General features: G+C 43.0%; 3 protein-coding genes across 3 annotated transcripts; 1 reads left to right on the plus strand and 2 right to left on the minus strand.

Moving 5' to 3' along the window:
• Positions 1–2858: 2858 nt before the first annotated feature.
• On the minus strand, positions 2859–31914 carry LOC137340385 (pancreatic lipase-related protein 2-like). The gene is made up of 13 exons (XM_068002805.1): positions 31675–31914; positions 18036–18090; positions 16714–16868; positions 12323–12448; positions 10982–11116; positions 10780–10888; positions 10453–10572; positions 10245–10364; positions 9949–10067; positions 5512–5641; positions 5289–5400; positions 4392–4559; positions 2859–2931 (listed from the first exon to the last, which is right to left on the minus strand). Exons 1-13 carry the CDS (start codon positions 31912–31914, stop codon positions 2859–2861), a joined length of 1662 nt encoding a protein of 553 aa, XP_067858906.1.
• Positions 31915–37967: 6053 nt separating this feature from the next.
• Positions 37968–67876, plus strand: LOC137340296 (docking protein 1-like). Its single transcript, XM_068002713.1, has 5 exons — positions 37968–38054; positions 38859–39155; positions 49933–50005; positions 65074–65246; positions 66503–67876. The coding sequence occupies exons 1-5, from the start codon at positions 37998–38000 to the stop codon at positions 67586–67588; spliced, it is 1686 nt and encodes a 561-aa protein (XP_067858814.1). The 5' UTR covers positions 37968–37997; the 3' UTR covers positions 67589–67876.
• Positions 67877–102401: 34525 nt separating this feature from the next.
• LOC137340386 (putative nuclease HARBI1) lies at positions 102402–103193 on the minus strand. The gene has a single exon (XM_068002806.1). The coding sequence runs from the start codon at positions 103191–103193 to the stop codon at positions 102402–102404; it is 792 nt and encodes a 263-aa protein (XP_067858907.1).
• Positions 103194–144179: the final 40986 nt, after the last annotated feature.

Below are 144179 nucleotides of genomic sequence, written 5' to 3' on the forward strand. Positions count from 1 at the left end.
ATAAGCTTGAGGAAATTGCGTAACTGTCAAGCACATGAGGCTAGATTAAGCTAAACACAGTAATGTCATGTAAACTAAGGCAAGAGGCATTGAGGTGCGAGTCTCAGCAAGGACGGAGTGGAGGTGAACCAGAAGAAACCTATTCAAGCCTGATACTGGTAGATTTGGTTGGGAACAGATCAGCAAGTCACAGAATTTACACTAGGGATGTAATTAGACATAATTATCAGGGCTCCAAAGGATCAGACAAACAAGAAGGAACAGGTGCTTGGCACAGACAAGTGAACCTCATGCCTGTGAGAGAATAATAGTCAGAGAAAAAATGGGCAAAAAATAATTGTGGCGTTGTGGGGGGGCGGGGGGGGGAAGGAAAATGTACAGTCAGGGCAGCACTAGGGGTAGAACCCCCTCCCGCTGAACAATGAGATGAAGGGAAAATCACAGAAGATTGTTATATAAAATCAAAATAACATTTGCAATAGCTAGTTGATAATTAGTAATGTAAAATAAAAATTAAATAGCAGGTATAGAAAATAGGGAATAGAAAAATAAGGAAAAACAGGACAGGTAGAGTAGAAGAATTTAAAAAAAACTTGACCTTTTATTTGAAATTGTATAGAAGTACACATTTTAGTAGCATAACTTTAATCTTACAGTAATACCTGACATCTCAATAACATCACAATTATAAAGTTATGATTTTTTTGTATGATATGTGAGCTGAAGTGTTTACAAAATGGTCCACTGAGGGAACACAGAATTCCCTAAAGTTCCTGACACTGTATGGGTTAAGCATTCCTGACCTGCTGATTAAGGTTTGTGTTTTAATCTGATGGCGATTTACAGTAAGTAAAGAACTATATGTTTTTTTTGAAGTGGAAGCATGTATTTAATTAAAATAAATCACCATGTTAAGTCATTCTGGGACTTTCTAAATTGCATTTGGTTTCCCACAGTCAAAAGTTCTCAAGGGATGCAGGGAATTGTTTTTGTCAAAATTATTGCTTGCACAACTGTGCATGAAGCCAAAAGATGCCTAATAGTCTGAGAATTCTGTGATGCATTACACATGAAAGATACTGTGTGCTGTAATTCAACCTGCAACCCGCTCCTCCAAATGATATGAATCCAGCTGCATCAGCCCTCGCCATTCGTCCCATAATAAACTGCCTATGTATTCTCAAGTGCTTTCCTGGTATTTCTGAAAGCAGACGCCCTCTGTGTATTGTTTTCATGGCTGACAGATCAGTAACAGTTGCACAATGTATTCATTTTCCCAACCAAAGTTCTCTATAAACCGTTGTGTTTCTACATGCTTTGTTATTTTAAATGAAAATACCTCTCTGGCAGACTAACAGCAGTATTCCATCGGCAATTACAATATTTTTTCATGTTTAATACACCAGATGGTGCTGTGCTGCTTTTATTTTCAGAAGATTTGGATGTGAATTTGAGCAATGTTTCTAGTCTAAAAACTGGGAAAGTTGAAGAGTTACACAATCGTTTATGTTATAAAACATTTTTAAGCTAAATGTGCACATAAATGAATAAAGAAAATGGCGTAGAAAAAGGGGAAAAGATCAATTATAAATTTATAAGCACAAAGATTAAATTATTGAAAGAATATATTGTTCTTATATTTTTATTTGAAAATCTCAAAAGCACTCTTTTCTATATAATTAATGTATAGTTCCACAATAATTCATGAGACTGGTGTGATGTAGGTCTATGTGATCTATTCAAACAGTGCTCTTGAGCACTCCTATTTATTCCTTTCATACATGACCTTATTTGACCACCTCCCAATTGACATCCATAAATGCTCATTTTCTTTTTTAATATCATTTTTTTCATTCCTTCCTGTGTCAATCAAATGTGGTGGAGCACAATTTTTCCATCACTGTGGTATATTTCACTTGGACAAAAATCAAAGCAAGCTGTTATTGTCACTCTCCCTTGGACAACAGCGTGAAGTAGTGGAAGGATTGGTAGGCTAATTAACAGTCTGACAGACAGCAGTGTGGACACCCCTTCCATACCTCTGTGGCTGTAGCCAAGTTTATACCAGTTGATAGAACAGCGGGAGGGTTTTCTAGGCTCCTATAACCCAAAAATGAGAGAGGAAGGGCACCCGCACCTACCAGATGAAATCATCTCATTGGGTGTCAATCCAGAATTCAAAGCCAGAGCTCCAGTCTCCACTTGCTGGGATTGTCTGGAGCAGGGTTTGAATCGAGCACCTGCTGACTCAGAGGCAGAAATGCTACTGTTCACTATATTAAAGTAAATGAAAGCAAACAATATTTATCTGTTTAAACTTCATGATCTCTTCTAATATATCCAGCAGTGTAAATTTGGGATTATAGAGAGCTGCAATGACTGGAGTATGGATCAGCTTAGGGCACTATCCTAGTGAAACAACCAATTAATATACTCAAGTATTTTATTTATGTTACTTTTCTGGCGATCTGTAGTCCTTCCACTGTGAAATGCTAAAAATGAGAGTATGTCTGTTGAATATAATAAAGATTGATGGCACGGAAAAGGATCTAGTCTAGTTGAATATCTCTGATCTATTCCTTGCTATTGTTTTCATGTTATTACTAATTACGATCACATTGGAGCCTTCTGTATGTGATGGCATCATCTATATACAGCTGTGCATTTGAGAATAATTGCTTCTTTAAATCAGATTAGATTACCATTGCTGTTTTAACTGGTTGAGTGCTTGCCTATTGGGTCACAATTGTACTGTGGTACTATATTTCTAGAGAAACATAAAACAAACTACAATTCAAAGTGCACTACCGGTTTTATTTATTTTCATGTGGCCAAATTACAAGATCATGAAACAATTTTCAAGAATTTGTGCAAGGCCAGACAGTTTGCAGAACATCTTCGCCAGCACTCCCAGATCCACAAAATGTAAAGCTGCAAAATAATATATTATCTTGGAATAAATAAATGATTTTTATATATATGAAACATCTACATTCCTATATCTCACCGATTTGACCCAAGATGTACTACAAAATAATATAAATCTGCGTGCATGTATTATTGTGATGTTATCACATTCATAAAAGTGACTCAATTCTATTGCAAATGGTAAATAAATATATACATTTTACAACAAGGAAGAATTAATTAAATCACTTAAATGAGAATTGAGTAATTTATTTGGAGACCTTATACTTAGAACAATGTCCAGTTCTACAACTATACACTTTGAAATTAATGAACTAATATCATAAAAGTACATGGAATCCACTACTGCTTGTAGGGATCCTGTGGATGGAATGCTTAAATCATATTTTCTAAAACCCATTTGTATTAATTCTATGCATTTTCCATCAGTTGCACTGAACAGTTTTATGCTTGATTCCCCATATATTTTTAGGGCCTGATTTTAACTGGGAACAGGAATCGGGCAGGTGGGGTTTGGAGCAAGCACCAAAACCCCCCTGACCTTGGTAGAGTGAGGCCCAGGTGATTTTAACTCCTGAGCTTCATCTGCATATCACTGGTCAGTTGCCTGCCCAAAAGGGGCAGGAAGCAGCAACTGGCCAGTGGGCGAGAGCAAAATTTCGGGCGGCAGGCAGCCACCGGCCAGCAACGAAAGAACAGTTGCTGGCAACAGGGTAAGTCGTGGTTTTCGGGACGTTCTTTATTCAGGAACAGAGGGGATGCCAGGGTAGGGGAGGCCTAAACTGTCCTTGTGGGGCCCAGAGGAGAACTCGGGTTCTTGGTGACACGACTGTATACAAGCCCTGATGCTATGTAAGTTCATGACTGAGGTCAACAATGCACTTCTTCATGCAACATCTAGAATGGTCTTCTGGGTAGGATAGTGGAGACAAACACTCTGGGATCAATCAAGAGCAATTAAATACTATAATCGGGAGGTTTGTAGGAGAGATGAATTAATTGCTTCCTATATCTGTACTCATTTTTGTAATGTTTATGAATCTCTTCTCTCTGATGCGTGCTCAACCTCTATCCCCAATCTCAGCCGAAAACTGGCACTTTGAACAGTATTGTTAAAGTACTGGTGAATTTTGAGCATCGCTCCATTCAGAGAATTGGTTTTGGCAACACAGGTTTTTTAAATCAGCTGAGATGATTCAAAAGCCATCAGGGCTTTTACACAGTTTGGTGTTCAGCAATGCTATTCACCAGCATGCTGAACCATACTAGCATGGCAATATGGGAGTGCCATCTTTTGATATAATGGTCATTCACTTATAGTGGTCATTTGGGGATCTGTCCAAACCTACCACTGTAACCAGGGTCAACTCTAGATGTACAAATGGTGGGAAATATTACAGTCAGTGTCTAAATCAAAATTGGTAAATTTTACATTTTCAGTAATTTAATAGATGTGCACTTACGTTTGGTGGTCAGATACTCTTAGTATGGTTATAGTTTCTGCTCCAATTTTTGGTCCAAAAAGATTTGGCAACTTGTTATTCCAAATAAATTTGACTTTAGTAATCTCCCCTATGTCCTTTGCCACATCAATGTCAGCCGTGAATGTTTTCCCAGACTCCAACAATGCTCTGTAAAGCAAAATACTTTGTTCAGCATCTAGATCATTTGTGGCATATTAATGTGCGCTGACACTTTTCCTGTACCATAATACAGGGCACCCTCAAGATAAAAAAAAACAATTGATCCAATCTCAATGGTTGTTGACAACAAACCCACTAAATAGTTACTGCAAGAGTCACTAAATTCAATGGGGTAGAATTACTGTGGATTCCTCGAACTGCTGGTTGATTAGGCTATTTCTCCAGGGTTTCTGCTGATCTTCTGTTGAAGTTATGGCAGGAAATCAGAAGAACCCCCACAGAAATTCCAGGCAAATAAATCTGGTAATTTGTGGGCTGGCACCAGAAAAAAAAAATGACCATGAAAACTGCTGGATTGTTGTGAAAACTCAGCTGGTTCATTAATGTCCTTCAGGGAAGGGAACTTGCCAACCCTACCTGGTCTGGCCTACATACTCCACACTTTGTGGTTGACTCTCAATTCCTTCTCAAGTGGCCTAGCAAGGCACACAGTTGCAAAAACAGTCACTCATGGGGGTCCACCACCACCTTCTCAGAACAGCTAGGGATGGACAATAAATGCAGCACGCCCACCTCACAAGAACATATTTTAAAATATCACGAAGTAAATGATAAAATATGAATATCAGTTTTATTAGACTGTGTACAACCACGATAATGCACAAGTTTTTCAAACATTTACAGCAATTACCTCCTGACCAGCAGCCATAAACATACCGTGCAATTTGATATTGTTGGGTGTTGATATTAGGACCATACAAGGCAATGTTGAAGAATCCTTTGATATTCCGGGTACTGGTAATTTTAACAGAAACCTTGTATCTCCAGCCTGTTGTGAATGATCAGATTCAGAGTTTTTATTACAATCTCCTTCTAATGAAAAAATATACTTCAAAAGCAATTTGAAAAACATTATGATGTGTAATGTATATATACGTACGTGAAAAAGTTGAAGTAGCACCAGTGTTCAGAAAAAATTTGGGTTCAGTAGTAACATTTCCAAGAGGATAGGTATCAGCATAGTGACCCATTAATGGACAGCCTTCTGGTGGGCAACTGAAACAATTTCCCTTAGGAAAACAAACATATTGTGAAGGTCTCTTCACTGGCAGCTGCTTTCTTTTATTAAACATTTATTATCAACCCATAAGGCCACAAGAGAATTTGGCTTAGCATTAACAAAACAATCTAAATCCAATAATCCATTTAACCTTGGCCAATAAGCCAAATCAGATAGCTCTCACGTATCAGCCAATGTAACAAATGTGGGGCCTACAAGTCTCAGGGGTGTGCAGGTCACAGCCAGCCATTAAAGTACTAAAATATTGCCTTCAAAGCAATAGAAAGGGCAGGTCAGTGTGAAAAAGCCAGACAATTTTAGAGTGATAAGAACAACAATGATCACGTAAATTCTTCAGGCTGAGACTTAAAGACCAACAATAATGTTAAGGCTATATTCGATTCACTCCACGTGATATCAAGAAACAGCTGTAGTGCTGAAGAGTTGTGCTCCAGAACTAGCTGCGCGACTAGCCAAGCTGTTCCAGTACAGCTACAACACTGGCATCTACCCGACAATGTGGAAAATTGCCCAGATATGTCCTGTCCACAAAAAGCAGGACAAATCCAATCCGGCCAATTACCGCCTCATCAGTCTATTCTCGATCATCAGCAAAGTGATAGAAGGTGTCGTCGACAGTGCTATCAAGCGGCACTTACTCACCAATAACCTGCTCACCGATGCTCAGTTCGGGTTCCGCCAGGACCACTCGGCTCCAGACCTCATTACAGCCTTGGTCCAAACATGGACAAAAGAGCTAAATTCCAGAGATGAGGTGAGAGTGACTGCCCTTGACATCAAGGCAGCATTTGACCGAGTGTGGCACCAAGGAGCCCTAGAAAAATTGAAGTCAATGGGAATCAGGGGAAAAACTCTCCAGTGGCTGGAGTCATCCCTAGCACAAAGGAAGGTGGTAGTGGTTGTTGGAGGCCAATCATCTCAGCCCCAGGGCATTGCTGCAGGAGTTCCTCAGGGCAGTGTCCTAGGCCCAACCATCTTCATCTGCTTCATCAATGACCTTCCCTCCATCATAAGGTCAGAAATGGGGATGTTCGCTGACGATTGCACAGTGTTCAGTTCCATTCGCAACCCCTCAAATAATGAAGCAGTCCAAGCCCGCATGCAGCAAGACCTGGACAACATCCAGGCTTGGGCTCATAAGTGGCAAGTAACATTTGCACCAGACAAGTAACATTTGCACCAGACAAGTGCCAGGCAATGACCATCTCCAACAAGAGAGAGTCTAACCACCTCCCCTTGATATTCAACAGCATTACCATCGCCGAATCCCCCATCATCAACACCCTGGGGGTCACCATTGACCAGAAACTTAACTGGACCAGCCATATAAATACTGTGGCTACAAGAGAAGGTCAGAGGCTGGGTATTCTGTGGCGAGTGACTCACCTCCTGACTCCCCAAAGCCTTTCCACCATCTACAAGGCACAAGTCAGGAGTGTGATGGAATACTCTCCACTTGCCTGGATGGGAGCAGCTCCAACAACACTCCAGAAGCTCGACACCATCCAGGACAAAGAATCCCGCTTGATTGGCACCCCATCCACCACCCTAAACATTCACTCCCTTCACCACCAGTGCACAGTGGCTGCAGTGTGTACCATCCACAGGATGCACTGCAGCAACTCGCCAAGGCTTCTTCGACAGCACCTCCCAAACCCACGACCTCTACCACCTAGAAGGACAAGAGCAGCAGGTACATGGGAACAACACCACCTGCATGTTCTTCTCCAAGTCACACACCATCCTGTCTTGGAAATTTATCGCTGTTCCTTCATCATCGCTGGGTCAAAATCCTGGAACTCCCTTCCTAACAGTACTGTGGGAGAACCTTCACCACACAGACTGCAGCGGTTCAAGAAGGCGGCTCACCACCACCTTCTCAAGGGCAATTAAGGATGGGCAATAAATGCCGGCCTCGCCAGCGACGCCCACATCCCATGAACGAAAAAAAAATTGCCTTTACTTGCCCTATATTGTACGAAAATGATAGTAAAGAGCTGGCAAACTATAACACGTTATTAAACAAGATATGTCAGTGGAATGTACTTATAGCTAATAAATCATTGCCAGTTATAGGTACTATCGAGGGCAATCTGCCATCTGTTTACCTATTCATTGCAAATCTTCAGCCTTTGGAAATTATATTAAACCTCATGAAAGATGTGGGGAAAAAAAGCCTTTGGACTGTTTCACCAGAATGCTAAAATACTGCATCAGTTCCACCTCAGCATATTTTGCTTGTGAAATATTTTAAAAATCTAATTTAATATATTAGCTCAATATAAGTGCTGAGATGGTGAAGACCATGGCCCTGAAATTCCACAGGGCCATTTATGTCACTTTATGCCCCTTAGCCGGCACTTATGACTGTCGATGCTGTCCCGTGCTGACACCACTGTAATTTGTGGTTTCAGTTCATTTGCGTGTCCTTTGGCAGTTCATTAGTGCAAATCCTGTAAAACATGGGAGTATTGCGCTGGGGGAGCTTGGAAATTAGTATTGCAGCATTTAAAAAGCCAAGAATGGCTGAATATTGCAGCAGCAGCCTGGGGAAGCTGCAGATATGTGTCATAAAGGGCTCAAGTGTGATTTTGTGCCACTCTTGAAGCATGTTTTCATGTGAAAGGCTTGACACAGGCATCCAAAGAAGGGGACAGGGCATTGCAAGGAGGCAGAGAAGAAGAGGTCACAGTTTTAGAGAGTAACCTACAAATCCTCCTGGATGTGGCAGCTAAGAAAAGAGAGATTGTTAGTTGCTTATGGGAGAAAACCACAAAAACTTTTAGAATTAAATTAGGCCTCTGCTTGCTTGCTGCGCGGAGCCTCGGCTGACTTCAAAGTCAGTGAATGTAAAATGCCACTGGGTGGCACTGATGTGGCCTTGGTCATGTAAGTTGACTCAGCAATTTTATCCTCTGCCTCACACCGTTCCCGCTGGGTGATGGGGGTTAAAATTGGCCCCATCTACTCAGATAATTGTCACCCAGGGTGGAATTAGATAGCGCAGATGAGGATGGGGCACAGGGTGACTCGCAGAGCACGAGGAGTGGGCAATGGGTGAAGATGTGCCACTTTCCCAGTGGAGGCTGAGGAGAAGGCTGCTCATGAATTTGGAGTCATGGGACCAGATCTCAGGGGTACTTGCCTGAAAAAAGGATATGCAGGCTCTGAGGTCAGTCTCTGCAGATGTGCAACGTCATTTACTTTATTACAGAAATCAATGGAGCATGTGGCAGCTCCATTGGAATCTGCAACAGCTTCTCTACCTCAGCACCACCCCCCCCCCCCACCACCTAAGAAGTGGCTATGGACCGCTTGGTGCCTTCTCCTCCATAGAAGCACAGACTGCTACCCTGGTGTCAGAAAGAGAAGATTAGGCAGCACCTTGCGTACCATCTGTCAGATCCTGGAGACAAAGATGCATGCTGCTGCTCCTCAGGATCTTCAGGGTAGCGGCCATTGGACCAGCTACCCTGTTGATCTGCGGAGACACAGCTTCAGGGCCCAGTGGAATGGTGACGGTAGAGACCACCTGCGTGATGCTGCCATCTCTCAGGATAGCAGAACATGCCAAGTCTCTGGCCTTTCCCTTCAGAGCATCACACAAGCGGCATGTAGGAGGTGACATAAAGCTGCCCACATACAAACCCCAAAGGTTCATACAGCAGCGGCTCTCTCCCAGGACCAAGCTGCCATGACAGGAGGGCCACCTCAATCCAGTAAGCTTTTTATAGCACAGGAGCAGCCACCTCTTGTGATACTGGTCTTAGGAGGAGCATAAAAGGACACATTTAGAAAGCCGGGTATCACAGTGTGAGGAAAGTGTAGGTTGGCTTACGGTCACTTTGGAGTTTGTTGTGTTAACAGTGAATGTGAATGCCCTAACTCTTTCAGTTCTCAGGATATCGGCCTAGAAATTGTTTCATGCTAGCCTGCCCAGCACCCTGCGATCGAACAAGTAGACGCAAAGCAAACCCAACATTGGGCCTTGGGCCTCATTTACATGAGACTGGTGAGCTGCAGATGCATTTTGCTGTATTGTTTACATTGCTTAATTCAAACTCGTGAATAATTCAAATCAGTGGATTACTCAAATCTTTTTAGACAGTAATTATTATAAAGACCCTTTCTACAATACGGTCTTTGATGGTCTCTAGAAACAAAAGAAAATGACTTTGGACTGTATTTTAAGTTTTTTTAATATTTGATTATAAAGACTAGATATGCAACTAACTCTGAAACCCTTAATTACTATTCAACTTAAAATGTTGGGAGAAATAGCAATAGGAAACTTACTGCTGTAAAGTCATCATAGCTATTACATGGAATACCTATGAATCCATTTTTGGTTCCGATGCTCTCCGTGTAATATTTATATGACCGTAAGTGGCTACATGCTGCAAAATTACGAGTACCTTTAAAAGAATCAGCAAATATTTGTACAATTTATTACAGTGAATGTGAAACCATACTTTAATAAACCAGAAGGTCTGAATAACTTACTGAAAGATAATTACAGATAATGAATTTAGTATAATGAAGGAGAAATGCTGGTAATCTGAAGCATGCACTGAATAAAAAAGCTTTTGTACCTTCCCAAATACCATCAATATCAATTATTGTTGAAATAATATTTTTGTCACATCCTGGCATTAATTCTCCACCATTTGGATAGAAGTCAAGCTGTCCAATGGGTGTAAGCAGTCCAAAACCTGTTAGGTGAATTCAATTACAATTAGAAAGCAGTAAAAATCAATTGTAACTTTCTGTTGCTCAATGATATTATGTAGAAAATCTTACCAAGGTTAGGAATTAATGGAGCACCATTAGTATGGATAACGTCAATAAACACTGCATCTGAACGATCCAGTTTAACTTCATTGGGAGTATTCTTAAAATAGGGTTTGGCTGGATCTAGACCTATAGTGAACAATAAAGCCAGTGAACTACAATGAATACAAAACTTTTCACAGTAATGTTTTATTAGGCACGAGGGGCTGAATGGCCTACTCCTGTTCCTATGTTCCTATGGAAGGGAACAAGAGCTTAAAATGCATTTGTAAAAAAATCCTCAATTTTTTTTTGCTTTTTTTTCAATAAGTAGTTCCTGACTGCTGAAATATTTACCTGTGATTCTTCCAATCCCTGGAATGCGTCTTCCTGCTTCTCCAGCACCGTGAGCGCCCAGGCTATGGCCAATAATGTGGGTCTCAGAACGTGAGTAATTAAAATTTTTCTATTTATACACAAAAGAATAGATTTTAATGCAACTGTACTATTCTTTTGGAAATTGTAATGTGTTGTAACTCTTCAATAAGTTTGACTTTACCTCTAATACATGAATAAAATATGCGATTTCTGCACCAACGACTCGGACGTTGTTAACAGCCTGATAGTACAAAGTTCTTGATCCACGTACCCAATCAATACAAATGCAATTCACATCTTCCACTTTAAACATTGCCTTAAAAATACATAAACAACAATAAATACAACTTGTATTTATATATTGCGCCTTTAACATAGAAAAATGTCCCAAGACGCTTCACAAAGGCATAATCAGAAATTTAAAAATGACGCGCCAAAATAGGAGATATGAGGAGGGGTAACCAAAAGCTTGGTGAGAAACGCAAGTTTTAAGGAACATCTTAAAGGAGAGAGACATGGACAGACGAAGGGACATAGGCAGGGAATTCCAGAGCATGGGGCCTCAGCGGCCCCATGCTCTGGAATGGTGGGGTGAAGGGAGGGAGGAGGCACAAAACGGTAGAGTCAGAGGAACAGAGAGCTGGGAGGAGGGGCAGGGGCTGATTGTAAGGCTTAAGGAGGTTGCAGTGATAGGGAAGGACACTTCCAATTTAAAGTTCCCATCCCTAACGGATTTAAACACAAGGATGAGAACTTTAAATTGGAGGCATTAGGGAACTGATGGCCAATGTAGGTCAGCAAGGACAGGGTCATAAGTGAGCGGGACTTAGTGCGAGATAGGATACAGGCAGCAGAGTTTGAGATGAACGGAGGGTGGGAGACTGGACAGGAGAACATTAGAATAGTCAAGTCTAAAGAAGACAAAGGCATGGATGAGGATTTTAGCAGCAGATGGGCTGACGATGTTACTGAGGTGGAGGTAGGCAGTCTTTGTGATGGAGAGTTTTTTTCAGCCGCTGATGCAGAAGGAAGTAAGGTTGGACAAGGGTAGAGATGTGGGTGGTCAGTGATCAAGACCATGGGAGTAAAGAGGCCATGGGAGATGGTAAGGTCGAGGGGGCCATCGTGAGTATGGGTAGAAAAGTTTATATGAAGGGAGAGATTTAGGGAAGATAGGAGAGCAGTGCATTAAAAGGAGAGAAGCCAAAGAGAGCTGAGATGGAGATTGAAGTCACCGAGGATGGGGAGTTACTCAGTGAAGCAGCTGAGGGAGGAAAGGAGGGAGGATATCTTGGTGAGAAACTAGGGTGGGGATTAGAGGTGTGTTAGATAATGAGGATTTTAAAGGAGAGGCAAGAGGGTGGACCAAGGTGAGGTGCTCGAAGGAGGAGAAAGTACCAGAAGAGTAGGGGTTACACTTACAAGTTTTATTAAAAAGTTGATTTATATTAAGTATGGTAATAACTATTATGATGATATTAAATGAATAAAATTTGACTTTGACATTTGTTCCAGCAAATACCTTGCACATGTCAGAGAGCCATGATTCTTCTCCCTTGTCTATATATCCATGAACTATGAATCGGGTTTTTTTGGTTCGGTCAAAATTAGAACTTTCGATTGTTGAAGGATTTACTGCGGTAACTTCCTATGGAGAAAGTATATCTGTAAATTGCACTGGAATTGTGCTCTTAAATAACATTATTAAAGCAGCTGTGTTATTTTGGTAGAAAATCTTACAATACAGCTCTCATGTTTTTAACGAACATAATATTTCATTGAAGCACGATAGTATCACCATAACATTGCTCACAACTTAGATTTATTTATGTTAATGCATATTTAAAGGTTATATAATTAGAGTAAAAAAAACTGAAGCTTTCACTGCACCAGATAGAACTGTTCTATGTGAGACTTATCTGCTGCAACACAAGGTTTATCCTAATAAAAATTGTGGGGATTATACAATGGAGGCCAAGTCAAACTCCTGTTACCTTATACTCCCAGCAAAGTGTCATTGTCACATTAAATACTGATCGAAAATATTGCACAAAATAATTTATTTCTGAATGACAATTTAATTTCATTGTCATTGCTAGCTCACAGTTTTTCTGTCCACTCAATTTACATCCAGATATTAGACTTGACTGGGTGGTACCACTTTTGCCTCTGACTCAGACATTTGAGGCTTCACTCTAGGACTTAAGCATGTAATCTAAGATGACACGTCTGTGCAATACTGAGAGAGTGCTGCAATGTCGGAACTGCTGTGTTTCAGATGAGATGTTCCTCTCAGGTGGGCATAAAAGATCCAATGGCACTGTTCAAAGAAGAGCAGGGGAGTTCTTCTGGTGTCTTGGCCAATATTTATCCCTTAACCAACACTACTAAAATCAGATTATGTGGTCATTCATTTCATCACTGTGGATGGACCTTGCTGCTGCCGTGTGCAAATTGGCTACAAAACAGCACAGTAACTTCAAAAAAGTAATTGAATGACTGCCCTGGGATGTCCTGAGGATGTGAAAGGTGCTCTATAAATGCAAGTTCTTTCTTTCTTATTCTTGGCATGCAAAGGGGCTTTGTGCTTTATTGAACATTGAATTCTGATCCTGTGACTGTTGGATGGAAATTGCATGATATTTTTATTAACTCTTTAAGACTTCACTAGCTTGTCTGTAAATATGCCATCATTGTCTTGTTTAAGCAAAGTTGTTTTCATAAGTTAGAGTGAAACTACCACAACAAAACAGTATAGTTAATGTTAGGAATACTGGTCAGGTCAAAGTTTAAAAAAATAATCAAATACAAGCTCATTCTTTGATTTTTTTTAACGTTCCTTTTTATAATCTGAATTCTCTATCATCTTTGATTCCTTGATTTTTAGCATTTGGATTCCATATGACCAGTCACATTAAATAATGGAAAAATTAACTCAAAACTAAGGGACGCCAGAAGGTGAATGGCAGCAATTTGAACCTTTTCTATATTAATGTCTTCTGTCAAAAAACAAAAGTATTAGGTTTTTTTTATTCGTTCATGGGATGTGGACGTCACTGGCAAGGCCATCACTTATTGCCGATCCCAAATTGCCCTCGAGAAGGTGGTGGTGAGCCACCTTCTTGAATCGCTGCTGTCCGTGTGGTGAAGGTTCTCCCACAGTGCTGTTCGGTAGGGAGTTCCAGGATTTTGACCTAGCGATGATGAAGGAACGGCGATATATTTCCAAGTCGGGACGGTGTGTGCTTGGAGGGGAACATGCAGGTGGTGTTGTTCCCATGTGCCTGCTGCCCTTGTCCTTCTAGGTGGTAGAGGTCGCGGGTTTGGGAGGTGCTGTCGAAGAAGCCTTGGCAAGTTGCTGAGGTGCATCTTGTAGATGGTACATACTGCAGCCACGGTGCGCTGGTGGTGAAGGGAGTGAATGTTTAGGGTAGTGGATGGGGTGCCCATCAAGCGGGCTGCTTTGTCCTGGATGGTGTCAAGCTTCTTGAGTGTTGTTGGAGCTGCACTCACCCAGGCAAGTGGAGAGTATTCCATCACACTCCTGACTTGTGCCTTGTAGTTGGTGGAAAAGCTTTGGGGAGTCAGGAGGTGAGTCACTCGCTATAGTATATAACTATAGGTACTATAGTTATTGAGTTTATAAATGTGTCAAAAGACATCAGCAATTCCATAGACAAAGTTTTTGCAATTTCTATTCGCAATTGTGTTTGCTTTTTTTTCCCCCTTTTTTTCCTTTTCAATTTTCTCCCCTTCTCTCTCAAAGTCACTCACTCAATCAGCAACACTGTCCATAAAATCAGGGAGTAATGAACAAAATTAGAGGCAACCAAAGTATTTTGTTCATGTTCAGCCTAAGCTATGCTGTTTAAAACCCTCAGTGGGTCCCCATCAATCTCAACACTGCCATACTCCAACAGGCAGCAACGCTGTGTGGGTCAGGTGGCCATGGCTTGAGAATTAAGCTGCTGTCCTCGCAACAGTATCATTGTAACCCTTTCAACCTCTTTATTGTTTACACTGTTGTTTTGATTTCCCTTTAATATTTTTCTATTTTGATGCCTTTCTCAGAATTGATGCATTTGCTTATTTTCTTCCCTTTCTTATTATTTTTAAATTATATTATTCTCTATTACCTTCTGTCCTTTATGGTGCTTCACATGGTTTCTTGTTGTTCTGCCTTTCATTTTTGTCCCTGAGCTCACTCAGTTTATCTTATTCAGCAGTTTTTCAATATTTCTGTTTCAATTACATTATGGGGGAAGATATTTTTTATACACAGGTTGACAATTTCTTTACACACAGAACACAGAGGGAATCTTCCCCTATATGTTTCTTTGTTTCTTTCTGTTTGCTTCATTGCCATTCATTTTCTTTGTTCTCACTGTCTACTTGGCCTTTATTGCAAGGGAGGTGGAATGCAAGAATAAGGAAGCCTTACTACAATTGTTCAGGGCTTTGGTGAGACCTCACCTGGAATACTGTGTACAGTTTTGGTCTCCTTATCTAAGGAAGGATATACTTGCCTTGGAGGCGGTGCAATGAAGGTTTACTAGATTGATTCCTGGGATGAGAAGTTTGTCCTATGAGGAGAAATTGAGTAGAATGGTACTATATTCTTTGTAGTTTAGAAGAATGAGAGGTGATCTCATCAAAACATATCAGATTCTGAGGGGGCTTGACAGGGTAGATGCTCAGAGGTTGTTTCCCCTGGCTGGAGAGTCTAGAACTAAGGGGCATAGTCGCAGGATAAGGGGTCAGCCATTTAAGACTGAGATGAGGAGGAATTTCTTCACACAGAAGGTTATGAATCTTTGGAATTCTCTACCCCAGAGTGCTGTGGATGCTGAGTTGTTGAGTACATTCAAGGCTGAGATAGATAGATTTTTGGGCTCTGGGGGAATCAAGGGATATGGGGATCAGGTGGGAAAGTGGAGTTGAGGTCAAAGATCAGCCATGATCTTATTGAATGGAGGAGCAGGCTCGAGGGACCATATGGCCTACTCCTGCTCCTGTTTCTTATATTCTTATGTCTACCCTTATTCTATTTGTCCTCCTTCGCTTATCCTTTTTCAGGTTGGTTCCCTCTCTTTCTTTGCTTTCTTTTCTCGCTTGCTTTCTTTACTCCTGTTATTTTTCCTCTCTTGTGTCTTTTTATTTTTAATTTCTCCTCAGTTCTTTGCTATCCACGAGCTGCCGCTCAATACTGTATACTTCGTCAGTTTCCAGGCCTCATGTCACACAGCATTAACTCTGACACACTGCATCAGTACACATTCTGCCCTATCACCGCACATCTTGTCCAGGTGGGATCTGACCCTGTGGACCTGTTTTTTTTCTCTTATTATTGGCAGATCCACAGTGTTTCACTTGCATTTTGTGTTTTCATATCCTATTGAATGTGTTTGTAACTTGTTTGGTCCTATCTTTATTTTCCTTATTTTTTTATTCCTCTTCTGTAGTTTTTGATCCCACCCCAACTATTTGCACATTCTTTTGGTCTTTTTATATCTCTGCATAATCTCACTGATGATCTTTTATATCATCTAACAATTTTCTATTAGGCAGTTCACAGGTCATTTAATCCATTAACTCCATCTGATTGGTATGTCGTTTGATTCTCTCGCCCTCCCCATTCATCTTCTCCATTCTCTCCTCTTTACCTTTCCACCTCCTTTTTCTTTCTGTTCATTCAACCCTACTAAAATTTCTGTTTATCGTTCAGTCTTCAGTTCTGGAGAAAGGCACAACCCCGAAATGCTATAACCTTACCTGCTGTGTATTTCTAGAATTTTCTGTTTTCCTTTCAGAATGCCAACATTTGCAGTGTCCTTTTTTTTTTCCTTTTTATCAAGATGATGTGAACACTGCATTTTACGTAGTTAAAAAAAGTACAGTAAATTATAACACTACCTGAAAAGTTGCTGTATTTCTTCTTGTCCAGAGCAAAAACCGTGCATCAATTTGCTCTGGGGACCAGGGCAGTGTTTTACCTGGTCTTTGCTTTGTTCCAGACCATGGGACATCATCTGAAAAGCAGCCTAGTCTGTTAAAGCAGATTTCGGCAGCTGAATAGAGAAGTTACTTTGTAAGCAAGTTTCAGAAACTAAGATATATGTAAAACATATATTTTTTCCCTCATTTAGGTCACTCAATGTCAAACACCATATTAGTTAGTAGAAAATGTATATGAATAGATAAAAAGAAACCTGCCAATGTTAGAAATTGGAAATAACACCAAAAAATACAAAACATGCTCTGATGAATGGTTTACACTGAAACATTATCTATTTTTTCTTTGTGGCAGCCTTGGCTCAGAGGTAACATTCTTGCCTCTGTAGTAGAAGGTCATATGTTTAAGCCCCACTCCACATAATTCAGACTGATATGTCAGTGTAGTACTGAGGGAGTGCTGTCTAGGCAGAGGTGCTGTCTTTCAGATGAAACATTAAAATGAAGCCCCAGCTGCCTGCTCAGATGGACATAAAAGATTTCATGGCTCTATTTTAAGAAGAGCAGCAGAATTCTCCTGGTGTCCTGGCTAATATTTATCTCTCAACCAACACCAGATCACATTATCTGGTCATTTATCTCATTGCTGTTTATGGGACCTTGCTGTGCGCAAATTGGCTGCTGCATTTGCCTACATTACCACAGTGACTACACTTCAAAAGTGCTTTGGGACGTTCTGAGGACACGAAAGGCGCTATATAATGCAAGTTCTTTCTTTTCTTTCTTGCCAGATGCTGACTGGCATGCTGTGGATTTCTAGCATTATTTGTTTTTATTTCTGTGCACATGAACATTCCGGCCAGACTCTCTGATTTCTCTTCCCTGCCATTGGAGAAGCAATTGAGCTCCATTTGTCATTTGACTTTGATGGGATCATAAACTTACTAGGTAGGGAATTGCAAAAGTTAATCCACCTGATTTAACCACTGTGCTTTATAGCATGAACACTATAGGGTAGAAATTACCCTATTGTACCAACACTTAACACGCTTGGGCCTAATTCCTCCGTTCGTTCAATAAATCCACTGTGTCAAAAATAAGTCAAAAACAAATATATAAAATAGATGGGCACACACATATTTGGAGAGAGAAGCAGGGGAGAGTTGCAATACTCCAAATAAAGTGTTGGCTTTCTTGTACACAAATTTAATGACAGTCTTCAACAATAAGGCCTGTAACAACTATATTGGACATATCGACACCATTCTATATAGTGTTCTTACCTTTCACTGTGTTGTCCAAAGTAACTGCTGCAATTACAAGCCACAGCCACAGCATCTAAGATAAAATTTACAACAAAGCATTAACAAAAGTATTTGTTTTGATTGAAAGTAATATATTCAGGAATCATACCCATGAATTCTCACTTACCTTAACAGGTGTCCCAGCGTAACACCAACTAGTGATTGTTGGCTCTGTATAATGTACACACACATATATATACTGTGCTCAAGTTTGCTCTGTAACATTGGTGCTATTTTTGTGCATGTGAAACAGACAGGTGACAAATTCATTCTTGGAGGAACTTCAATCAATGCCAAGCAGCTTTATGAGTGCAATGTTTCCATGATTTTACATGGCTATGACAAATAGCTATTTTGGATTTGAAAACATTAGTTGCTTTTTATGCATATTCCTTATCAGTGAAATAATAAAATTATTTTCACAGGTGCTGCACTAAAGGAAACTTTTAATTATTTCAGATATTGCTTTAACTGTAATAAAAAGTTAGCCAGCTGCAACAATAACATATATCCCTCCAAAGTGGAGTGCATTATTATTTAGTGGTATCTACTTTTATATCCGGTGACCCTACTAGAAAATCACCACTTCATGATGAAAAGCTGTGTGGTCTCATCCTGCCCTCAGCAGTGGTAACATTTTACTGCTTTGATGCCACCTAACATTAAAATATGTTTTTCTAAATGTAACAAAACAATAATTTCCATTAATGTAGTGCCTTTAATGTAAAAAGTCCCACAGCGCTTCACACATAGGCGCAAGGAAAATGGGCATTGAGTCAGGAAAGGAGAGATTAGGAGGGGTGACCAAAGATTTGGTCGAAGAAATAGGTACTGCCACCAATGATGGGTGAAGTGAGGGAGGGATAAACAAAATGATGGAGTCAGAGGAACAGAGTATTCAGGAGAGGATATAGGACTGGAGCAGATTGTAAAGATAGGATGGGGTAGGCCACACAGGGATTTAAAGATGAGGGTGAGGGATTCAAATTTAATGCACTGAGAGAGGGTGAGCCAGTGTAGATCAGCGAGGACAGGGGTGATGGGTGAACATGACATAGTGCGGGACAGGATACGTGAAACAGACTTTATAGTGGATGGTGGATAGGAGGCTAGCAAGGAGAGCATTGATTCTGGGCAATGGTGGGCAAGCACCAGATTTTCCAGCTGCATGAGGCAGCAGAAATGTGCCCATAATGACGCTTGTGCCCACTGGCCCATGTAAGTTAGATGCCCTGCCACTAATACCACAAAATCCAGTGGCGGGCACAATGCCAGTGTAAACACTAGGATTGTGGCCCGTGGGCTTTCTTGTTGGGTCAGAGTAGAGGGATCATCACTTTGCGGCTAACTATGCTATATAACTATCCTGAGAGTGCTTTATACTGACACTGAATGCCTGACACGAAAAATGATGCAATTCGTTCCTCAACACTAATATGCATCACTTTGACCAGTGCGAGAGCGGCAATGAGAGGCGAGAGCAGAGAGTGGGGATAAAGAGGAGCAGTGATGAGAACGGAGAGCAGAGAGCGGGGATAAAGAGGAGCAGCGGCGAGAGCGGAGAGCAGAGAGTGGGGATAAAGAGGGGCAGTGGCGAGAGCAGAGAGCAGAGAATGGGGATAAAGAGGGGCAGTGGCGGGAGCGGAGATAAAGAGGAGTGGCGGGCAGAGAGCGGAGAGCAGAGAGCGGGGATAAAGAGGAGCAGCGGCGAGAGCGGAGAGCAGAGAGCGGAGATAAAGAGGAGTGGCGGGCAGAGAGCGGAGAGCAGAGAGCGGGGGTAAAGAGGAGTGGCGGGCAGAGAGTGGAGAGCAGAGAGCGGGGATAAAGAGGTGCAGTGGCGAGTACAGAGAGTGGGGACAAAGAGGTGCGGAGGCAAGAGCGGAGAGCAGAAAGTGGGGATAAAGAGAAGTGGAAAGCGGAGAGCAGAGAGGGGGGATAAAGAGAAGCGGAAAGCAGAGAGCGGAGACCAGACAGCAGGGATAAAGAGGAGCGGCGAAAGCGGAGAGCAGAGAGCAGAGAGTAGGGATAAAGAGGAGTGATGCGAGCGGAGAGCAGATAGCGGGGTTAAAGAGGAGTGGAGAGTGGAGAGCGTGGATAAAGAGGAGTGGCCGTGAGAGCAGATAGCAGAGAGTGGGGATAAAGAGGAGCAGAGAGCAGAGAGCAGGGATAAAGAGGAGCGGAGAGTGGAGAGCCTGGAAAAAGAGGAGCGGCAGTGAGAGCGAAGAGCATCGAGCGGGAATAAAGAGGAGCGGAAAGCAGGGATAAAGAGGAGTGGTGGTGAGAGCGGAGAGCAGAGAGCGGGGATAAAGAGGAGCGGAGAGCAGAGAGCAGACAGAGGGAATAAAGAGGAGCGGCAGTGAGAACGGAGAGCAAAGAGCGGGGGGTAAAGAGGAGCGGAGAGCAGGGATAAAGAGGGGTGGAGAGTGGGGATAAAGAGGAGCGGTGGTGAGAGCAGAGAGCAGAGAGCGGGGATAAAGAGGACCGGAGAGCGGAAAGCAGAGAGCGGGGATAAAGAGGAGTGGAGGGTGGGGATAAAGAGGAGTGGAGAGCGGGGATAAAGAGGGGTGGAGAGCGGGGATAAAGAGGAGTGGAGAGCGGGGATAAAGAGGAGCAGAGAGTGGACAGCGGGGAAAAAGAGGAGTGGCGGTGTGAGCGGAGAGCAGAGAGTGGGGATAAAGAGGTGCGGTGCTGAGGACGGAGAGTGGAGAGAGGGGATAAAGAGGAGCGGCGGTGAGAGCGGAGAGCAGAAAGCGGTGATAAAGAGGAGTGGAGAGCGGAGAGCAGAGAGCGGGGATATAGAGGAGCTGAAAGCGGAAAGCAGCGACCGGGGATAAAGAGGAGTGGAGAGCAGAAAGCGGAGAGCGGGAATAAAAAGGAGCGGCGGCGTGAGCAGAGAGCAGAGAACGGGGATAAAGAGGAGCAGTGGTGAGAGCAGAGAGCGGGAATAAAAAGGAGCAGAGAGCTGAGAGCGGGGATAAAGAGGTACGCAGAGCGGAGAGCGGGGATAAAGAGGAGCGGCGGCGTGAGCAGAGAGCAGAGAACGGGGATGAAGAGGAGCAGAGAGTGGAGACTGGGGATAAAGAGATACGGAGAGCGGGGATAAAGAGGAGCAGAGAGCGGAGAGCGGCGATAAAGAGGTACGGAGAGCGGGGATAAAGAGGAGCAGAGAGCGGAGAGCGGAGACTGGGGATAAAGAGGTACGGAGAGCGGGGATAAAGAGGAGCAGAGAGCGGAGAGCGGAGACTGGGGATAAAGAGATACGGAGAGCGGGGATAAAGAGGAGCAGAGAGCGGAGAGCGGAGACTGGGGATAAAGAGGTACGGAGAGCGGGGATAAAGAGGAGCAGAGAGCAGAGAGCGGAGACTGGAGATAAAGAGGTACGGAGAGCGGGGATAAAGAGGAGCAGAGAGCGGAGAGCGGAGACTGGGGATAAAGAGGTACGGAGAGCGGGGATAAAGAGGAGCGGCAGCAAGGTATATAAAAAAAAAACCTAAATTGACGTCAGCACAAGGGAAGGAGCTGATTGGTGAGTAGCTGGTGAGTGTTTTTCTTCATTGTTTTTTTTTGTCCAGATCAGGGAATAGTCTTAAGATTATTTCTGGTAAGTTTAGTTAGCAGCTAATAAATAAAGAGGCATGGCAGGGCACCTCAGTCCCATCGAAAGCATATCCTGTGCCATGTGGGAAGTCCAGGACGCCTCTCGTCTCCTGGATGTCCACATGTGCAAAAAGTGACATCAGCTGGAGGAGCTCAAGCTCCGGGTTTCGAAGCTTGAGCTGCGGCTGGTGTCACTGAAGTGCATCCACGAGGCTGAGAGCTACGTGGATAGCACTTTTCAGGAGATGGTCACCCTGCAGCTTAAGAGTGTGCAGGCAGAAAGGGACTGGGTGACCACCAGACAGAGGAGAAGGACCAGGCAGGTAGTTCAGGAGTTCCCTGAGAGCATCTTACTCTCCAACCGGTATTCTGAATGCTGGTGAGGGCGATGGTTCCTCTGGGGAGTACAGCCAGAGCCAAGTCCATGGCACCATGGGTGGCTCAGCTGTACAGGGGGGGAGGAGGATGGTCAGGAAAGCAATAGTGATAGGGGATTCTATAGCTAGTGGAGCAGAAAAGGCATTTCTGTGGCCGCAGACGTGATTCCAGGATGGTGTGTTGCCTCCCTGGTGCCAGGGTCAAGGATGTCACTGAACGGCTACAGAACATTCTGAGGGGGGAGGGTGAACAGCCAGAGGTCGTGGGCCATATCGGTACTAATGACATAGGTAGAAAAAGGGATGAGGTCCTGCAGGCAGATTTTAAGGAGCTAGGAAAGAGATTAATAAGCAGGACCTCAAAGGTAGTAATCTCCGGATTACTCCTGGTGCCACGCGCTAGTGAGTATAGAAATAGGAGGATAGTGCAGATGAATGTGTGCCTGGAGAGATGGTGCAGGAGGGAGGGCTTTAGATTCCTGGGTAATTGGGACCAGTTCTGGGGGAGGTGGAACCTGTACAACTGGATGGGTTGCATCTCAACAGGGCTGGGAGGTTTTCTAGTGCTGTTGGGGAGGGTTTAAACAAGCTTGGCAGGGGGGTGGGAACTTAAGTGTGGATTCAGAAGGGAGAGAAGCTGGAAATGGAAGGCAGAGGAAACAAAGGTTAGAAAATAGACAACAAAGGAGTTTGGCAGTGCTTAATGGTATATACGTCAATGCAAGGAGTCTAGGGAATAAGGCAAATGAGCTGAGGGCAGAGATAGACACGTGGAAGTAGGATTTCTTAGCTATTACTGAAACATGACTTAAAGAGGGGCAGGAATGGCAGCTCAATGTTCCTGGTTACGGGGTTTTCAGACAAGATAGAGAGGGGGATAAAAAAGGAGGGGGGTGGCAATATTGGTTAAAGAAACAATTACGGCTGTGCAGAGTGATGGAATGTTAGAACGATCATCAAATGAGGCCATATGGGTTGAGCTAAAGAACAAAAAAGAGGCAATCACACTGCTGGGAGTGTACTATAGACCCCAAACAGTGTGAGGGAGATAGAAGAGCAAATATGTAGGCAAATTCCTGAGAAGTGCAAAAACAATAGGGCAATAGTAATAGGGGATTTCAACTACCCTAATATTAGCTGGGATAGAATCAGTGTAAAAGGTATTCTTAAAATGCATTCACGAGAACCTTTTTGGCCAGTACGTAGCATGCCCAACAAGAGAGGGGGCAGTTCTGGAATTAGTTTTAGAGAATGAAGCTGGGCATCTGGAAGGAGTATCATTGGCAGAGCATTTTGGTGGTAGTGATCATAATTCAGTTAGATTTAGTATAGATATGGAAAAAGACAAAGATAGAACAGAAGTGAAAGTTCTAAATTGGGGAAAGGCCAATTTTACTAAGTTGAGAAGTGATTTAGCAAAAGTGAACTGGAAACAGCTACTTGAAGGTAAATCAGTGTCAGAGCGGTGGAAGGCATTCATGAGGAGATAGTGAGGGTTCAGAGCAAGTATGTTCCCACAAAGAAAAAGGGTGGGACTGCCAAATCTAGAGCTTCCTGAATGTCAAGGAACATATAGGGTAGGATATGGCAAAAAAGGGAAGCTTATGTCAGATACCGAGAGCTCAATACTGCAGAAAACCTAGAGGAGTATAGAAAGTGCAGGGGTGAAATTAAAAAGGAAATCAGGGAAGCAAAGAGAGGGCATGAAAAAATACTGGCAAGTAAAATCAAGGAAAACCCAAAGATATCCTATAAATACATAAAGAGCAAGAAGATGACTAAGGAAAGAGTAGGGCCTATTAGAGACCAAAGAGGTAACCTATGTGTGGAGGCGGAAGATGTGGGCATGGTTCTTAATGAATGCTTTGCGTCTTTCTTCACAAAAGAGGGGGACGATACAGACATTATAGTTAAGGAGGAGGAGTGTGAAATATTGGATGGGATAAACATAGTGAGAGAGGAAGTATTAAGGGGTTTATCATCTTTGAAAGTAGATAAATCGCCAGGCCCGGATGAAATGTATCCCAGGTTGTTAAGAGAAGCAAGGGAGGAAATAACGGAGGCTGTGACCATCATTTTCCAATCCTCCCTGGCTACAGGCGTGGTGCCGGAGTATTGGAGGACTGCTAATGTTGTACTGTTGTTTAAAAAGGGAGAAAGGGATAGATCGAGTAATTACAGGCCAGTCAGCCTAACCTCGGTGGTGCAAATTATTGGAAACAATTCTGAGGGACAATAGTAATCATCATTTAGAAAGGCATGGATTAATCAAGGACAGTCAGCACGGATTTGTTAAGGGAAGGTCGTATCTGACTAACTTGATTGAAATTTTTGAGGCGGTAACAAGGAGGGTCAATGAGGATAGCGTGTTTGCTGTAGTCTACATGGATTTTAGCAAGGCTTTTGACAAGGTCCCACATGGCAGACTGGTCAAAAAAGTAAAAGCCCATCGGATCCAAGGGAAAGGACCATAAAGGAGATCTACTGATGGAGGCAGAGGGGATGGCCGAGGTACTAAATGAGTCCTTTGCATCTGTCAGAGTCTCAGTAAAGGAAGATGTAGTTGAGATACTGGATGGGCTAAAAATTGATAAAGAAGAGATACTAGAAAGGCTAGGTATAGTTAAAGTAGATAAGTCACCTGATCCGGATGGGATGCATCCTAGGTTGCTGAGGGAAGTAAGGGTGGAAATTGCGGAGGTACTGGCCATAATCTTCCAAACACCCGTAGATACGGGGGTGGTGCCAGAGGACTGGAGAATTGCAAATGTTACACCCTTGTTCAAAAAAGGGTGTACGGATAGACCCAGCAACTACAGGCCAGTCAGTTTAACCTCAGTGACGGGGAAACTTTTAGAAACGATAATCCAGTACAGAATTAATAGTCGCTTGGATGAGTGTGGATTGATTAGGGAAAGCCAGCATGGATTTGTTAAAGGCAAATCATGTTTAACTGACCTGATAAGAGTTTTTTGATGAGGTAACAGAGAGGGTAGATGAGGGCAATGCAGTTGATGTGGTGTATATGGTCTTTCAAAAGGCGTTTGATAAAGTGCAGCATGGTAGGCTTGTCATCAAGATTGCAGCCCATAGAATAAAGGGGGCAGTAGCAACGTGGATACAGAATTGGCTAAGTGACAGGAAACAGAAAGTAGTGGTGAACAGCTGTTTTTCAGACTGGAGGGAGGTGTAACAGTGGTGTTCCCCAGGGGTCGATGATGTGACCACTGCTCTTCTTCGTATATATTAATGACTTGGACTTGGGTGTGCAGGGCACAATTTCAAAATTTGCAGATGACACAAAACTTGGAAGGGGAGTAAACATTGAGAAGTATAGTGATAGATTTCAAGAGGATATAGACAGGATGGTGGCAAGGGCGGACATGTGACAGATGAAATTTAATGCAAAAAATGTGAAGTGATACATTTCGGTAGGAAGAACGAGAAGAGGCAATATAAACTAGAGGACACAACTCTAAAAGGAGTACAGGGACAGAGAGATCTGGGGGTATACGTGCACAAATCGTTGAAGGTGGCAGGGCAGGCTGAGAAAGTGGTTAAAAAGATCCTGGGCTTTATAACTAGAGGCATGGAGTACAAAAGTATGGAAGTCATGATGACCTTTTATAAAACACTGGTTCGGCCACAACTGGAGTATTGTGTCCATTTCTGGGCACCCCACTTTAGAAAAGATGTGAAGGTCTTAGAGAGGGTGCAGAAGAGATTTACTAGAATGATTCCAGGGATGAGGGACTTTAGTTATGTGGATAGACTGGAGAAACTAGCATTGTTCTCCTTGGAACAGAGACGGTTGCAAGGAGATTTGATGGAGGTATTCAAAATCATGAAGGGTCTAGACAGAGTAGATACAGAGAAACTGTTCCCATTGGCGGAAGGGTCAAGAACCAGAGGACATAGATTTAAGGTGACTGGAAAAAGAGCCAAAGGTGATATGAGGAAAAACTTTTTTACACAGCGAGTGGTTAGGATCTGGAATGCACTGCCCGACGGGATGGTGGAGGCTGATTCAACCACAGCCTTCAAAAGGGAACTGGGTAAATACTTGAAAGGAAAAAATGTACAGGACTACGGGGATAGGGCGGGGGAGTGGGACAAGCTGGATTGCTTTTGCATAGAGCCAGCGCGGGCTTGATGGACCAAATGGCCTCCTTCCGTGCTGTAACCTTTCTATGATTCTATGATTTTAAGTGGCAAGTTGGATCCAAAATTGGCTCAGTGGCAGGAAGTAAAGGGTAATGGTCGATGGGTGTTTTTGTTACGGGAAGGCTGCTTCCATTGGGGTTCCGCAGGGCTCACTACTAGGTCCCTTGCTTTTTGTGGTATACGTTAATGATTTAGACTTAAATGTAGGGGGCATGATTAAGAAGTTTGCAGATGATACAAAAATTGGCCCTGTGGTTGATAGTGAGGGGGAAAGCTGTAGACTGCAGGAAGATATCAATGGACTGGTCAGGTGGGCAGAAAAGTGACAAATGGAATTGAATAGGGCGAAGTGTGAGGTAATGCAATTGGGGAGGGCAAACAAGGCAAGGGAATACATAATAAATGGAAGGATGCTGAGAGGTGTAGAGGAACAGAGAGACCTTGGAGTGCATGTCCACAGATCCTTGAAGGTAGCAGAACAGGTAGATAAGGTAGTTAAGAAGGCATACGGGATACTTCCCTTTATTAGATGAGGCACAGAATATAAGAGCAAGAAGGTTATGCTGGAACTGTATAAAACACAAGTTAGGCCATAGCTTGAGTACTGCATACAGTTCTGGTCACCACATTACAGGAAAGATGTGATTGCACTAGAGAGGGTACAGAGGAGATTTACGAGGACGTTGCCAGGACTGGAGAATTTTAGGTATGGGGAAGATTGGATATGCTGGGGTTGTTTTCTTTGGAACAAAGGATGCTGAGGGGAGGTTTAATTGAGGTGTATAAAATTATGAGGGACCTAGATAAGGTGGATAGGAAGGACCTATTTCCCTTCGCAGAGAGGTCAATAACCAGGGGGCATAGATTTAAAGTAATTGGTAGAAGGATTAGAGGGGAGCCGAGGAGAATTTTTTTCACCCAGGGGTGGTGGGGGTCTGGAACTCACTGCCTGAAAGGGTGGCAGAGGCAGAAACCCTCATCACATTTAAAAAGTACTTGGATATGCATTTGAAATGCCGTGACCTACAACGCTACGGACCAAGTGCTGGAAAGTGGGATTAGACATGATAGCTCTTTTTCGGCTGGCACAGTCACAACCGGCCGAATGGCCTCCTTCTGTGCCATAAGTTTCTATGATTTATGATCCTATGATGAGCACAAAAAGTCAATAAAACATAAAGATATGCTACTGTTAAACAAAATTTTGCTGCAAGAGAATTCAATTTAGGTTAAGGAAAATTGACCTGAAATGTCAAGCTGTGTTTTCAGTTGCTGCCAGAACTGCTGTGTATTTCCAGCACTTCTTTGATTTTATGACCATTCCTATTTGTTGTTTAAGAAAAGGCACTGCCAAAGATCTTTTTTTGAGATTAAGCTTAACTACGGGGCTATATCATTTGTTTTTTTTTAGATAATTTGTAGGGAGTATACCATCTGCAATGGTAATAAAATCTCACACCTTATTCTTGAAACAAACATCAAAAATGATTAACAATTAAAGGAAGGATATTTGGTCTGTAGGAATGGTGTTATATGTTGCAGCTAAATTCCTTATTGCTAACTCTATTATGCAGTAAAGTTCCATGTTCAAGATGCATTTACATTACAATGGAAGTAGTTTTGCTTCACTAAAGTTGAAGTATAAATCCAGAGTCAAGGCTCAATCTGACTCTGAAGTGAGGCAAAGTGAGACTCCCCGAGGAAGAATTCTCATTCCACTTCACTCTGGAATCAGATCAGACTCTTAACTCCATATTTACAATACAAAGCTTTAGTGTTGGTGTGAGGCAGTCACTTTGTATTGATACTACCATTGTAGTATAAATACCCCTTAGCAGGATCCTTGGGAGATTAAGGTACTTTCTTGTCTAGTTCAGATGCAGTGCTGGACATGGATAAGCAAAACAAAAGTACATTAGAACTATTAAGGATACCATTTAACGTCTCACCGATCCGTCTTTTGGATAAGAAATTAAAACGAGGCCTCTTCTGCCCTCTCAGGTGGACATAAAAGATCCCCTGACGTTATTTCAAAGAAGAGCAGGGGAGTTTTCCTGGCCAATATTTATCCTTCAACCAACATCAGTAAAACAGATTATCTGGTCATTATCTCATTGCTGTTTGTGGGATCTCGGTGAGTGCAAATTGGCTGCTGCCTTTCCTAGGTTACAACAGTGACTACACTTCAAAAATACTGAATTCGCTGGTGAAAGAAGCTATAATAATGCAAGTTCTTTCTTCTTTCTTTACCAATATTGTTTTGGTGGTGTCTGCTCCCTTAGGCGCTGAAAAATGATCTGTGAGTGAAGTGCCTGATTTTGGTTTAAAAAACCATCATTCAGTTTGTTATTTAATCAGATCAGTCCTTGAGGGCCCAAGATTTAGTCGGTTGAATGCCTTAGTTGAATTTTCTCAGAGCTTCTCCCACTTTGCTGCCGTAATTTGACGGAGTGTGGCGGAAACCCAATTTATGCACGTAAACGGATTTTCCACTGCACTTCCTCCAAAGTTACAATGTGGAGCAGGAGGAGCTCCGAGGAAATTCACACTCATCTATGAAACTGATTTTCAGCTAAATTTTATCAGTGAAGTTTCAACTTAGGAATACAAATCAGATCTAAGGAAGGTGTGGGATAAAAGGAAAAATTAGATTTTAAAACAAAATTAGATTGAAAATAAAACAAATGTAAAAAAAATAGAAAATGCCTTCTCCATTCCTGTACAGCATCTATTCAGAAATAATTAGGTGAGGCATTGATAGATGCCAACAATGGCATCAAGGTGAATGGCAGCTGGTGAAGATCTGATATGCCAATGATGTAGTGATGATTGCAGAGCCAGTAGAAAGTTTACAATAAGCTACATGAGCATAGAATGTGGGTTAAAATCAACAAAAAGCAAATAAAAAAGGTCACTGGCAAAAAAACTGGGAAGATCAAAAACTATCATAACAGATGATGGTGCTCAATTGAATATATGCACTAATTCATATATCTCAACAGTAAAATCAATCGGGATGGTAACTGCAATCAAAAGACAAATACCAACAGTGAAACAAATGTTTAACAACAAACTGCTCAACCAACTGACAGCTTAACCTGGTAACAATCATCGAGATAATGAAATGGTAGGGTTTGGTTGACAGCTTTATGTGGGTGTGAAACATGGGGGTCAACTTTGAAGTGACTATTTCCATCAGGCAAGAGGTAGGCAGTATGAGCACACTGCCCACCTGATTGAATCAGTTTGGAGGCCCAAACTATATTCATGGAGGAGCCTCATTAGAATTCCGTCAGTGAGCTGCTCGTGCATTTGGAACAGCTCGCCGACTGGGGAGAATGGGAAATCTGGTAGCTTCTCCATGGAACCCAGTCAGTCCAAGTAGATTATGGGGGGAAGCAATCGTGAGGGAGGGCCTTGGAGGAATGTACATCAGGGGAGTTTATGTGGGACAAGAGGAGCATTAATGCTCTTCCTGACCCCATAAAAATCATTAAAAATCTTTATCTCTTACAATTTTTTGCGCAGCCTGCAATGGTCCCTTTAAGGACCATTAATTAGACTGCTCTGTGCCAAGTACCAACAGGCAGAGCATGTGTAATGCATTCTCTGCCCATTTTTACTTCAAAAGTGCACAAGGATCTTATTGACGACATAGGACCATGTTTTCATGGACTAATGAGGCTCATGCCTCTTGCTGGCAGGAACCTAAACCACCTTTTTCACGGCCCCATAGTGCTGGGAGCCAAGTCAGATGAACAGTTGGCTGGGGGATAGAATTTCCATTGAGGCAGCAACTTTTAAAGTGTGATTATTTAGACTGATAATTTTTTCTGGAAATTTTTAATGGAGGTAAAGGGCAATTTAGTGGGGGGACTCCTCCTTTTCAGTAAGATTTAAAGTAATTGGTGGAAGGATTAGAGGGGAGTTGAGGAGAAATTTTTTCACTCAGAGGGTGGTGGGGGTCTGGAACTCACTGCCTGAAAGGGTGGTAGAGGCGGAAACCCTCATCATTTTAAAAAGTACTTGGATATGCACTTGAAGTGCCGTAACCTACAAGGCTACGGACCAAGAGCTGGAAAGTGGGAATAGGCTGGATAGCTCTTTCTCGGCCGGCACAGACACGATGAGCTGAATGGCCTCCTTCTATGCTGTAAATTTCTATGATTCTGTGATTCTATGCATTGGAGGTGCTTGTGCAGGAGGTATAACAAAGGGCGGTGCTTTTTAGATTGAAAGATCACCTTGCAATGAAAGCAGAAGTGCAAGCTGCATGGATGGAGGTAGTGGATAGAGTAAATGGAATATCCCAGGTCCATAGGAAATATGCAAAAATGGTGGTCTCCATATCTAACTAACCTCATGCTGGGAGCAAACTGCAACTAGGTATCAACAGTTCCATTAAAACATACATAACTTCTCAATGAAAAAGGTAGCTTTAAGAATCCAACTACAGCAGGTCAGGTGACTAGTTTACTAATTTGTTCATTTTATTTGGGTGCTGTGAGCAGCAGGAGTTGATATAAAATAAGGTGAGTTTCAGTGAGGGATCTTATTAACATAATTTCTCCTTCGCAAGGAGGCTGATGCCAGCTGGCAGGCAAACCTCCCTTTGTCCCATTTTTTTCTTGTCATATGTTGCAGTGCACAGCAACTCAGGCACATGTCCATGCTGATCCAAAATTCCAACCTGCGCTTACCCATGGCAAGATTCTATGGTTCCAGTAGAAATTATGGGGCTCTTATTTGAATCACAGGAGCAGCTCAGATTAGATTACTGACATCAAATGGATGGAAAATAGAGTAAAGGGAACACAGAGACCTAGATGGCTCAATGACATCAAGAAATGGTTCTAAGTCAAGAGGGTCAACCAAACTGCACAATTAGCTTAGGACATGGGAAGGGTTAAATTCGGCCGTGCGACGCCCATTTTTTAGGCGCTATGCGACCAACTAAGTCTCGAAAATGGGGTCCAAGATGCACGTGCATACTTCCGATGGGAAGGGCACAGGACGCCATCCTGGTAAAGGAGTTTGTGCGCACGTGACTAACAACAGCTGGCAACATGCAGAGTAGGGCGATTATGATGCGAATCAGTGTGAAATGTTGATTTGAAGCCACTGCTGCCATTTTGCAACTCCATGCTCCAGCCAACACCCTGTCTTAACCTTGCACCACTGAACACGACATTAAACGGCATGAAGGACCCCAACCAGCGCTATTTAAAGGGATCATGAAGTGCTTACAGGTTAGTTGCTGGATCATTTCTTCTGGCTGCTGGTGCAATTGTACACGCTTTTGGAGGTTTCCTCTGCTTGGCTAAAGTTTCAATACTCTACAGGGAGTGGTCTGGCTGATCTTGCAGTACTTTTAGTGGCAGTTAAAATATAGTGCTGAGAAAAATATAGTGCTTAAAATATAGTGCTTCCAGACATGGGTGGTCTGCTAGGGCTTCCTCTGGGAGTTGAACATGACTCACTTTAACAACTTGTGTCAAATCATTGAACTTCTTTCTGCACGGTATCCATGTTCTTGGAGCTATGCTCCTGGCATTGACCTCCTCTGCTATTTCCTCCCACTGAATCATGAGCATATGTCTAGAGGACCTCCTGCCCTCTTGCGGATGCAGGCTATCCCTCCTTCTCTCCACCTCTTGCACCAAGGCCTCCAGTGCATTATCAGAGAACTTTGGTGCACAATCTCTCACATGTTCAGCCATTCTTCAATATATTACAGCACAGATTCAGTTCACAACTGACTTCCGCCACTTCTCGCAGCCACAATGCACCTCCCGTTTAAGAGGTGCAGGCTGCCTTTGAGTAGTGCCAGCCACTCATGATATCGGGCCCCCTGCTGATGCATGCAGCCAATGAACAGTGCAGGTAGCACTGGCTGCATGCATCAATCATTTAAAACAGCACGCAGCACCAATCGGGAGCGGGTTAATTGCTCCCCACACACGTTTTAGGGAGTTATCCAATTTAATCCCCAGGGTCTTTGCTATTAAGGTTGGATTGGATGTGGCACCTTAAGAGAACAAAATAAAAGTTAAAATAGCATTAAGAAGCTGGCTGATTCACTGTCCTGGAATGCTGGCAGGTCCATTTATTTCATCAAGAATGTGAGGCAAGCTGGCCAGAAGCAAAGGTTTAATGTTATTGCTTGCCTCTCCTGGGCATGGTAGACTATACCCATGGGAGATAAGGTCACTATAAGTCAATCCAAAAGCATACATCAATTCTAAGGTATTCTATTCCCTCAACTTGCAGATGGCCTATCATGCTCAGAAAAAATCTGCCAAGTAACTGGCCTGAACACATGATTTGCTCATCTTTTATTAGTAATTTAGTCCTCTGTCATTTGAATAGGTCAGCCAATTTCAAAGACAGCTTTTGGGGGACCATGGTTTACTATTCAAATTGCTTCTTTTGAGACCTCTTACCAATGCCCAAATGCAGGCTAAATATCAGGTATATAAATTTATTTACTCTACAATAAAATAAACTGTATGCAAGCAGAGATTTTGGTATCCGAATTAGTTTGGGGTGCCCTATAATATGAGCCTCTCAAAGTCTGTTCATTTTTTATGGTAGGTCACACACCCTCAACTCATCTGCACCACGTCATACAACTTTCTTTAGACAATGCTCCTCTATTAGTCTCAGGCATGGCAATGGCATCCTAGCTCTGGAGACTCTCTCTGTCAGATATAGTCCTCTTCTGAGAGTCATCTGCTGATATCCTGGAACCTACAATTAGTCATCTGAAAAAAAGGATGACAGCTATGAAAGCAGGAAAAGCTATGGGGTAATTTTCCGAGTTCAAGTCAATGGCCGTGAGCCTCACCTGCTGGCTGCACTTGTGGAAAAACCACAGGTGCACTGCCAGTGATTTTGTGATATACACTGGTGGCATGCGAGGTTTTCCCACCACCAGCGCATACTCAGAAAATGACCCCACATTATCCTCACGCAGTAAATCTTATTAGCAACAGCTGGAGATAGACACAGTGGGGCCAATGGGTGTGTTAGGGGAGGGGGGGCTCCTAAAATGGCGGAATCCCGGAGCGGGTTCAGAGCCCGGCTCCGACCCGCTGACTTCCGGGTTCCCCGGTGATGTGTTCGGGTGCGCACGCAGCTCCCGCATGCAGGACTCCCACCAGCAATTAAAGCCGGCGGGATGCAACTTTACATTGTTATTTAGATACTTGAGGTACTTGACAGACCTCATTGAGTGGAGATTTTGGCAGGGGTGCAACTTTGAAGGATCCTCAGCGTGTTTCCCGTGCTGTGGGAAATACTCCATATTGGAACAAACGTGTTTCAGCCAGCAGCCAGTGGGAGATGCAAAGGATTATTTGACAGGTGGGGGGAATACCTCATTTATTGCAGCAGGGCACTCTGTCACTTCAGACAAAGTTTTGGCTGCAACACCTTTGTCTTTCCACTCAAAATTATTAATTTATACCCTAAACTCTGCTGTGCAAACACATTTACCTACTTTGCGGACCTCCTCAAACTCACACTGTCAGGATGGGGGGGGGGCACCATAGCTGCATTCATCACTTCATCCGAGGACGAGCAACATCACCAGCTTCACCAGGCATGCTGACCACCTCCGCCACATGGAGCTCCACAACACAATGTTGCGCCACAGGCACCTGCACAAAATAGTCGTGCAACTACACATACACCCACTGTAGAGTGACCCAATGGGTGGCATCAAGTGTGGGTGTTCATGGTGAACCTCATGAAAGGGACAAGCCAGTCAAGAGTGGCCAAGATGTGGCAGTAGTGGTGACAATAATAATATTTAATTGCCATTAACAAAAATTAAATATAAATAAAAAACATGACAAACCGTCAAACACCCTTGTGCATCCCCTTTGTGCTCACAAAATTTTCACCTTGCACTTATGAGTACTCCTACATGGTGCTTCCCCTGTGGCTGCAGCAGAGGTAGTGGCAGGTTGCTCTTGTTCATGCCCTGACCGATTAGATGCTTTTACCCTACGCCTTCTGGGTTTCGGTGCCCATGAGGGCCCCTCCAAAGACTGCTCCACCTGCACCTGTGCAGGGGCAAACTCGTCCACCTGGAGAGGAGGCAGCATTGCGGGTACTGGTTGAGAGGGGGGCAACGGGTGAGACGTGGGAGCGCTTTGAGTGGTGTCCCCACTTCCATGTCCCCTTTCACCATCATCCCTCTCCTAGGCCAGGCCCACATCACTCCTACCACCCTGCTGGACGACAGTTTGGAGGACATGTGTGACGCTTTTTAAGGCCAGTGCCAGAGTATCTGCCTGCCTGTTTAAGGCGGCAGAAAGTTGCTCATCCTGAGTCCGAAGGGCCATTGTCAGGGCCTCAATGGACTCATTGGTGAGCCGTGCTTGAAGCTCGATGGAGGCTAGCCTTCCCTCCATCGCAGACATTCCCGCACTTACCCGCGACACTATCTCAGAGATGCCCTCATGTCCCTGTGATAGTATCTCAGAGATTCCCTCCTGTACCTGTGCCACCATTCCACTCATGCAGGAGTTGGACTCCTCCATCCTCTGCGCGATTGTGGAGAGCGCACGTGGCATCTGTTCCAGCACCTCGCAAATGTGCTGCTGCCCCTCGATCATTCTTGTTTTAAAAGATGGCGCCCAGGGTTCAGCATCTGTGTCCAGCTGAACAGAGCCTGGAGAAGAGTGCTCCCACCAACGCGGACTTTCCACAGCTGCCCCTGCCACCAATGTCTGCTCGTGCTCACATGTGTGTGGTGACTCACCATGTGCGACCCCAACTAAGTGAAGACGGGGACCCACCGAGGTTTGTGTATCTGTGCTGGTGGATGGCTCGCTCAGATGTGACGGTACCCCCTCAGAGGCCGGCAGGTCCTCTGAGGAATCGCCCTCCACCGTCATGGTGGTCGCTGAATGCCCAGTAAGAGAACAGAAGGCGATATTAAGCATGATGACAGATGTTGAGGTGCTGAAGATGGCAAGGCATGTTAACATCATTTGCTATTGTGAGTGCTAATTGTTAAAGTTCTGTCCCCCGACGTTTGTCAGGTGGCAGTCTCGGCGTCCCCGACGGACAGGCACTCGAAGGTGCGGCTTAGTTCAAGAGCCTCCTGCTCCACGTCTGTGAGGACAACCTGATGTTGTGGCCCCTCTCCGGTCTTCGCCCTCTCCCGTGCATTCTGGGCTCTCTTCTCCTGTAACGGGAGAAAGTAGAGAGGCGTGAGTGAGGGATGGTGACATGGCCAACCGCTGAATGCATTGGTTTGGGTGAGGCTGACCATGAAAGAAATGCATCAGAGGGTGAGTATGAGACAGAGCCATGACATTGTATGAGGATTGGGTTGAGTGGTAGTGGTGGGATGAGTAGTGGGGAGGTGAGTAAGTGCAGGTAAGTTGAGGATGAGGTTTGAGTGGGTGTGAGGAGTGATGTGATAGTGTAGTGTTGGCAATGCAGAAGGAGTTGTGGGGTGGGGGCGGTGATGTGGAAGATGGAGTGTAGGAGAATGAGTAAGTGTACTCACTTTGGCTGACCTAGTTAGGTCATTGAAGCGCTTCCTGCACTGGATCCATGTGCGGGAGACGTTGCTGCTGGTGACCTCCTCTGCCACCTCGAGCCAGGCCGAGACAGGCCACTTCCTCCCGTCCGCTGGGTGGAAAATATCCCTTCTCCTCCTCACCCCATCTAGTAGGACCTGGAGTGAGGCATCGGTAAGTCTGGAAGCAGCCTTTCCCCTGGTCTGCTCCATTCTGTACTTTTGGTTCTTTGCTGCAGGAGCAGCATTGGAGGACTGCCCCTTTAAATAGAGCTGCTCCAGCTGACAGCCTGTGATGTGGGTGCGCAGTACAACCGCTGCACAGGTTGATGATGGGAAACCCGGAAGCCACGGTAAGTGCCTTCAAGTTACCCGTGATCACGTGGGGAACGGACCGATTTCACTGGGCGGGTTACCCACGCGCCCAGCCGCCCCCCCAACGCTGCCATCCCACCTCCCTGGTAATATCGGGGCCCGTGATTAGAAACTGGAACATGGTCTGCTTTAATTGGATCTGCATCCCCTCTAGTGCTCTTTCAGAGTGCTGTTACACCAGGAACTCCATTATCAAAACTACAACCTGTCCCTCTTCCCCATGGAGGCGGTATGGCAGAGAAAGAGGGAAATAAATAGGCATGGAGGCAGAGAATAGTGTGAAAGGGACATCTCAAAGACATTGGGGTCAATTTTTACTTTTGGGCGACCAACTGGCAGAGTGCGCCAGCTGATTGCCTGTATCCGCAGCGAAGAGATGGCAGTGATTCTGAGGCACTGGCCTTATTAACATCGGGTCGGCAAGCTGTGGGGGCGCTAAATGGGCATCCCGCTGCAGCTCTCTGGATTGAGACCTCCCAATATCAGGCCGTCCCAGCAAGGTAAGTGCGAGGGGAGGGGGTCCCGGGGCGGCAGCGGCCCAGATTCATTTTGTGGCTAGGCCTTTTCGGCTCCATCGCCCATGGAACTGATGAGAGTGTGTACAGCGCACACTCCGACCAGGTCCGACTTAAAATAGCAATCGGGGTCCTGGCAACCGGTTTTGCATATTAAAAGGAGCCTATGGGCAGGCACTTTGGGCACCTAGAGGTAGGCCACTTTCAAACTGTCGCTGGCCTCTTTGTCGGTGTTAATGAGATGGTAAGGCTACCGACACCATTTTGAGGCCGTTAGCGCCAGGCCATAGAAGTGAAAATTGATCCCATTGGAACCCCAAATGCCATTTTCGGTCACTTGGTGCCCCGCAGCTCGCCGGCCATCTGTTAATAAGGCCGGTGCCTCAAAATTACGGCCAACTCTTCACCATGGGCATGGGCTATCGGCCGGCATGCTCCGTCGGTAGGTCGGCCAAAAGTCCAAGTCAACCCCAAAGTGTGAACATGCATGTAACATTGTCTATCTTGGATAGTTTGAATTAGAGACAGAGGTTTGGTTTCACTGCTGATGGGGTGGATCAACTACTACTTGACCTAAACCAGGGACAGAACTGGACAGTTTTGGGACATACAAGACATAAAAGCTGCATTCACATTATAACTGCAGTGTTAGTTAAAAGTAGTTTGAAATCAATGGAATGAAAATCAGACAGATTCTACTAAGGGCCGGCAATTCACTCCACCAGGTTACTGCCCGGGCAGTGAAATCCAAAATTTATCCAAACAACTTTATCTTTGGTGCAAAACCAGCATCGTAGTATAAATACACTTAGGCTGGAATTACAATGCTCTCTGAGAAATGAACTTCGTGAAAAGAAAATCGGGAGAGATGTATAATGGGCGGCTGATCTGACATCACCTGTTTTACACTATCATCCAAAGTCAAAATTACTGCCCGGGAGGGAGTCTATCATGTTTAAAGAGTTATACTGCCACTTTTACATGCACACCCAAAACCACTTTATATCAGTGTGAAAGTGGCAGTACATCTTAATGACAGCGGGGACCGTAGGGCTGCACTTTGCATGCATCAGACGAGTTATTCCTACAATGCTTATTTTAGCTTTTCGCAAGGTCAAAGCTACGAAACTCAGCTCTCAGTTAATAGTAATAGATTTCCTCTGCCACAGCATCCATTGTTTACTGCCCTAAGTACCTCAATATTATAATATATATCAGAAAACAATGAAAATATAGCACCGCCCGCAACACATCTGGTGTATGAGCCAGTGCTTTGCATTTGGAAACTAACGGAAACTCGAAGCGGAAACCAAGTACATCCGCTACAAAAGAATTGAACACTACATACAAAGGGTATGCGGGGTAATAAACAGCCATGGAAGAGACGGTGAAAGAAGGCCTGCTCTACATGCAGCAGCAGAAGTTCAGAAAGGTATCTGACTTTACTTACCGCACAACGCATGCCTTGCGCTAGATACGGATAATAATGTAACTATTTTCCCAGGGATATAGCGACAAACTTACCTTGATCGAGGACTCACCTGCTGACCTCACATACTGGAGACTATAACTAATGAGTCGATAACAGTAGATATCTCCTAACAAAAAGTGCATTTCTAGGAACGCACATCACATTAGTTTTATAGACATTTGTGGTATTTTTATTGTTACTTTGATCCATTTTTTTATTACTGACATCATGAATACGAATTATATACACGTTGCTTTCAAATTATAGCACCGTCCTTTTAAATGAGAAAGCAAATCCATTGTATGTATAATTGTCAGAAATGAGCGTGCATTTTTAAAAATGTCATCACTGGGGAGGGAGATGAGTTGCATGTTTTTATTTTGCGTGAAAGCGTTGCGAATCAGTGACATATATCGGCGTGTTTTAAGTGATCCAGTTGGGTGTTTGGGGAGCACATTAAAAAAAAGTTGGCTAAATGCTTCTGCATGAAGTTATTGCATGCAAACAGACGAAGTCTACCCACGTATGATGTGTAATTCCACAAGTCAAATCCTTGGATCCACTAATTTCTTTACCCTTTACTGATTATCAGTATGTTTATTAATGTTAACAGCATTAGGCATTGTGTACATTTACTTTTTTGAGATATGTACTGCACTATTTTAAATAACATTCTCAAATGAATGATGCAAGTTAAACATCTGTGTACATCCTGATTCTATTTTAAAATGTATACTAGAATTCACATTTTTTCTCCCCCCACAGAAATGGAAGAGAGTTTGGCTTTTCCTCTATTCCCAGAGCAATCAGTCTGTTGCTCGCCTTGAGTACTTTGAGTTTAAAGAGGGATCAAGTTTATCAGAGAAGCAGATTACAAAACGGATAGACAAAAAGTTCATTCGAATGAGCGACTGTATCAGAATATCTGAGGTTCTCGCAGAAAACTGCTCAAAGGATTCAAGCGCTTTCTCAGTGGAGACAACCACGAAAATGTATACATTTTTAACTGAAAAATCAGACTGCATCGAATGGATACAGAAACTCACAGAAACTGCTTTTCAGGTAAGCAATATAGAGTATAAAAAATGTTATAATTTACATGCCGTATAATCATGGTATAAATATGCTGCACACTAGAGAAAGAATGAAAAAAATACTTATATTTATACAACACATTTTCACATCATTAAAACATCTTCAGGTCTTGAGCACACAATCGAGTGCAGTGTTGCGGGAGTGCCACAATATGCATCTTATCTTGAACAGCTAATGTGCAGTGGGGTAGGCTGTTTGTGTTTCTTTGACATTAGGATTTAGAACACCAAATTTCAGGTTTTCTCAAAATCCATAAACAAAGCTTAGTCTATCTGAAAAAAAAACATGCTGGTTCTATACTGACTGAACTAGAAGTACACGCATCACTAGTCCGCCAAGGAATATGGATACATTCCACCCATAAATCTGCATGTGACTGGATGCTACCATCAAGGATTCAGTCATCTTTTCCCCATCCACTAGATGACTAGAGATGAAATATTGATTTGTTCTTAAAAATATTAAGGTTACACCTTATTTTACTAGTAAATTGTTATGGATCAGTCGCCCTACCCTGCGTTGCACCATGAGATTTGAATGTAATTTTTAAAATTCAAAGTTTAAATCCAATAAAGAACAGACACTGCTGGCTGTGAGACAAGATTAAATAGATAAGCTGAAACCTAGGTGAAGGACCAAGGTCTATGGTGCAGGACTTCATCAAGGTTGAAAAGGACAGTAGGGAAAACTAGGTAAATCAAAAAACATTGGTTCACTTTTGCAATTTGTAAGCTAATGCAGCTATCTCGGCTTGCCACAAGAAGATGCATTCTCCACGTTATGAAAGGCAACCCACTCTACAACAAACATGCACGTAACACTTGTGGGACATATGCCAATTGGAACATGAAATCTATGGACTCTGCCTGAAGCTCCGAAAGTCAGAAACTGGCGGAAAGCGGCAACTGGCCAGCGGGAGGAAAGAAGGTGAAGCCCCGGGGCAGGGGAAGCCTAAACTTTCCTTGTGGGACCTGGAGGGGTACTCTTACTCCTCCTGGGCACACAAGGAAAAATAATAAAACTTATCTTAAATGGCTAGAGTTAAAATTGCATTCGTGGCCCGATGATATCTCAGACTCCGATCTGCATATTTAAAGAAGGTTCCCATGGCTTCAGGTAGGTGCCTTTAACACCTGAACACAGAAGAGCAGGTTAAAATCAAGATCGGCGCAAAGCAGGCGGTAAATCGACGAGTAGGTCTCCCGCAGGGAAGGAGGCAGATTGCGGCAGGTTAGCTTGAGGGGCTGGGGGATGCACTCTTGCTACTCCTGGCCCACAAGCGATGCTGGGAAAGCACTTACCTGCTGGATCCAGCAGTTCCCGTCTCCCTTTAGCAGCTGGGTTTCCAGGGAATGCTGGAGGCTGCCATAAGTAGTTCAGTAAGAAGCAAAAATACTTACCTGATTGTGAAGCCAGGAAGAGGAGGATTGCTCTTCCTGCCTCCACATTGAAACTGTGGTCTGCTGCCAGCCACTACTCTGCCCCCTCCCAATCTCCTCCCCCTTCCCCCCAATTTACCATGGGCCGCGCCCCACCGGCCGACTTTAACCGTCTTCAGGACTGCTATACTTCCCCCAGCATGCCTGTTGCATCCTGATGACACAAGAGGACCAATTTCATGTGGTCCTCTTGCACATCAGATTTGGCATGGTGGTCACTGCTGCTGGGTTTTGGCATAAACCAATTTCTAGACCGTAGTTACTCTGTCTATGTCTATCTCACCTATTTAGGGTGTTTGTTTTCATCTCTGTAATACCATGGTATTTTTAAAAATTCATTCATGGGATGTGGGCGTCGCTGGCGAGGCCTGAATTTATTGTCCATCCCTAATTGCCCTTGAGAAGGTGGTGGTGAGCCGCCTTCTTGAACCGCTGCAGTCCGTGTGGTGAAGGTTCTCTCGCAGTGCGGTTAGGTAGAGAGTTCCAGGATTTTGACCCAGCGACGATTAAGGAACGGCGATATATTTCCAAGTCAGGATGGTGTGTGACTTGGAGGGGAACGTTCAGGTGGTGTTGTTCCCATGTGCCTGCTGCTCTTGTCCTTCTAGGTGGTAGAGGTCGTGGGTTTGGGAGGTGCTGTCGAAGAAGCCTTAGTGAGTTGCTGCAGTGCATCCTGTAGATGGTACACACTGCAGCCACAGTGCGCCGGTGGTGAAGGGAGTGAATGTTTAGGGTGCCCAGATTGCCTTTGATCTTCACTGTATTGCAAGGTGTCCAAAAGGAACCCTCTATTTTACAAAGTCAGATCACCCACAAAGAGACAGGTGTGTTAATCCAATTGGTTCACGACACCAGCTACTGCTGCTGCTGCCACAGCTACTAAAATAAAACTGTTACTTTATATTGCTTCGGCTGGGTTTTCCTTTTTTTAAATAAAACAACGTTTTTGAAGTTCTTCATATTTGTAACTTTGGTGACATATGCTGCTACATCTACATCGCTGCACCAATTACCATTGCACATGGACCCACCTTACACATAATTGCAGCTATTTCCTGTATTCCAAGAAATGGACTGAAGCCAATAATCACCTAATTGGGATCTCTAGTCCAAGACTCTAAATATATATCTTATTGTAATTCAACTGGAGATTACATCCTTTTGCACAATCCTCCAGAATGTTGTCAAGCACTGAGTTAAGTTTTGAAATCAATCTGTTAACACACAATTCTCGGAACAATTACAGATACATTGATATACTGATAGAGATAGCTTAGTAGGGCATTCATTCAGTTAATTAAATGCCTGTTGGGATTGCTTAGCTAAGTTTATCGTATAAAGAATAAAATATAGCATTTAGGACTTGCATACTCTTAGGCAATTAAAATAAAAATGAAGTGTTGTCTGCAATGGCACCATATTATTTTTAAACTATGTCAAGAATTGCATAATTAAAACTAGGGGACTGGACTGGACTTCACTGGACTGGGTTGGACCAGCTCCTTAAGGACCTGCAGCTATTCCCGATCTTATGAGCTCCTCACCTCCTTACAGATGTTCCTTGGGCCAGGTCCCTCATTTGCACTGATTCCATGGATTTACCTATCACTTTCCTCTGACTCCCTGGACTTCACTGCAGTTGGTCCTCAGGATTCAATCCCACTGCTCCTCGCCCTTCTGCTAGTGTACCAGATCTGCTGGAGGGCACTGCAAACAACTGAGACCACTACTCATCTCCAATGAACCCCTGGATCAGCCTCTGCTGGCTCATGGTCAACGCTCCACTCCATCTTGGCCCTCTGGGGGTATGAATTAATTTTGGGTGGTAGCACAAAGCAGACGATAGCGAATTGGCGGCCCGTTTTGCATTGTGCCTGATTTTCTTCCTATTGACTTCAATGGTAAAGGAAATCAGACGGCGTGTAAAACAAGCTGCTGATTCACTATTGCCCAATTCGTGCTAACACCCAAGACAAATTTATACCCCTCTGATTCCACTGGACAACCTCCAGCAGTGGGCCTGCTGATACACTGCCCCTTGAACAGCTCCTGTATCCGTTACCTCTCCACAACTGTCAATAAACCTGGACAATCATTTGTGGATGCTCCAAGCTGACCTCACATTGTCTACATATCGACTTCATCACACTACCACTATCAAGATAGGCATTTCCAGATACCATGGGGTGGGATTTTAACCCCCGCATGATAGGCAAGAGAGGGTCGGAGGTTAAATTGCTAAAAAGGTGAAACTCAACCCCACCCTGCCATGAACACACCAACTTCCGGTTTTACCACGGTGGGTTTGGGGGCAGCTGAGTAACCTGCTCTGGAGAGGCAGGTCAGTGATTATATTTAAATGAGGCTGCATTCCTGATATTTGCGCAGCCATTTAACTTTAACGCTGACAGGCTGGATTTCCCAGAGCCCGGGAAACCTGGCAGCTTAAGGGAGGCAGGAGCTGCCAGATCCAGCAGGTAAATGCTTTTTAGAACACTGCTTGTGGGCCAGGAGAAGTGGGAGTGCTTCTCCCTGGCACCTCAAACAAACCTGCCGCGATCTTCTGACCCGCTGCCCCCAATTTGCCAACTCTCCCTGCAATCAGCTGACCCCCCCTGCGATGTCTCCCCCCGTGATGTCTCTCCCTAGCGATGTCTCCCCCCAGTGACGTCTCCCTCCTTCCCCCCTCGCTGCTGCGCTCCGAGCCCCCCCACCCCCGAAGATCCCTGATCTTCTTGATTCATGGGTACCGTTCCCAGGAGTCTCCGCCTGCTGTCTTGTATAGGAGGCTTTCCTGCCCGGCTGACGGCCAGTCTCTCAATCTGGCTGGCTGCTGGGCAGGAAACGGAGGAAAAAAATTCTATTGAGGTCCTGCCGTTAAAATCGCCAGGACTACTGCCTTCCGGTATTTCTGGGTATCCCGGCCGCTGACACACACCCCCACTCACTCCCTGTAAATATCGGGGCCCATGCGACTTAATACCGTTTATTCTCTGAGCTGGGAATGGTGAATAGCACAGAATTGTGAATTTAACAGAAAGGATAGACAAAGGTAATGCAGTAGATGTAATATATTTGGGTTTTCAAAAGGCCTTCGATAAGATTGTAGATTCATGACTAAAATCTGAGGACAAGTAGCAGAATGGATAGCAAGCTGGCTACAAAATAGAAAACAGAGAGTAGGGGTTAAAGGTAGTTACTTAGACTGGAAAAATGGTGGGAAGTGGTGTTCCACAAGGATCGGTGCTATTGTTCACCATTTATGTAAATGATTTGGACTCGGGAATTGGAGTACAATTTCAAAATTTGCGGACCACGCCAAACTGGGGGGTATAGTTAATACCAAGGATGACTGTAACAAAATACAGGAAGACATTAATAAACTTGCAGAATGGGCATGTAATTGGCAAATGAATTTCAATATAGATAAATGTGAGGTGTTACATTTTGGTAGGAAGAATAAGGAGGCTACATACAGCTTGGATAATAAGAGACTAAATGGGGTACAGGAACAGAGGGATCTGGGGGTACAGATACACAAATCACTAAAAGTAGCGATGCAGGTTAATAAGGCCATAAAAAAAGTAAAGCAAGCACTGGGTTCATTTCTAGAGGGATAGAATTGAGAAGCAGAGAAGTTATGTTAAACTTGTATAGAACCTTGGTTAGACCACACGGAGTACTGTGAACAGTTCAGGTCTCCATATTATAAAAAGGACATAGAGGCACTGGAGAAGGTGCAAAAAAGATTTACTAGGATGATACCAGAACTGAGAGGTTATACCTATCAGAAAGATTGAGCAGGCTGGGGCTGTTTTCTCTAGAAAAGAGAAGGCTGAGGGGTGACCTGATAGAGGTCTTTAAGATTCTGAAAGGGTTTGATAGCATAGATGTAAAGAAGATGTTTCCACTTGCGGGGGAGACCAGAACTAGGGGCCATAAATATAAGATAGTCACTAATAAATCCAATAGGGAATTCAGGAGAAACTTCTTTATCCAGAGAGTGGTTGGAATGTGGAACTCGCTACCACAAGGAGTAGTTGAGGTGACTAGCATAGATGCATTTAAGGGGAAACTAGATAAACACATGAGGGAGAAAGGAATAAAAGAATATGCTGCTAGGGTTGGATGAAATTAGGAGGGAGGAGGCTCGCATGGAGCATAAACACCAGCATGGACCTGTTGGGCCAAATGGCCTGTTTGTCTGCTGTACATTCTACATAATTCTATGTAATTCTAGGTTCAAAAGAAGGGGAGAAAGATAAAATAAAATGTTATAATGTGTAATTCCGAATGGTTCATGAAAAATACTTGGGGCACTTTTGTTAACATTTAAAAAATAACAATTTTTTTTACTAAAGTGGTGAAAATGCACACACGGGAAAAACAAAGTAATATTAATTTTGACATATCATTCAAAAAATAGATAATGGAAACAAAATCAAAATATTGCTGATGCTGGAAAGATAGATAATGGACTCTTCATATTGTCTCCATTGTCAATATATTTAAGATATCCACTAACAGATGTGTGACATTTTGAGACTTTTACCTATTTCATAGTATCATACTATCATAGTAGGTGTAGCACAGGAGGAGGCTGTTTGGCCCATCGTGCCTGTGCTGGCTCTTTGAAAGAGCTATCCAATTAGTCCCATTCCACTGTTCTTTCTCCAGACCCCTGAACATTTTTTCCCTTCAAGTATTTATCCAATTCCCTTTTGAAAGTTACTATTGAATCTGCTTCCACCGCCCTTTCAAGCAGTGCATTTCAGATCATAACAACTCGCTGCATAAAAAAATGTTTCCTAATGTCGCCTCTGGCTTTTTTGCCGATCATTTTAAATCTGTGTCCTCTGGTTACTGACCTTTCTGCCACTGGAAGAAGTTTCTCCTTATTTATTCTATCAAAACCATTCATGATTTTGAACACCTCTATCAAATCTCTCCTTCACCTTCTCTGTTCTAAGGAGAACAACCCCAGCTTCTCCAGTCCCTCCACAAAACTGAAGTCCCTCATTCCTGGCACCATTCTAGTAAATCTCTTCTGCACCTTCCCTAAGGCCTTGACATCCTTTCTAAAGTATGGTGCCCTGAATTGAACACAGTCCCTCTAGATTGGAAAATTGCACATGTCACTCCGCTTTTTAAGAATGGAGAGAGAGGGAAACCGGGGAATTATAGACCAGTTAGCCTAACATCTGTTGTGGGGAAATTGCTGGAGTCTATAACTAAGGATAGGGTGACTGAACACCTCGAGAATTTTCAGTTAATTAGAGAGAGCCAGCATGGATTTGTGAAAAGTAGGTCGTGCCTGACAAACCTGATTGAATTTTTTGAAGAGGTGACTAAAGTAGTGGACAGGGGAATGTCAATGGATGTTATTTATATGGACTTCCAGAAGGCATTTGATAAGGTCCCACATAAGAGACTGTTAGCTAAGTTAGAAGCCCATGGAATCGAGGGAAAAGTACGGACTTGGTTAGGAAATTGGCTGAGCGAGAGGCGACAGAGAGTAGGGATAATGGGTAAGTATTCACATTGGCAGGATGTGACTAGTGGAGTCTCACAGGGATCTGTCTTGGGGCCTCAATTATTCACAATATTTATTAACGACTTAGATGAAGGCATAGAAAGTCTCATATCAAAGTTTGCCGATGATACAAAGATTGGTGGCATTGTAAGCAGTGTAGATGAAAACATAAAATTACAAAGCGATATTGATAGATTAGGTGAATGGGCAAAACTGTGGCAAATGGAATTCAATGTAGACAAATGTGAGGTCATCCACTTTGGATCAAAAAAGGATAGAACAGGGTACTTTCTAAATGGTAAAAAGTTAAAAACAGTGGATGTCCAAAGGGACTTAGGGGTTCAGGTACATAGATCATTGAAGTGTCATGAACAGGTGCAGAAAATAATCAAGAAGGCTAATGGAATGCTGGCCTTTATATCTAGAGGACTAGAGTACAAGGTTAGCAGAAGTTATGCTGCAGCTATACAAAACCCTGGTTAGACCGCACCTGGAGTACTATGAGCAATTCTGGGCACCGCACCTTCGGAAGGACATATTGGCCTTGGAGGTAGTGCAGCATAGGTTTACTAGAATGATACCCGGACTTCAAGGATTAAGTTAGGAGGAGAGATTACACAAATTGGGGTTGTATTCTCTAGAGTTTAGAAGGTTAAGGGGTGATCTGATTGAAGTTTATAAGATATTAAGGGGAACGGATAGGGTGGATAGAGAGAAACTATTTCCGTGGGTTGGGGATTCTAGGAGTAGGGGGCACAATCTAAAAATTAGAGCCAGACCTTTCAGGAGTGAGATTAGAAAACATTTCTACACACAAAGGGTGGTAGAAGTTTGGAACTCTCTTCCGCAAACAGCAATTGATACTAGCTCAATTGCTAAATTTAAATCTGAGATAGATAGCTTTTTGGCAATCAAAGGTATTAAGGGATATGGGCCAAAGGCAGGTATATGGAGTTAGATCACAGATTAGCCATGATCTTATCAAATGGCAGAGCAGGCACGAGGGGCTGAATGGCCTACTCCTGTTCCTATGTTCCTACTCCAGCTGAGGCCTAACTAGTGTTTTATAAAGATTTAGCATAACTTCCTTGCTTTTGTACTCTATGCCTCTATTAATAAAGCCCAGGATTCCATATGCTTTTTTAACAGCCTTCTCAACTTGTCCTGCCACCTTCAAAGATTTGTGTATGTGCACCCTCAGGTCTCTCTGTTCCTGCACCCCTTTTAAAATTGTACCATTTTTTTTATATTGCCTCTTATTCTTCCTATCACAATGCATCACTTCACACTTCTCTGTGTTAAATTTCACCAGTCTATATCCTCCTGAATTCTGTTACTATCCTCCACATCGTTTACTACATTTCTGAGTTTCGTGTCATCTGCAAACTTTGAAATTATATCCTCTATACCCAAGTCCAGTTCATGAATATATATCAAAAAGAGCAGTAGTCCTAATACTGACCCTTGGGGAACACCACTGTATACTTCCCTCCAGTCTGAAAAACAACCGTTTACCACTACTCTCTGATTTCTGTCCCCTAGCCAATTTTGTGTCCACACTGTCACTGTCCCTTTAATCCCATGGGCTTTAATTTTGCTAACAAGTCTATTATGTGGAACTTTATCAAATACCTTTTGAAACTCCATATACACATCAACCCCACTATCCTCATCAACCCTCTCCGTTACTTCATTAAAGAACTCAATCAAGTTAGTCAAACACAATTTTCCTTTAACAAATTCGTGCTGACTTTAATTTATTAGCGCATACTTTTTCAAGTGCCAATTAATATTGTCCTGGATTATTGTCTCTAAAAATTTCCCCACCACTTCTGTTAGGCTGAATGGCCTGTAATTGCTGGGTTTATCCCTCTCCCCTTTTTTGAACAGGGGTGTAATATTTGCAATCCTCCAGTCCTCTGGCACCATATCTCAGGAGGATTGGACGATTGTGGCCAGAGTCTCCGCAATTTCCACCCTTACATCCCTCAGTATGCATCCCATCTGGACCGGGTGGCTTTTCAACTTTGAGTATTGCCAATCTTTTAAGTACCTCCTCTTTATCTTTTGTTATCCTATCCAATATCGCTACTACCTCCTCCTTTACTGCTACAATGGCAGCATCCTCTTCTCTAGTAAAGATTGATGTGAAGTATTCATTTCGTGCCTCAGCCATGCCCTCTGACTCCACAAGATCTCCTTTTTTGTCCCTAATCAGTCCCATGCTTCCTTTGACTACCCTTTTATTATTTATATGTTTAGAAAAGACTTTTGGGTTCACTTTTATGTTAGCCGCTAATCTATTCTCATACTCTGTCTTTGCCACTCATTCCCTTTTTTAGATCTCCTCTGTACTTTCTGTATTCAGCCTGGTTCTCTATTGTATTATGAATTTTACATTTGTCATAAGCCTCCTTTTTCTGTTTCATTTTAATCTTTATATCTTTAGTCATCTAGGGAGCTCTAGGTATGGATGCCCTCCCTTTCCCCCTAACTGGCCTAGAATGAATTTTTGGTTTTATTTGTACTGTGTTGTTGATATAATGCCAGGTTCAGTTTACAAAGGGTAACTCCTATAGATATACAAGAACGAAAGGGAAGGGTCTGTGATAGGGTGAGGGCAGGAGTGATTAAATGCCAAAAGGGATGATGGAGCAAGGCAAGGAGGGTGGTAATGGGACAAGTAAAGAAACAAAAGATGGGTTTAGAGGAGCTGCAAATGGCAATAGCAGAACCATTGCCAGCACCTGCTGCCCGAAAAAATGGGAGCAGTGGTTATGATCTGAAGTTATTGAAATCAATGTTGAGTCCGGAAGATGGTAAAGTGTTAAAACTGTTTACTTTTGCAATAATGTAATAGTGTTGAGACAACAGGACATTGTTGGATGCATCCTAGAGCAGTTGGCACCCTGGACTTTCATTCAATATGCCTGGCAGGAAGGCTTAGTTGAATGAATTGTATTGGGGCTGCAAGTGACCCCATGAAGGGGGCAACATTTCATTCAAGGTAGCAACTGACTGGCAGCTCAACAGACTAATCTTCAACATTCACAGGTAAGGGAGGGATGAGGCAGGCTTTGTTTCCTCTACCTCTAGAGAGGCAGTTAGATTGTGTCTGTTGCTACCAGACACACAGAAAGATCTTGCTTCCTGTTAACTAGAGGAAAGTTGAGGGACTCCATGTTGAGTTGAAAATATATACTGCCTGTAAGAGGAAAGATTAGTGCCAGTTAGTTTGGAATGGTAACTTGCCAGTAAATTTAGCGTGTAGCAGCAGCAGGGTAATGAATTTTTTAATGTTATTGTACATGAAGCGATAAATAAATCTTAAATTTTAAAACTGTCTTCTGCTTATTCATTTATTTCATGTAAAATAAACCAGTTGGTTTACAATCAACCTCCCCTCACAAGACTTTTTCAATCCCCCTTCTGAAAGACAGGAGAATGCACATGCTGGCAAGTGTGAGATCATAATACCAAGTACACACAATGAAGGGTTTATTGTTACAATTCCCAGGTCCTGCAATCGTTTAACTAAATATTGAATAGTAAATGTATACTCCTGATCATAGAGGATGCAAAGTCCACACAAAAAAAAATCAGAATTTTTGCATGTGGGGTAAAAGAAATATACAATTCAGTATTTTGTCACACTTGATATAAATAAACATGTAAAATCCTGTGGAATTTATATGTCTTGTTTTTGTTTATTTTCTTACAAATGGAAAGACTAATTTCATACCTTTCATTTGTGAAATCTGCCTTCATTCAGCATTCTCAAGAGGATTCAGATGTGATGGCAATGAGAATGAAAGAAAATGAACTCTACTGTTCACATGAAGGAGGTAAAGCACAGGTTCTTTCTTTTCATAATCATAAGTTCATTTAACAATGTTCCACAGGCTTTTATAAATTGAACCTTACTATTGACCTTTGGAGTACATTTTGTTTCAATTAAAATATAGCTAGACTCACATTTTGCAATTGAAAGAAATAGTTCATGTTGTATTCTTTATTGTCATTTACTTTTGAATGTTGCTCAATCAGTAAGTACATTTGGAATTTGTTCAGGCAAAGACAGTAGTGGAAAAACATATTTGTTCAGCTGTCAGAGTGACTGACTGAAATAAGGCCAAGGAAAGAGCCTAATTATGTGAAGAGTTTATAAATTCTCAGAGGCATGAGGATGGCCAGAGCCCCACTCATTGTTTAGAAGTAGTTAACGATTAACCCAAGATCTGTTGAAATTAACTTGAAGTTAAAAGCAATAAGATTGGGCATACCTGGAGCCCCCTGTATTGGTTATGGTGAGGTATCACAACTAAACTAAGCAACCCTCAATTTATATGTGGGGGAGGTGAGGGCTTATCAGAAATCAATAAGGCACAAAATAAGTTCTCTACCCATCTAGAACTTGATGACATGAAAGATTAACAGACAATGTTAACAGGCATGTGTGAATGGTGGAGGTGGAAGGAGGAAATCAGCTCACTTCTGACCAGTGATAATTGTTTGATCTCAAATTAAATGTGTTCTCATTCTTGTAGTTGTGAGGTTGGGATGAAGAAATGTATGTTTTGTTCTACAAAGTCAAACTTAAAGATTAATATAAGCATCTAGCAAATTTGCTTTCAGAAGTATGAGTAAATTTTGCAGCACCTACCATTCTAGTTTTGTGCCAGATAGGTTAAATATAGATCAGTGAGTTCATTCAGATTCCAAAAATACAGTGAAAGATGTATAATTATGCTTTTAATACACAAAATAATTGTTTTAGTTATCAGACAGTGCTATTGTCTATTTCACTAAGTTCAATCATTGTGCCCTTGAGTTTTAAATATAGCTTGGTTTTGGAAACTTGTACAGGTTTTGCTTCTTATAAGACTGAGTAGTATAATAATGATGATAATAGATTATATGTTAAATATGTATTACTGAATGAATCGGAAACAAGGCCCCTGAAATTATACTCTGGATATTAGGGTTTATTTTAAATGGGTCAATACTCTGCTAAAATAACAGAGAGAGGAACTTCGGGTGAATGTGTTGAGTTTTTTTATGGTAAAATCCCACAGTGTAATTTCAGGGTCAAACCTTTGGGAGGTTTTAGTAAAACAAAAGAAACAATTCAAACCCTGACTACATTGTGATTAAATGGTATGAAATACTGACAAGCTAAAGTCATATGAAAGAGCTTCCATTTCAATGATAAGAGTGGAATAACATTAATTGTCCATCAAGGGAGCGGCACATTGGTATTTTTGATATTAGTACTTCTATAGCAGTGAGTGGAGACTAGAATGTGGTTTCTAAATACTGGGTTGACGACCAGCGGGAGCCATTTAGAGAGGAGGAAGGAAAAACTACATTTCACATTCAAATTTATCCTCACATATGCCTGGATCCAGATAAGTGTTACAGAAACAGTGAAACATCAGGTAGAGCTACATGGTTTTAAAAATTAAATATATATTGGATCTGAGAAAAAAAAATTATGGCCATCTCCTTGTTTGTTCACTTTCCCAGACTAATAGGGGTAGAAATTTGTCTGGGCCTCAGGCCTCATTTCAATCATTTAGGTGAGCTGCCGGTACCTGTAGTGTGTCAACAAGCAGGTAAGTTCGGGGGGTGGTGGGAGGAGGGCCTATCGCGGCCGGCAGGAGTGCCCTGGAGACGGGCAGGGTGTAAAACAGGTGACTGATCCGATCCCAACAGTTTCCTGCTAGCTGGGTTAAATTAAAATTACCAAAGTGTATTTTCAAGCAGACTTCATTTTTAAAATATATTTGTACATTGTAATACACATTAATAAAGTGACTTCAAGTAATGTTTAACAATAATTTGTGTTATATGAGAAATTACCTCATATGAGCTATCTCGTTTTGATAACATTTGTAAACACCGATTTTAATCTGGAGTCGAATTCGGGTGGGCAGGGAGTGGGACAAGGCCAAACACCCTCACCGCCCCCCCACAACCCATCCTCAGCAGCGTGAGGCTCGGGCCTCATCTGCATGACTTCAGTTAGCTGCCCACCCGAAATGGGCAGAAAGCGGTGGCTGGCCAGTGAGCAGGAGTGAAATTTCAGTTATCTTTAGTAGATTGTGTTCAATACACAACAGGTAATATTCAAATAGGTGTTCTTAATCAGGTCAACAATCACTAAAGCTACTTGTATTGAAACATTGATTAGCAATCCACAAACTAACCGAACCACAGATCAAATTCATTTCGTAACAGCATACCAGGCACAGAGCTCACTGATGCTGTTTATCAACAGGCCAATATCTTTTAAAGGTAGGTTACCATTGCCCTTGAAAATGTTATCAGCCTAACAGAGCAAAATTCTATTATTGTCCTACCTGTCTTTGCCGTTACTTAATACCCATGCCCACCTGATGCTAAGGGACATTCATTACATCTGTCTTTTATCAGGAGCCAAAGTTGTGCCCAATTGACACTAGTAAAGCATTCATATCAGCTTATCCAACTACCATTATTGACTTATTTTGAATTTGGCATGATACCAGACCCATTCAATGTCACCATTCTGCAGTGGTCACCATATTACAGATATAGGGATCTCCTGAATATCTAATACAACAACAACTTGCATTTATTTAGCACCTTTAACATAGTGAAATGACCCACGGCACTTCACAGGAGCGTTAGCAAGCAAAATTTGACCCCAAGCCACATAAGGAGATATTAGGACAAGTGACCAAAAGTTTGGTCAAAGGTAGGTTTTAAGGAGCATCTTAAAGGAGAGAGGTAGATAGGGATGGAATTCAAGAGCTTAGGGCCTAGGCAGCTAAAGGCACAGCCGCCGATGGTGGAGCGATTAAAATCAGGGATGTGCAGGAGGCCGGAATTGAGGAGTGCAGAGATTCTCGGAGGGTTGTGGGGCTGAAGGAGGTTAGAGATAGGGAGGGATGAGGCCATGGAGGGATTTGAAGACAATGATGAGAATTTTAAAATAGAGATGTTGCCAGACCAGGAGCCAATGTAGGTCAGCCAGCACAGGAATGATGGGTGAACGGGACTTGGTGTGAGTTAGGATAGGGGCAGCAGAGTTTTTGGATGAGCTCAAATTTATGGAGGATGGAAGATAGGAGGCCAGCCAGAAGAGCTTGGGAATAGTCAAGTCTAGAGGTTACAAAGGCATGGATGAGGGTTTCAGCACAGCAGGTGAGCTGAGGCAGAGACGGGAGATGTTACGGAGGTGGAAATAGGCAGTCTTGTTGATGGAGCGGCTATGGGGTCGGAAGCTCATCTCAGGGTCAAATGGGACACCAAGGTTGCGAACAGTCTGGTTCAGCATCAGTGGCCAGGGAGAGAGATGGAGTTGGTGGCTAGAGAACGACAATGACTTTGGTCTTCCCAATATTTAGTTGTTGGAGATTTCTGGTCATCGGACAAGCAGCAAGAAGCAATGGAGGGGTCGAGAGAGGTGGTGGTGAGATAGAGCTGGGTGTCGTCGGCATACATGTGGAAACTGACATATATTCGGGTGATGTCGCCGAGGAGCAACATGTAGATGAGCAATAGGAGTGGGCCAAGGATAGGTCCTTGGGAGATTCCCTAATCAACTAAGTGCTGTTATGTTCCCCAACAAATATATATATTTTTTATTCGTTCATGGGATGTGGGCGTCGCTGGCGAGGCCAGCATTTATTGCCAATCCCTAATTGCCCTATGGGCATTCATAAACCCAGGATACATCAGGGAGATTTAGGGACCACTGCCAGGTCAGGTACCATTCCAACATTCTGCCAACCTTGGCTTCTTGTCCAGTTAGGAAACACATTAATGGAGTATACAATATGGAAAAACTAAAAGTATAATGGAATTTTATATCCACTGGCATGATAAACATTAAGGTCTGCAGACAATAGTAACAGATCTGAAGCTCTACTTTATCAGCTGCAGCAGCTTCTTTCTGCTCAAACATAGCAATGGCTTGCTTTTGTTGTGACCCCAAAGATGTAGATGAGAAAGAATCATTTGTGGAGACACATACGAACATACTAACATACGAATTAAGAGCAGGAGTAGGCAATTCGGCCCCTCGAGCCTGCTCTGCCATTTGATAAGATCATGGCTGATCTGATTGTGACCTCAACCCTACTTTCCCGTCTACCTACTATAACCTTTGACTCCCTTGTTAATCAGGAATCTATCTAACTCCGCCTTAAAAATATTCAATGACCCTGCCTCCACCGCTCTCTGGGGAAGGGAGTTCCACAGACTCACGACCCTCTGAGAGAAAAAAATTCTCCTCATCTTCATCTTAAATGGGAGACCCCTTATTTTTAAACTGTGTCCCCTAGTTCTAGTCTCTCACAAGGGGAAACATCCCCTCAGCATCTACCCCTTCTAGTCCCCTCAGGATCTTATATGTTTCAATAAGATCAAATCTCATTCTTCTAAACTCCAGTGTATACAGGCCCAACTTGTCCAACCTTTCCTCATAAGATAACCCCCTCATTCCAGGAATCAGTCGAGTGAACCTTCTCTGAACAGCCTTCAAAGCAATTATGTCCTTTCTTAAATAAGGAGACCAAAACTGCACACAGTATTCTAGATGTGGTCTCACCAATGCCCTGTACAACTATAGCAAAACATCTCTACTTTTATATTCTATTCCCCTTGCAATAAATGACAACATTCCATTTGCCTTCCTAATCACTTGCTGTACCTGCATACTAACTTTTTGTGATTCATGTATTAGGGCACCCAGATCCCTCTGTACCTCAGAGTTCTGCAATCTCTCTCCATTTAAATAATCTACTGCTTTTCTATTCCTCCTGCCAAAGTGGACAAGTTCACATTTTCCCACATTATACTCTCTGCCAATTTTTTGCCCACTCACTTAACCAATCTATATCCCTTTGCAGACTCCTCATGTCCTCTTCAAAACTTACTTTCCTACCTACCTTTGTGTCATCAGCAAATTTAGCAACCATACATCAATACAGAGGTACTAAGGACGAGAGTTTTTAATATTTGTTGACCTGTGGATAAACTGAAGGATAAAACGTTTGAACATCAAAGAAGACTCTTGAACTTCTCCAAGTGTGAATGGTCCAAAAAATGTACAATTTCTTTAAAGGATTTGGATATATTATTTTAATGTGCATCATAAAATACTGAATATTGAAGCATTCATCAGAATGACTACCACCAGAAGATAGGATCATGTCTATATTGCAAAAGTTAGAATATTTGGCCCACTTTTTGCTGTACCCACATTAGGATGATCTTCATTGGAAAATTGGTTACATTATAGTCCTTATTTTAGTTGAAACATTGTCTAGCAATACACTCTAAGTGACTGATACGCTTTTGACATTCTGCATGTGTTAAAGCAGTTTAGGAAACTTTTTTTTGATAGTAATGTTCCAACCACACAATTGGCTATCGGAGAAAGACATTTTGGTTTTCATACCTAAAAATAAATTGAAACTACTTTACACATATTGTCAAACCAATGTGGTGGTTTTGGGTTTACACTGTGTGTCTTCAGTGGATGACATTTTCAGTTGTTTATCACCCAAAATGGCAGGTGTAAGGATATTTCCTGACAGATAACAAATTTATATGTTGCCATATTTTTCAGACATAAAGTACCCTCCCTTGAATTTCCTTCTTGTTTAAAATTGTCATTGGACATCTTCTATTTTTCTACAATCATAATTTTTTTCTGCTGAAGGAAATGTTTGTGTTGATGTCATGAATGATTCAGCAGAGGATGGCAGCCAAGTACTTTTTCCCGTAAAATGAGTTGAACATGAACTAAAAAGCCCATCTGCCTGCAGCAATGAAGATAACCAAATATCTAATTGTCCCTCTATAAAGTCCACCATATTCATGCATGAATTTAGTCATTTGCTTTGTTGAATATTGTTTTTACTAAATTCATTATGTTGTAATTTGTTTTTTTATTGCCACTTCCACTAAGGAGTTAAAATTCCCATCCACAAGTCCATTTTTAAGCATTCCCTATTTACATTTTGTCATTTTTTAATTTCTTTTTCCTGGTTTATCTTTCTTTTCTACAAGATTATACCATGCCCACTTTCCTTGTTTCTTCCTTTGGCCAATTATTTTTTTTGGTCACTTTCTTGATTTATTTATATTCTTTTATGATCATATCACATATCAGGTTGATAATACAAGTGAGAACCAGGCTGAATATAGAAAGTTCAGAGGGGAAGTGTTAAAGGAAATAGAAGGTGCAAAGGGAGAGTGAGAATAGACTAGCACCTAGCATAAAAGGGAATCCAAAAGTCTTCTATAGGCATATAAATAGTAAACGGGTAGTAAAAGGAGGAGTGGGGCTGATTAGGCACCAAAAAGGAAACCTACACATGGAGGCCGAGGTACTAAATGAGTACTTTGCATCTGTTTTAACAAAGAAGAAGATGCTGCCAAAGTCACAGTAAAAGAAGAAGTAGTTGAAATACCAGATGGGCTAAAAATTCATAAAGAGGTGGTACTAGAAAGGCTGGCTGTACTTAAAGTAGATAAGTCACCAGGTCCGGATGGGATGCATCCTAGGTTGCTGACGGAAGTAAGGGTGGAAATGCAGTGGTAATGGCCATAATCTTCCAATCATCCTTAGATATGATGGTGGTGCCAGAGGAATGGAGAATTGCAAATGTTATACCCTTGTTTAAAAAAGGGTGTATGGATAAACCCAGCAAATACAGGCTAGTAAAATTGAAGTCAATGGGAATCAGGGGGAAAACTCTCCAGTGGCTGGAGTCATACCTAGCACAAAGGAAGATGGTAATGGTTGTTGGAGGGCAATCATCTCAGCCCCAGGACATTGCTGCAGGAGTTCCTCAGGGCAGTGTCCTAGGCCCAACCATCTTCAGCACCTTCATCAATGACCTTCCCTCCATCATAAGGTCAGAAATGGGGATGTTCGCTGATGATTGCACGGTGTTCAGTTCCATTTGCAACCCCTCAAATAATGAAGCAGTCCGAGCCCGCATGCAGCAAGACCTGGACAACATCCAGGCTTGGGCTCATAAGTGGCAAGTAACATTCGCGCCAGACAAGTGCCAGGCAACAAGCGAGAGTCTAACCACCTCCTCTTGACATTCAACGGCATTACCATCGCCGAATCTCCCACCATCAACGACCTGGGGTCACCACTGACCAGAAACTTAACTGGACCAGCCATATAAATACTGTGGCTACAAGAGCAGGTCAGAGGCTGGGTATTCTGCGATGAGTGACTCACCTCCTGACTCCCCAAAGCCTTTCCACCATCTACAAGGCACAAGTCAGGAGTGTGATGGAATACTCTCCACTTGCCTGGATGAGTGCAGCTCCAACAACACTCAAGAAGCTCGACAAAGCAGCCCGCTTGACTGGCACCCCATCCACCACCTAAACGTTCACTCCCTTCACCACCGGCGCACAGTGGCTGCAGTGTGTACCATCCACAGGATGCACTGCAGCAACTCGCCAAGGCTTCTTCGACAGCATCTCCCAAACCCGCGGCCTCTACCACCTAGAAGAACAAGTGCAGCAGGTACATAGGAACAACACCACCTGCACGTTCCCCTCCAAGTCACACACCATCCCTTGGTGCCACACTCGGTCAAATGCTGCCTTGATGTCAAGGGCAGTCACTCTCACCTCACCTCTGGAATTCAGCTCTTTTGTCCATGTTTGGACCAAGGCTGTAATGACGTCTGGAGCCGAGTGGTCCTGGCGGAACCCAAACTGAGCATCGGTGAGCAGGTTATTGTAGAATAAGTGCCGCTGGATAACACTGTCGCCGACACCTTCCATCACTTTGCTGATGATTGAGAGTAGACTGATGGGGCAGTAATTGGCCGGATTGGATTTGTCCTGCTTTTTGTGGACAGGACATACCTGGGCAATTTTCCACATTGTCGGGTAGATGCCAGTGTTGTAGCTGTACTGGAACAGCTTGGCTAGAGGCGCAGCTAGTTCTGGAGCATAAGTCTTCAGCACTACAGCCGGGATGTTGTAGGGGCCCATATAACTTTGCTGTATCCAGTGCACTCAGCCATTTCTTGATATCACGTGGAGTGAATCGAATTGGCTGAAGACTGGCTTCTGTGATGGTGGGGATATCGGGAGGAGGCCGAGATGGATCATCCACTCGGCACTTCTGGCTGAAGATGATTGCAATCGCTTCAGCCTTGTCTTTTGCACTCACGTGCTGGACTCCGCCATCATTGAGGATGGGGATGTTTGCAGAGCCTCCTCCTCCCGTTAGTTGTTTAATTGTCCACCACCATTCACGACTGGATGTGGCAGGACTGCAGAGCTTTGATCTGATCCGTTGGTTGTGGAATCGCTTAGCTCTGTCTTTAGCATGTTGCTTCCGCTGTTTAGCATGCATGTAGTCCTGAGTTGTAGGTTCACCAGGTTGGCACCTCATTTTTAGGTACGCCTGGTGCTGCTCCTGGTATGCTGTTCTACACTCCTCATTGAACCAGGGTTGATCCCCTGGCTTGTTGGTAATGGTAGAGTGAGGAATATACCGGGCCATGAGGTGTGCTGGAATACAATTCTGCTGCTGCTGATGGCCCACAGCACCTCATGGATGCCCAGTTTTGAGCTGCTAGATCTGTTCTCAATCTATCCCATTTAGCACGGTGGTAGTGCCACACAACCCGTTGGATGGTGTCCTCAGTGCGAAGACGGGACTTCGTCTCCACGAGGACTGTGCGGTGGTCACTCCTACCAATACTGTCATGGACAGATGCATTTGCGACAGGTAGATTGGTGAGGACGAGGTCAAGTAAGTTTTTCCCTCATGTTGGTTCGCTCACCACCTGTCACAGGCCCAGTCTGTCAGCTATATCCTTCAGGACTTGGCCAGCTCGGTCAGTAGTGGTGCTACCGAGCCACTCTTGGTGATGGACATTGAAGTCCCCCACCCAGAGTACATTCTGTGCCCTTGCTACCCTCAGTGCTTCCTCCAAGTGGTGTTCAACATGGAGGAGGACTGATTCATCAGCTGAGGGAGGGCGGTAGGTGGTAATCAGCAGGAGGTTTCCCTGCCCATGTTTGACCTGATGCCATGAGATTTCATGGGGTCCAGAGTCAATGTTGAGGACTCCCAGGGCCACTCCCTCCTAACTGTATATCACTGTACCACCACCTCTGGTGGATCTGTCCTGCCGGTGGGACAGGACATACCCAGGGATGGTGATGGAAGAGTCTGGGACATTGGCTGAAAGGTATGATTCTGTGAGTATGGCTATGTCAGGCTGTTGCTTGACTAGTCTGTGGGACAGCTCTCCCAATTTTGGCACAAGTCCCCAGATGTTAGTGAGGAGGACTTTGCAGGGTCGACTGGGCTTGGTTTGCGTTTCTCGTGTCTGGTGCCTAGTGGTCCGATGCCGGGTGGTCCTTCTGGGTTTATTCTTATGATGACTTTTTTTAGTGAGATTTTACAACTGAGTGGCTTGCTAGGCCATTTCAGAGGGCAATTAAGAATCAACCACATTGCTGTGGGTCTGTACTCTTGTTGCTGGTATTGCAGCAGGGTGGGACTTCCACCCGTTGCCCCAACCTCGCTGTCACGTCGACCCATTTTTCTGTGTTGGAGGTTATTATGTATGCACAGAAAGCTTCCAGCGGGATCCTTACCACTGAGAGGGAGCCTGGCAGTACAAGACTGCAAAGTTCTGGTGGCACTTCACTGCAGCAATTCTGCCCCAGCAGCACTCATAGAGACGGAACCCTGGAAGTGAAGAATGTGATTGCTTTTAAGCAGCAGACTCAGCTGTTAGTGATTGGGCCATATGCAGAGGGAGAGGAGGCCACTACTTGGCCCTCTCCATCCACCCAGCAATTTAGAGACCCCAGGGGCTAGGGTTGGTGGAGACAGTGGCAGTAAACAATTAAATTGGGTGTCTTGCCAGATCCAACCTCCCCGCTGGCATTGACACATTTACATGTGGCGGGCAGTGAGGGAGCGTCCAACGGTTTACCCAATTAAGGTTGGAGGTGGAAACTTGAGGTTGGGGCAGAGATATGAGGGTGGGCCTCGCTGCCCAATTCTCCATCATTTTCTGCGCTATCTGGCCCAATCAGGGCCAGGATCATGGAGGAGAATCAGCTCTTATTCTTAATGTTATTTTGTAAGCTTACTTACTACCAAAACCAAAATAAATTTAAAATGCCTGGAAACAACTGTCAATCTAGTTTCAAAAATCATTTTTTTACAGACCTTAATTCTCCTCCAATTATTGCCTCTTGCACATCCCATTAGCAGCCGTGCCGTCAGCTGCCTAGGCCTTAATCTCTGGAATTCCCTCCCTAAACTTCTCCGTTTCTCTATCCTCCTTTAAGACGCTCCTTAAAACCTACCTCTTTGACTAAGCTTTTGGTCACCTGTCCTAATATCTCCTTATATTGCTCGGTGTTGAATTTTGTTTGATAGTCACTTCTGATAAGTGCCTTGGGATGTTTTTACTACATTAAAGGCGCTATATAAATGCAAGTTGTTGTTATTGTTGTTAATAGTGTCAGCTGTGGCTCAGTGGTAGCACACTTGCCTCTGAATCAGAAGATTGTGGGTTCAGAGTCCCACTCCAGAGACTTGAGTATAAAATCTAGGCTGACACTTCAGCACAGTACTGAGGGAGCGCTGCACTGTGAGAGGTGCTGACTTTCACATAAAATATTAAACCGAGGCCCCATCTGCCCTTTCAGGTGGACATAAAAGATCCCATGGCACTATTTCGAAGAACAGCAGGGGAGTTCTCCCTGGTGTTTGGGCCAACATTTATCCCTCAACCAACGTCACAAAAAGCAGATTATCTGGTCATAATCACATTGCAGTTTGTGGGACCTTGCTGTGTGCAAATCGGCTGTTGGCTGCCACATTTCCTACATTACAACAGTGTCTACAGTTTAAAAGTACTTCATTGGCTGTAAAGGGCTTTGGGACGTCGTGAAAGGCGCTATATAAATGTAAATCTTTCATAATTACAATTGTAACAAGGAACTCTTCACATCTCTAAAGACAAATTCATTTAGTCTGTTATTTTTAAATTATATGACATGGCTGTAGTCATAATACTTTCTGTATTAAGAGATTATAAATGTATAAAAAAAAGAGAGCCCTCAAGAATAGATAAAAACAACTGATTAAGTTGACTATAAACTTTTATACTTAAGGTTGCACACCTCATAACGTCATTAACGCAACAGTTTTGTACGTAAATCTGTCGCTGCTGCATTGACCTCAATGGAAAATAACACCAGTGTCTCTAACGGGAGGAAGGAAGAGGTAATGAAGGAAACAGTACTTATCTGTAAGAATAAATGCTATTTTAAAGTAGAACACGATAGTGTAAGTTACTAATTTCCATCAAAGATTGCAAAAGCTATATGCTTGAAACATCTTTAGATTACAACCAGAAGTGGAAAGTTTTGAGATTTTTTTTTCCATTATTAAATTGGACATGGGTAGTATTTTGGTTGACCTAACTGTGTTGGTAGGACGTATTTTCTATAATAGATAAGCAATTATATTTTTTCACTTCTCTGTTATAAAATGTGATATTAGCAGATCTATTTTCTATTCTCAAATATACATGTGTCTGACAGCATATTACATCTGTCTGCACTAAACATATTCTTAATTTAGGAGGCTTTTAAAGAGTCACTGTTTTAACTGACTTCATTATTACAGGAACCTAAATCCACCAGTATAATTTAGCCAGTGTTAAGATAGTAAAGACCTGTGTTCTTCGTAGTTGATAAAACAAGACCACCAGATTGCACCATTAATAAAAATCTTGTTTAAGTATAAATGAAGAGGGTGAGTCACCATTTGCGAAAAAAATGTTTGTCATGTTTGGGTGAATTTTCTTGACCCTATCACTCCAGGACCACCTGTAGCAGAGAGCCAAAAATATGGGTGGAGAACTTTAACATAGGGTCCCAACTCCAATAGCGCTATTTATAAAGTTCCTGATGTGATCCTCCAATAGTGCTATTTATAAAATTCCTGATGTGCTACACGTGAGGGAAGCATTGCCATGCAAATCTGTTATACTTGTCACGATTCTGACATGATTGCGACCTATGACCCGATTTCCAGATCCAGCGCCAGTTGCAGATCGTGGGCATGCCACCCCCATAAAAAAAGGGTACTATGGGTGCTAAATTTGGCAGTGTAGCGCCCGTTGTTTCGGCACTACAAGGCTTCTTGGATGCACATGCACATTTCCTGTGAGACATGCGCTGGGCGCCATCTTGGTATAGGAGTTAGCGCAGGTGCAGATAAAGAACGCTGGAATCATGTAAAGTAGGGAGAAAATGACTTCAATCAGTGTGCAATGCTGATTTAAAGTGATAGACACCATTTTGGGACTTAACGCTCAACTCAACGCACAGTCTTAACCCCGACCACCTGCATGTGTCTCAGAGTGCTGGGAGGACCTCCCACCAGCACTATTTAAAGAGACCACGCAGGATTTACAGGTTGGTGGCTGGATTATTGCTTCTGGCTGCCGAGACATTAGTAACTGTTTTTGGAGGTCTCCTAGTCTTGAATACTAGGACGCGGGGAACATCGCCTAACATTTAGAGCCAGTACGTGCAGGAGTGAAGTTAGGAAATGCTCCTACACGCTAAAGGTGGGAGATGTTTGGAACGCTCTTCTGCAGACGGCAGTTGATGCTAGCTCACTTATGAATGTTAAATCTGCGATTGATAGATTTCTGTGAATCAAGGAATATGGGGCTAAGGCCGGTATATGGAGTGAGGTCACAGGTCTACCATGATCTTATTGAATGGCGGAGCAGGCTCGAGGGGCTAAATGTTACTGCCACTTGCTGCCTCCTGATATGCGCCACCTTCTCCTGCAAGAAAGCGGGATATGTGTCTGGGTGATGTGCCTGTCATAGTTGAATAGCTGCCAGTGTGTGTTGCCTGTGAGTTGTGCGTTGGCAGCTTGCAACAGTGGTAATGTGTAAGGGTGAGAGGAAGCATCTGGTTGGAAGAGTCGAGTGCTGATGGGAAGATTTTGTTGGTATGTGGGTGATGGGGGGGGGGTGTAGTCCATGGTGCAGTTGGTATGAGACACCACTTGACAGTTGACCTCACTCACCTTGACCACTCATGTCAAAGCATTGAACTTCTTCTTGCACTGCATCCATATTCATGATGCTGTGCACCTGGCATTGACTTTGTCCCCTGGTGCCTCCCACTGCCTTTTGGATTTATGTCTGGCGGGCCTCTTGCTCCCCCCCCATCCCCACCCTGCGGATATAGGATGTCCCTCCTTCTGTCCACCTCTTGTACCAAGATCTCTAGTGCACCAGCAGAGAACCTTAGTGCACGCACTCTTGCAGACCTGGTACCAACTCAGATTGGTGAGGTCTGGTGTGCAGATTGGAAGATGTGGGATTTAGTAGTGTGCAACCTTTATTCAGTGTTTAACATAACTCATCAGTGTGTAAACATTGGGATGGGACCTGCATCTGTGTTTTACGTGTGCAATGTCTGATCTTGGTTCAGACTCCATGCAGACAGTAGACTGTTATTTTCAACAAATAACAGCTACCTTTAAGAGATTTCTAAGAAACATCCTCCCTTTAAGAGATTGAGCTCCCCCTGGTGGTGGAAAGTGTGAATTGCATTGATTTCACATGCAAGGCCTGGAATGGAACGCTGTTTGCAGGTAAGTCCTCGGGTGGGCCGAAACTTGAGTCCTGCCTGCGCAGGGGTCATTGGGCGAGGGATAATAGCGCATCATGCTACCTACACCCAAAAACAGCCCCTATCCAATTTTTTTCCACCTATGATTGTTCCAAGAGCTGTTTAAGCACTGTGAGGTCTGAGTCATTGTGTAAGCCAGAACAACTTTACAACTGAGATAAGAGCCCTGAGTTGTTGAGAATAAAGGCATTGTGCTGATATTTTGTCCTGCTAATTTTGGCAGCTGGGAGACTGGCACAAGGTGTAGAATGTGCTTTACATGTGCTATCTGCAGGAAAAGGATGAGCAAGAAGCTCTGTTGGATGCTGGGGTGGTGAGATAACATCAGAGGAGGAGAGCACCCAACTTGGATGTACCCAGCTATGCAGGTTTACAGACCCAGATGGAATTCCTGGACATGAAAACATTCTCCTGTCCATTTCAGGCACTGTGTCCCCAACATTCCAAGGGGAGAGTGGGGGAATAATAACTTTGAAAGTGCAGCCAACTGGAGAAGGAGCACCACCATTTAATGATCTGTGCCAACCTATACCTTCTCTAGGTCTCTATGCCACTCTGCCCATAGCTTTGATGGTTGTCAGATCCCATGCAGGTTTGGCGTTGGGTCGTACAACGATTTCCCTTTTGTTTGAGGTACCTCTCTGTGAGCCTGTCCTTTGAGGATGCCACAGCACAGCCGAAAGCCTATATTGCAGCAACCTGTGCATTCATGAGAGAATCTAAGACTGTCAACAAAGCGTCAGCTATGAGGGGCTGCAAAGCTGATGGCCTTGGAGCCAGTATCCACTACAAGGATATCTGCATGCTTTCAATTCCATTGGATAATGTGCTAGCAGCTTCAGCACCACACTTGTTAGTATGGTGCTGAAGCTGCTAGCACATTATCCAATGACTTGCAACAGTCTATCATACTTTGAAAGCATTTTTGTTTTGAATGTAGCATCATGGAGATCTGTTTGTGCAGCTGCTGGAGAAAGCAGTATCATCCTCCGTTGAGGGGCTTCCTTTTCTTCCTCAGCCCGCTACTCCTGTACCTGTATGAATCACTGCCTTCAGGGTAGGAGAGGAGAAAAGGGGGAGTAGCTTTACTACACGCTGGCAATGACTAACGTTGAACTTTATTTCACTCTACCTATAAAACTCCCTCTTGGTGAAATTACTGATTTTACTTTTTTATTTCCAGTAAATGAGTATAAAGTCTCAATAAGAAGAACAGATGTTTCAGAGCGATGTGAACTCAGTGGAATGTATCTTCTAAAGGCAGACACAGATACACTGATTTTAAAAAATATTATCCCTGAGCAAGTTGTATATGAATGGCCGTATATGTTTCTAAGAAGATTTGGTGGTGACAAGGTACGCTTCATTTATTTTTAAATCACAAGTACATATTTAAATAGAAGGTTTAGAGTGTGTCCAGCATGTTAAATTGTGATGTACAACTTTTATCAAATGAATATGAATGACTGTCACTCACATGTCATTGGTAAGTGGTACTCATTGAATATTATGTCATCTCAATTTAATATGTCAGACTCCATTCAGAGATTATCACTAAAATTTTGGTAAATTTTCTGCCATTTTCCACCAGGTGGAAAGACATGGGAATATGGATTTGGTCAAATTCCCACTAATCCAACTCATTCAGCCTATGTTAAACTGGGCAGAAATGTTTTTCCTGGGCCAGGGCTTATTACATATGCACATTGGGCCTCCAGGGGAATTCCTGCCATCAAGAGGAGCTTGCCAGTGTGTGAGAAGTAATGCAGGGAGGAAATTGGTCTGCGCAGTGCCAATATGGCAGGCAGGAAGCATGCGCACATACCGGCCAGAAGAGCGTCACCCGCCATATTGGGTAAGGACAAAAAATGTGTCCTTTACCCATGCCTGACGCAGGCGTGGTCCCCTTGCATATGTAAATGAGGGGCATAACAACTGTTTGAGGTCCTCTCTCCAAGATTGGTTTGCCCAGAGACAGCCGGTGCCAGTGCACTCTAGGGAAATCAAGCCTAAGGATTGTCTGTTAGGCCCAACCAAGAAGGTAAATAACTTACCTGAATGTAGAGCCAGACCCCACATTAAAGAAACCGGCCGAACTTTCGGCCCCAATCTCCCTCCCCCAACCCCCCCCCCCCCCCAGGTTCTCCGGCTCCCCCAATCCTTGGTTCCATGTTCCTTGGCCCCACCCACACCCCGTGCTCCCTGATCTGATTCCCTGGACCCACTTACCTGAGGGCTACTGCAACATTAGCAGCGGCCCAAGTAGAGAATTACTCTTCGCCGTCGGTTCCATTGTAACGAGGTCCGAGGCGCAATATCTGGGGAGTCTTGGGCCTCACCTTTCTGGTGCAGAGAATGCACCCTGGGCCCCCTGCACACCTGAATTTTTGGGCCAATGATTCTATGAAAACTGAAAGGTGTATTTTGTTGATATTGGAGGTAAGATGTAAGGAATAATTCCACAATCCCATGCTCCTAGCAGGGAACCATTCTGGCAGGGAGTGCAGATCAGAGAATTGGGGCTACAGTGTTTATATTGGACCCCGCTGGCAGCATTAACACTATAATGTTTATACAGTGATTTCACGTGCAATAATGTTTACTTTTTTCAGAGAATGTTTTCATTTGAATCTGGAAGAAGGTGCAAATCTGGTCCAGGCAAGTTTGAATTTGAAACTAACCAAGGAAAACAGATTTTTATGTCCGTAAATGCTGCTGTAAAGATGCAAAAGATCAACAATGAAGAGGAGCGATGCAATTCTGATCCTTTAGAAAGTTGCAACTTACTCCCTGTGGACTCTGTTACTTACAAATCATATTCAGGTAGCACACGACCTCATAAGGAGCATGCTGCTGAACATAAATCTGAACTATCCAAAAAATTATCGTCTATAATATCAGATGTTTCTGAAGGCATGCATAATTTGTGTTACGACACTTCCCCAGATAATCAGGCATGTAGTCCACTAAGCAAATCACCGGTCAGGTTTCAGTACAGCTTCCCATCATCTCCTCTATTTGCATCACATGGTGAAGTCAATTCTAAATTATCAGCAGACACACTAGAGAATAGGACTACACTATATTCAGAAACAAGTCCAGGAGGGGTTCATTTGACACTCCCCTTGGAACTACCAAGCAGTAGTAAATCCTTGCCAAGACAAATAGGCAGACAGCAAAGTAACTTTACATCTCACAGAGGGGATATCCTACCACGCCAAATCAATGAGCCTTTTTTTATGTTTCCCAGCAAAATACATTCACCTAACAATAATGAAAATAATTTTGTTGAAAAGAATATTCCTTCTATTGTAACGTCTGTGCATCCTGAATCTCTTTATGATACTGTGTACAGTGGATCCAATATACCAGACTGCAAAAAAATGTTCTGTCAAAAAAAAAATCACAAGAAGAATGAGCACATATATGATGAACTTGTCGATGATTCTTCACTGTATGAAGAAGCAAAAGAATTAAGTGAAGCATGGAAAGTGCAAGGCAGACTGAATGACTATTTTGGTTATGAATACCCATACAATCCTTCTGCAGATGACTACGCTGTACCAAAACAGATGATTAACGATGCTCCTCCCAGACCACCTAAAAATGTACCATCTCCAAGAGGAAGCATGCAAAAAAGTGATTATGTCAATGTGGAATCAATCATTTGCAATAGGCAGTCATGCAATTACTCATAATTTGTACAGGACTTCAGAATGACCATTGAAAGTCCCTGTTTTATATTATACACTTAAGGGGAGTTTATACAAATCCCAAAAGAAAACCTGAATATTATGTAAATATTAATCAATGAGTACTCTGGCAAATATTCTAAGTTCACAAAAATTCTATTTATGTATTTGCATTATCTGTATCTCTCTGTATATAGCATTGTCAACAAATGTACTATGTGTAGTGTTTCGTGCTGATGCTCATTTTAAAAAATCCAATTGAAAAGGGATCATTCTTGTGATTATACATTATTAAATAATAAAATTTTCCTGACTTACTGTTGTATTTTTCAGTAGTGAAATAAAAACAAAATCTAGATTTTCAGATCTGAATAAAACACCAAGTAAAATGAAAATATCCAATTTGTCCTATTTAAACATTAACCTCACAAACATTTACCTTTTCCATTAACAGCATTTTTGGCACAATATTATTGTGTAAATTGTATTAGATCTAAGTAACAGGAGTCAATTTTATAATAACTAATCAGTCATTGATGTTAAGATAGAAGAAAGGCATGTGTAGCTACCTATGGGAAGCACAGTGTTAGGAAAGAGTAGGTTGGCTTCTGTTTGCTTTGGACTTTATTGCAATAGAATAGAATCTGTACTGACATTGGCTTTATTATTCAGAGTTTAGAGTCTTACAGGAAAGGTTGCACTTATTTGGTGCTGACATATTCAAGCAAGTTATGATTATTGGCACAGCCATGTGGCAAAGAGGGCTGATGTGTCATGTCATAGTATGAGTGCTGGAATGAAGGAATGTTCCTATTTTGAAAGTGGGGGAGGGGGGAAGGAGGTAAAGCTCTAGTGTTAAATGTAGACTGTGTTACATAGAATAGAAATCTTGCATGGGTAAAAAGAAACTCAGCCAAGTTTGCTGCACTTTTGGTGGCACAATGTCATGGAAATATTGCAACAATCAAATTTCTGTTGTCGACACTATGGGGGAGAATTTCCACACTGTTTACAGCATAATTTTAGTGCATAATCAGAGCATGTAGCTTTTTGTGCAAGAAAATGGGGCAGATGCTGTTTACATCGGTTTCCAACCCAAAATTAATCCCCCAAATTCCCTCATTCTTTTTGGCCCTCCCTGAGTTCTGCCTGCCGAGTCGTGGCCTTATTTAAATATATAATAATGGGGGCCAGTGGCACTGCAGCTCCAAGTTTCTTGCTTTTACATTCGCAAAGCATCCTGGGTAGCTTAGACAGGTAGAAGTGAGGAGTTTTTGAACTTGAATAGTGTGGAGAAATTCATTAGCTATTGCTGCAGCTGGGAACCATGTTTGCAGCAATTTGTTTTGGACATTCTGTTTATACCTGGACTTGCTTCTCACTGATTCCGAAAGGATGCAACCACCAGGAGATTTTCACCATCCCCTACCTAGAGTGAGGGCTTCTCAGGAGAAGGTATGTCATTCCCTATGGGCATAGCCTTGAATGCCATTATCATAGAGGAGGAGCAACAGCAGCACATGATGGAGCAAATGAGAGTCAGGCAGCAGTAGCTGCAAGGGGAATCAGAGCACATGTCATCATTAAAGTCTTCTCTTCTGTGTAACACAGTCTACATTTAACACCAGAGCTTCTCCTCCATCCCCCCTCCCCCCTCCCCCACTTTCAAAAAAGGAACATTCCTTCATTCCAGCATCCATCCTATGACATCAGCCCTCTTTGCCACTACATGGCTGTGCCAATAATCATAACTTGCTTGAATATGTCAGCACCAAATAAGTGCAACCTTTCCTGCAAGACTCTAAACTCTGAATAATAGGGCCAACGTCAGTGCAGATTCTATTCTATTGCAATAAAGTCCAAAGCAAACAGAAGCCAACCTACTCTTTCCTAACACTGTGCTTCCCATAGGTGGCTACACGTGCCTTTCTTCCACCTATTCTAGTGCTTCCCCTGAATTCAACCTGAAGGCCAGTATCGTGAGAGGTGATTGGCTGCTCATGTGCTGCAAAAGGCTAATGGCCCTGACAGGGAGCAACTGCTGGGCATCTCTAGAGCTTGTTCTTATGGAGCCTGTTGTTGCCTTCCATATTCCTTGGTATAGTGATCTGCGGGAGAACACCAGAGGCCTGGCAAGTGCTGCTGTTCTGAGAGACCACAGTATCAGGAAAGTCAATTTCAAACATCGTTATTCCACTGGGTCCTGGATCTGTGTTCCCATTGATCAGCAGGATGGCTAGTTTAATGGTAGTTATCAGATCCCGAAAACCCTGAGAGACATATATTGCAGTCACCATGGTCCAGAAGCCAGTATTCAGTGTTCTGCCTGTTCTCTTCCCTATTGCCACCAGAGCTGCAATCTGCACTTCCATGGAGATTAAGGCCCTGACCGGTCCCTGGCTGCTTATCAGATGGGAGTTTGCTGCAGATTCCAATGAAGCTGCCATACATACAATTGGTGCCTGCAATGAAGAAAAAACTTCTCTGTTGCTGCAAAAGAGAATAATAGACTCAAGAGTTGGCAGTTGCCACATATCTTTAGAGACTGACCTCAGAACCTGCATGTGGGTGTGATGTTCCTTAAACATCCTTCAGCAATTACAAATGAATTCTGGGTCTCACGGCCTCGCCTTCTCCTCAGCCTCAACTGGGAAGATGGCACATCTCACCCACTTCACACTCCTCCGGCTCTCTTGTGCCCCATGAATCACCCAGTGCCACATCCTCACTGATACTATCTAATTCCCCCTGGATGATAGTATTTGAGTAGGAATGAAGAATCAAGTAAAGCAAAGGGTGAGTTGGCGGGGTTAGAGGCAGCGGAACATAGAGCAGGAGGTCGCTACAGGAACTCATGAATGGGCTTGAGTCCGACTTCATTTCCCTTTTCATTATCATCCACCTTGTCTTCCTCCTCGTCATCACAGTTCATTAGGAGGTAGTTGTGTCTCCTCCTCTTCATTATCTTCCTCATCTTGTGCCCCCTATTGTGTGTCTACAGGAAAGGGGATAGTAGATAAGAATAGGTGAGCATTACCCCCTTGGAATTAAGGAAACAGGGAAGTGGGTGGAAGCTTGTGTTTTGTGGTGCTTCACAGGGATGCTAGGGCGACAGTGTAGGTGTACAGTTACTAAACTGGTCCTGGAAATATGCCCTCAACCTCACCATCTCCTATGGCAAGAGCTGAGTGGCTCCATATGAGCTCCATGGTCTTCACATCATAGGGCGTGAGGTTGGGGATGTCCCTCCAGTGGCCTGCCTCTCACAGGCATTGTGCACCAATTTCTCCTGCAATAGGATTGAGTCGATTAGAAGAAGACTAGCAACAAATTTTCACAAAGGATCCTAAAACAGCCAAAGGACCCTTTAATAACCTAAACATTTATTTTAAGCAGGCCCAGGATGACTAGGGGGCACTCGAACCAATATGGTGATCAATGCACACCTGGTCTATATCGGGCATGCGTGATCACAGCATGGTATTGGTAGGTTTAGCAACCATTTTGCACTGAAAAATGGGAGAACTGAGATACAATTCTATTTTGTCCCTTTTAATGAATTTTTAACCCAGTTTGCTGTTCTACTCCTAATTCTATACCCCGTAATCTTCTCTAGTAAGCTCTTGTGTGGTACTTTGTCAAAGGCCTTCTTAAAGTCCATGTACACAACACCCACTTCATTTCCCCCATCTACCATGTCTGTTATGTCCTCAAAGAATTCTATGAGGTTTAGTTTAAGGTCAGCAATCTCAATGTGATGTTAGACAGCTCAGGTCACAGAGCCCTACTCAAAGACATTGAACCCCTAAGGTAATTACATGATTATGGTGTTTTGCACCCTGATATACTCACATCAATGAGTGGTACCCCAAAATGTACCTTCTGATTTGGATGAGAAATCTTCCATTATTGGTACTGCTTTCGCAATAGGACTAGAAGGGATGCAGTCAGAACTATATTTGATGAAAACTTCATGAAATCCCTTAGGGTAAAATAAAATACACAGTAGGTGCATGCATGCATAAAGAAGTATAAATAAAAAATTATTATGAGACCTTGCTGAATTAAGGAGATTCTGTGGACATTGAACTGCACTAATTAAAATGTTTCTCAGTTAGAAGTAACTTTGGAGTCTAACATATTCAATGAATCAAAGAACCACCCCATGATGTATTTATCTGTTGAACAGGGCTCTCAAGATTTAATTAGGGCTATTACTTTTAATATATAATTATTCCGTAGCCACAAGATGGCACTATCACATTACCTTTCTCACAACCTCATCATCACTGCCTTCATCAAAACATTTCAGTAATATCTCTGATACTGAACTGGCAAAAATTCAATGAATGGTGCACATGAGCTAAGAGACAAACTATATATCACCTATACAGTGTGATGCATAAAGCTCATGCTGATCATAAATAGTGGCACTTTTGATAAATTTACAAATAAATGGTTAAATCAATCACAAATGTGTTTTACCTATATAACATTTCTTGGAAAATTATTGAATTAATGGAATTTCACAATATCATAATTACCATGCTGCAGATCATTTTATTTTTCTAAAACCAATTATTGTACCAGACACAGCAAATTAGAACACCAATAAACCGGAGGGGCATGGGTTCAATTCCATCTTTCCCAATCTGTTAAACTCACGATTTTAGCTACATTCCTTTGGGGGGTCGCCTGCCTAGCATTCAGCATCTTCCCACAAGGAGAGGCAAAATAAGAAGGAAAGACCTCACCTAGCCACTCTCACATAACAAAGAGGTAAAAATCAGATCAGCCATGATCTCACTAAATGGCGGAGCAGGCTCGAGGGGCCAAACGGCCTACTCCTGCTCCTATCTCTTATGGTATTATTAAAGAGTAGTGTTTGCTGAGGTCTTACCTGGCCACATTCATAACACTAGGACATACATAGCCTAGGGACATCTAAAGGGGGAGAGAGAAGGGTGAAAAATAGAGAAATAGGAAAATAAAAAAAATTGTACCATCAAAAATAAAATTGTGGCATTACTATGTGCATACAATAGGGTAAAAATAGATTTTCTTATATTCTGTATTTATAAATGAAACACAAAGGGAAATTGGTATTTAAATAAATCTCTTCACAGTAAACAAATGATACTGACAAGCACGAACTTCTAATAGCAGTTATGAGCATTTAGCAATCTTAGTCCATTGTTGGAGTAAAAAACATAGCTATAGCTGGGGATTTCCTCAAGAGCTTCGACCGCTCCGTAGCCATAGGCTCGTCAGAAGTGCAGCAGTGACCCCATTTGCTCGTAAACTGGGTTTCCGCTGCACTTCTCGAGCAGTTACGGTGGTGGAACGGGAGCAGGTCTGAGGAAATTCCTGCCATCTTTAAATATAATATATTACGTCTGTTCTATAGTGTAAACTTCCTATAGGTGTAACACTTACTTCCCGTGCACGGTCCGATCATTTCCACAGGCGATAGAGGAGAAGATGCCCAACCAAGGTAAGTTTGATGTTATTTTTGAGGGGCCAGAAGTAGGAGTGCTACTCCTGGACCCACAAAAATAATCTGGGCCGGTGCCACACCCGGACCCCCTCCACAATTGTGGGTCTCTCGCATTTATCTTTCTGCCGACTGAGGCGGCCCAATATTGGTAGGCCTCAATCCGGCAAACTGCTTTGGGAAACCTGTTTGGTACACCGCAGCTCGCCAGCTCGATATTAATGAGGCCGTGGCGCAAAATCAATTGCCACTTTTCACTTCGAGTGCGGGCAATTGACAAGCGTGCCCTGCCTGTCGGTCGCCCAAAACTCAAATTTGACACTAATGTTATTATATTGAGCTATATTTCTTCTACTTTCCCGATTGTATCATTTTCCCACTATATTGTATTAATTTATAAATTTATGCGAAACAATTTATAAATTTATGCAAACTTCTTGTAACTACCCCATAATTGCTTATTTATTGAATCTTCTCCTCTATCCAGTTCTGACGAAGGGTCATCGACCTGAAACTGTAATTCTGTTTCTTTCTACACAGATGCTGCCTGACTTGCTGAGTATTTCTAGCATTTTCTGTTTTTATTCCACAATTGCTTATACTCCCTTGTGGGATAGCTGAATTTTAAATCCCTTCCAGCAGAAAGTCAATAGAAAATTGGGCCTAGCATGTACTGTCAGTGTAGTAGCAATATGCATAAATGCCCATATATATTTATCAAATGCCAGAATAGCCGTAACCGAGGAGGAAGAAGGTAGTTCTTTTTAATTATAATGCTCACTTTTGCATTTAGCATCACTCACACCACTGGAAGCAGGGACCAGTTCAGCCACACAATGTAAAAATTATTAGTGAGCTTGAGGAGGATACACAGGATAAGTTATTGATCACAAGTAGTGAAAGTGGGGGAGATTCAAAAAGGGCAGAAGGCTACTGTCTGGGTTGCTTTGTGATTGTGACCTCAAGACCAGCTATGAAACAGAGGTTACTTCATAAGCAAGAACAGTCAGGTAAGCCAGTCATTTGTTTCTGCAGAACATAATAAAAACTGACCTGAGTAGTGTTGCAAATTCTATCACCTAGTTGTGTACTGTTGTGGAGCAATGGTTGTCTGCCCTCCAGACTGGCATTGAGCATCAAGCAACATCACTGGCATCTGGAGAAAAGAACTAAGGCATGCAGGCACCTAGCAACTAAAAGCATCTCTCAGGAATGCTCCCCCAGTGACAATGCCAAGGCATTGAAATCCAGTTGGGGTTTTGCTAAAGTTGAGGAGGTTGATAGGGTCAGGATCAGGTGGGATGTAGGCGGAAGAGTGGATTTGGAACCTGACCTCTGAGGAGTATGGTAGATGATTTAAATGTTGGGAGTGCCAAATGGGACAGATTTGGACACTGCTTGGAGTGAGCCAATAATGTGTGGCATGGTGAGCATTGCAGAGGATCGCCAAATCAGAGCATTGGGAGGCTGTGGACCAGTCCAAAGGAGACAGCAGATTAAGCCTGCAGCAAGATAATAATTTGGCAGGAGAGTAGCCAGCAAGAAGCAATGTCAGACATAGCAGAGCGGCCAGGACAGTAACAGCATGGGAGTGAGATTAGTGGAGGCAGGGAGATAGGGCACCAACACCCAATATGTCAGCAGGAGACAATGGTGATAGCAGAGGTGAAATTGTAATTTGGGAGGATACCAACAGGCAGCAGAAGAGAGCAGCAACTTAAAATTGACCAGCTTGAGCTATTGCAGAGATCAATGGAATAGAGTCCAACATAGACACTGTCATGTTTAAATAGAAAAGACTAGGGGGCAAAATTGGGCCGTGAAGCACCCGTTTTGTAGGCGTCATGCGGACTCCTAAGCACCAAAAATGGCGTCCGAGATGCGTGCGCACACTTCTGACGTGAAGTGCACAGGACGTCGTCACAGGACGTGGTTGCGCACGTGCACATAACGAACACCGGCAACATGTAGAGTAGGGAGATTATGACGTAAATCAATGTGCAATGCTGATTTGAAGCAGCCGGCAGCATTTTGGAAATCCATGCTCCACAGCTCGCACCGCTGAACAGGACTTAAATGGCATGAAGGACACTCCCACCAGCGCTATTTAAAGGAACATGTAGGAGTTACAGGTTAGTTGCTGGATTAGTTATTCTGGCTGCTGGTACAATTGTGTGTGCTTGTGGAAGTTTCCTAGACTTGGAGAAAGTTGCAATATTCTATAGAGAGTGGTCTGGCTGGTCTTGCAGTACTGTTAGTGGCAATTGAAATAGTGTGCTGACCGAAGTTACTTCCAGATATTGGTGGCCTGCTAGGGCTTCCTCTGGGAATTGAACATGACTGGGAGCATGCAGAGACGCCATACAGAGCAGGACAAGCTGCCAGAAGAGGGAGGAGGAGGAGGCGCAGGGCACTCTGCAGGAGGCCATATCCAACGAGGACCCTCAAGGACCAATTAGTTATGCACTGGATACAGCAAAGGCTATGGGCCCCTACAACATCCCGGCTGTAGTGCGGAAGACTTGTGCTCCCGAACTAGCCACACCTCTAGCCAAGCTGTTCCAGTACAGCTACAACACTGGCATCTACCCGACAATGTGGAAAATTGCCCAGGTATGTCCTGTCCACAAAAAGCAGGACAAATCCAATCTGGCCAATTACCGCCCCATTGGTCAACTTTCAATCATCAGCAAAGTGATGGAAGGTGTCGTTGACAGTGCTATCAAGCGGCACTTACTCACCAATAATATGCTCACTGATGCTCAGTTTGGGTTCTGCCAGGACCACTCGGCTCCAGACATCATTACAGCCTTGGTCCAAACATGGACAAAAGAGCTGAATTCCAGAGGTGAGGTGAGAGTGACTGCCCTTGACATCAAGGCAGCATTTGACCGAGTGTGGCACCAAGGAGCTCTAGTAAAATTGAAGTCAATGGTATGACCTAGCACAAAGGAAGATGGTAGTAGTTGTTGGAGGCTAATCATCTCAGCCCCAGGACATTGCTGCAGGAGTTCCTCAGGGCAGTGTCCTAGGCCCAACCAACTTCAGCTGCTTCATCAATGACCTTCCCTCCATCATACAGTCAGAAATGGGGATGTTCGCTGATGATTGCACAGTGTTCAGTTCCATTCGCAACTCCACCCGCTCCGGCTCCTGCGCACTCGTGCCCGGTGTCTCACCACGTGCAGATCCCTCCTCTATCCTAACCTCTAAACTACACGCAGTGTCAGTATCTGAGCTGGAGGCTGCAAGTGTAAGATCGAGTGACGGTGTGTCTGCATCATCGTCATCTTCCTCTGCCTCCTCTGACTGTGCTGATTCCAGCTCTTGGTTATCTGAAATGACAAAGGGACACAGGTTGAGTTGTAGAGCGGGGGGAGGAGAAAGTAAGACGTGCGTACTTACACTATCTGCAGCACGTATGTCAGAAAAGATTGTGAGCTGAGGGAGAAGTGGGAAGTGAGAAGGAGGATTAGATACCCTCATCATCGATACCTCCAGCACCACCAGTGGCTACAGCCGCAGCAATGACCCGTCCAATGATGGACAGCACTGTCTCCTCCATGGGGATGAAGATGCGTAGGCGTGCCTGTCCTCCCCCAGTTCTTTCCTACTGCCTACTGTTGTGCGCCACCTTCTCCTGTAAGAAAGAAGGAAGTGTATCAATGAGTGTCCTGCAAGATGTTTGGGTGATGTGACTGTCATGGTTGAATAGCTGCCAGTGTGTGATGACCTGTGAATTGTGGGTGTGCGGCTTGCAAGAGTGGTAATGTGTTCGGGTGGGATACAGCATCTAATTCAAAGGGTTGCGTACTGATTGAAAGAGTTTGTTGGTAGGTGGGTGACAGGGGGTGTAGTGCGCAGAGCAGTGGATGAGGCTAATGTTGTAGTTGGTAGGATATGCCACTTGACAGTTAAACTCACTCATCTCGACCATTCGTGTCAAATCATTGAACTTCTTCCTGCACTGTATCCATGGGCGTGGTGCTATGCTCCTGGCATTTACCCCATGTGCGACTTCCCCCCAGCCTCTTGAGCATATGTCTGGAGGGCCTTCTGCCTCCTTGTGGATATAGGATGTCCCTCCGTCTGTCCACCTCTTCCACCAAGGCCTTTAGTGCACCATCCGAGAACCTTGGTGCATGCTCTCTCGCAGATGCAGCCATTCTTCACTATCTTCCAGCACAGAGTTACTTCCCAAAGGACTTCCTACAACCATAGTGCATCTCCCCTTTAAGAGGCATGGGCTTCCTTTAAGTAGTGCTAGCCACTCCCGATATCAGAGCCCCCTGCTGGTGTGTGCAGCCAATCAAGAGCGCAGGCAGCGCTGGCTGCCCACAGCAATCAATAAAATAATCAGGCAGCACTAATGTTACGTGCTGCCTGCACTTCTACGACCAGGCGCAGATTAATCGTGCACCACAATCCCAGTGCCCGCTTTCGGGGGTTATCCAATATAACCCCCTAGACCTCTGACAATAATGCCAATGAAGCACTGTCGATGAGATGCTAGGCTAGAATGTTTAACAGTAAAGGCAGGGAGAAATTGGCTAAGTATGGAAGAAGTATGTATATCTAACACCACCTTTCTATAGGCACAGGTGCTCCTCTACACTCGAAGAAGTCCCACAGTAATGTAAAAGGAACAGAGACCTAGCACATAGGAACTGAGCATTCTTCAAGCATGTAGGCGAGGAATATCGGGGTTAGAAATGAGATGGTACTTAAACATATGTTGAGATAGATGGACTTCATGAAATACGCTGCTTGAAAGTATTTGCTTAGTTCTAGTGTATTTTTTGCTTGTATTTTATGTTTTTGAATGGTGGAACAGGCTCGAAGGGCTGAAAGGCCTACTCCTGTTACTATGTACCTCAGTATTCAACAACTTGAAGCTTCAAAACAAATCGGATGCTTTCCAGCTCTTGAATATAAATCTAGTTATGCCATCTGAAATAGCTCATACTTTGGCAAACATGATCTTTTTAATATTATGAATTGTTCCAGTTACAAAAATAAAGATTAAGTCAACGGTAATAAAAAGAATAAATAAAAGAAACAGAATTTTTTCTGATTTCACTCCTGAATGTCCTAGCTCTAATTTTAAGATTGTGCCCCGTTCTGGATTCCAGCACCAGAGGAAATAATGGGGTAGAAATTCGGGAGCGCCCATTTTGGGGGGCGCACTCCTGCTCCTCCCGACTCCATATTCTAATAAGTATATTTTTAAAAAAACACCTTTTTAGTGGCAGTCCCACTCCAGAACACATAATCTAGGCTGACACTTCAGTGTAGTACTGAGGGAGTGCTGCACTGTCAGAGGTGACGTCTTTCGGATGAGATGTTAAACCGAGGGCCCATCTGCATTCTCATGTGGACGTAAAAGATCCCATGGCACTGTTTGAAGAAGAGCATGGGAGTTCTCCCCAGTATCCTGGACACTATTTATCTCTCAACCAACATCACTAAAAAAACAGATTATCCGGTCATTATCTCATTAATGTTTGTGGGACCTTGCTGTGTGCAAATTAGCTTCCGCGTTTCTTACATTACAACAGTGACTAGACTTCAAAAGTACTTCATTGGCTTTAAAGCGCTTCGGGATGTCCTGAAAAGTGCTATACAAATACAAGTTCTTTCTTTTCATTTATGGAGATGCCTAATAAATTGTTATGGTGAGCTGGCTGCAAAAGTGGCAACGAAAACAATTGGCGCGTTATGTTGCGGGTACAGAACAACAGGTGTCTGATGTGCAATATCATAAAAAATTATATTTTGACATACAAATGTGCATATTACAGAGATTATCATTTTTAGAAACTACAAGCAGATAACATTGTACATATGTTACAATTTTTTTTACATTAGGAATGAATGGTTGTAGCATCAACTGATGGGCACAAGTATATTTGAGTTACATTTTCTTCTTGTTGTGGGACCAGTTCAAGCTATGGACTATACAGAACATCAGAACTGGAATAAAGCTCTGATCACGTAGGTCCTCAGTAAGACATATTACTTCTACAGTCTCTACAACAGAGTAAGCTTTGTACATTTAACATGTCAAATAATTAAACTGTCAATCAAAATGACAAAAAGTTGAGTATTGTCATATATTTGCCTTCAACCCTGGTAATTTGACAATGGAAATAATTTTACATTGAAAAGAACAACTAAGTGCATTCAATGTATAACCATGTGTCAGTTAGGCCAGTGAACATTAGATTTCAAGTTTCATTGCATTTAATAATAAGATTTACAGATTACAACCATAAATCGCTTAAAAAGTCTTTTGAGAATGTGAAAAGTTAACATTTTCTTAGACTGTATAAGGATTGTACAAAAACTATAATTAGGAAAGACTACTGCACATACTTTAAATGTTTCTTCTAAATTTGCCATGTAGGAATAATCTGTTGCTGGATTCCCAAAATCATCCTGTAAGAATTGTCAATATAAAAAAATCAGTTCTGTGCAAATATAAACTTCATCAAGAAAATCATTATAAAGTCAAAATGAGTATTCCCATCAACTAGTAGGTAATAATGCAGAAAAAAATGAGCAAAGAAGTTGAATGTATTACTCTACTTTAAAAAGGGAGCGTTACTTATTTATAGTGTTTTTAGTAGTATTAGTTGTTGTTGGTGATTTGTTACTCTATCTTAAGTAGTGCCTGTTCAGCAAACACTGCATTACTTCTGCTGAAAATATTTATTATTGGGCAAGAGGTGATGGCCCACAGGTGATCTCTAACGTGAATAAATCCAAGCTAACACTAGGGGTTTCCTACAGACCATCAGGTCAATACAAGGAGGAGGACAGTTTGCTATTTGAAGAAACAAGAAAGATGTGTGAGAGCAGGAAAGTTAGTTTAATGGGAGACTTCAATCAACCCAATATAAATTGGGAATGCCGCATGATTTAGAGTCAGAGTTGGTAGATATTATGCATAACTGCTTCATGACTCCATGAGAAACCATGAGAGACAGTGCTCATCTTGGCCTGATATTTGTAAATGACCCAGATAACATACAAGATATGAACAATAACCACAGAGTGATCAAGTTTAACACGATCTGGGATTCAATTAAACCCAAGACCAGAAGCCAGATTTATAACTTTTAAAGAACACTAAATTCAAAGAGACAAGGGAAGAATTGAGACAAATAGATGGGAGAACAATGTTTGTCAACGTTTCAGGAAAGAAAAAAAGGAAGACCTTCAAAAGAACAATGCTGGATATGCAGGACAAGTGCATATCTCAGACTAAACAAGTGTGACCCTAAATAGATTAACAAACAAATTAAAAGTGAGATAAAGAGGAATAATGACATCTACATATCCTGCAGGGCGAAAGGAGATGTGCTCAATAGAATGAATATAGGATCATGCAGAAACAAACTGAAAGACTGGTCAGAGGGGCTAGAGGGATCCAGAAATAATCACAGCTGCAGAGGCAAAAAATAATGGTAAAAAAAATCTTTCAGTATTACTATAGCAAGAGAGCTATCACAGAATAGGTGAAAACATTAAAAGAAGCAAACAGGCTTGAAACTGATGACGAGCACAAGATAGTAAATATCTGGAATGATTAATTCCCAAAAGTATTCACAAGGGAATACAAGAACAACATGCTTGTCCCCAATAAGAGTACCAAGGCATTAAGCCTTAAATATAAATAAGATGTGGATGTCCGAGAGAAGCTGAAAGTGCTCAAAACAAAGAAGTGGGTGGCTTATTGGAAAATTACAGGTGCGCTATCTACAATTACCCTATAAATTGCCTGTTGCACACTATGCTCCTGTGGTGGCAGAGTCTCAGAAAATTTTGCCCATTGAATATATAAACAATGTTTATTTTTCTCAGTTATGACTATGTCTTCCTCTTTCATAGCATGTACTTTCATCCCATTTCCGATCTAAATGTGATTGGTCAGCATGGTTGCTGTTCACCTTTTGGGGTGTAACAGTAATAATTTTGATAGTAATATTTGATATGCATATATCACTATCTGCACAATGTACATAACAGCCAATCTATGCAGGTGTACATTTATGTCTGTTTTGTCTCTACAGTGGCGAAATTATCATCTAGCTCTGCTGAATCCAACTATGAGGCCATAGCCATCTTGGAAGACAAGTCAGAAGAGAGCAAGTACTTCACTGGCAAGAGGGAATAATCCACAGCCACGGAAGTGAGTCCACACTGTGCTACCAAAAAGACCCATCACCTGTTATTTGATCCTCTGTAATACTGTGAACGTACGAAAGGTCTGCAATATGAGGAAAAATGACAGATCAGTCTCATTAGACATAAGCTGTTCTTTACTCACTCCACCAACATCCCAGAGCATTGCGTAATACTTCCTATCAATAAAAATATTCAGTATAGTGCCGTTCACCTTCGTGGGTCCAACAGTAACAGTTTCTGCAACATATGTAAATATTGGGGGAATCATTACCTGGAATTTCTGAAGGGAATCTCCCAATCTTCCATTGTAACTTTGGTGGAAGATCCGTAGAACCCCTGGAGGTACACGCAAATGGCTATAAAACAGCTGTTTATCCCATTTTCCACGGTTTCTACCAATCTTCCAACAAAGTTGGCCTCCTATGCTGTAATGATTCTATTACTCTATAAATTTGCAGGACTATGGGGAAAGGGCAGGGGAATGGGTCTAATCGGATTGCTCTTACAAAGCGCCGGCATAGGCTCAATGGGCCGAATTACCTCCTTCTGTGCTGGAACGATGCTATGATTCTAAGTTAGAGAACAGGAGATTGGGAAAACTCTGTGGAAATTCTCCCTCTCAATACATGATGCCTGCACAAACATCAGATTGGCATCCCATCTCCTGAATGATTTTGACTCCCTCAATGTAAATCTAAGTCTTATTTAATTCCAGTGCCACATAACTATTTGATCACCCTCTCCTATTAATTGATGTTGCCACTCCAGTGGCATAAAAGATTTACTTGGATATTAGTTCTTGATGCTGAAATCACTCTGTTATTCATAAAATTAGTTTAAAGCAACTGGGGCCGAAGTGGGAGGTGAATCATCCGCCTCCCCCAAAGTGTGAGGCCCCACAAATGTTAACATCCAGGCCTCAATTACATACCCCAACATTGACTTCCGCTCGAAGCCAGCGGAAATGACAGTCAAAATTGATTGGAGGTGGTTAGGCCGCCGCCACGGACCCACGGAAACTGTCCCCAGCAAGGTAAGCATTTTAGGGGGGGGGGGGGGGGGGGGACTAGCAATTAGCGGTCGGTGGGGGAGCCCGGGGCACGAGAGGGCCAATGTATCTAGTAAGGATCCTGGCCACAGGAGGCACTAGTAAGTGATATTTTAAAAAAATTTTCAAGATTCTTCGTGGGCCAGGAGTACCCAGTGCCTCCTGTGGCCAGGATCCTTACTGCTGACAGCTTTTGCTAACAAGTTGGAGACTGTGCGGGCCTTAGACGGGCCAGTGGTTAAAACGGCATATGCATCTTGATGACATCTTCAGGATGTGACCACCATTTTAATTGAGCACCCGCTCCTCTGGGGTGAGCTACCTTCCCGTGCCTGAATTCAGACAAGTAAAAATGGTGGGGGTAGGAACATGCATGGAACATGGTGCAACCACTCCCTTCCCCGCTATCTTAACCACCCATCCACAACGTTCCCATCGGGGGGAGGAGAGTTAAAATCGACCTTAAAAAACTATTTGTTTCTGCACACAGAGTAATTATCTTGTAATGTAAGCATAAATTCATCCACAAATGGAATCAAATTTAACATCCTGGCTTCTATCTCTCACCAATGTTGCTATAATGTTCCAGTTGGGAAAATTTACTGAAGTGAACTCTAGAATACTTCACTTCTCATGACAGTGCATTTTTATCAATCAGCTAGAAGGAGGCATGTCAAATGAGTTTGATAGCCGTATTCTGGCTGTGAACCAGAGTTATATTTTCTCACAGTGGCACAGCCCACGCTTTGGGTAATAAATGAGAAAATAGTTCTTTCACTTCAATTTACAACCTGAAACCACCATGTGTGAGTGGAAAGCACAGTGACACCACTTCAAATTCAGTTTGGCAAACAGTTTCCATTTTTTGCATACTTTTTTCTTTTGTTAGATTATGGTTGTTGCTTTCTTCTGACATGTTCTTGCTCATTTGGCAATTCGGATGCACGCCATTGTGAAATTTGTGACTTGTTATTTTGTGGATGGTTGTCCTGTGATAGTTTCTGAAAAGACACAATGGGACTGTTACAAATTTTGCAGATCTTACACTTGATATTCTCTTGGGTTCAGCATCACTGATCATTCCCATAAGTGGACCTCACATCCCCAATGACCCAGAGTGCATCATTACTGTCCAAAATCTTATTAATGATAGCCTGACCCAGAGGTCATAATATAGAAAACCAAATGGCCACTGAAACATTGCATGTGCCACCATGTGCATACTTGTGTGATTACAGAATACAAACTGAAAAGCACTCGTGAGATAAGGCATGATTGTAAACAACAACCAGTTTATTTTACATAAAATACATGTTGGATAATAAACTAGAATGGAAAGAGTTAATCAGGGCATTAACAGAATGTAATGGAGTTTGGCAGTGTAATATTGCCAATGCTTTGTTATGATATGTAAGGTCACTGAGCATATTGCAGCTGTGTGAAAATTTAACTTTTCGTTCGAGAAACATAATATAGTTTTAAACCACAATATTTTGAAAGACCTAGTGAATAGACAGGATAGTTTACAAATGGCCTTCTGATAAGTGCAGAGGTTGGATATATTAGAAGGTATCAACTGACTCCCACAGTTGAATAGTTATGAGAGGGAAAGTATGTGCTCAAAGATAGTTGATACTTATTGGTAAAAATTGCAAGGACATCAGAGTGTTAATTCAGCAAAAGGGTGCCATCTGCTTTGAAAAGAGCTGTTACGTAGCAGTGAAAAGAAATGTTATAGAGAGGGTCTACACGTAGGCAGGGAGCTACAGTGAGTCCTCCACAGAAGAAAGAAACCTTTGTTGGTGTAGTTCCCAGGATTAGAGATAATCATAGTGTCCTGTTTAGTAAGGTTGTCTTAAAGCAGAATATAGTGCGATGCCCTCTTATTGCTATGAAATAGCAAGTGCATTTTGCACTTGGCCTGCCCCCAACAAACGTGAAACCTGCTCCGGGTTAAAATCGACATCGGGGTTTCCGCTGATTTTCTAACGAACTTACCACTGCTGATCGAGAGAATCCCCAAGGAAATTCCCAGCGTGTGAGTTTTTGCTGTCTGCAGGCATTCTGATGACTTCAAAAGTCTCCTGCTATTGCTCGGTCACATCTTTTGACTCACAAGTCTGAGTGCATCCTCCTAAAATAAATGTCCTTTGTGTCCGTCACAGGTGTTAAGCTCATACAGAAACAATTATCTGATGAATAGCCTAGCACCATGTGACACGTTACTAGTGCTCTGTGATTCATCCAGTAATATCCTCTTTGTCTTAGTAGTGCCCTAGTCCCAGCCCAGAAAAACTAACTTGGGCGAGGGTGCTACTGAGACAAATGGGTTATCATAGAATCATAGAAAGGTTACAGCAGGGAAGGAGGCCATTCAGCCCGTCGAGTCTGAACCGGCTCTATGCAAGAGCAATCCAGCTAGTCCCGCTCCCCTGCCGTATCCCCGTAGTAGCCCTGCAAATTTTTTCCTTTCAAGTACTTGTCCAGTTCCCTTTTGAAAGCCATGATTGAATCTGCCTCCACCATCACCTCTGGCAGTGCATACCAGATCCTAACCACTCGCTGTGTAAAAAAGTTTTTCCTCATATCACCTTTGGTTCTTTTGCCAATCACCTTAAATCTATGTCCTCTGGTTCTTGACCCTTCCGCCAATGGGAACAGTTTCTCTCTATCTACTCTGTCTAGACTACTTCATGATTTTGAACAACTCTATCAAATCTCCTCTGAAACTTCTCTGTTCCAAGGAGGACAACCCCAGCTTCTCCAGTCTATCCACGTAACTAAAGTTCCTCATCCCTGGAATCATTCTAGTAAATCTCTTCTGCACTCTTTCTAAGGCCTTCACATCTTTTGTAAAGTGCAGTGCCCAGAACTGGACACAATACTCCAGTTGTAGCCGAACCAGTGTTTTATAAAGACTTCCTTGCTCTTGTACTCTATGGGGGAAAAAAAATAAATAGGGATCGTTTTTGGGCATAGGTAGTGTGATGTGCTATTACCCCGTGCCCAATGGCCCCTGCGCACGCAGGCAGGAGGCAAGTTTTGACCCACCGGAGGACTTAGCTGCAATCAGCGTTCCTTTCCAGGCCTTGCACGTAGAATCAATGCAATTTGCACTTTCCACCACCAGGGGGAGCACAATCTCTTAAAGGGAGGATGTTTCTTAAAAATCTCTTAAAGGTAGCTGGTACCTGTTATTTGCTGAACTGTCTACTGTCTGCGTGGAGTATGAATGGAAATCAGACATTGCACACGTAAAACACAGATGCAGGTCCCATCCCTATGTTTACACACTGATGAGTTATGTTAAAACATTGAATAAAGGCTGCGTACTACTAAATCCCATATCCTCCAATCTGCATGCCAGACCTCACCAATCTGCCGATCTGAGTTGGTACCAGGCCTGCGAGAGTGCATGCGCCAAGGTTCTCTGCTAATGCACTAGAGACCTTGGTGCAAGAGGTGGACAGAAGGAGGGACATCCTAGATCTGCGGTGGGGGGGGGGGGGGGGGGGGGAGGGCAGTAAGAGGCCCTCCAGACATATCTCCAAAAGGCAGTGGGAGGCAACAGGGGACGAAGTCAATGCCAGGCGCACAGTATCATGAACATGGATGCAGTGCAGGAAGAAGTTCAATGCTTTGACATGAGTGGTCAAGGTGAGTGAGGTCAACTGTCAAGTGGCGTCTCCTACCGACTGCACCATGCACTACAACCCCCCATCCCCCACATACCAACAAACTCTTTCCATCAGTACTCAACTCTTCCAACCAGATGCTTCCTCTCACCCTTACACATTACCACTGTTTCAAGCTGTACACCCACAACTCACAGGCCACACACACTGGCAGCTATTCAACCATGACAGGCATATCACCTAGACTCAGGTCCCCCTTTCTTGCAGGAGAAGGTGGCGCATATCAAAAGGCAGCAAGTGGCCGTGGCTTTTAGCACCTCGAGCCTGTTTCACCATTCAATGAGATCACGATGGACCTGTGACCTAACTCCATATACCTGCCTTAGCCCCATATCCCTTAATACCCTTGGTTCACGGAAATCTATCAATCGCAGATTTAACTTTCACAAGTGAGTTAGCATCAACTGCCCTCTGCAGAAGAGCGTTCCAAACGTCTCCCACCCTTTGCATGTCGAAGCATTTTCTAACTTCACTCCTGCACGTCCTGGCTCTAAATGTTAGGCTATGTCCCCACGTCCTAGTATTCAAGTGTAGGAGACCTCCAAAAACGGTTACAAATGTCTCAGCAGCCAGAAGCAATAATCCAGCCACTAATCTGTAAATCCTGCATGGTCCCTTTAAATAGTGCCGGTGGGGGGTCCCCCAGGCACTCTAAGACACGTTCATATGGTTGAGGGTTAAGTCCCAAAATGGTGTTAATCACTTTAAATCAGCATTGCATACTGATTGAAGCCATTTTCTCCCTACTTTACATGATTCCAGCATTAATTAACCGCGCCTGCGCTAACTCCTATACCAAGATGGCGTTTTACGTACGTCACGCTGGAAACGTGGATGTTGGAGAGGCCTTGTAGCGCCGAAACAACGGGTACTACATGGCCCAATTTAGCGTTCTATGTCTCTATTTATAAAGCCCAGGATCCCGTATGCTTTTTTAACTGCTTTCTCAACCTGCCCTGCCACCTTCAACGATTTGTGTACATATACCCCAATACCTCTCTGTTCCTGTACCCCTTTTAGAATTGTGCCCTTTAGTTTATATTGCCTCTCCTCATTCTTCCTACCAAAATGTATCACCTCACATTTTTCTGCAATAAATTTCATCTGCCATGTGTCCACCCATGCCGCCAGCCTGTCCATATCCTCTTGAAGTCTATCCTCCTCACTTCCAAGTTTTGTGTCATCTGCAAATTTGGAATTGTGTCCTGTACATCCAAGTCCAAGTCATTAATATATATCAAGAAAAGCAGTGGTTCTAGTACTGACCCCTGGGGAACACCACTATACACCTCCTTCCAATCCGAAAAAGAAATGTTCACCACTACTCTCTGCTTTCTGTTACTTAGCCAATCCTGTATCCATGCTGCTACTGCCCCTTTTATTCCATAGGCTTCAATCTTGATGACAAGCCTATTATGTGGCATTTTATCAAATGCCTTTTGAAAGTCCTTATACACATCAACTACACTGCCCTCATCTACCTTCTCTGTTACCTCATCAAAAAACTCTATCATGTTAGTTAAACATGATTCGCCTTTAATAAATCTATGCTGACTTTCCCTAATCAATCCACACTTGTCCAAGTGACTGCTAATTCTGTCCCGGATTATCGTTTCTAAATGTTTCCACTATCGCAGTTAAACTGACTGGCCTGTAGTTGCTGGGTTTATCCTTAAACCCTTTTTTCAACAAGGGTGTAACATTCGCAATTCTCCAGTCCTCTGGCACCACACCCATATCTAAGGATATTTGGAAGATTATGGCCAGTACCTCCACAATTTCCACCCTTACTTCCCTCAACAACTTAGGATGCATCCCATCCTTTAAGTACAGCTAGCCTTTCCAGTATCTCCACTTTATCAATTTTTAGCCTATCCAGAATCTCAACTATATCTTCCTTTACTGAGACTCTGGCAGCATCTTCTTCCTTGGTAAAGACAGATGCAAAGTATTCATTTAGTACCTCAGCCTGCCCTCTGCCTCCATGAGTAGATTTCCATTTTGGTCCCTAATCGGCCCCACTCCTCCTCTTACTCCCCGTTTACTGTTTACATGCCTATAGAAGACTTTTGGATTCCCTTTTATGTTGGCCGCCAGTCTATTCTCATACTCTCTCTTTGCCCCTCTTATCACTGGATAAATCATAGAGTCCCAGTGAGCAAGGGCAGCCGGGAAGGGGGAGGGGTGGGGGTGTGGAATGTTGAGTTAACAGCTGTCTCTCTCCTGGAGGGGACAGAAATGGTGTCCTTAACTGAGAAGCCCAAGAACCAAGATCTCAGGAGCCCGGTTTTTAAAACAACTATCATTCAGGAGCATAGATCACATATCCAGGCACTGGAGACAGTCTCCTCTCATTTGTTGCAGATGGTGGAGCTGCATCTGCAACATAATGCAGGAGGTATGCCACGATGTGTGGAACACCCTGGTGTCTGTGGTAGTCCAGGAGATCAGCGCAGCCTCGAGGTATCAGGAAGAGGCTCTAAAATCAGTTGTCACTTCAGGAGTAGTAGTAATGACTGCTTCCATAGATGGCTTGAAGAGCACCCTAGCTCAGAGCTTTAGAAGCATTACAGATTAGCTGAATGTTTGATTGAGAGCAAGGTAAGAGATCATGAAGATCATTTATTGGACGGTACTTTCTTTACTGGAAGAAATTGGTGATAATCCCCTGCTTTTTTTAAAATGACTGTCAGGAAGATTAGTCATTCACAGGACATAATTGGAACTATTTGATGTGCTCTAATGTAGATCATTCACCCAACAGAGCCCATACTCAGCACTAGTCTGCTTCTGATAGCATTGACAATGCACCTTCATGAATGCAGCCCTCTCCAAAGCCAGCACAGGAGGGATCTTCTGGGCTGGGTACACACAGGTTACATGATACCAGAATCATGTCCTGGGATGAGTGCCATCTCAGTACTCAACAGCTCCAGAGATACAATCCCAGCCATAAACCTCACAACCTCTGACACTGACGAGGCAACACATAAGTGGAAGAGGTTAGGCTCATGAATGAAAACAGTTTTATGCACTAGGGTTAGTCAAACTGATATGAGGTAGCACTCGTAGTAGACCACAATGAAGGGACAAGCTGGTAACAAACAAGTACATTTTTGGTATTTCAGTGTGTTTATGTAAGCTTTTCCAACAAGGCCATTTGTACGGTGATTAATGTTTGTAATTCTTCTCCACAGAGGGCAATAGAAGCATTACAGATTAATTGAATGACTGATTGAGAGCAAGGCAAGATAACACATCCACTTGAGTTGCTCTATTCTTACCCAGTTGCTCCACTCCCCAGGAACTCAAATGTCCAGGTAAAATTATCAATATCATTCTCTGCCCCATTTCTGCTGGGTCGAAGGCCTGAAAATTCAGCCCGTGTCTTATAAGGTAATTTTTACCTTCACCGTTTGGGCGATAAACTGGAGCAACGGATTACCAACCCATTATAGAACCCATCCAATTTTCATTTTGCCAATGGAAATGAAAATTGGGTGAGTTCTATAACTAGCAGGTGATTCACTCTGCCTATAATACTTACCCCGTTATACTTTGTTGATAACATTCCTGATGTTATAAAATAGCATAACGCCTGACTAATCATGAGAAATGCCGTGGGACATCTGCTAGCATAAGCTTGTGTCTAATGTGTATCGATCACATATTGAATGTAACACTTCAGACTATCAAAAGTATTAATAAAAGAGAAAAAAATGCCAGTAATTTTCTGCTATTTTTTCTAATCTCATTCCAAGAACAAGAACAAAGGATTTACGAGCTGGTGTCAATATACAGAAACTTCCTTCAATGATCAACCACTAACTTACTCGAGGATGTCCTTTTTAAGCCACTTTTCACAAGGAGTACTTGAGCAATGGCCTTAAAGAGACAAGCCAGATTAAACAGTTCCATTTGCACAGCTAACCATTGTAACCGTTCTTCAGACCCCAGACCAGCCATGAGGAATTTCACAGATCAGCTTTTATATTCTTTATAAACATGTCACAATTTGGCTACACATAGTACAGAGGTGGCTACATATAGTGCAGAGGAAGTCTTCCCTATGTTTTGTAAAACCTCAAAGGGCAAAATGATTTTAATGTAACTTTCAATTAAAGATAAAATAGAACCAATATTTTAAATCACATAAGCATTGTTTACCAATTGCAAGAATTGTATTTCTGTCCTAAGGGCTTCACAGACACTTTCCAAATCATCTTCTTTGTATAATTCCAATTCTTTCTTTAACCTGGGACAGAAATGTTTTCAGAAAATAAAGCATGTTCTTCAGCTTGGGATACATCTTTAGCAATTTTTATTATATAGCAAATTACAACAAACTAATATCAAGAGCTTAGGTTAATAGTATGTTTTCATTCATGCCCTTAAAGCATCTTTATACATAAAATATCTATCTCTCGACATCAAAGCTTTGTGTATAGCATCTGACTGCAGACGCCACAGGTCAAAAGTGATCATCATACCTTAGGGTGTCATACTTCAGGGCATTACATGCAAAAAGAACTCATTGAGAAAGAAAGAAGAACTTGCATTTATAGGTGTCTTTCACGATCTCAGGGTGTCCCATGGCGCTTTACAGCCAATGAAGTGTAGTCACTGTGTAATGTAGGGAAAGGCGGCAGCCAATTTGCACACAGAAGGTACCACAAACAGCAATGAGATAATGTTTTTGGTTGAGGGATAAATATTGGCCAGGGCACCAGGGAGAACTCCCCTGCTCTTCGTCGAAATTGTTCCATGGGATCTTTTACGTCCACCTGAGAGGGCAGATGGGGCCTCAGTTTAACGTTTCATCCAAAAGGCAGTACTGCACTGGAGTGTCAGCTTAGATTTTGTGTTCAAGTTTCTGGAGTAGGGCTATGAACCCACAAACTTCTGACTCAGAGGCAAGAGTGCTACCAACTGAGCCACAGCTGACACATGACTAAATGTAAAGCAAACAAAAACCATTTCCATTCACTAGATATGCAGAAAACAACACTGATTAACAAGAAGCAAGCACTGTTAATTTTTGGGTCTTTTCTATCCTTCTTACTCTCGGTGCTAGCATTTCCAGCGGAGGACTTACTTTGGTTCTCAGATCTTAGATCATTCTCATGGGAGTTCTAACTCCCCATACCTTCAAGCATGTCTATTCTAACCTTGTGATCTGGGCAAACTTTCAGTAACATGTCCAGTCAAATGAACAGCAAACCTTGCCTGGTAATTATTTTTCACACTACTGAAATTTATCCTGTAAACCACAGGATCTCTCTCCTGTCTTCAAAAGCAGTAATACATCACATCAGACTTTAATCTCAGTTTAAAATATTAAGGAAATTTATTAAACAATCAACAAATGAATAATCTAGGTGATATAATACAATTATATATTTACACTAGCAGGTCTATTATCTAACTTCTTGAGTGGATATTTTCATAACAGACAGCCAGATTAAAAAATGATTGGTTATCATATACTTAATTGAACAAATAGCATCCTGTGTTGTGAAGAAAAGTGAACAAAAACAGAAAGTCAAGTAATGGACAAAAGTATTAAAATATTGAAGAAACAATGAGGGTATTGCAGACAAAACAGACACACACATACACATGAGAGAAATAAAAAAATTTAAGACATTTATGACACACAGAGAATGTGTGAATAGCTGAGGAGGTGGGGAATGATGCAGATAGAAATGGAAGCAAGAAAAACAGGCAAAGCAGAGCTCGATCCAGCAGCCCAAGAGCCTGGGAGAAAAAAAAAGGTCAAAATCAATGGTGCAAACTAGTTCGTCAGCATGGTGTTCTGGTGGAGCCCCAACCCAAGCATCAACCTGTTCTCATCCTGCCCCAGAAATGCTGGCGCACCCATCCCATACTGCTGGCATTTCTTGCCAAAGAAAAACTGGGAGCTACAGTTAAGGTCTGAAGTTATTAAAGTCAATGGGGTCATTTTCAGCTTTACCACCTGGACGGTAATCTGGTGAAGAGAATCGCTCACCCATTGTGGAACCTGCCCTATTTTCGTCCCATTGATTTCAACGCTGCAAAGTACCCTGAATAGAAAGATACGGTGTTGTACCTAGAGCATGCATTGAGCTTCATTGGAACAGCGTAGAAGACTAAAGACAGAGAAAAAGTGGGAGTGGCATTGGGAACTGAACTTGCAAGCAACAGGGAGCTCGGGTCGCATTTGTGGACAGAACAAAGGTGTTCGGCAAAGCAATCACCTAATCTGCGTTTGGTCTCCCCATTGTAGAGGCGACTGTAACATTAGCAGCGAAAAGATATACTAGGTTGGAGGAAATACGCATAAATTGCTGCGTTCTAGTTTATCAACTAAATTAATAAAACTATAAATAACAGATTGAATAAAAACTTTTAAATGAATAAAACCTGGTTGAGGTCAGCACAAGTGAAGGAGCTGATTGGTGAGTAGCTGGGGAGTGTTTTTTTTAAGTCTTTAGTTTATTTCTGGTAAGTTTAGTTAATAATATAATAAATTGAGGCATGTCAGGGCACCTCAGTCCCGTCGAGTGCCATGTGGGAACTCCAGGACACTTCTCGTGTCCTGGACAACCACATGTGCAGGAAATGTTGTCAGCTGGAGGAGCTCGAGCTCTGGGTTTCACAGCTTAAGCAGCAGCTGGCATCATTGTAGTGTATCCGCGAGGCTGAGGGCTACGTGGATAGCACGTTTCAGGAGGTGGTCACCCTTCAGCTTAAGAGAGTGCCAGATCGGCAGACAGACAAGGAGGACCAGGCAGGTAGTGCAGGAGTCCCTTGTGTGCATCTCACTCTTTAACCGGTATTCAGTTCTGAATACTGGTGAGGGAGAGTTCCTCTGGGGAGTGCAACCAGAGCCAAGTCCACAGAACCACGGATGGCTCAGCTGTACAGGGGAGGAGGAAAAAGGTCAGGAGAGCAATAGTGATAGGGGATTCAACAGTTAGGAGAACAGACAGGCATATCTGCGGCTGCAGATATGATTCCAGGATGGTATGTTGCCTCCCTGTTCCCTAAATGGTTTGAGGATGTCACTGAGCTGCTGCAGAACATTCTGAGGTGGGAGGGTGAACAGCCAGAGGTCGTGGTCCATATCGGTACCAACGACAGAGGTAGAAAGAAATATGAGGTCTTACAGGCAGATTTTAGGGAGCTAGGAAAAAGATTAATAAGCAGGACCTCAAAGTTAGTAATCTCTGGATTACTCCTGCTGCCACGCATTAGTGAGTATAGAAATAGGAGGATAGAGCAGATGAATGCGTGGCTGGAGAGATGGCGCAGGAGGGAGGGCTTTAGATTCCTGGGCATTGGGATCAATTCTGGGGAAGGTGGGCTGGACAGGTTACACCTCAACAAATTTCCTCGCGGGGAGGTTCGCTAGTGCTGTGAGGGAAGGTTTAAACTAATTTGGCAAGGGGATAGGCACCAGGATGTGGCATTGGAAAGGAGAAACAAGGTGCACAAAGGATTGGACGAGGCAGATAGCACTAGAGTAAGAAATAGTACAGAATTAGGTGGGATCAGACTAAGAGAGAATACAAGAAGGTCTAAGATAGGTTTACAGTGCATGTGTATAAACGCACGAGGCGTAGTAAACAAGGTTGGTGAACTGCAGGCGCAATTAGCCACTTGGGAATATGATGTTGTGCCAATAACAGCTCAAAAAAGGGCAGGATTGGATACTAAATATTCCTGGATACAAGATGTTCAGGAAAGATAAGGAAGGAAAGAAAGGAGGAGGGGGTTGGAATTATTGATTAAGGAGAATATTGCAGTGCTAGAGAGAGGACAGAATCTATTTGGTTAGAGTTAAGAAACAATAGAGGTGCCATTACACTACTGGGTATATTCTATAGGCCGTCAACTAGTGGGAAGGATATAGAGGAACATATTTGCAGGGAAATTACAGAAAGGTGCAAGAGCAATAGAGTAGTGATAATGGGGACATCAACTATCCTATTATAGACTGAGATAGTAATAATGTAAAGGGCAAAGATGGGGGGGGGGGAATTTCTGAAGTGTGTTCAGGAGAACTTTCTTGACCAGTACGTTTCCGGCCCAATGAGGAAGGAGGCATTACTGGATCTAGTTCTGGGGAATGAGGTGCGCCAAGTGGAGCAAGTGTCAGTGGGGGAACATTTAAGGAACAGCGATCATAGTATCATAAGGTTTAGATCTGTTATGGAAAAGGACAAGGAGCAATCTAGAGTGAAAATACTCAACTTGAGGAAGGCCAATTTCAGTGGGATGAGAACGGATCTGGCCTGGGTAAATTGGAATCTGGCAAAATTGTAATTGAACAATGGGTGGACCTTAAAGAAGTGATGGTTCAGGTACAGTCTAGGTACATTCCCACGAGGGGAAAAGGTAGGGCAACCAAAGCCAGAGCTCCCTGGATGATGAAAGAGATAGAGTAAGATGCAGCAGAAAAAAGGGGTCTATGAGTCAGGTTGATAATACAAGTGAGAACCTGGCTGAATATAGAAAGTTCAGAGGGGAAATGAGAAAGGAAATAAGAGGGGCGAAGAGAGAATATGAGAATAATCTGGCAGCTAACATAAAAGGAAATCCAAAAGTCTTCTATAGGCATGTAAATGGTAAACAGTAAGTGGGGTGGGACCGATTAGGGACCAAAAAAGAGATCCATGCATGGAGGTAGAGGGCATGGCTAAGGCATCTGTCTTTACCAAGGAAGAAGATGCTGTCAAAGTCACAATAAAAGAAGAGGTAGTTGAGATACCAGATGGGCTAAAAATTGATAAAGAGGAAGTATTAGAAAGGCTAGCTATACTTAAAATAGAAAGTCACCCAGTCCAGATGGGATGCTTCCTAGGTTGTTGAGGGAAGTAAGGGTGGAAATTAGAGGTACTGGCCATAACCTTCCAATCATCCTTAGATATGGGGGTCGTGCCAGAAGACTGGAAAACTGCAAATGTTACACCCTTGTTCAAAAAAAGGTTGTAAGAATAAACTCAGCAACTACAGGCCAGTCAGTTTAACCTCGGTGGTGAGGAGAAACAATAATCCGGGACAAAGTAAGTCACTTGGACAAGTGTGAATTAATTAAGTAAAGCCAGCATGGATTTATTAAAAGCAAATCGTGTTTAACTAACATAATCGAGTTTTTTGATGAGCTAACAGAGAGGGTCGATGAGGGCAATGGGGTTGATGTGGTGTATATGGACTTCCAAAAGGCATTTGATAAAGTGCTGCATAATAGGCTTGTCATCAAAGTTGAAGCCCATGGAGTAAAAGAGGCAGTGACAACATGGATACGGAATTGGTTAAGCGACAGGAAACAGAGTAGTGGTGAACGATTGTTTTTCGGACTGGAGGAAGATATACAGTGGTGTTCCCCAGGGGTCGGTACTAGGATCACTGCTTTTCTTGATATACATTAATGACTTGGACTTGGGCTGACAGGGCACAATTTCAAAATTTGCAGATGACACAAAACTTGGAAGTGTAGTGAGCAGTGAGGAGGATAGTGATAGACTTCAAAAGGACATAGACAGGCTGGTGGAATGGGCAGACACGTGGCAGATGAAATTTAACACAAAAAAGTGCAAAGTGATACATTTTCGTAGGAAAAGCGTGGAGAGGCAATATAAACTAAAGGGCACAATTCTAAAAGTGGTGCAGGAACAGAGAGATCTGGGGGTATATGTGCTCAAATCGTTGAAGGGGACAGGGCAGGTTGAGAAAGCGGTTAAAAAAAAGCATACGAGATCCTGTGCTTTATAAATAGAGGCACAAAGTACAAAAGCAAGGAAGTTATGATGAACCTTTATAAAACACTGGTTCGGCCACAACTGGAGTATTATGTCCAGTTCTGGGCACCACACTTTCGGAAGGGTGTGAAGGCCTTAGAGAGGGTGCAGAAGTGATTTACTAGAAAGGTTCCAGGGATGAAGGACTTCAGTTACGTGAATAGACTGGAGTAGCTGGGGTTGTTCTCCTTAGAGCAGAGACGATTGAAAGGAGATTTGATAGAGGTATTTAAAATCATGAAGGGTCTAGACAGAGTAGATAGAGAGAAATTGTTCCCATGGCGGAAGGGTCAAGAAACAGAGGGCACAGATTTAAGGTGATTGGCAAAAGAACCAGACAACATGAGGAAAAACTTTTTTTACACAGCGAGTGGTTAAGAGCTAGAATGTACTGCCTGAGTGTGTGGTGGAGGCAGATTTAATTGTGGCTTTCAAAAGGGAATTGGATAAGTACTTGAAGGGATTAAATTTGCAGGGCTACGGGGAACGAGCGGGGGAGTGGGACTAGCTGGATTGCTCTTGCAGAGAGAGCTGGCACGGACTCGATGGGCCAAATGGCCTCCTTCCATGCTGTAACCATTCTGTGATTCTATATGATTCTGGCTGCCATAATATTAATGGCAGCCATTATTGGGGCCAACAAGTCTCCCGCTATGGAGAGACGGGGTCCAATGATGCAATTAGGATCCCAAATTGATGTTAGCTGCTGCAGCATGGTGTTCGCCTGGGTCGCCAAAGTCACCAGGAGATCGGTGGCAGGATTGATCCCACGTTGATCAATGTTCTTAAAGTTAAGGAGGTCCAATCAGAATAAAACACTCACAAGTGCTTCCTCAGTTCAGTGTGAGCTACAGTTTTGTGAGAATAGATTGTTTGCGATTGTGACTTTGATTACACTTGGAAATGGAGAACTTGATGATGGATCCTGCTATAGCTGCACCGTATTGCACTGAAAAAGGAGGAAGAGAAGCACCAGCAGCAAGGAGGTGCTGAAGAGGGAGCTGCAGGTGGGCAGCAGGGAAAGCAGCAACAGAGGGTCCATGCTCGCAGAAGGCCCTACCCACCTAACAGGGTGTAAAGTCAGAGGCTCAGCTTCCTTGACCTCTCTGAATAGTGCTTTCAGAGGCTCCAAATGCCATGGCAGATGGTCGCCGACATCTGTAGCATCCTCGAGAAAGACCTTCTGCCTACTGGACCTGGCGGCTGTGCCATGCCAGTGGCAGTGAAAGTCACCACCGCCCTCAATTTCTATGCGTCTAGATCCTTCCAGGCAGTAATAGGAGACATAGCGAGGGTGTCGCAGTCGGTCATGCACAAATGCTTCAGGCAGGCGACAGATGTATTATTTTCCAGGGCAAGTAGATATATCAACTTTGCAGGTGACGACGACAGTTCAACTTATTGAGCATTGGGGTTTGCAGCTCTGGCTGGCTTCCCACCAGTGCAAGGTTTTTTTTTATTCGTTCATGGGATGTGGGCGTCGCTGGCGTCGGTGCCATAGACTGTACACAGGTAGCTATCAGATCACTCCCGACCAGCCAGGAGCATTTGTGAACTGCAAGGGCTTTCACTCTATCAATGTTCAGCTCATCTGCAACCACAAGAAAAGGATCATGCAAGTTTGCACAAGATTCCCAGGGAGCTGTCATGATACAATTTTCACCCTGGGGACCAATCTCAAAGCACGGTTGCTTGGGGACAAGGTATACTCCCTTCTACTCTGGTTCATGACACCTCTCAGGAACCCAACCACTCAATAACAGGAGAGGTATAACAACAACTTGCACTTATATAGCTCCTCTAACGTAGTAAAACGTTCCAAAGCGCTTCACGGGAGCGATTATCAAACAAAGTTTGACACCGAGCCACACAAAGAGGTATTAGGACAGGTGGGTCAAACAGGCAGGTTTTAAGAAGCATCTTAAAGGAGGAGAAAGAGGTGGAGAGGTTTATGGAGGCAATTCCAGAGCATAGGGCCTAGGCAGCTGAAGGGACGCCGCCATTGGTGGAGCGAAGAAAATCAGGGATGCATAATAGGCCAGAATTGGAGGAGTGCAGCGGTCTCAGAGTGTTGTAGGGTTGGAGAGGTTACAGAGATGGGGACCAGTGGGGCCATGGAGAGATTTGAAAACAAGGATGAGAATTTTAAAATCAAGGCATTGCCGGACCGAGAGCCAATGTAGGTCAGTGAGCACAGGGGTGATGGGTGAATGGGACTTGGTGTGAGTTAGGATATGGGCAGCACAGAATTGGATGAGCTCAAGTTTACGGAGGGCGGAAGGTGGGAAGCTGGCCAGGAGACTACGAGGTGCATCATCGAATGGGCCACTGGGATGCTCAATTTGAGGTTTAGGTGACTTGACAGGTCTGGAGGATCTCTCCAGTATTCGCCAGCCAGGATCTCAAGAATCATTGTGGCATGCTGCGTCCTGCACATCGCTCATTAAAGACTCCTGGAGGTGCAGGAGGAAGAAGGAGTTGAGGACCCTTCATCTAATGAGGAAGTGAATGGTGAGGAGGAAGGTGGAGAACCCAACACACGGCCAGCGGATCATCTTGCTGCCTGTGATGCAAGGGATGACCTTATAGCTCGTCAATTCAGTTAGCTGGATATCACCTCGACCACTCTCATGCAACCATACCCCCTCATACAAACAGTCCTGTAACCCTTAATCCATTGCTTTCACATCCTCCAAGTTGTGACCATCAAGACATATCTCCACCTTATACACCTATGAAATGAAAACCAGACAACAAAGTCGCCATCATGGGACACACAGGCATGGTTTGAGTGAGAAACGTTTTAATATGCTCCAAAAATGAAATAATTAAAAGCAAAATAATGAAACACCCATGTGTTAACCCTCAGTGATCTATCTAGTCTTTCTCTTTCTATCTCTACCACTTCTACATGGTGCTAATCTAGTTCCTTAAGCAGAGATGGTGGCAGGCTGCTGTGTACTTTTCTCAGTCTCCTGAGGTGCTCACAGCAAATGACCTCCAGGTGCTGGAGCCCATGAGGGACCTACTACTAACTGGTCCTTCTACACTTCTGATGAGGCAGTCTAGGCCAGCTGGAGTTGAGGTACCATGTTGGGTATTGATTCAGGGGGCGGCAATGGATGAGACTTGCAGACGTCCTGAGAAAGGTCTGCACTTGCCTCGCCTGTTCTGCTATCCTCCCCCCTCCCCTGGGGCAGCAGGACATCAGTCCTACTTGTCTACGGGAGAGCAGAGTGGAGGAGATCAATGATGCTTTGGAACCTCCAATCTAGTTTGTCCACCAACTTGTTGAATCCGAAACAGACATTCGCACCAAGACTCTGCACAGCGGGCGAATGAGCCTGTAGGCAGGCCACAACAGCTGGTAACAGTGACTCATAGTGAAGGTGAAAATCAGGCAGATGTAAAAGGAGTGGGAATGGCAATGGGTCAAAATCCTAGAACTCCTACCTAACAGCATCGTGGGAGCGCTTTCACCACGGACTGCAGCGGTTCAAGAAGAAGGCCCATCACCACCTTCTGAAGGGCAACTAGGGATGGGCAATAAATGCTGGCCTTGCCAGCGATACCTACATCCCAAGAATGAATAAAAAAAAATAAGGCAGAGTGATAATCTTTTAATAGGTTAAAAAAATAACGATTTGCTTGTTGCAAGATACAGCACTTTCCTGCAGCAGTGAGAAAATATTCCAATCCACCATTATATAAAAAAAGTCCCAGCAACAATCAGGAAAGGAAGGAAGAAAACTAAAAATTATATATGAACTTAATTAAACCTAAGTTTGCTTACCGTAAAAACTCATGGTCTGTCTGTGGTTTTTGACAAACTTTTACTTTTTCTGCTTCCAAAGCCTTTGTGTTAAAAATAGCAGTAGTCACCTCATCTTCAAGACCTGAAAAACAATGGGAGTAATTTTCACCTTCACTGACCAGGCAGTAATCTGGCAGAACAGAGAGCCTGCCCATTGTAGAACCCGCCCGATTTTCATCCCATTGAAATCAATGGGATAAGAACATAAGAAATCGAAGCAGGAGTCGACCATACGGCCCCTCGAGCTTTCTCCGCCATTCAAAAAGATCATGGCTAATCTTCCAGCTCAACTCCACTCTCCCGCCCGATCCCCATATCCCTTAATTCCCTCAAATTCCAAAAATCTATCAATCTCAGCCTTGAATATACTTAACGACTGAGAATCCACAGCCCTCTGGGTTAGAAGAGTCCAAAGATTCACAACCCTCTGAGTGAAGAAGTTCCTCCTCATCTCAGTCTTAAATGGCTGACCCCTTATCCTGAGACTATGCCCCCTAATTTGAGACTCTTCGGCCTGGGAAAATATCCTCTCAGCATCTACTATGTCAAGCCCTCTCAGAATCTTACATGTTTCAATTATGAAAATCATCCGGTGTTCTACAATTAACACTACTTGATATCCGCTGTGTAAACCTGGAAGGAGCTGAAGACAAAGAAATTCGGGCTGCAGTGCCCTTGACTGCAACAGGTAATGCTGTGCTAACTGTGCCAATTGGTTTCAGGACTCTACTCGCCTCAAATTTATACTGTCCTAATTTATGCAATAGCCCAATTATGTCTGATTACTCCTGCTGAGACTAAACTCCATAATGGTGGTGTCCTGGCCTTTCATACTCTACCGGTCTTTCACAACTTAAAATTAATCTCTTGCTACTCAGCTCAAATTTATGTTGTCTTAATTTACACAATAACCCAATTATGTTGCAATCAGTCCTGCTGAGGATCAATCCAATCTCTTCTGGACTTTTGCACAGTGCTGGCCTCTCACAACTCAAGTTTAATCTGACTATACTCAGCTCAAATTTATACTGACTAATTTATAAAAAAGGCCTAATGATCTCTCAATCACTCCTGCTGAGACTAAATTTCATACTCTCCTGACTTTTTTCCACTCTTCTGGACAGCTCTAGATTCTACAAAAATAAATCCATGCACTCTCAACCATCCAGTTCTATAGTTAAATTAGTCGGTGTTACTTACCCATCCGAATTATACACATAAATTTGAGCAACTCAGCCATTACAGCTATGTCTACAATATTTTAAAATTCATGCTTTCCAATGAAACCTGCTATGTAAACATTTCCTCTTGGAATTCTAATGTTAAAGTATCAGCACTTAAATGCTGCAGTCACCTGTAACAATTCCCTGTAATGCCACCAGGTGGTATTCTAGTAAGCTATTCAAGACCTAGAAATCTGATCACCATCTGCACCCAGGACTTCCCTGCAATGCCGTAAGAAATTCAATGATCTAACTAGAGTTGTTAAAGTAAGAATACTCTCTGCTCACAACTGCATCACTTACAGCCTCATTACTTACAACACTGATAGCATTCACAAGGCTCCCCTCCCCCACTACACTTCACTCTCCGACAATCACTGCACAACACCTCCTTCTCATCATACTCATACACTCACCATTATTACAACTCTCATTTACCCACAACTCACATCTCACTCACAGATTGTCAGCTATTTCACCATGACAGCCACATTCTCCAAACACTTCATAAGGCTCTCACTAACACACTCCCTTCTTTCTTGCAGGTTCAGGAGGTACACCACACCAGGTAACATGCTGGAACCAGAGGAGGAGGAGCCCACATGCAGACTCTTTACCCCCCGCCTTGAAGAGAGCATGCTGACCATCGTGGGCAGGGGCAGAGGCAGAGTGGAGGCCGTGGTGACTGGCAATGCTGGAGGAATCCTCACGCAGGGTTTCTTTTGCTGGATCCATTCCTGATCTTCTTTGTCTCTTCTGACTTCTCCCTCAGGCCACACACTCTGCATGACAAGCTGCAGATGCTTTCAACACCCACTTCTTTCTCTCTGCTCTCTCTTCACACCACAAGTTAACCTTTGTCCCTCTCTTTCATTTTAGCTGCTGAGAACATCAACACGCCTCAGCCAGTCGAGGAAGAGGAGCCAAGCCTTCTGGAAGATGCACCATCACTTGATCTGACTCTTGCAAGCATCAGCTCAGATACTGGCATAACGCGGAATCGAGAGGCTAGATTAGAGGAGGTATCTGCACTTAGTGATACACCAGGCACTAGTGCGTAGGAGCTAGGGGATAAGACGCCATAGGTATCAGCTAGCCGGAGGGCGAGGCCGTATACTAGTCCTGCTGCAGAGGACTCAGATGCAGACTTTGATGGCCCAGGCTACCGAAGAAGGCTGATGAGCCTACACCGGGAAATGTTAGGTGCACTGGGCCAGCTGCCAGAGAGCTTGCGTACAATGTTACAGAACTTAGAGGAGTCCAGCTCCATTTTATCAATATTTGTTCAATAAATTTGTTTTTTGTTCTGGATTTGGTGTTGGTGTTTGTGTTTGTTTTATAGTGAAGTGAGGGCAAGGCCGCTAAGTCTGGAGTGAAGGAATGCAATCAGATGGTGGTTGTAAGGAAAGCGGTATGGATTGTAGCACTGTTGGTGAATGGAGAAAGGGAGGACTGAATTAGATGAAGTGCTCCTCGATGAGCTGGTCTCGGGCAGATAGGGACTCTGGTGGTCACTGCCTTTCCTCCTCCTACACTTATTGCTGCTGAGGTGGTGGTAAGTGCTGGTCCCTCATGATGGCGAAGTTACATAAATGCAGCAAGCGATGACAAATCTGGATACCCCAGGGGCGTACTGTAAATTTCCTCCGTGACGGTCCAGACATCGGAAGTGTTGCTTGAGCAAGCCGACTGTGTGATCGATGATGTTCCTTATAGCAGCATGACTCTCACTGTAGGCATGCTTTGCAGCTTTGCGTGGGTTTCTGATAGGAGTCATGAGCCATGTCCGGAAGGTATATCCCTTGTCACCCAATAGCCAGCCTGTAACTTGACGGCCCGATTGGAGACAGAGGACTGGTGCAGGATGAAAGTCATGTCTACTGCCGGGATAGCAGGCATGGACCTGCATGATGCGCTGCCTCTGGTTGCAAACCAGATGTATGTTGAGGGAGTGGAATTCCTTTCGATTGACAAAGATGTCAGGCTGGTGATAAGGAGCACGCAAGGCAATCTGTGTGCAATCAATGGCACCTTGCACCCTGGGGAAGCCTGCCCTGCATGTGAAACCTAATCCTCTCTCGTCTTGCTTTGCTCTGTCCATAGGGAAGGAGATGTAGGTGTTCCTAATGGTGTAGGGAGCCCCAGTGACCTCCCTGATACAATGGCGAAGTGCGAAATGTAAGATCTTGCTGTTGTCACCTGTTGCAGCCTGAAAGGAGCCTGTAGCATAAAGGTTGAGGGCCATGGTGAACTTGACAGCTAAAGGTAGTGTTGTCCGTGCCCTGGTTCGAGACTCGAGTTTTGGCTGTAGCAGGTGACATAACTCAGTGACAGACTCCTTGGTGAAGCGAACACGCCTCATACATTGCTCCAGAGTAAAGTTGATGTAGGAGAGTTGGATCCTGAATACGTGCTGTGGCTATGGCCTCCCGTGCAGTGCCCTCCTCCTCCTCGTTCTTCTTCTGGCAGCTGCTCCTGGTCTGTAGTATCTTCCTTGCTGCTCCCCTTTGTCCTCCAGCCCTGAAGGCAGCAAAATGAGAGCACTCATGTCTGCAGCCAGACTATTTCTGAGGAAAACAGCAACAGTGTAAGGCCAGTAAAATCTTTCTCTGTGTAGTCAAAGTGAACTTTCCAAAGTGATGAAACACACCAACAAATGCCAAAAAGTCAAGCAGCAGCCTGAAATGAGAAACCAGCAACTAACCTGTAAATACTGCTTGATTCCTTTAAATAGCACTAGTGAGGGGGCCTCCCTGCCAGTTAGTGCCATGTTGGCCTGTGCAAGTTCAGTACATGATGAGTGAAGCACTGAGGCATTCGAAAATCGAGAACAAGTCCTGCAAGAAGCACAGGACTCTAATTTAAATTAATTATTATTGCATTTAAATCTTCTTGCCATGCGTTCCTTCCACCAGAGCAACCTCCTTTCCCAATATGGCGGGCAGCATTCTTCTGGCCATAAATGTGCGCCGCTTCCTGCCCTCCATACTGGGGGCTTGGTAGGCCCGTTAGCGCCTGAAAAACAGGTACTGCGCGACCGAATTTTCAGGCCCATGTGCTAATCTGATCAAATGTAAGGAGTCGCATTGAGAATCCCTGTGTGGTCAGTGTCCAGTAAAATATTAAAATGCCTACGTGGCAAAATAGCAGAATGCAAAATGGTTAGGAAAGGGTTAATAAGTTGATAGATGAGGTTGGTAAAGGGCACCCCCCCCTTGCTGGGCCATATGTTTGCGTAGTCAGCAGGCCTGCATTGTCTTATCAATGTAGAGTCTTTGATGTGTTTCAGGGTCTGGTCTGAGTGTCTCCATGTTGCGAGCTAATCAAGATTAGTAACACCTTACCAAGACCAAAAGGCACATTCCTAGTGAGAAGAAAGGATGCATCCATCAGTGTCTGTCACTGCGGCATGATCAGGCCATGGGCTACCTGTGATTGGCTTGAAATCATGTAACCTAGCATGGCCAATCTGTGCCCAGCTTATGATTGGTGTTGACTCTTGTGTTAACGATGTTCCAACCCCTATTGATCTGTATAAAGGTATGAATTTTTGTATATGTCTTTGTCTCCTTATTCTGTTAGAATCGTCCGGACTCCCTCAGGAGTCTGAATTGAAGCTACAGACTAAGACCTGCTATTAAAGTTGTGTTGAACTTTAAAGGTGTATTCGACTCAGTGTTTACTGAACCAGACTGAGGGGAAAAAAAGAATCCAGTTCATCAGCATAACACCAGGTTATAGTCCAACAGCTTTATTTGAAATCACAAGCTTCGTCACCTGACGAAAGAGCAAAGCTCCGAAAGCTCGTGATTTCAAATAAAGCTGTTGGACTATAACCTGGTGTTGTGCGACTCCTTACATTTGTCCACCCCAGTCCATCACCGATCTCCACATCATGGCTAATCTGATCAGTGATCCATATCAGTCCACTAGGTGGTGTTGTAAATAATGTTCTACGCCTACCACAGCTTGATCTGCTGCATGCACTAAGTATATTAATAATTTTTAATTGTAAACTGTGAGCACATTAATCATTTTAAAATATTTTTAAAAAATAATTTTCAAACTCCACCCCCCCGCCCCCACCCCAGGCTAAACTCTCACATTTTTGAGTTTCTGTATTCTCCTCTATGTCCTCAGATAATATTCTTCCTTGCTCCCAGCATGCTCCATCTCTTCCAGCATTCCCACTGCTGTCAGATGTTTCCCCGCCTTGCTCGCTCATCACTTGCTCAGCTGAATCTATCTCTCAGATACTTCGTACCCCACTGCTAATTCTCTCCTCACTGTCATTCTTCACCCTGCCAGCCCTTTAAAAGAAAATTCAACCCCACTCCTTGTCTTGTTACTCTGCCGGGATTTTGAAAAAAATTGGTCCAACTCCTGGCCTTCCCACTCCAAATATTCCAGGCCCTGATTCTTCCCCTAAACACTCCAACCTCATCCAACTTTTAAAAAATTTATCTGTCCCACTTTTTGGCCTCTTTTTGGTCCCACTCTGTAGCCTTAATCAACTTTTTTTTTAAGATTCCATTCAGCAGTCTACAGCCTCAGCCAATGTTTTTTTTCCTCTTCTTTCTCTTCCCAACTCCTTTTCAGTACAAGGCCCCACTGTCCAAACAGTTATTTTGTTTCAATTCCCAGCCCCTCTATTCAACCTGAAACATCTTTTCCCCCCTTAACCTTTTCACAGCCGTTTTCTTTAACCTCAAGTCTTACTTCCAACTGAATTTTCTTTTACAATTTCCAGTCCCAATCCTATTTCCAGCCCCACCCTCTAATCTCTTCCCATTCCTCATCCAAGCTCCAAGCCCAATAACCTAAATCCAGTCCTAATCCACTGGTCACACTATCTTGCTCCAGCCCCCGTGGCCCCCTACTGATCACCCCCTATTACAGATTGTTTCTTCACCTGCCTCAAGCTATGATCCCCTTCCCAGCCCCTCCCCAGCACAACACCATGTGCTGTATGCACTGCTCAGCCTCCCATATTAAGCCTCAGCCTAATGCAAAACAGAATGCCCTGAACCTTACTTCCTCTCCACCCTATCCTTTGACTTACTCTGAGCAACACCACAAGAGATCTACTAGTATATATTATAGCTAAGATACCAGTTAAGATTATAACTTCTGAACATATACATTAAAAAAAAATCTTAATCAATGCTACATTAAAGTTAGAAAAAGGTTTGTTTCACTAATAGTAAATGACTAATAACTGTGAAAACAGAAAATTATAATTTATAGTAATATAACCTTGAAGTTTGTCCTGGAGTTGCAGAATTTCTTCTTTTAACTCATGTTTCTGTTTTTGGAGAGCATTCAACTGAACATTTTTTTGTTCAAGGCATTTCATATCTGGAACCACATGATGCACAATAATAAAAATCATTATTTCTCGTATTTTTACTTTAACAGTTATTCATCATGAATTTCATTTTTTTAATCTATGATTTTTGGCAAGGTTTTACTTTGAATTTTTAATGCATTAAAAATATCATATCATCAAACTAGCAATGTGATCTTGTTGAGAGAAAAGTCACTGGTCTAGAAATTCTACGCCATTTTTGGCATAACTTCAGTGTCTATTGGGGGCAAGTAAATTTTTTGGCTGCAAAATGTAGCAAAAGTATCTTATGCTGATTTACCGCTCCAAAATTTATCTGCCCAAATTCCTTTGTGCTTTTGTCAATTACTAAATGAGGATTCACAGCCATGGTCATTGGCCCACACGGCTCTCTCTGTAGCTATGAAAGTGGCAACCGCACTCATCTTTTATACCACGGGCTCATTTTGAGCAGACAAGAGAGATCTTTGTAATATCAGCCAAAATGCAGTATGGGTATGTATTTGTCAGGTGACTGACATACTTTACTGGAGAGCTATGGAATTCATCACCTTTGGTATCACAGCAAAGCAGCAGCAAGATAGAGTCATTCGGTTTTATGAGGTTGCTGGCTTTCCCAAGGTCCAGGGTGCAATAAATGGGTCCCATATTGCTTTGCGAGCTCCTATAGAAAAACACTTTTAAGTTCTTCAATTGAAAGTTTCCTCTCCTTGAATGTACAGATTGTGTACGGCAACATGCAAAGGATCCTGCATGTCAATGCGTGATATGCTGGAAATTGTCCATATTAGGTCTTATTTCAAAATTTGTCCTTCCCTGGCCCTATTATGTCAATAGATCGCTTCTGAATGACAAAGCTTGCTCCCATGGATAATAACTCCACTAAGAATGGCCGGATAAGCACGAGAGTAGTGCCACAATGAGGCATATGCTCTGTAAGAATTGTCATTGAGAGGAGCATTAGGGCATTAAAGGGCCACTTTCACTGGCTATACAGGTCAGGTGGGACTCTGTGGGTTCCTCCAGCTTGTGTGCCACACATAGTTTTAGCCTGCTATGCCCGGCACAGCTTTGCCATACAGAAAGACCTAGACTTGAACATTGCTAGGGCGTTGGCCCTAGCTGCTTTGGAGACAGGGATACATGGAAGACAGCAACACAATGATCTTCACTTAGAAAACTCCTCAGATTGCTGCAAGGGGTACCAGGCCATGGGGTGAATTTTCTCCCCAAGCGGACTTCCGGCGACTAGCTAGATGAATACGCCAGCTTGGTAGGTATGGTGTGAGTCCCGTCCATTTTGAGAGCTTTGCCTCATTTGCATCAGGTCGCCAGGCTGTGGCCTGAGTTCAAGTGCCCCAGGGCAACCCGCTGGCTCTGAGCCGCAACAATATTAGCATGCCCAGCCGGCCTCTAGGCCAAAGAAGGTAAGTCCATTCGGGGACCCCCGATGTTTGGAAGAGAGCGAGCCAGTGTCCCAGGCTGGATTTGTGGAGTCTGGAGGAGCACTCGTGTACCTCCCAGCCCCATAAAAATTAGGAACTTACCTTTCGGATCCTCTTCAGCCAGGTTACCAACTGATGCTGGTCAGAGTATGCACGGGGAACCCAGTCATAGGAACCCAATTTCCATTTTAAATGGGTCTATCTCCTGACTCCAAAGGCCACGGCCATAGTGACGGTAGGTAATTTCCCACCATTTACGAGGTGCTAGTACCCCGTTTCCGCTGGGCGGATGGGCTGAAACCTCAGCCCCATACCTCAAAACTGTTTTCTTCTGTTTAATACGGCCTATCTTTGAAGCCAGTGCTTTAACTCCTTCTCTCCCATCTTCAAATAAAAGTGTAGTCCTTCAATCCAGTACCCATCCTAGAACATGACAGCACATCAGTCCTCATTGCCCTTACATGATCATGTTAATAATGACAACCTAACTAAGTCAGCACCAAATAAATGCACTCCTTTCCTGTATGACTCTAACCTCCATAAATAATGAAGCACGACATGAGTGTACATTCCACTTTAATACAACAGAGACCAAAGGGAACACTATCCAATCTACTCTTTCCTAACATTGTGCTTTTCTTGAGTAGCTAAATGTGCCGTTCTAGAAATTCTATGTAAACACCTGTTCAGACCATCAACAGGTGCAGTTCATTTTCCATTAGTGCAAAAGTGGGGCAACTCATTGCTTGGAATTTTATTATTACAGTAAACCATAATAAAAATGTAATGTTCTGCATACACTACAACAGTGATGGCATGGTATGGTTTTATTATGGCTTTGCAACAAAATTTGCATCAGATTGGAGTTCTCTATGAGAAGCAACATTACATACCATATGTTAGCAAGATTAATCATATTGATTCAATCCAAACAGAATTTGTACTGAGAGGTTGGTTTTCACCACATTCAACAATCCAACTGCACTGTTCGACCAAAGCTTTACACAAGAATTGTAGAATGACAGATTAGGCAATGGAACTGGAAATAATGCTACGTATAATGTTCTATATAAGACTTTGCTCATCTATGGGTTTCTGACTACAACAGCCATAACCTCAACTAAATTAAGAATAAAACTCAGTAGTATCAGTGACATCCTATGTGACTGTGGTAAACGATCCCTCCTCATCCTTCTCAACCGTTGACACGGTTGACCACACCATCCTCCTCCAATGCCTCTCTGCCATCATCCAGCTGGGTGGGACTGGGCTTGCCTGGTTCCATTCTTATCTATCCAGTCATCACCAGAGAATCACCTGCAATAGCTTCTCTTCCCATTCCCACACAGTTACCTCTGGAGTCCCCCAAGGATCTATCCTTGCCCCCTCCTATTTCTCATCTACATGTTGCCCCTCGGCGACATCATTTGAAAACACAACGTCAGGTTCCACACGCACACTGATGACACCTAGCTTCGCCACACCACCACTTCTCTTGACCCCTCCTCTGTCTCTGATTTGTCACACTGTTTGTCCGACATCCAGTACTGGATGAGCAAAAATTTCATCCAACTAAATATTGGGAACATATGAACTTACGAAATAATCGGACAGGAAAAGAGCAGCTAGTCCATCAAGCCTGCCCCACACCATCATGACTAAACACTTCTTCCCTCCCCCGGCCTCCCACCCACCCATGCAGCCATGTAATCTGCTGGAAGAGGCAAAAAAACAGAAAAATCCGAGGGCCAATAATGGAAAAAATACACTGTAAAATTCCTCTCCGACCTGCTGAGGCGATCGAAATCAGTCCTGGAGATCATATGGACCAAGTGTTATCTATAAAAAACACTTACCTTCCATATGATGTGATCTCTGCCCCAGTCAGGAACCAGTTCAGCTCCCTCTTGAAGGCAAGCAGAGATTCAGCACCCACCATACCAGCCAGCAAAGTATTTCAGAGGCTCACAATTTTCTGGGAAAAGAAGAACCGCCTAACATCCAGTCTATTCCTACTTTTCCATAGTTTAAACTCGTGTCCCCTGGTCCTCCCCAACCTGTTAAACTGGAATAATCTATCAATAGGGACACTATCCAGCCCTTCAATTATTTTATAGACTTCTATCAGGTCACCTCTAAGTCTACGCTGCTCTAAAGTAAATAGAGCCTATCTGAGTAGCTGAAGTTCTTTAAGCTAGGAATCATTCTTGTAGCTCTCCTCTGGGCCTTTTCCAAAGCCGCTATATCACCCACCACGTGGGGGGACCAAAACTGGGCACAGTTCTCTAGATGTGCTCTGACCAGTGACCTGTATAGTGTAAAAATGGTGTCCTTTGATTTAGACCGAATGGTTCTATGAATACAGCCCAATACCTTGTTAGCTTTAGCTACAGTTTCTCTACATTGGTCACGAGCCTTTAGTGATCTGTGTACAATATCACCAAGATCTTTTTGTCGCTCAACCGTTTTCAATATTGTTCCCTACAAATGATACGTACATTCTGTATTGACCCTACCAACATGCATGTCACTACATTTATCTAAATTAAATGCCATTTGCCAATGTGTGCCCACTCCCCAAGCACATCTAAATCCCTTTGGATTTGATTGGACTCCTCTACCATCTTAATCCTTGAACAGATTTTGGTGTCACCTGCAAACTTACTTACCATACTCCCAAAGCTATTGTCTTCAGTCTACCCCACAAATTCTGTTCCCCAGCCACCGACTCCATCCTCCTCCCACTGTTTGGGGCAGAACCAGACTGTTCGCAACTTTGGCGTCCTATTTGACCCCGAGAAGAGCTTCCGACCACCTATCCACTCCATCACCAAGACCACCTACTTCCATTTCCGTAACATCGCCGTCTCCGTCCCTGCCTCAGCTCATCTGCTGCTGAAGCCCTCATCCAAGCCTTTGATACCTCTCGACTTGACTATTCCAATGCTCTCCTGGCTGGCCTCCCATCTTCCACCCTCCATAAACTTCAGCTCATCCAAAACTCAGTCCGGCAATGCCTCGATTTTAAAATTCTCATCCTTGTTTTCAAATCCCTCCATGACCTCGGCCCTTCCTATCTCTGTAACCTCCTCCAGCCCTACAACCCTCCAAGATCTCTCCACCATTGACAGCCATGCCTTCAGCTGCCGAGGCCCTAAGCTCTGGAATTCCCTCCCTAAACCTCACTCCCTCTCTATCTCCTCCTTTAAGATGCTCCTTAAAACCTACCTCCACCTGTCCTACTTCGGTGTCAAATTTTGTTTGATAACGCTCCTGTGAAGGACATTTTACTATATTAAAGACGCTATATAAATGCAAGTTGTTGTTGTAATGCCATAATACCATGTTTTGGTGCCCCGTAATTCAATTGTAAATACTATGCAGCAAGATTTTTTTTAGTAATTCTCTAAACCTTAATCTGAAGAACGTTGATGTAAAATCTATTTTAAAAATTGATGTAAAATCTATTTTAAAAATTAAACTCTAACACTACAAACCCATAAAATCTGACTACAAGAAATGCACTAACCGCTATTCAGGTACTTAGCTTCTGTTTCCAAGTCAAATATTTTTGACTTTGCTTTGATTTCAATTGCAATTATTCTGTTACTTAGTAGGTCATACTCAGCATTGAATTCTGAAACCTCTCTAACAAATTTCTCCCTTTCCTCAGCATTTTTCTTTTTGTTCTCCTCCTACAAGACAGAAACAACATGCTGCTAGATTAGAGGGATACCAATGTTGCCAACATTTGCAATTTCATTTATGATTTATTGATTTTGCACAACTGTCTTACTGTGTGAGATTCATTGGGATAAAAGGGAGAGAAATAATTTTTTGCTGTCCCGTTCTTCTATCATTGTGCTTTGCGAGCATTACAACAACAGTTCAAAATCAATGAATTAATAAAATCATAAGTACTGGTAATACTGCTCTGGATCTCAGGCAAAGCAATTGATACTTCAAATATTGAAATTTCCTTCTACATATTACATGCACATTGGTGCTATACAGTGCACTATCATAATTATGAAAACAAATTCTCCCTCTCCTCCAAAGCATGCGCCATTCCCTGACAGGGTGAAAGTAACCAGCGTCTACCAATACTCCTCTTTGGATAAATACTTAGAGGCATGTAAGAGTTCACCAAGGTGACTCACCCTTTTAGTTTATCTCTAACCATGTCAGCCAACATCTGAACTCCAATAGATAACTTCTTCTTACAGCATACTGAAGAGCAAAAATTCATATGACGAACTGTAGGGATGAACATGCATTCTACCACTCATTTTCACATTGGAACATCATTTCTCAGCATCATTATACCAGCCTTCTCTGAAGTATTTGATGTCTAAACAAAATACTAAAAATAAAATTATAGAAGGACAAGGGCAGCAGGTCCATGGGAACACCATCACCTCCAGGTTCCCCTCCAAGTCATCACCGTTGGGTCAAAATCCTGGAACCCCCTACCTAACAGCATTGTGGGAGTACTTTCACTACATGGACTGCAGTGGTTCAAGAAGAAGACCCATTACTACTTTCTCAAGGTCAACTAGGGATGGGCAATAAATGCCAGCCTTGCTAGCAACACCCACATCCCAAGAATGTGCATTTTAAAAAATGCACAGAGATGTTTAGCACTCCTCAGTCAGTTATTTCTGAATTTTCTGTTTTGAAAGTCCTTCTGACATCAAAGAAACACTAGTGCTTGCATTAAAAGGCAAAATACTAAACTTGTGGATAACAAACTAACACAAAATATCATACAAAAATAGAAAATGCTGGACACACACAGCAGGTCAGTCAGTATCTGTGTAGAGAATAGACAGATAGACAGGTACACATTTTGAGGGAAACCCATCTTTAAAACTGAAAAAGACCTGGTGGACAGTTGTATTGGTGCAATAAGAAAAAGGGGAAGGGGGAAAAATAGTTGGAAAATTGGGAGCGAAGCAAATTGGGTAGTCTGACCTCCATGCCCAATTCTCTGATCTGTGCTCCTGTCGAGTGAGACAAGCTATAGTTTATTGTATCTTATTTCGATGTCCAATATTCTAACTATTATTAATAAAAGCTAGAAATACATTAAGTGGAAGAATTAAGAACCCTTACAAGAGCTTCGAAGTAGACATTATTTTCCTTGGTTATTTCCTCTCTTTGCTTCTTTAGGCCTTCTTCCTGCTTCTTTAGCAGTTCCAAATGGAAAAGTTCTTCTGAAAGATTCTTTACCTTAGGTAAATATAATAACCAATTTGTTAGGTAAAGAATGAATATCACCTGTTAAACATGAAGATTTATGTGACTGGTTAAATGAGGAGAGAACCTGGTTTATGGTGACCTGCTGGGACATTAAATTATTGACCTTGCACCCGTAATAGTAAAGGTTACCACTGATTTCAACACTTACGCTACAGAATTCTTCTAGGCACTCACATAAGACATATATTAACATCTGAGTTAAAATAGCATTGCATTAGAAGAGAATATGCACTGACATTGTGCTTTGTTTTTCATAGAGATTAGAGTCATACAGAAAAGGGTGCACTTATTTGGTGCTGACTTATTCACTCAGGTGATGATTATTGGCACGCTCAGGTAGGGACAAAGAGGGCTGATGTGTTGTCATCTTGTAGGGTGGGTAATCGATTGAGCGAATGTCTCTATTTGAAAGTGGGGAGAAGAGGGTAAAAGTTGGTGGTATCAAAGGTAGATTGTTGCACCAAAGGGATGATAAGATGTTGTCTGATGCCCTTTGCAGTAGTCACAGAGGAGTCCTCTGAGTGTTGGTCATCGTGTCGCTCTCCTCCATCTAGTACTAGTTCCAATGGAGCCACGGCCTTCTTGCTAGCAATGTCAAAATCTGGCCATTTATGAATGGTGAAGCAGTGAAGGACACAGCAGGCTACAACTATTCATGACATACAATCTGCAGCATACTGCAGAGTCCCTCCCAACCTGTCCAGGCAGCAAAAGTGTGCCTTTAAGACCCCGATGGTCCTCTCGGTGACCAATCTAGTAGAAGCATGTACCTTATTGTAGAGCTTCTCTGCTGCTATTCTAGCCACTCCTAGCAGGGTCATTATCCATGGAAGTACAGGGTGGGGTTTGTCATCCAGAAGCCATCCGTAAACGTATGAACATTAGAATTGCTAGACGAGAAAAGACCAAGATCCATCTAGTTCGCCTTCCACCATCCTGGTAGTTGCATTATACAAAGATAATGTAGCTGTTGACCAATCATAGCAATCAGTCTCTAACAATTAGTCAACCACAGACCCAGACATGAGGGAATGAAAACCCCCAGTGATGGAAAGCTTTGGAAACCATAGGTCCAAAGTCACCTGTTCCTCCCAAGCATGCTACACTTACCATATGTCAGATCTCAAATTATTCATATTATATTCCAAAATATTATTTTCTGAAAGAAATCTATCTAATTTGCATTTGGATTATATCTGCTTCTGCTATCCACTGTCTCTCCTTGGAGCCATGATTTTCTTCCCTGAAAATGCCAGATAGAGACAAATTTCAACGGATAAATGCATCGTAGCAACTTCCAACATATTAGGCATTGACATGTTGTCACACACAGTAGCCAGTGAAAGGCTGCTGGCTGCTTGTTGTGTGCTGGACACTTCCCAGCATTGGCAAAGAAGTACTGGGCATGGGCAAGAGACATGGAGGTACTGAGCAAGGGAGTGGATATTGGCGGTAGCAGCAAAGGGCAGGAGTGACTAAATTTTTAAAAAAGTAGAGTGGTATCCTCTACTTCAGTGTCCATTCAAAACAGCTCCTTTTTGGTTAGAGTGATGATCAGGCACTTTAACAACATGATGGGTGGCTGCCACTTTTACATCGAAATTAAGGACTTAACGAACCTAGAGAATAGCTTGCACACAGACTCTCAGTGTACTTTATGCTCACCACTCATACTGGAGTGCACATAGGATTTGGGCACATTGTGGGCTGCAGGCCTTCAGGCCTGATTTTCAGGGTACAAACATCCAATGCATTCCAGTGCATCAGGTGCCCACCACTGAATAAATGTTATTTCTCCTAGACTTATCCTCCCCATTAAAAAACACACTAGTAATAAATTACATTTACATTGATGTTTTAAAATAAATTGAGATGGCTCAACAGCTGTTACTGGATATATTGCTGTAATCCAATCAAGATATCAGCTAAGATCACAAACCATAAGACTGGAGCTTCAACAATTTATGTTCATTAACCGAACCTCAAGATTGAATTAAAGCATGCGATTCACTGATGGTTCTGTTGCAACTCTGATTTATTATAAAGTAAATACAATGCAAATTAAATCCTGAAATCACTTTTGGAAATAACTTAAAGGGACCCTAAAACAGCGTTGTCATTATGCTGAGCTGCCGAGAAAGAAACCAGTGCCAGGAAATCAGTTGGCAAAAAGCAATATTTAAACCAACCATACAGCTAGATCAGAGGGGCCCCAATTTTGATTCTCAGTCTTTGCTGAGTTAGCTAACCTCAGTCAGGGCAAAGGTAGGGGGGCTAAGTTGGCCTTAGTGTTCCTGGATCAGGAATGGGAAAATCAGACAGGGGTTTCACTCCCAATCGCTATCCGGTGACCTCTGCTGAAATTGAGCATATGTGTTATGTAATGTCAAAAATACAAACAAAAGTGTAATATATAGACCAATTCTTCTTCACAGCCATGCTGAAAGATGTCAACATAAACCCTGATAATGAACTATTGATGAATGAAAAAACTGACAGCAAAAGCTTCATTTTGAGAAAGCATCAACAAAATTCCAAGATAAAAAGGCATGCCATATATGAGATCTTGTTAATTGATGAGTGTATACTCCTTGATCATATAAAGAATAATTAATAGACCATTTTGCTGTTTTTTTTAAATGGCCTGAATATCAGCCTAGTAAATGAAGTAATGGACCAATCTGTACCTCAGAAATAACATTTAGCACCAACAATGGCATTCAACTAAATGTGGTTCAAGCTTCACTTATCTTGGACACATCCTCCATTGATGGTACATTGGACCAGAAATTCTCAAACAACCTCAAGAAAGCTAGTACCACTTTTATCAACTGAGAAAAATATGGGACCAAGCAACTCTGAAGATAACCCAAGAAAAAATATAGTTTTTTAAAAATTGTAACAATATAGATACTCAATAATTAGGTTGTCAAATTTGATGCTTTTGCCACCGGCTGTGCTGTGGTTCCTATTGTGCAACTAAAATTTCTGTGCTGTTCTTTGTGGCACTGCAGGTGAAGGGACCAGAACCAGAAACATTCTCTAGCCTGTTATGGGTATTTAGGAAATTCAGGTACAATGGCACCAGCTGCTACCTGATATTTCCTCCAGTTTCACTTTTTGCTCTCTAAGAAAAAGTGATTGGGTTCAGTGTTCAAGTGAAGAGGCTGCTGGGCTTGTGTGGAGGCTGTGCACAAAGCCAACCTCTTCTGAAAAATGTGAGCCTGCACCAGTACTACAAAGAAGCAAAAGGGTACCTGAAACATGAAACATCAAAGCAAGAAGAGAAGAGCTGGATCGGCTCATAATAGACTACCCAGCTGTAGTTTAAATTGACACCATTGCTCAATATGAACTATTCATCTTGGTCCTATCAAGAATCAATTTCTCTCTGATCTGTAAGTGCTTGTGTTTTTTTATTACACTTATATTCCACAAAGCGTGCAAACAGAGTAAAACCGACAGATATTCCATCATTTCAGTCATTCATGCTACACCCTTTTGGAGTATTTGAGACAATCTTTGTAAATCTTGCAGTTGTGTCTGGTGGGAAGGCAACAAACTCACAGCTTGCGACCATCAGTAGCTAGAGGGACTCTGTGGCAGTATCAAAAAAGAGACGTGCCCTGATGAAAGCATGCAGCAAAGACGACACTTCTAAGCAGATAGAACATTGCTTTGAAAAAGAATAAAATCTCCAATACTACAGATTTAATTGTACACTTCAGGACTTAAGCCTAGCAATTACTGTTGTTGATACTGGCAAACAAACATCTAATGCACAAATACAACATTCTTCTGTTAGCAATTTTAATGGAGACATTAACCTCCTTAAAATAAATGGGTTACCACCTGCACCAAAATAGCAGTCAGAGGAATGACACAGAAATGCTTTATGCGCTCATCTACTAATAATGCCAACAGTAATTCTAAGCTTTGATGAAAGACTTTTTTCAAAAGGTACTTTAAAAACACGACATAAGAAAGCTGAAAACAGAACCAGAGAGAAAAACTGACAAATTATTTTTTTCTTATCAAAAGTCAACGGAGGGACACTGCTGGAAAATATTTTATTTAAACTTGTTTTAGGTCTTATTGTAATCACACATTTAATTAAAAAGGAATAAATGTATTAAGGTATAAAACAACTTTATACACAACAGCATTTAACAGATTAGCCTGTGCTTACAAGCTGCATCTTCATACTCCTGGCTTGTAGTATTACTTCCATCAGAAAATCTTTATAGGCCTTCCTTGGGGCAAGGATGCAGCGCTGCATGTCACCACTTCCTTTTCCTCTTCTAGCCACTCCAAAACGCCCTTAAAATGGGCAAGAAAGCCGAGAAAAAAATCCAGTCTTTTTATCTCATGATTAAATCTTCTCACTCCAGGGATTTCACTTTGTGATGTACTTCTCAACTGAGCTCTGATCTGTCAAATGGCAAAGAAGGTACTGTTCAATCAAATTCTCTGGTTACTGAATCATCAATCGGCAAGTGAAAAGTTCATTCCTCATTTTCTTCTCTGATGTCTCAACAATGACATCTAAGTTCTGTCTGTAGTGAATATGGCCGTGGATGTACTCCTTGATGGTGCCTCTGTGCCCATCTATTTATATACTGGATCTCCAGATTTCATTGTTGGATGACTGCATGTTTTTTAAAAAATAAAACTTTTGCTTCAGCTTTTATTGCTTTTATCTGTACCGTACTATTCTGAACTATCAGTCGTCAGTAATTCTTCTTTGATATGTACATTGGCTCGTATTCCCTTTCCTATGAGTAACTGTGCTGGTGATAACCCACCCTCCAATGGAGTTGTGCATGAAACTACACACCTTTCTCAGTTTTCCTTGACTTACTCATGATATTCTTCACAGTTTGTAGTAACTTCTCCACAAATTAATTTGGCTTTCAGAAACTCTGACTTAAAGCTGGGTGAATGAAATCTCATTCTTTAGCAAATTATATGAACTCAGCACTTGCAGATTGTCACTAAAGACTTTGGCCCTGAAAGCTCTCAGGGGCCACAAATAGGGCAGGGAGAGCAGACCTGAGCAGCCAATAAAAGGAGCAGGGAAAGCAGACCTGAACAGTCAAGTAAAGGAGTGGGGAAAGCATGGACCTGAGCGGCCAATAAAAGGAGTGGGGAGAGTGGACCTGAGCAGCCAATAAAAGGAGTGGGTAATGCAATAATCGTGGGGAACTTTAATCTTCATATAGACTGGGCAAACCAAATTGGCAAAAGTAGTTCGGAGGACGAGTTCATGGAATGCATTCAAGACAGTTTTCTAGAACAACATGTCGAGAAACCAATTAGTAAACAGGCGATTTTAGATCTAGCATTGTGCAATGAGACAGGGTTAATTAGTAATCTTACAATTAAGTATCCTCTGGGGTAGAGTGATCATAATATGATAGAATTTCATATTGAGTTTGAGAGTTATGTAGTTAAGTCCAAAACTAGGGACTTAAATTTAAACAAAGCTAATTACATGGGTAACAGGGGCGAGTTGGCTAAGGTAGATTGGGAAATTAGATTAAAAGATATGATGGTAGGTAAGCAATGGCAAACATTTAAAGAAATAATTAATAATTTTCAATGAATATACATTCCCTTGAGGAACAAAAACTCCACGGGAAAAGTGATCCAACCATGGCTAACTAGAGAAGTTAAGGATAGTATCAGATTAAAAGAGGCTTACAATGTTGCCAAAAAGAATAGTAAGCCTGAGGATTGGGAGTGTTTTGGAAATCAGCAAAGGATGACCAAGAAACTGATAAGAGGGAGAAAGTTGAATGAGAGTAAACTAGCAAGAACTATAAAAGCAGATTACAAGTATGTAAAAAGGAAGAAATTAGCAAAAGTAAACGTGGGTCCCTTAGAGGCAGAGACAGGAGAAATTATAATGGGGAATAAGGAAATGGCAGAGAAGTTAAACAAATATTTTGTATCTGTCTTCACAGTAGAAGACACAAAAAAACCCCGAAAACTCCCTTCACCACCGGCACTCCGTAGCTGCAGTGTGTACTATCTACAGGATGCACTGCAGCAACTCTTCGACAGCAACTCCTAAACCCACAACCTCTACCACCTAGAAGGACAAGGGCAGCAGGCACATGGGAACAACACCACCTGCATGTTCCCCTCCAAGTCACACACCATCCCGACTTGGAAATATATCGCCGTTCCTTCATCGTCGCTGGGTCAAAACCCTGGAACTCCCTACCTAACAGCACTGTGCGAGAACCTTCACCACACAGACTGCAGCGGTTCAAGAAGGCAGCTCACCACCACCTTCACAAGGGCAATTAGGGATGGGCAATAAATGCTGGCCTTGCCAGCGACGCCAACATCCCATGAACGAATAATAAAAAAATAATGGGGAACCAAGAGTCTAATGAGAGTGAGGAACTTAAAGTAATTAAGATTAGGAAAGAAAAAGTACTGGAGAAATTAATGGGACTAAGAGCCGACAAATTCCCTGGGCCTGATGGCCTACATCCTAGGGTTTTAAAAGAGGTGGCTGCAGAGCTAGTGAATGCAATGGTTTTGATTTTCCAGAATTTCCTAATGTGGGGAAATGTGAAATTATCCACTTTGGTAGGAAGAATAGAAAAACAGAATATTTTTTAAAAGGTGAGAGACTAAGAAATGTTGATATTCTGAGGGATCTGGGTGTCCTTGTACACGAATCACAGAAAATCAACATGCAGATACAGCAAGCAATTAGGAAGGCAAATGGTCTGTTAGCCTTTATTGCAAGGGAGTTGGAGTGTAAGAGTAAGGAGGTCTTGCTGCAATTACATAGGACTCTGGTGAGACCACACCTGGAGTACTGTGTACAGTTTTGGCCTCCTTACTTAAGGAAGGATGTACTTGCCTTAGAAAGGGTGCAACGAAGGTTCACTAGATAGATTCCTGGAATGAGAGGATTGTCCTATGAGGAGAGATTGAGTAAAATGGGCCTATAATCTCTGGAGTTTAGATGAGAGGTGATCTCATTGCAACTTACCGCTGTTAGGCTTTTGACATTGTGTAGTGCACATACCTCCAGGTAAGTTGAGTAGTAGTCAGCAACTATCAAGTAGTCCTTCCTCTGCTACAATAACAAATTGGTACAATATTCAATCTACTACTATTATTTCCTCTTTACAGTTAGAACATTATTGTATATTTGGAGACCAAACTTGTTTGACTTGTGGCCATCCCTCCATTATTGTTTCTTTGAAGATCGCAAAGGACTCATTCTTTTTTTGTTGCCGTTCTGATTAACTTCATATTCTGCTCAGATTCTGGCATAGTTTAGAAGAATGAGGAGGCTTGACAGGGTAGATGCTGAGAGGTTGTTTCCCCTGGCTGGAGAATCTAGAACTAGAGGGCATAGTCTCAGGATAAGGGTCAGCCATTTAAGACTGAGATGAAGAGGAATTTCTTCACTCAGAGGGTTGTGAATCTTTGGAATTCTCTACCCCAGAGGGCTGTGGATATTCAATCATTGAGTATATTCAAGGCTGAGGTAGATAGATTTTTGGACTCTAGAGGAATCAAGGGATATGGGGATCAGGCAGGAAAGTGGAGTTGAGGTTGAAGATCAGCCATCATCTGATTGAATGGCGGAGCAGGCTCGAGGGGCCGTATGGCCTACTCCTGTTCCTACTTCTTATGTTCTTATAGCAGTAATAACATTAACAATGTAAGCTTGAATATACTCATCAATGTTTTCACTGGCTTTTGCATTTTAGTCCACCATTGTTGATAATGTATCAGCAGTATACATAAATTGTCTGGGCTATAGGCCACCTACAGGTCATACTTGTGTAGCCTGATCATCATTCTTTGTATTTACAAAGGACAATCATTCAAAGATTTCACAAGTAGAGCAATTAGTGGCTTGTGGACCATTTCAACACTAATGGAATAGCCATAGACAGTGACTGAATCTTTCACAAGCAATAATGCATAACAGCTCCTTCTGGACCTGGGTATATTTTGTTTTTAAATCAATCAATGAACATGATGATATGCAATGGGATGCTGCCAATAATCATCACACTTCTGCAATAGCACAGCTCCCATTCTGTCTGAGATGAGTCAGGTGAAGTTTATATTGGTCTTTCTGGGTCACAGAACTTCAGAAATAGTACCTGGCATTTTTCTTCCTGCTCACAATTCCAACTCCACTCAGTGGTCTTTTGTAGTAATTTTGTAAGAGTTGGTGCTTCTTCTGATAGATTTGATGTGAACTTAGTCAGGTAATGGATCAGATCCAGATAACTGACTATTTTCAGTGCAGAAAGGAAGGAAGCTGTAAGAATCCATACTCCCCTTAAGAAATAGTGAATGTATATAATCTGGAACTCGCTTTATTTAGTTTCAGTTGCCAGAAACCTGTGGATGGATGTTATGTTTTTAGGCTTTACTCTGATGTTTCTTTTGGTGCTTAAAGGCCACTCCTGTAAGCGAGCACTCACTCCCTACAAACTGGAATGTGATTTTACAGACACTATAGACTGGACAATTCTCTGTCATCCTGCCTGAAATGGGGCGGGGTAACAACAGAAAATAAAGCTAGATCTACCATGAGGCCTGCTGCTGCTTCATTGCCCAAACCTGGATACCTCTCCTCCTCTGGCCCTGCCAGGAACGTCATTGGCTGCCCCTTACCCACCGACCATTTGCAAATGCTATTCGTACATGTGGCCTGAGTGCCCGGACCATTTCCTTCCCATTCACTCCAGTTAACTCCATTTCCCGGAACTACCATATGAAAGGTGGCGGTAGGCCCAGATAATAGCAGTAAAGGTCCCAAGGCCAGGGGATGGAGGGAGAGTGTCTAGCAGAGGCCACCTCTCCATCCAGTCTAGCCCCCACAAAATATCCTGTGTAGCACACAGATTCTGCCGAGGCCTACAAGGCTGAAGCATCATTGATCTTCAGGGTTCTTCTGCCCCTTAAATGCTTGGCATGCTTTTGCCCATTACCCCACATCCTCACTGACGTACATTGGTTCGCAGTCCAACAAAGCATCAAATTTAAAATTCTTGTCCTTGTCAAAATTTCACACTATATGTGATGACGAGAGCGAGAGAGAGAAATAATTATTTAAAGTTAGTAAAATAACTACAGTTTCAGTCTTGGTTGATTATTATCTTTCGTACCCTAAAGAGTTAACAACCCTACAGCAGTAACAGATGATTGGCAATGCTATGCACTACTAGGTTGTCATGCAGAATGTGTGAAGGAAATAGTTCAGCATAAGGAGAGAAGGATGGGAAGATAGCAGAACACTCTGCTGTGCATGTCCTCCAGTCTCATAATCTGCAATGCTACATACCCTCCCTCTGGCAGTGATGTCAATGGTGACCTCCTCCACTGGCACCTGCATGGTGCCCGCCCTTCCTCTGAGCTTGACATCTTCCTTATGTTGTGTGCCAGCTTGCCCTGCAAGAAGAGTGGGTGTGGGTTAGTGTGTGCACTGTTGAAAATTGTGAAGATGCTTACAGTAGCTCAGCAGAGTGTGTATGCTGAGACAAAGAAGCAGAAGGTATGGATAAGAGGTGGAAGTAATTGTATGGCCAGTAGCAGGAGCTAAGTGTACAAGTGAATACAAAAGAAGGTGCAGTGAAGTGTCTGTTGCGACTGGAGGAGAGACATGGAAAGTCAGAGACGGAGAGTAGATAGTGATGGGGCTAAAGTAGAGTGGTGCAGGGCTGTGCAGAGACTAAGGGGATAATTTTAACCTAAGCTGCCTGACGGGAAACTGACAAGGTAGGATCGAGCTTCCAGTTTACACTCCACCCGATTTTACTTTCCATTGAAAATGGTTCACACCATCTATGTCATTCAGTATTTACGGTGATAATGGTATTTAAACTGCAGTGAATATCTTACACTGGTACAACTACATCTCTTTTTTATAAATGAATGACTCAGGCATGAAAGGCAAATGTTATCATTCACATTCTAATTACATGCTACCTGCCTTCATAGAACAACTAAATTAATGTTTGTTGGATGCTTTCATATAACCCCAGGCATTTTTTTTTGAAGGATCTCAAATTTTATATTCAGGTCACTGAAAAAAAGTGAAAAAACAAGAAATTAAATTAGCAAAATTTGTTTCTTATCTTTACAGCTTTTGTAGCATCCAACTGTTCTCAGTTTAAAGAGCTATCAATTACATTATTTATTGAGCTAAAGTTGATCTAAATTGTAGTACATCAAATAACTTTAGTTTCAATTCAATTATTAGCTGGAAATTAAATCATGTTTTTATTTCCAGTGGTTAAGATCGTAATGTTACAGTATATGTATGATGTACTATGAACAGTATGGGGCAAATTTCCTGCTTTCACCAATGTTACAGTATATGTATGATGTACTATGAACAGTATGGGGCAAATTTCCTGCTTTCACCTCTCTGCCTGGATGCCAGGCAGATGAAGCACACCAGACGTGTGCACTGACTGAACCCACCTGTATTTCTCTGTTCAGATCATTATTCTGTTCAGATCCTGCCGGAGTGCGGCAGGACAGAGTGAAACAGCTGCGAGTTTGGCAAGTGTAGGAGTTTGGTGAAGTGGGGGAAGGAGGTGCTGCTTTGCCTTGCTTTCCATAAATTTTTCCGCAGAGCAGCGGCGGACCCGAGCAGCAGAAGACTGAGAGTGGGGAATAAAAGCAGCAGCAGACCTCCAACAAGAGAAAACTACTGTGCGACATCACAGGTGAGGCAGGAGAGTCCAAGAGGTGAGCACAGTATAAAAGGAGAGACCGAGAGCGGGAGGAGAGTCTGAGAGGTGAATGCAGGGTAAATCTAAGGCAAGTCATGGCAGCACAGCTTGCACCCGTGATATGCTCCTCCTGCACTATGTGGGAAATCATGGACACTACCAGTGTCCCTGGCGACCATGTGTGCAGGAAGTGTGTCCAGCTGCAGCTACTGGCTAACTGCATTTCAGAGCTGGAGCTGCGGGTGGATTTGCTGTGGAGCATCTGTGATGCTGAGACTATCGTGGATAGCACGTTCAGTGAGGTGGTCACACCGCAGGTAAAGATTACAGACAAAAAGGAAATGGGTGACCGCCAGGCAGAGTAAAAGGACTAGGCAGGTAGAGCAGGAGTCCCCTGGGGCTATCTCCCTCTCAAACAGATATACTGCTTTGGATACTGTTGGGCGAGATGGCTTATCAGGGGAAAGCAGCAAGAGCCAAGTTCGTGGCACCACGAGTGGCTCAGCTGCACAGGAGGGGAGGAAGAAGAGTGGCAGGGCTATAGTGATAGGGGATTCAATTGTAAGGGGAACAGATAGGCGTTTCTGCGGCCGCAAACGTGACTCCAGGATGTTATGTTGCCTCCCTGGTGCTAGGGTCAAGGATGTTGCCGAGCGGCTGCAGGACATTCTGGAGGGGGAGGGTGAACAGCCAGTAGTCGTGGTCCATATCGGTACCAACGACATAGGTTAAAAAAAAGGGATGAGGTCCTGCAAGGTGAATTTAAGGAGTTAGGAGATAAATTAAAAAGCAGGACTTCAAAGGTAGTGATCTCAGGATTACTAACAGTGCCACATGCTAGTGAGTATAGGAACAGGAAAATAGACCGGATGAATGCGTGGCTGCAGGGATGGTGTAGGAGGGACGGATTTAGATTCCTGGGACATTGGGACCGGTTCTGGGGAAGGTGGGACCTGTACAAGCGGGACGGGTTACACCCGAGCAGGACTGGGACCAATGTCCTTGCGGGGGTGTTTGCTAGTGCTAGTTGGGGAAGGTTTAAACTAGAGTGGCAGGGGGATGGGAACCTGAGCGGGGAGTCAGAAGGGAGTAAAGTCGAGACAGCAAGAGAGGGGAAGTGCTAGGGGAAATTTACAATACAAATAGTACAAACAGTTGTTCAAGAACAAGTGAAAGGAAAAAGCATAGAGCAGCAGAGAGAAAGTGTACTTTAGACACTCGAGAATTTTCAGTTAAGAGAGAGCCAGCATGGATTTGTGAAAAGTAGGTCGTGTCTGACAAACCTGATTGAATTTTTTGAAGAGGTGACTAAAGTAGTGGACAGGGGAATGTCTATGGATGTTATTTATATGGACTTCCAGAAGGCATTTGATAAGGTCCCACATAAGGGACTGTTAGCTAAGATAGAAGCCCATGGAATCGAGGAAAAAGTACGGACTTGGTTAGGAAGTTGGCTGAGCAAAAGGCAACAGAGACTTGGGATAATGGGTAGGTACTCTCATTGGCAGGATGTGACTAGTGGAGTCCCACAGGGATCTGTCTTGGGGCCTCAATTATTCACAATATTTATTAACGACTTAGATGAAGGCATAGAAAGTCTCATATCTAAATTTGCCGATGACACAAAGATTGGTGGCATTGTAAGCAGTGTAGATGAAAACATAAAATTACAAAGCGATATTGATAGATTAGGTGAATGGGCAAAACTGTGGCAAATGGAATTCAATGTAGACAAATGTGAGGTCATCCACTTTGGATCAAAAAAGGATAGAACAGGGTACTTTCTAAATGGTAAAAAGTTAAAAACAGTGGCTATCCAAAGGGACCTAGGGTTTCAGGTACATAGATCATTGAAGTGTCATGAACAGGTGCAGAAAATAATCAAGAAGGCTAATGGAATGCTGGCCTTTATATCTAGAGGACTAGAGTACAAGGGGGCAGAAGTTATGCTGCAGCTATACAAAACCCTGGTTAGACCGCACCTGGAGTACCGTGAGCAATTCTGGGCACCACACCTTCGGAAGGACATACTGGCCTTGGAGGGAGTGCAGCATAGGTTTACTAGAATGATACCCGGACTTCAAGGATTAAGTTAGGAGGAGAGATTACACAAATTGGGGTTGTATTCTCTAGAGTTTAGAAGGTTACGGGGTGATCTGATCGAAGTTTATAAGATATTAAGGGGAACGGATAGGGTGGATAGAGAGAAACTATTTCCGCGGGTTGGGGATTCTAGGAGTAGGGGGCACAGTCTAAAAATTAGAGCCAGACCTTTCAGGAGTGAGATTAGAAAACATTTCTACACACAAAGGGTGGTAGAAGTTTGGAACTCTCTTCCGCAAACAGCAATTGATACTAGCTCAATTGCTAAATTTAAATCTGAGATAGATAGCTTTTTGGCAATCAAAGGTATTAAGGGATATGGGCCAAAGGCAGGTATATGGAGTTAGATCACAGATCAGCCATGATCTTATCAAATGGCGGAGCAGTCATGAGGGGCTGAATGGCCTACTCCTGTTCCAATGTTCCTATTATCCTACCTCGGACATGTCTGTGGTGCAGACCCACTCCCTGGCAGGGCCTCGTGCCTGGAAACAGGGTTGGAAATACAGCTAAAAAGCCTGCAGCAGCTGAAATAACCGCTGATATTGGGACCTTCTGGCTACTTCCCAAAAGCAGTGGCCAGAAGACATCTAGCGCAGATCCCTATCCCTGGAAGAAGAAAAAAAAAGACTTACCTTGGGTCCTATGATCTTTATTGCCTGTCCCTCTCCAATTAAATAGACACTGGACGTACAGCCTAAGGCCCACTTCTTCAGGGAACCCTTCAGAATAGGTGCCTTTCTGGCGACAGGGAATGTAAATGATGATGGGGGAGCACCCGGAATGTCCACTCCTGCTGTAGCAGCCTTTAGCCTGTGCCTATTGTCATGTATTTCAGTCCCTCTTTCCTGTGCTTTGCATTCCCTGGACCCAAAGCACCGGAAAATTGGCTCCTACAGATATGTTGAATTGAGAGACTCATATGCAGTATAAATTATAGGCAATAAATTAAAAAGGGGTAAATTTAACTAAATTTACTTTAATATTCAAAACTAGAGTTAGTCAACTATCTGCACAGCACTAACAATGACAGTATAAGTCAGTATTGTCCTAACCATTTATGCTACAAGGACATTCTAGGTACTCATCAGGGACATCCCAGGAGTCAGCTGCTTTGCTACGTACTGCTCCATTAAGATATAACTGACGTACTGAATTGCCCTGCATCTCGTTACATATACCTCAAGAGGAATCAGCAGCAGCAGACAGCCAGTGAAGGCAGGCAGACAGGTGCATGAGGGTCACATTGCCCAATTCTTCCAGTAGCTCTGTAATTGGGCCTTAGGGGGGTGAATTTCTGTGGGGTTTCTCCTGATCGTCCACTGTAACTTCAGCGGAAGAGCAAAACAAACCCCAGAAAAATGCATAAATGTTTAGTTTTTTCTGTGTAATGAATGGGCTATAAAATGGACCATGTAGCACCCGTTTTGTAGAAACTACGCGGCTTCCTAAGGACCCAAAATGGCATCTGCAACGTGCGCGCATGCTTCTAGTGTAACGTGCGCCGGATGCCATCTTGGTAAAGGCGTTTGCGCACTCGCAGGTAACAAACGCCAGCAGCACGTAATGTAAGGAGAATATGCATTAGATCAGTGTGTAGCGCTGATTTAAAGGGACAGAGCGATTTTGGAACACAACACTCCAGCCAACGCACAGTCTTAACCTTGCACAGCTGAACAGGACGTAAACGGCATGGAGGACCCCTCACCAGCGCTATTTAAAGGGACCATACAGGATTTACAGGTTAGTTGCTGGATTATTGCTTCTGGCAGCAGACGCATTTGTACTTGTTTTTGGAGGTCTCTTATACTTGAATAATAGGACTGGGGACATAGCCTAAAAATTAGAGCCAGGACTTGCAGGTGTGAAGTTAGGAAACGCTTCTAAGTGCAATGAGTGGGGTAGAAGTTTGGAACGCTCTTCCTCAATCGGCAGTTGATGCTAGCTCAATTGCTAATTTTAAATCTGAGATTGATAGATTTTTGTTAACCAAAGGTATTAAGTGATAAGGGGCTAAGGCGGGTATACGGTGTTAGATCACAGATCAACTATGATCTCAATGATGTGGAGATGCCAGTGATGGACTGGGGTGGACAAATGTAAGGAATCTTACAACACCAGGTTATAGTCCAACAAATTTATTTTAAAATCACAAGCTTTCGGAGATTATCCCCTTCGTCAGGTGAATGAGTGAAAAGGTTCTCAAATAAGATATGCGATTTGAGAACCTTTTCACTCATTCACCTGACGAAGGGGATAATCTCCGAAAGCTTGTGATTTTAAAATAAATTTGTTGGACTATAACCTGGTGTTGTAAGATTCCTTACATGATCTCAATGAATAGCGGAACAGGCTCGAGGGGTCTACTCCTGTTCCTATCTTCCTATAATAAAGTTTCAATACTCTACAGGAAGTGGGCTGGCTAGCTGACAGGCAACAGCAAGGGCAGAGGTGGGACAGGAGTGCTGTCATCCTTAGAGAGGACAGCAAGTTCATGTTCCGTGGAGCTACTGCCACTCGCTGCCTCCTGCTCCTGCAAGAAAGCAGGACCTGTGTGGGTGAGTGTCCTGCAAGATGTTTGGGTGAGGTGCCTGTCGTGGTTGAATAGCTGCCAGTGTGTGTGACCTGTGAATTGTGGGTATGCGGATTCCTCAGACTAATTATGATGAATTTAAATTTTTAAATCATGTCAGCACGAAACCCGGAAATTCAGTTAAGTGGCTTCAATTGAGCCTCGATCACACTGGGCCATGCAAGAAAATTTTTTCTGGGTTTCCTACCCACTTATTGACCCCTCCGCTAAGGTCCCGCCTCATGGTTAAAATTTAGGCCTTTGTGTCTCCTTTGCATACTGGAAGGCTGGTCTCTCCATTCATGAATGTGTTTGCATCATTCTGTGACCTTGTTTACTAGCACTTGCAGAGCCTTGGAACTGGCTTTGCACTGCTACCATTGAGCCAGAGCCTTGAAACTGGCTTGCACTGCTGCCATCAAGCTGCTTTCAACCACAATTGCAAATTCTATAGTTGGGTTCTTGGACTAATTATGATGAATTTAAATTTTTAAATCATGTCAGCCATTGTGGGAGCCCTGGCCTCACAGAAACATCAAAGTGAATCAGAGTTTCCATTGTTCACTTAACTAGTTTGTTAAATATCACTTAATATTGGCATACTGCTACAGTAGCAGCTAATACTTACATAACTTGTAGCTGTGCATTCTTTCACAGAATATGGCTATCTTGGTTTTACATCTGGCAAATATGTGTACATTATTAAAATATAATTCTTCAAACTGAAAAAGTTCTCACCAAATGGAATTTTAATGTTTATGTTGCAATATCTATGGCTTTGTGAAATGTTGATTTTCTGAGCAGTCTAGTTGTTCACAATCACTTTGACAAGTACTCACCATACAAATACAAGACACACAGCAAGTGATATAAGTGCGCTTCCTTTACAAAGCACTTGCTAAAAATAACTTTAAAAATGAACTATGTACTCACCTTTGATTCCAAAGTAATTTTGTTTATATGTAAATCCTCTGTGATATCTCTGAGTTTTTCATTACATCTAATAATTTCTGATTTCACTGCAATACAAATAAATACAACTTCTAAACTTAAGAAGAAAAATGTTTCTAAACTAGGAAGTGTTTCTGTTACCTGTCTTAAGACATGCTATGTAAAATTAGTAAATTAAAAAAAGTTGATCAGAATTAAAAATATAAAGCATTTTTCTAACAGTTTTGAGCTTTAAAAAAGCTTGCCTCAACAAGACTGGACTGAACATACTGTACAAAAGAATTCCAACAGTAAAAATGGAGTTACCCAATTGCAATTGAGTATATTGATTTCTGCAGCTCAGATAATTTATGTGCATCTTCTGAACCCTGATAACAGACTACAGTCCTCGATGCCCTCCCCAGGGACTGTTGCAGTTTATAATGTATGACTAGAACTATGAATCTAGAATAAAAAATGGAATTAGTACTTTATACTGTATAATCAGCATTCCTTACTGTTACATATCACTGTGGAAGACAACTACGGTGTAATTCAACAGTTGTTTTTAAAATTATTTTTCTCTCTATATTCTTCAATTGCATCGTCAAAAATGAATGTTCCATTCTTCTGTACTGGTCGTTGCTTAATGCATTTCCCAAAATACTCACATACAGATGTTTGAAAATGATAAATGACCTGACAGTGATTTTTACGCCTTCAAAGATTTTGTAATTTTCAGTTCATATTCCTCGTATTTATTTAAAGGTAGTGCTGAAATTACGTTGATTAAGAAGAAAAGCTGATTTTTTTTTTGCATGTTATTTCATTGAATTCTCATGTTTTAAATTTTGTTACTGATTTTTTTTGCTGTTTTAAAACAAGTTTACTCACACTGATTTATTAAATCAAAAAATAAGTTTGATAACTCCCTGAAAAACACAGGAGCTTGAGTGCTCATCTGGCGGTGAAATTAACCTTAGCACAAAGGCAGTGAGTTAAATACAAGTTAACATTTTTATCCAGCCTTTTTTTTACATACAGGAACACACATATTTACTATATGCACTTACTAGAAGCTTAGGTGCACTAAGGTACACAAAAAATATTATACATCAGAATGGCCAATCAGAAAGCATCTGACAGAAAACAACTTAACTAGCTAAATAGCTACTTGACTGGTATAAATAGCATACTGTCAAAAATCCAACATCAAAATGTGCATTTTCTGTAAGAAATGGAGGGTGAACTCAAGACATGAACCAAGATTTAGAGATCAAATTCTACAGATCATAGTAAATCATGTGAAGCCATGGCAAAGGACTCTGTATAGAGCAGAGAGGCAAGCCATCAATGCCTACAGGATAAAACAGATATGAAAGGCCCTTATACTGGAATCAATGAGTCACATACCAGCAGATAATGGAAAAATGTCTGGATGAAGGTGTAAAACCTGGAGAAAAGTGCCATACTAAGAAATGAGAAAATGCATAAATAAAAATAGTAAACAAAAATGTAGGTAGCCATTGATGACAATCAAAGAATTTACAGGTATCAAATGAGTTTGTTTGAATACTTTAGTATAATTAACCCAAATTGGTCCAGTAACCAGCTGCAAATGCAACACAAAAGATAGTAATGAACATGGTTGAGATTTAGCACAGCAGGATTAAAAAAGGAGAACCAAGAATGGTGTAGTTAAGAAAGATTAAAGGCTGATTACTATTGTCCACACATACAGCTGACAATTACAATCCATTCAATCAACTCTTAAACATTCCCATAAATTCCTGTTCACAAGCTACTTTACATTCAGATATGGTTCGCATAAGGCCATAAAACTGTGCTACTATCTAAAATACAAAGGACGAAACAGTTACTAATTCAACGTATATTTATCCACCCATGCAGAAAAAGGGTACAGACAGGCCAAACCTCTCAGACCCTTTGAAGATTCTATCCTGGAGGTATTTAGGAATGATAGGGAAGGAAAGAAAGGAGGTGGAGGGTGGCAGTATTGATCAAATAAACTATTATTGCACTGGGAAGGGATAATGTAGTTGAGGGATCAAAGAGAGAATCTATTTGGTTGGAATTAAGGAACACCAAAGGAGCTATTACGCTACTGGGTGTGTACTACAGGCTACCGAAGAATGGGAAGGAGATACAGGAGTAAATTTGTAGACAAATTACAGAAAGATGCAAGAACTATAGAGATAATGGGGGACTTCAATTACCCCAATATAGACTGGGACAGTAACAGTATAGAGAGCCAAGAGAGGGAGGAATTCCTGAAATGTGTTGAAGAGAACTTTCTGAAACAGTGTGTTTCCAGCCCAACCAGGAAAGATACAGTGCTGGATCTAGTTCTGGAGAATGGCATGGGGCAGGTGCAGCATGTTTCAGTGGGGGAGCTTTTGGGGAACAGTGATTGTAATATCATTAGGTTTAGAATAGTAATGGAAAAGGACAAGGAACAATCAAATGTGAAAATGTTTAACTGGAGGAGGGCAAATTTCAGTGAATTAAAAAGGGATTTAGCTCAGGTGGATTGGAATCAAATATTGGTAGGCAAAACAGTAACTGAACAATGGGAGGCCTTCAAGGAAGAGTTGGTTCAGGTACAGAATAGACACATCCCTAAGAGGGGGAAAGGAAGGGCATCCAAAGCTAGAGCTCCCTGGATGACTAAATATATAGAGATTAAAATGAAATAGAAAAAAGAGGCTTATGATGAATGTAAGGTTCATAATACAGTAGAGAACCAGGCTGAATACAGAAAGTACAGAGGAGATCCAAAAAAGAGTTTAAAGGAGGCAAAGAGAGAGTAAGAGAATAGATTAGCAGCTAACATAAAAGGGAACCCAAAAGTCTTTTCTAAACATATAAATAGTAACAGGGTAGTCAAAGGAAGGGTGGGACCAATCAGGGGCAAAAAAGGAGATCTTCTTGTGGAGGCAGAGGGCATGGATGAAGCATTAAATGAACACCGATAGAGAAGAGGATGCTGCCATTGTAGCAGTAAAGGAGGAGGTAGTAGCGATATTGGATCGGATAAAAATAGATATAGAGGAGGTATTTAAAAGATTGACAGCACTCAAAGTAGAAACGTTATCCGGTCCAGATGGGCTGCATCCTAGGTTGCTGACGCAAGTACAGGTGGAAATTGCTGAGGCTCTGGCCACAATCATCCAATCCTCCTTAGATATGGGGATGATGTTGGAGGACTGGAGGATTGCAAATGTTAACACCCCTGTTCAAAAAAGGGGAGAGGGATAAACCCAGCAATTACAGGCCAGTCAGCTTAACGTTGTTGGTGTGGAAACTTTTAGAGACAAAAATCCAGGACAAAATTAATTGGCACTTGAAAAAGTATGCATTAATAAATGAAAGTTAGCATGAAGTAATGGAGAGGGTTGATGAGGGTAGTGTGGTTGATGTTGTGTATATGGACTTTCAAAAGGCATTTGATAAAGTGCCACATAATAGACTTGTTAGCAAAATTAAGGCCCATGAAATTAAAGGAATAATGGCAGCATGCTTACAAAATTGGCTAAGGGACAGAAAACAGAGAGTATTGGTGAACGGTTGTTTTTCAGACTGGAAGGAAATATACAGTAGTGTTCCCCAAGAGTCAGTATTAGTTCTGCTCTTATTGATGTACATTAATGACCTGGACTCAGGTATAGAAGGTATAATTTCAAAGTTTCTAGATGACACAAAACTTGGAAATGTAGTAAACAATGTGGAGTACTGTGGCAGACACATGCCAGATGAAATTTAACGCAGAGAAGTGTGAAGTCTGAAGTGATACATTTTGGTAGGAAGACTTAGGAGAGGCAATATAAATTAAATGGTACAATTTTGAAGGGGCTGCAAGGACAGAGAAACCTGGGGGAGCACATACACAAATCTTTGAAGGTGGCAGGACAAATTAAGAAGGCTGTTAAAAAAAGTATATGGGATCCCGGGCTTTATTAATAGAGACATAGAGAACAAAAGCAAGGAAGTTATGCAAAACCTTTATAAAACAATGGTTAGGCCTCAGCTGGAGTATTGTGTTCAATTCTGGGCATCACCCTTTAGGAAGGAGGTCAAGATCTTGGAGAGGGTGCAGAAGAGATTTACTATAATGGTACCAGGGATGAGGGACTTCAGTTATGTGGAGAGACTGTAGAAGATGGGGGTTGTTCTCCTTAGAACAGAGAAAGTTAAGAGGAGATTTGATAGAGGTGTTCAAAATCATGAACAGTTTTGACAGAGTAAATAAGGAGAAACTGTTTCCAGTGGCATGTGGGTCAGTAACCGGAAGACACAGATTTAAGGTGATCGGCAAAAGAGCCAGAGGTGGCATGAGGGAACATTTTTTTTCAACGCAGCAAGTTGTAACGATCTGGACGGCTCTGCCTGAAGGAGTGGTGATTCAATAGAAACACAGACATAGAAACATAGAAAATAGGAGCCATTCGGCCCTTCAAGCCTGCTCCGCCATTCAATATGATCATGGATGATCCTCTATCTCAATACCATATTCCCACTCTCTCCCCATACCAATTGATGCCTTTTGTGTCTAAAAATCTATCTAGCTTCTTCTTAAATATATTTAGTGACTTGGCCTCCACAGCCTTCTGTGGTAGAGAATGCCACAGGTTCACCACCCTCAGTGAAGAAATTTCTCCTCATCTCAGTCCTAAATGTCCTACCCTGTATCCTGAGACTGTGACCCCTCATTCTGGACCCCCCCAGCCAGCAGAAACATCCTCCCTGCATCCAGTCTGTCTAGCCCTGTCAGAATTTTATATGTTTCAATGAGATCCCCTCTCATTCTTCTAAACTCGAGTGAATACAGGCCGAGTCAACCCAATCTCTCCTCACACGACAGTCCTGCTATCCCAGGAATCAGTCTGGTGAACCTTCGCTGCACTCCCTCCATGGCAAGTATATCCTTTCTTGGGTAGGAGACCAAAACTGCACACAATACTGCAGGTGTGGTCTCACCAAGGCCCTGTATAACTGCAGTAAGACATCCTTGCTCCTGTACTCAAATCCTCTTGCAATGAAGGCCAACATACCATTTGCCTTCCTAACTGCTTTCTGCACCTGTATATTTGTTTTCAGTGACTGGTGTACAAGGACATCCAGGTCCCTTTGTACATCAACATTCCCCAATCTATCACCATTTAAATAATACTCTGGCTTTCTGTTTTTCCTTCCGAAGTGGATAACTTCATATTTATCCACATTATACTGCATCTGCCATGTATTTGCCCACTCACTCAACTTGTCTAAATTGCCCTGAAGCCTCTTTGCATCCTCCTCACAACTCACAATCCCACCTAGTTTTGTGTCGTCAGCAAACTTGGAAATATTACATTTGGTTCCCTCATCCAAATCATTGATATATATTGTGAATAGCTGGTGCCCAAGCACTGATCCCTGCGATACCCCACTAGTCACTGCTTGCCACCCCGAAAAAGACCCATTTATTCCTACTCTCTGTTTCCCGTCTGTTAACCAATTTTCAATCCATGCCAGTATATTACCCCCAATCTCATGTGCTTTTATTTTGCACACTAACCTCTTATGTCAAAGGCCTTTTGAAAATCCAAATAACCACATCCACTGGTTCTCCCTTATCTATTCTACCAGTTACATCCTCAAAAAACTCCAGTCGGTTTGTCAAAGATGATTTCCCTTTCATAAATCCATGCTGAATTTGTCTAATCCCTTTGTCTAATGACTTTGTTCTAAATGTCCTGTTATCACATCCTTTATAATAGACTCTAGTATTTTTCCCACTACTGATGTCAGGCTAACCGGTCTATAGTTCCCTGTTTTCTCTCTCCCTCCTTTTTTAAATAGTGGGGTTACATTTGCCACCCTCCAATCTGCAGGAAGTGTTCCATAATCTATAGAATTTTGGAAGATGACAACTAATGCATCCACTATTTCCATGGCTACCTCTTTTAGTACTCTGGGATGCATATTATCAGGCCCTGGGATTTATCGGCTTTCAGTCCCTGTACCTGTCAATAGTAACTTTCAAAAGGGAATTGGATAAATACTTGAAGGGAAAAAAATTACAGAGCTAAGGAGAGAGAGATGAGGATTGGGACTAATTGAATAGCTCTTACAAACAACTGGCACAGGCATGATGGGCCGAATGGCCTCCTCCTGTGCTATACCTACTATGAGACTAGGAACTTGTACATGACACAAGTATGCACACCTGAAGAAGAATATGGTGGTTTTGTAAAGTTATAATAATGACATACCTCCTCTGTGAAAATGTGTTTCAGCAAGACATGTTTGACAAACCTATTGGAGTTCCTTGAGGATGTAGCTAGTAGAATAGATAAGGGGAAACCAGTGGATGTGGTGTATCTGGATTTTCAGAAGGCTTTTGATAAGGTCCCACACAGGAGGTTGGTGAACAAAATTAGAGCACATGGAATTGAGAAATGGTTAAATGACAGAAAACAGAGAGTAGGAATAAACGGGTCTTTTTCAGGTTGGCAGACTGTGACTAGTGGGGTGCCGCAGGGATCGTGCTTGGGCCCCAGCTATTCAAAATCGATATCAATGATTTAGATGAGGGGACCAAATGTAATATTTCCAAGTTTGTTGATGACACAAAACTAGGTGGGAATGTGAGTTGTGAGGAGGATGCAAAGAGGCTTTAAGGGGATACAGACAGGCTAAGTGAGTGGGCAAGAACATGGCAGATGGAATATAATGTGGAAAAATGTGAAGTTATCCACTTTGGTAGGAAAAACAGAAAAGCAGAGTATTTTTTAAATGGTAAGAGACTGGGAAATGTTGATGTTCAAAGGGACCTGGATGTCCTTGTACATGAGTCACTGTATTTACATTAGTAAACAATTTTACAACACCAAGTTATAGTCCAGCAATTTTATTTTAAATTCACAAGCTTTCGGAGGCTTCCTCCTTCCTCAGGTGAACGAAATGAAATCCTCGAAATGAAATCGCATTTATAATTCACAGAACAATGCTTGGTGATTACAGACAGTTTTTTCAACTGCCCGTTGCCAAGGCAATCAGTGTGCAGACAGACAGGTGTTACCTGCAAGGTCTCAGAATATACAGATCACCAAAAAAAAAACAAAAAAAAAAACAGAGATAGAGAGGTAGAAACATAGAAAAGACAGCAACTGACCCGTTATATTAAAAACAGATAACATTTGTTCGCTGGTGGGGTAACGTGTAGGGTGACATGAACCCAAGATCCCAGTTGAGGCTGTCCTCATGGGTGCGGAACTTGGCTATCAATTTCTGCTCGACGATTTTGCGTTGTCGTGTGTCTCGAAGGCCGCCTTGGAGTACGCTTACCCGAAGGTCGGTGGATGAATGTCCATGACTGCTGAAGTCACAGCAGACCAGCTACGATATACCGCCAAACAGACGAGGCAACGGAACTACGCTGCCTACATGAAAACCAAGAGCAGGAAGCTTGAGAAACTCGGCATCACCACCAGCATCGACCAAGCTTCCCCTGGTACCACGGTTGCAACCACAGGGAAGTCTATCGTCAATTTGTCCGACCACATCCTTCAACCAGACGAAATCGAAGTTCTCAGCCGAGGGCTCAATTTCTGCCCCACTACCAAAATGGACCCCACTAGTCTCGCGGCGGACACAGAGGAATTCATCGGGAGAATGAGGCTCTGGGAATTCTACCACAAACCCCAAAATTTCAGCAGCGAACCCAATAAGACAATCGACGATCCGGAACAGCAGACAGAGGGATCCGCGGTACAGCAACCGAAGAGGAAAGAGTCAAACTGGACTCCTCCAGAGGGTCGCTGCCCTCAGCTTGACATGTATGCTCAAGCTGTCAGGAAATGCGTCAATGCCAGATTCATCAGCCGCACTCAGAAGACAGTCCAGAATGTCACCCGAGCACAACGCAACGCCATCAAAGCTCTCAAGACCAACCGCAACATCGTCATCAAACCAGCGGACAAAGGAGGAGCCATCGTCATACAGAACAGAACGAACTATTGCAAAGAAGCATACCGACAACTGGACAACCAGGAACACTACAGACGGTTACCCGCAGATCCGACCAAAGAACACACCCATCAGCTCAACAAACTGATCAAGACCTTCGATCCAGACCTTCAAAGCATCCTACGCACTCTCATCCCACGTACTCCCCGCGTGGGAGACTTCTACTGCCTCCCAAAGATACACAAAGCCAACACACCCGGACGTCCTATCGTATCAGGCAACGGAACCCTGTGTGAGAACCTCTCTGGATACATCGAGGGCATCCTGAAACCCATCGTACAGGGAACCCCCAGCTTCTGTCGCGACACTACAGACTTCCTACAAAAACTCAGTATCCACGGACCAGTTGAACCAGGAACACTTCTCACCACGATGGACGTCTCGGCACTATACACCAGTATCCCCCACGATGACGGCATCGCTGCGACAGCATCAATACTCAACACCAACAACAGCCAATCTCCGGACGCCATCCTACAACTCATCCGCTTCATCCTGGATCACAATGTCTTCACCTTCGATAACCAGTTCTTTACCCAAACACACGGAACAGCCATGGGGACCAAATTCGCACCCCAATACGTCAACATTTTCATGCACAAGTTCGAGCAGGACTTCTTCACTGCACAAGACCTCCAACCAACACTATACACCAGATACATCGACGACATTTTCTTTCTATGGACCCACGGCAAGGAATCACTAAAGAGACTACACGATAACATCAACAAGTTCCATCCCACCATCAAGCTCACCATGGACTACTCCTCAGAATCAGTTTCTTTCTTGGACACACGAATCTCCATCAAAGACGGGCACCTCAGCACCTCACTCTACCGCAAGCCCACAGACAACCTCACGATGCTCCACTTTTCCAGCTTCCACCCTAACCACGTCAAAGAGGCCATCCCCTATGGACAGGCCCTGCGAATACACAGGGTCTGCTCAGACGAGGAGGAACGCGATGGACACCTACAGACGCTGAAAGACGCCCTAGTAAGAACGGGATATGACGCTCGACTCATCGATCGACAGTTCCGACGGGCCACAGCAAAAAATCGCATAGACCTCCTCAGGAGACTAACACGGGACGCAACCAACACAGTACCCTTTGTCGTCCAGTACTTCCCCGGAGCGGAGAAACTACGCCATGTTCTCCGCAGCCTTCAACATGTCATCAATGACGACGAACACCTCGCTATGGCCATCCCCACACCTCCACTACTCGCCTTTAAACAGCCACCCAACCTCAAACAGACCATCGTCCGCAGCAAATTACCTAGCTTTCAAGAGAACAGCGTCCACGACACCACACAACCCTGCCACGGTAACCTCTGCAAGACATGCCAGATCATCGACACAGATACCACCATCACACGAGAGGACACCACCCACCAGGTGCATGGTTCATACTCCTGTGACTCGGCCAACGTTGTCTACCTCATACGTTGCAGGAAAGGATGCCCCAGAGCATGGTACATTGGCGAGACCATGCAGACGCTGCGACAACGGATGAACGGACACCGCGCAACAATCACCAAACAGGAGGGTTCCCTCCCAGTCGGGGAACACTTCAGCAGTCATGGACATTCATCCACCGACCTTCGGGTAAGCTTACTCCAAGGCGGCCTTCGAGACACACGACAACGCAAAATCGTCGAGCAGAAATTGATAGCCAAGTTCCGCACCCATGAGGACGGCCTCAACCGGGATCTTGGGTTCATGTCACGCTACACGTTACCCCACCAGCGAACAAATGTTATCTGTTTTTAATATAACGGGTCAGTTGCTGTCTTTTCTATGTTTCTACCTCTCTATCTCTGTTTTTTTTTGTTTGTTGTTTTTCTTTGGTGATCTGTGTATTCTGAGACCTTGCAGGTAACACCTGTCTGTCTGCACACTGATTGCCTTGGCAACGGGCAGTTGAAAAAACTGTCTGTAATCACCAAGCATTGTTCTGTGAATTATAAATGCGATTTCATTTCGAGGATTTCATTTCGTTCACCTGAGGAAGGAGGAAGCCTCCGAAAGCTTGTGAATTTAAAATAAAATTGCTGGACTATAATTTGGTGTTGTAAAATTGTTTACAATTGTCAACCCCAGTCCATCACCGGCATCTCCACATCGTATTTACATTAGGAAGGCAAATGGTATGTTGGCCTTTATGACAAGACGATTTGAGTACAGGAGTAAAGATGTCTTACTGCAATTAGACCGCACCTGGAGTATTGTGTACAATTTTGGTCTCCTTACTTAAGAAAGGATATACTTGCCATAGAGGGAGTGCAACGAAGGTTCACCAGACTGATTCCTGGGATGGCAGGATTGTCGTATGAGGAGAGATTGAGTAGACCAGGCTTGTATTCTCTAGAGTTTAGAAGAATGAGAGGTGATCTCACTGAAACATACAAAATTCTTACAGGGCTCGACAGGGTAGATGCAAGGAAGTTGTTTCCCCTGGCTGGGGAATCTAGAACCAGGGGTCACAGTCTCAGAATAAAGGGTAGGCCATTTAGGACTGAGGTGAAGAGAAATTTCTTCACTCAGAGGGTGGTGAATCGTTGGAATTCTCTACCCCAGAGGGCTGTGGAGGCTCAGTCATTGAGTACATTCAAAACAGAGATCGATAGATTTCTAGATCTTAAAGGCATCAAGGGAATGGGGATGGTGCAGGAAAATGGCGTTGAGGTAGAAGATCAGCCATGATCTTGTTGAATGGTGGAGCAAGCTTGAGGGGCCGGATGGCCTACTCCTGCTCCTATTTCTTATGTTCTTATACTAAGGCACCCTGTATTATTGAGGAGGTGCTGCACCCTTGATGCGCTGAGCACTGCAGGTGGGAAGCATTAGGGCACTAGCAGCCTGCACCCAACGCTGGGCTCATTAAGAATCCAAATATCATTCAAATTAGAGAATCTCCCCATAAAGCAGCTACAGCACCTAAGCAGTGCCGTACTTGCTCACCACCAACTTGCAATGAGCACTTCAGGGAAGTTTGAAAATTTAAATTTTACTCCTGAATGGTCCTCTCTATCTAACAGGGCCACTCTTACTTCATGGTCCTCACTTCTTTGGCCTCCATTAGCCAGTGTATTGAAATGGTAATTGACCTCAAAAGTATTTGAAAAAGAAAGTTGCACCTGAAATTCTGGCCACCCATTCCTGTGGTGCTGCCTGTGTGTCATGCGCTAAATTCGGGGAGTGTTACTGAAATATTTAAGTGAGATGACCTCACATGTGAGGTCAATACATTTGGGCACAAGTGCACACAATGCTGAACGAACAGTAGTCCCAGCAGCGCTGCAAAGAAACCTTTCAGTGCTGGAAGAACTAAAATGGCACATTATCTTCCTGACTTTTGAGGGAGCATCAAACATTATGAGTAATAGCTGTCCCGTTTCTGATCTGGATGAATGTGCTCGATCGCCAGTTTAACAGCCAGTTCAGAATCTCTCAGATGATTAAACTGTATTGCTTTACAAAATTATGGGAGTTCAGCCTGAAAATGTAGAGGGTATTCTCAGCTGATGGTCTCCCAGAACCATCATTCACAGTAATTGTCTCCCACAATATTATGAAGTCAGTCAGTCTAATTCCCAACCAACTCTCGTGGGTTGGGGATAAAAAAGTTAATATTTGGAGGATTGGTCTGGACTGATCCTATGGGGGTGCCTGCAGTGAGAATCATGCCATCTTGGTCCTTTCTTGGAAAACAGGGTTCATGATAATATGCTGCCTTAACATCCCAGCATAAACCATGAAAGGGCTGTTGCTGTAGTGCCTGTTCAGACTTGTAGGTGGAGTGTCTAGTTTTTATGATGGGAGGTTCGGTCTCCTGATGAGAGTCCAGAAATGGCCCAAAGGTTTTGTGGAAGGGTTTTCTAATTTCCTCCGGTTCCTGGCAAAAAAGGCCTTTGCTATCAAAGGTCATGTTTATAAGCTGTTTTGGGTGGGAGAAGGAACCCTGATGAGCACAGTTAAGAATGTCAATGTAGCAAGATTTCCAGCTTGACTGGCCATCCACCTACGTCTTGAATATCAATTGCAGCCAGTTGCTACATTTAAGTAGGACTTCCACTGATCCCTGAAAGGACTCTGCACCGCTTTCACTATAACTGGAAGCTGGGCGCCCTGTAGTGTGAAAACTCAGCCCAATGGATTTGGTGGCACTCTATCCTGATCTGCACATACCTTGTCCAATCATCGATGTGGACTTACAGTTGGGTGACAGTTTGCCATGCTAGCTCAACATCGGTAGCCAGTAAGTGTTTAACAGCAATGGCATGACACATCCAATAATTTTTGTTGGTTTTAGTTTTAACAGAGGGCTGCTGACACATGGGGAGTGATTTTAAACCCCAAGAACAGGCGGGTTGGGGGTGGGTGGGAGTTGAAAATAGTTGTTTTTTCGGGTCGCAACCGCAAAATTTTCGGACTTTGCATTCCCAGTGGGAAGCCTGTACTTTTATGTGCCGACGTTAAACCCGGAAATAAAGCCGGGTTGCGGTTGCGACCCAAAAAACAATTATTTTCAACTCTCACCCACCCACAACCCACCCGTTCCTGGGGTTTAAAATCACCCCCATGATATTCAAAGCTTCCTAGGCTTTAGTCCACAGGGAGGTGGGAAAAATAAACATTCCTGCACCCCAAACACGCAAAGCTGGAACCTTTGGGGAGATCCTGAGCGAAGACTCAATCCTCAGCCCAGAGACCTGTAGAGCTGACACATACCGATTTTGAAGTATATTGTTGGGGGTGGGGGGTCATTTTCAAATTAATGTCAGGATGTAAAACCGGTGTTGCAGTTCGGGCACCCGTTATAGAAGCTGCCTGGCTTTTCTTAAAAGAAAATCAGTTGTTTTTTATAATAGGTGTCCGACCCGCAATGCCAGTTTTACGTTCCAGTGGTAAGTTGAAAATTCCACCCCCCCGAGATCATCATTGTCTCTCAGTCAGGCCAAGATTCCCAAATGTCTTCTGACATTTGCATAATTTGCATAATGACTTCCATGACCAATATTGTCAGTGAAGGTTGGGAGGAGGTCCCTGGGTGGTCAAACTTGCAGCTGCTGGATGAGCAATGAGATTCTGAATGGAGGAAAAGGGAATGTTAAATTGTTAAGACAGGATCTCCTCCTATTCTGGGTAAGGTACAGCTTAAATAACAACTTTAAGTTCCTCATTCTCATTAGATCCCTGGTTCCCCACTATGTTTTTTGTGTCTTCTGCAAAATATTTGTTTAACATCTCTGCCATTTCCTTATTCCCTATTATAATTTCTCCTGTCTCTGCCTCTAAGGGACCCACGTTTACTTTCACTAGTCTCTTCCTTTTTACATACTCGTAGAAGCTCTTACAATCTGTACACAATGGCCCAGCTACCACAGGACAAAGCAGTCACTCAGATCAGATAATCAAATTACTTACATAACCAACAAATTAAGCTATTATCGCTCCAACCAACACACAGATAAATTACCAGATAAACAGGTTTAAATGGATGTTAGTATTCAACAGTTAAAAAGAATTAAACTTAAGTCAAGATATAATACAATAAATAAAAATGTAGTACTTGTCCCATTTGTTCCCATTGATGCTAAACGCCACACTCTACTGACTCTTTGCATTTCAAAGGTCTCTCATTACTCAATCACCAGCACAAATATCAGAATTAAGTTTAGAATTAATTAGACCATTCCAGAATTAAAAGAAATAACCAACTAGGATTTACCAGGCCAGACCACTCTTAATATTTCTTCATTTGCAAAAACTAATACCCTATAATACATAGTTACACTACTTGTATCTGCTTGCATCAATTTGTGTAGTTTACTTTCTGTAATTTCCCCCAAATCCTAATGTGAGCAAAATAGTAAGTGCAAGGAAAAAACAGGTTTCCCTGGTTCCTATTCACATCAGCTTTTTCACTCACATTAGCGACCGGAAAAAAATATAAAAGTGAAGGTCAGAATAATTACCATTAGTGGCAACTTTAGAGCAGTAGAACATTGGAGTTATGGCCCTACGCACTCCAGACTTTCACGTAATGGTCACATCAATAGTTTAAAAAATGGTTGGATCTTGGCTACTTTGGCATGTGTGTGTGAATTTGGCATTAAAATCATACAGCAAAAAAGGTTATTTGGCCCATCATGCCTGTGCCAACTCTTTGAAACAGCTATCCAATTAGTCCCACTCCCCTGCTCTTTCCCCATAGCTCTGCAATTTTTTCCTTTTTAAGTATATATCCTTTTGAAAGTTACTATTGAATCTGCTTCCACCACCTTTTCAGGCAGTGCATTCCAGATCATAACAACTCCCTGCGTAAAAAAAATTCTCCTCATCCCCCGACAACTGGCTTTTTTTAAAAACCAATTATCTTAAATCTGTGTCCTCTGGTTACCGACCTTCCTGCCAGTGGGAACAGTTTCTCCTGTCTACCCTATCAAAACCGCTCATAAGTTTGAACACCTCTATTAAATCGCCCCTTATCTTCTTTGCTCTAAAGGGAAAAAAACCCAGCTTCTCTAGTCTCTCCACATAACTGAAGTCCCTTATCCCTAATACCATCTAGTAAATCTCCTCTGCACCCTCTCCAAGGCCTTGATATCCTTTCTCAAGTGCGGTGTCCAGAAGTGGACACAATAATCTAGCTTTGATCTAACCAGTGATTTACAAAAGTTTAGCATAACTTCCTTGCTTTCACATTTTTTGAAAGCTACCAATTCCAAATTGGCAAGTAGTAGCAGGAAGCAATCAATCAATTTGTTCCAGAAAAATTGTGCCATCAGTATGAGCTGTCTTTGAATATTCCCCAACTGAACATTTTGTAGTAAAATAACATTGATAAAATAAGAAATAAAGAAAAAAATTATCAATTTTGAATAAAATGCTTATGCTTACTATAAGAGTTCACTGCAAG

Source organism: Heptranchias perlo, chromosome 21 (assembly GCF_035084215.1).
Source record: "Heptranchias perlo isolate sHepPer1 chromosome 21, sHepPer1.hap1, whole genome shotgun sequence".
Taxonomy (NCBI): domain Eukaryota; kingdom Metazoa; phylum Chordata; class Chondrichthyes; order Hexanchiformes; family Hexanchidae; genus Heptranchias; species Heptranchias perlo.

Bases quoted from the DNA above. Each gene is read 5' to 3' on its own strand.
- LOC137340385 (XM_068002805.1), bottom strand. From the start codon at position 31,914: ATGGCTGAACATGTGAGAGATTGTGCACCAAAGTTCTCTGATAATGCA. The intron at 10,573-10,779 runs GTAAATATTTCA...TGTTCACTATAG, and splicing joins AGGGATTGGAAGAATCACAG to GTCTAGATCCAGCCAAACCC. The intron at 10,068-10,244 runs GTACAAAAGCTT...ATTCTTTTAAAG, and splicing joins TATTGATGGTATTTGGGAAG to GTACTCGTAATTTTGCAGCA.
- LOC137340386 (XM_068002806.1), bottom strand. From the start codon at position 103,193: ATGAGGCGTGTTCGCTTCACCAAGGAGTCTGTCACTGAGTTATGTCAC.
- LOC137340296 (XM_068002713.1), top strand. From the start codon at position 37,998: ATGGAAGAGACGGTGAAAGAAGGCCTGCTCTACATGCAGCAGCAGAAG. The intron at 38,055-38,858 runs GTATCTGACTTT...CTCCCCCCACAG, and splicing joins AGCAGCAGAAGTTCAGAAAG to AAATGGAAGAGAGTTTGGCT. The intron at 39,156-49,932 runs GTAAGCAATATA...GCCTTCATTCAG, and splicing joins TCACAGAAACTGCTTTTCAG to CATTCTCAAGAGGATTCAGA.